This window comes from Lathyrus oleraceus, chromosome 5 (assembly GCF_024323335.1).
Source record: "Lathyrus oleraceus cultivar Zhongwan6 chromosome 5, CAAS_Psat_ZW6_1.0, whole genome shotgun sequence".
NCBI lineage: Eukaryota > Viridiplantae > Streptophyta > Magnoliopsida > Fabales > Fabaceae > Lathyrus > Lathyrus oleraceus.
This window is the reverse complement of record NC_066583.1, coordinates 249,801,907-249,946,085: the sequence shown is the minus strand read 5'-3', so window position 1 is coordinate 249,946,085 and position 144,179 is coordinate 249,801,907. Positions and strand designations below refer to the sequence as shown.

General features: G+C 36.4%; 1 protein-coding gene and 1 non-coding gene across 2 annotated transcripts; one reads left to right on the top strand and one right to left on the bottom strand.

The window, feature by feature from the left end:
* Positions 1-38,302: 38,302 nt before the first annotated feature.
* On the bottom strand, positions 38,303-107,363 carry LOC127080025 (sugar transporter ERD6-like 6). The gene is made up of 8 exons (XM_051020363.1): positions 107,196-107,363; positions 107,002-107,119; positions 106,588-106,667; positions 38,963-39,025; positions 38,814-38,873; positions 38,537-38,602; positions 38,389-38,448; positions 38,303-38,314 (listed from the first exon to the last, which is right to left on the bottom strand). The coding sequence occupies exons 1-8, from the start codon at positions 107,361-107,363 to the stop codon at positions 38,303-38,305; spliced, it is 627 nt and encodes a 208-aa protein (XP_050876320.1).
* Positions 107,364-127,082: 19,719 nt separating this feature from the next.
* LOC127088902 (small nucleolar RNA R71) lies at positions 127,083-127,189 on the top strand. The gene has a single exon (XR_007790705.1). It is a non-coding gene; the product is annotated as a small nucleolar RNA R71 (small nucleolar RNA).
* Positions 127,190-144,179: the final 16,990 nt, after the last annotated feature.

Genomic DNA, 144,179 nt, shown 5'->3' with positions numbered 1-144,179 from the left:
TTTTTTTATATATATTTCTGCTTTTATATATTTTCCCATTTTTAACCTGTATTTTTGTGAATCGTAACAGACCAGAAACTTCAACATACATTTCTTAATTGTATCATAACAAAAATTGTATTATATCAAATGCAATGATTAATTCATGATTAACATATACATCATATCATCTAGTTAACTAAACACAATGACCTTTAATTATTTTTACTCTCAAACACTTACATTCCATAATTATTGTTTTATTTTGACTCACACAATAATACAAAAAATTGTCATGCATAATTGAAAATGTAGATAAAAAACACATAGATTAAATTAAATATATTAAATTGATTCTCACACGTTTCAAGAGGTAAGAATGAAAATTCACCTAAATGATGAAATCCAAAGTATAATTAAAACTTTTCACAACCCAAATGAGTAGTGTCCCCCCCCCCCCCCCCTCCCCCCACCCACAGAAAGAACGAGAGAGAGAGAGAGAGATCTTACTTATAGCCTACGTTAATGTAACCGGGTGACCAGAAAAATTAATTATTAACATTTGCGGAAGAATACATAAAGCTAAATTAAGGCATGCCAACTAGGTGATACATTGATTTATCAAGCTAAATTTTTACCGGTAATAATACATTAAGCAAAAAAATTCTAGTATGACAAAAATCTATGACCTAAATTAGTAATAGCTTCGTGTTCCACACTTCGATTTTAAAATCAATTGAATACATGCAACTAAGGCATGCCAACTAGGTGGTACATTGATTTATCAAGCTAAAATTTTACAAATAATAATACATAAAGCAACTAATTAATTCTAGTATGACAAAAAGCTCCGACTGAGTTAGTAATAGCTTTGTGTTCCACACTTCAATTTTAAAATCAATTGAATACATGCAACTAAGGCATGCCAACTAGGTAAAACATTGATTTATCAAGCTAAACTTTTACCAATAATAATACATAAAGCAACTAAATTCTAGTATGACAAAAAGCTCTGACCTAGATTAGTAATAACTTTATGTTCCACACTTCAATTTTAAAATCAATTGAATACATGCACCCATTACAATCTATTGGATACATGAAAGGAAATCTTTAATCTTCATACTTATTTGAATTCGTGCAGTTCTCAAGGTCTTCATCTGATTCAGAATCAGCTGCATCCAGATTCATTAGGTCCTTCACAATAGCCTTTAGCTTCCTTATCTTTTTGGGGTGAATATTCTTGATAAGAATCTTCTTATAGCATGTTCCACTAGAAGGTTCAACAACAGTAACGTGATCCCTAACAGCTTCGGCTTCCTTGGCTTTGTTCAACCATAACTCCAATATATCAATTACCTACTTTGAAGTCTCAATCTCCTGGAAAAGTTTACTTCCACTAGCTTGATCTTAATTCATGTTGAGAGAAGGATCTAAAATATGAGAGTAGGATAGGTCTAGATGGTGTCCAAGTGGTCGTAGGGAAGATAAACTCTTTTTCTCTTTTGACGCAACTCCCGAACATTAATTGATATTGAATATCACAAATGCAGACCCCTTTTTTAAAACTTAAACCTAAAGCATATTCATAACAATAATATGACATTAAACCTAAAGCATATTGTCGCATCTCGAAAAATAGGACCCCTCGCGATGGTCATGGAAAAAATGATTCGAAAAATGATTTGAATTAAAATGATTATTTTCGTTTTGAAATGGATTTTGAAGTTGAGGAAAGTTGGAAATGATTTTGAAAAATGTGTTTGATGTTGATCAAACACCTTTTATTTTAGTATTTTTGAAAGGTTAATTTTAATGGTCATTTTGTCTTTTTGGATTAACAATTATGCATCAACTAAAAATATAATAAAATAAAATAAAAAAAGTAAAAGAAATAATAAAAGGGAGGTGGCACACTATCAATTCAAGATGTAAAAGAATTAAAAAAACTAAAGGAAATAAAAGAAAGAACAAAAATAAATAAATAAAGCAATAATAAGAAAATAATAAATAAAAAGTATATACAAAAGATAAAAATAGGCTAAAAAAATGGGGGTGTAGCTTGGAAAATGCTCTAGGTCCAAAGAAGGGAGCCTCAAAAGGATGCATTGAGCAATTAGGAGGTGTGAGGGAGACTTCATCTTCTTCAACCCCATATTTGATTACTATTCCCGTAGCAAACAAAATGAAAGAAAATGGGTTACAACGAAAACGTAAAAACACCATAATTTTCTTAATTTTCAGAGAATTAAGAAAATAAATAATGAAAATTTATCTACTCGATCTCACGAACACAATAGTATATTCAAAATCAGCAAATAAATAACAAAAAAAAATCGAAAATTAACAAAAATGCAGCAACATATATTTGCTTAATTTAGTCATTTTATCCACCCTCATGAAAAACGAACCATGAGTCCATGCTCGGGGTGATGTTGGAAAGATATTGCATACATTATTTATGTAAAATAAACATCATTTATATTTTACCCTTTTTGTTCATGGAGGTTCAAGAACACTTTAAACTCTTGATTTTAAATCAATGGAGTTTTTATACAAAATAGTGGTAACTAATTAAATGCGACAAGAATAATAATGCAAATAAAATTAAATAAACAAAAATTAAATCATATTGAATCACTTTTGCTCATGGAGGTTCAAGAACACTTTAAACTCTTGATTTTGAATCAATGAAGTTTTCATACAAAATGATGATTATTAAAGTACTAATTAAGTGTAGGAAGAATAATAATGCAAAGAAAATTAAATAAACAAAAAGTAAATCACATTTAATCACTTTTGCTCGTGGAGGTTCAAGAACACTTTTCAACTCTTGATTTAAAATCAATTGAGTTTCCATTCAAAATGGTGATAATTAAGGTACTAAATAAATAAAGCAAGCGTAAAAATGCAATAAAATTAAATAAAGAACAAAAATAAAAGTTCACCTATTCAATATAAAAAAGAAATGACTTAAAGAAAATGAAGAGAGTTTTGACTTAGTTTTTGTGAATGATTGATGATGTCATTTGTGAATGAATATTGGTTTTATTTATAAGCTCTAAAAAGGATAGTTTAGGAATTATGTAAAGAGTGTGAGTGAATTCTAGAAATTTATTTAATTAAATAACGAATAATAAAATAATAAATGACAGATATTTTGCGTTTCCTAGAAACATTGAATTTTCTATGATGCAAGAAAATAATTAATAAAATTCAAATGAATATTTTGATGATAAATTAAATGATCATGAATTTATTATTTAAGACGCATACTGAAAAAAAATACAATTTTAGTCAATTTCTTCTACATGTTAAATATTGACTTTATGTTGACTTTTTTACTATATATGCATATATGAATAATTATGGTGACTTTATTTGATGATAAAAATGTATATGACTAAAAATGCAAAATTGGACAAATGGAATTATATCAGATGAATTTAAAATGCCCGAACAAAATTGGGGTATGACAGTTGCCCATATTTAATTAGTTTGAACTAGAAAGTATGAATGACAACAGTCTTTGTGCATTCGTGGTGGAAGATAATTAAATACGAAAATGCCCGAATTTTATCCTTTGGAATGCAAGGAATAAATGCAAAAAGAAGATGCAGTGAGAAATATAGTAAGAAAGGTTATCATTAGGTAAATGAAACAATAAAGACTCTCTGAGAATTGTCAAATAGTATCTTGGATGAAATAATCGAGATATTCCAATAATGGAATGATACCTCAACTGTATCCAAGACTTTCTGAACATTAGCAAAGCAGTGTCTTGAACTGGACACATGCGACTCCCTGAGTATCAATGAAGTAGTACCTTATATGATATAATCGAGATATTCCAACAAGGGAATGATACCTCAATCGTATCTAAGATTCTTCGAGGATACAAGAGCAGTATCTCAAGCAACAAATGAGATTCTTTAGATTAATAAAGCAGTATCTCAAACAGATGAATGAGATTCTTCAGATAAATGAAGTAGTATCTCGAACAACATATGAGACTCCTCAGATAAATGAAGTAGTATCTCAAACAACATATGAGATTTTCTGAATCAACGAAGCAGTATATCGAACAACATATGAGATTCCTTAGATAAATGAAGTAGTATCTCAAACGTTCATCTTTTAGGGGAAATGATTCAGAAAAGACTCCCTTTGGAAGAGATTTATTGGCACAACTCTGTAGTGGAAAAACTCATAAGAGACTTTTTAGGGTAACCTCTGCTTGGGGAGCAACAAAGCAAAGACGTTTGGGAATATCATTATCAACCATAAAGTTGAAGAATAACTTGTTGGGAAATAGTTTCATAAACACAATGTTGGGTAACAACTCTATCCAAAGAAATACAACCGTCTTTAAAAGAGGACAAATCATGATACACCTGATTAACTCTGAATCCTGAATTACGTTTATGTATGTTGTTTTGTATAATGGATGGAAGTACCATACATGCAATGATGCATGAGATGTATGTAAGTATGCAATTGCTGAGGATTTTTAGACGTGCATGTAGGAATGCAAATTAATTTTTGATTTTGTATAAGGTTATGCATAGATATGCTGATGATTGATATGATTGTGTTATCGAATCTTCTCATTTTGGTAGGAAAATTATGCATGAATTAATGATGTGATGCATGTGGAAATGCAACTGGGTAATTGGATTTTTTTAGAGTTTTTATTTTTGTTTCCAATGAGAGATTATAGGGGAATATCGTCACCAAAGAGTTGATGGAATATAGTGAATGTCGTCATCAAAGGGTTGACGGAACAAAATTTGTCATCGTCAAAGGGTTGACAAAAATATTTAAAGGATGTCATCACCAAAGTGTTGATGGAAAAGAATCTGTCATCGTCAAAGGGTCAACGAAAAGGGCTTCACTGTGGCGTGACATCATCAAAAGGTTGATGGAATAAATTGTCATCATCAAACGTCTGATGGAAAAGAATCTGTCGTCGTCAAAGGGTTGACGGAAAGAAGTAAAGGATGGCATCACCAAAGAGTTGGTGGAAAAGAATCTGTCATCGTCAAAGGGTTGACAAAAATATATTTCACTATGGAGTGTCATTGTCAAATGGTTTACGGAAAGAGTTAAGAAATGTCATCATCAAAGGGTTGGTGGGAAAGAATTTTTTTGTAAAATGTCGTCATCAGAACGCTGATGGAGGAGATTGTCATCATCAGAGGGCTGATGGAAGAGAAAAATCAAGTTATGTCATCATCAAATGGTTAATGGAAAATAATTATTATGTTATGTATGCATATGGTTCATGTTAATGAAAACTTCTCATTTTTTCGAGAGAGATTTATGTATGCATATGTTATGTATGCATATGTTATGTATGCATATCCATCATAACAATATAATATTTAACAACAAAAAACGCAATGAACTATGAACCATGAACAATATGAACACAAGGTTTCAAAAATGAAATGAAATTGATGAAAATAAGGTATAAAAAGTAATGATAAAATCAACAAAAAAAGAAATAAAAGCAATGAACATCATCCATGAAAAGTAACGTATCGTGCTTCGAAAAGAGGAAGAGACCAAATGAATGAAGATGGTGAACACAAAATAAAGATGGTGAAGATTTTAGTTCTAAATGAATGAATATGGTGAACCAAAAATTAAGATGGTGAAGGTTTTCGTTCCAAAAGAATGAAGATGGTGAAGATGAAGAGTTTGCTATTGTCGTTGTCTGGTTCGCTTAGGGCATGTTATGAACGAATTAAAGAATCTGATTTGTTTTAATTGACAGGAAATCCTTTCACCATGGTTGTTAAGAACAACTGTAGTTAAATATAGAACATGTTACCACAATGGATAAATAGAAACATAATTAAACATTTTCCAATTTTTGTTTAACTTATGAATTTAAGGGGCACACATTTTTTTAATAGGAAAAATGAAAAAATATTATTGTTGGGATTCGAAGCTTGTAACACTTAATTTATCACCACGGTTGTTACACACAACCGTAATGAAATATCTTATAATAAAATAAAATAAAATCAGGCACTTCCAATTTGAGATATTACAATAGTGAACTGAATGAACACAATAAAATAATGTGACCAAAGGTATATTTTGTAGTAATGTATGAGTAATGACAAAACTTTGATCTTTTTGATTTTTGAAGGATTTAAAACCGCTTAATTTGAATTCTTTCTAAGCAAGCTTATTACTTGAGGATAAGCAATGATTCAAGTTTGGGGGTATTTGATAGGCGGTAAATGCATCATATTTCTTGCTTGTTTTCCCTTTGATTTCATATGTGTTTTAAGCCTTTTAGTTTATTTTTACGTGTTTTTGTGTCCCGTGTTTGTTTTCAAGGAATAAGAATTCAGTGGAGCAAATCGGTACGAAAAAGGCTGAAGATCGCACAAAAAGAGCTTTTCTGGTACAAAATTCCAGAGTCCAACACGGCCAGGCCACCTCTCATGAAGTTGGGTGTGTTCCCCCTTTGGATGCACTCCAATTGAAGGAGCCAAGGGCTGACACGGCCATCCCATGTCCACTGACACGACTCGTGTCAGACCTTAAGCAGTTACAAAACCTTTGGTTTTTAGATGGCTTTTTGGACCTTTCGACTTTTGTAACTCCAATTTTATTTATGATTAGTGTTAACTGTCAATTATGCACGAAATTAGTGCTAGCAATTAGTGACTTAGGCCTTGAATTAGCATAAATAAGGGCCTAAGGATCCATCTTTGGCACCACCTTTCACAATCAGTACTCCAAACAATTGTTATTTCACCTTGTTTTAGCTTAAGTATTGAATATTTTCTTGTAATTCCTTCATCTTCATATTAGTTTGTATTTGCTTTATTTATTTTCTATTAACTTATTTGTCATGAAATCTTAAACTTATTCATATTTGTTGTTCATCTCACCATGAGTGAGTAGATCCTAGGGACACGGGGTTATGAGCATCCTTTTCATGATAAACCCTTGCTAAGATATTTATTTTGAGGCTATGAAAAGTATAATTTAATTTATTTTATAATTTGAGTTTCAATATATGTTTACGTTGATTGCTAAAGCAAAGTCAAAATAGATATCGATCATGTATCGAAACATAATGATTCGACATCCGATTGCGAACTACTAAATAACTGAGTTTGAGGAATCATTGACAAGGCAAGTTGATCTCAGTTGATAAACAATCAAGAATACGGCATCGTGTGACAAGGTGTACACTATTGATTGTTATACATAGGTGTGTCTGAAATATGTTTAGATGTGTATGCGACGAAAGTGATGTCACATATATTTATCTAAATTTCTATAAAAAAGGCTTAGAACTTTTCACAATTCAAACCAAAATAGTATTAAGGGTGAGACGTGATAGATAATCATAATCCTAGTCCTAGTTTTAATCATTTCTTAATTTACAATTTCAATCTGCAATCATATAAACCATTTTATGATCACCTTAGATAAACATTGTTGAAGTAAAAATTGGTAATCACATATCTCTTTGTGGGATCGATACTTTTTACTACTTAATACAACTGTGTATTTGCAGTTCACACACATCAACCACCTCACCTCAAGTGTTACTGATTTCATTGGTAACAAAAGTTGGTCTTTACCCTAAAATCTTAGGTTACCTTTCCCTGATTTTTTAACACTATACCTAATTGCTCCATCCCCTGGGAAGATTCAGATGATAGAAGAACTTCAATGTATCCTCACATTGAAGCATGTTTACGAATTTATTTCCAAGCCTCGCCTGGTTTCCTTGTGGAAAAAGTTTCCTTGGAATCCTAACATTCCCGCTTCTAAATCCATGTTGTTTTGGAAAATCATAACAAGCTTCTTACTAATGAGAATCTAGTAATCAAAGGCATCATTTCTCTTTCTATGTGTTGCTTATGCAATGAGAATTTCAAAACTACCACGCATTTGTTTTTTGAATACCATTTTGCATCCTTGCATTTTGTCACTCCATTATTCATTAATTGTCTTAATGGTTGTTGGAAGGAAATTGACAAGGACTAGTCTCCTAAAGGTCATGTAATGATCTTCTCTTGTGTGATCAACTTAATCAATGTAATTTGGATGGATAGAAAAAAACAAAAATTTGATAACAAGTTTATTCATTGGAAAAATTGTATAACTAACATCTCATCCAGTGTCATGCTTTCTTCTAATGCCACAAAAAAGCCTCTAACTCCTCCATGTTGGAATTCAAGTTATCAAACAATTTTGTTGGACATATGACTCCATACACAAAAAGGAGGTGAATTGTGGAGGTTTGAAAAACTTTAGTTAAAAAAAATCATTTGCAAAATCAGAGTTTTAAACCATTTTATAAAATAGTTGATTAAATATGCAACGAAAATTCAAAACAAGGCTTAGAACGGCTAGTCTCTGAACTAAACAGAGATTTTGCACAAGCTAATCTCGAATCAAGACAGAGTTTTGAGTTTGATATCCCAAAAACCGAAGTGGAGTTTTACACATGCTGACCACGAACCAAACCAAGGTTTTTGTAGGGCTGATATCGAACCTATTGAGTTTTTACACCAAGCTGAACTTAGAAACTAAGAAAGATTTTAACCAAGCTGATCTCGAACCAATAGAGATTTTAACTAGGATGAGCTAAAGATTCGTTTTAGAGATTTTCACCTGTTGATATTCACGAACCAAAAGAGATCCTTTTCTCCAAAGTTAAGCTCACGAACCAAACAGTGACTTCCTAAGTTAATCCTCTAAAAATACAAGAGCTTTTAACTGGTTTAACTCGCAACCAAAATAACAACTTCCTATGAAAGAATTATTTACACAAAAGAAAATACTCTCTTGGTAAATTTATAATTTTATCCTCATCTAGAACAAATATCCTCACTTAGATTCAAGAACACTCTTGGAGCACTATGACTAAAATATGTGAGAAATTGTGAGAGATTTAGAGAGGTGATGGGAGAAATGGAAAGTGAAGTTTTTCACGTTTTCTGGATGTGAAAAAGTGATAGAAAAACTCTCTGCTTATAGGTAGAAGGCATGATATAAATTTGGAAAGAATCCATAGGGCAAATGAGTGCTCCAATCGATTGGGTTAATCGATTAGGCACCTCAAAGAATTGATTAGTAAGGCCACAAACAAAAGCTTTTGATATAGAGTCGTTATAAATCATTAAGAGGTTCTTCCAATTGGTTATATACTCAATTAAGCACAATTTAATATATTAGGCCAAAGATATAATCAACTAGACAATTAGAAAAGTTTCCTAATCAATATGACACTTCCCTAATCAACTAGTTAGGTCTTAAAAAATATTTTCTGGAGATTTAATTAAAATATGAAAGGCTTCTAAAAAAATTATGTGCGTGTGTGATTTAGCCATAATGTTTCCAAAAATGTCATTGTGTCCTTACAATACAATGGTAACTCGGATGGATATGACCATGCAAGCATTCACACTTTCTTTCTTTCACAACTCTGAAGCTTCAAGTTTTGACATCATTATATTTGACTTTAATATCAAACAAGAACCTTGAGTATTCTTGATGAGGCCTGAGATATCTCCATGTTGATTACCATCATTTGAGAGTTTGAAAAGGTTAAACCACTAGTGATCATTGAAACCTAAATCTTTACTTGAAATTCGTTGGACTACAATATTAACTATAAACATCTTGTACATCTTTAACCGCTCGAGCTATCTTCAACCGTTGTTTGACTTCAAATATAAAAAAAAAAAAAAGTATTTATCACTATAACATTAAAAAATGGCAGCACCTATTACATGAACTCAATTAAAAGCGCGTATCCGTAGAATATTTTGAAGACTACTATTATTTTGTTGGTAAAGGTTTTGCAAACCAACGCTACACGTTCTTATCGGTCAACCGCATCCAAGAAAAAATTGCATTTGAAACGTGTATTTGTCTATACTTTACCAACGTTATTGTCTCAAACGTACTGTACTAAGTTTCTATTGAAAAAGCTAAATATTTTGTGTGTGCAAGAAAAAAAGTCAGATGGAAACGCGTCATCCTGATGATTAAAATTGACTATAATAAAAATATCATTTCTTCAGAGTGTGTCAGACCGTGCACATAAAAATCATTTTTATTAATTTTTAATGATTTAATGTTTTTCAAATACTATTTTTTTACTAGTAATAAAATTTAAGATAAAAATAATAGGGAGAAAGGGACATTCATCCATTAAGAGTGTCATTAAATTCTTGTGCAATTACTTATTAAGAGTAACAGTAAGAGCACTCGTTAAGTAACACTAAGAACACCATCTTAAAAATAGCAAGTCATTGAGTTGTTGTGCAATTACATATTAACAATACAACCTTGAAAAATAATAAGCCATTGAATTCTTGTGCCAGTATTTATTATCAATAAGAACACCGTAACACAAATTTCTTATAATCTTCTCAACCATTATTCCTCATTCACATTCACACTAACTACACACATCATCTTTAAAACAAATCAAGAGAAAATTAAATAGCCAATAAATCTGATCATAATATTTAGTATTACAAATAATATATCTAATATTGACCATGAAATGCATTTAATCTCGACTACACATGTGAGATAACGAAGAGAGGCATGAAAAACGTTTCGGTGTTTCTAAAACCTAGATTAGAAATTAAAAAAAAGGTTATGGATTTGATCCCCATCAATGACATATTTTTTATTTTTTAAATTTTGTTGTATGTGTCATATACCTCCCGGTTGTATTTAAAGACCGAGGTAATAAGGTATTTATTTATCTCGATTTTAAGTAATAACCGAGATATAAAATCTTATTTTTTGTCTGTATCATTTTCACTAACCTGTAGAATTTTACTTGTATCATTTTCACCAGCTTGTATCATATCGTTCTAAATCTATTAACCAATAAATATCAGATTTGCATTTTTTTAAATCTTAGTTTCACCTGCCTATATCATTTATTCCACAGAAACTACAAAATATGAGACAAAATTGGAATATATCATATCATTTAAACAAATGTTAGAAATTTACATTGTTCATCAAGACAGAATACACATATTTACATATTTACAGAAAACAAATTAAGGAAATTTACACATTTACAACCAAGAAAAACTATTATTTTAGAGAATGATAACAAGAAAAAAAGACTGTGGCCCAACGGGATCGGATGTCATCCTTATCTTCTTTTGAGTATGGTGCTTTGTTGCTAAACTCCTATAATTAGAACAAACATTAAATTATGATAAGTTAACAACAACAACAACATGAACTTAAGAAGATATGAATTAAGTTAATATCTTATGCTTTACCCATCTAATTGTAATGCATGTGGAAAGAATATAGAGCATACATCTTATAACATAGTATCTATGTAAATGGCTGTCGGATTATTTTTCGTCACTACAAATAATTTTCATATATTTATATCACACTAATACACACAAATAATATAATGTCAAAAAGCTCAAGTAATATACTTACTTTTAGGGAAACATAAGCTAACTTTTTATCAAGTACATTACGTTTGAGTGCATTATACTCCTCCATCACTCTATACATATCGGTTAAAATTAAACATAAATAAAAACTATTCAACTCTAAAGTTAAAAATGATACCACTTACTCATTCAAAACGTTAACCATTATTTCAGACAGTTCAAAGTGCAACGAGCAAAACACAACTATAATATTTTTCTTCAGACATATAACAATTAGTTGTCAATGTTCACTGCATAAACATTTCGAATAATTAATATGTATAAAATTGATTTATAAATGAAAACACAAACTAAGATATACTAACTTGCGGTAAAATGGGGTCAAATAATAATCTTTGATGTTCCCTCTCAACTTATCTTTTAAGTAAAGAAGGATTTTGTTTCCCGTTGAACCGCGAGTAAGACCAATGTGCGCCGGATTTAAGATGCAATACTTGTTTTGAAGTTTTCCTTCAACACATAACTCATGGATGTACCTGCAAGAGAAAATCCTTAGATTAAAGTAGAAGAACGTATGAATCTAAATAGACATCAACATGAAAATTATACTTATGTGGACCAAATTTTTAATACGGAATTATCTAGGTACACATTTCGCGACAAAAATTCATGGCCAAAAGTCCTAGAAAGTAAGAAGAAATGAGTTGGATCATGACTTAATTTAATACCATGCATGGGTCTGAAAAATTGTCAATGGTCATTCCTAGTCTCTTAATGCTATCTACTTTTGACGGTGTGAGTTCAATATTGCCCTGGTTGGCAGGAAAACTTTCTTTCGCGCTTGTACCACCCATAATTTTCTGAACTTCATTCTCTCGAATTCCCAACTGATTTGAGTTTGTGTAGCTTAATAGACCCAACAACTTCAATTTTTGCATCATAAGAACAACATAAATACAATCCAAAATTAAAATACACAAGCAATAATAACAACATACAACTTATACCTCAAGCACATCGCGGATACACTTCTCGAACACCTTCTCCTCAGTCATCATCTCTCGCTCTTCCTGCTCCTTCTGGACACTCTCTCGCACCATCTCTAACAACCTCTCCCTCTCCTCCTCCTACTTTCTACTATGCTCCTCCCTCCACCTCTTCTTCTCCTCCTCAAACTTCTTCCTATCCTACTTCTCCTTCCACCTCTTCCTATCCTCCTCCAACTTCATATCATGCTTCTCCTTTTACTTCTCAAACTCAACAATAACAATCTTTTTAATCTCTCTCTTATGGGTTTTCTCTCTAGATGATTTAGATGTTCAAAAATATGCCTTGAACCCAATGCCTCTTCCAAGACCACAAACACGCTCATGATGCTCCTCGGTTCCAATCGCTTCTATCAAGATGTCATGACGATCTTGTGAAGTGAAGAGGATGGCTTCAGTTTGTTCAACCAGATCATCCTACAAAACATATGAAATTTCATCTTTAACAAATTGATTTAACTAAAATAAATATTGTTGAAAAAAGTATCTACTTACAATCCTTTGAGCCACTTCGTGTGTAGTATCTTATGTGAACTCGCCGTCTTTTATTTGATGTTCCTTCTTCCATTTCTCGTGGCATGATGGTGGAGATGGAGTGAGATAAATACATATATAAACTAACAACTCTTCCTCCTTTTGTTTTCTTTTTTCTTCCATCATCTTCTTTTCGAGTTTTTGATATCCTCCACGAGACAATCTATGTGGATAGATATTTCTAGCTCGATTTTCCTTTCCTTTTTTGCTTTTTGACAAGAAAGCAAGAGTAGTGCGAGACTATATAAATTTATTCCAAAAATCCTGATCAATAAATAAATACACATCATATGAAGGCTTTTCTTTATCTTCTCCATGTTTAATATATTCATGGGTGAGCTGTGTCTTAATGCCCCTCCAACGCTCACCATAATATGTAAGCATCTTATTTTTCACATTATTATCATTTGTACTAACAATGAACACTTTCTATGTTTACATAATATAGATGTTATTAGTATTAAGTAAAAAATAAATGATCATATATACTTGCAAACAAATCATAAAATACCTTACCATCTTACAATATGGCGTCTTTCAAGTCCTCTTCAACCTCGTGCCAACTATCTATCGAAATGTTCACTTTACTTCAACCTTATAACATAATGTAACCCATAAAATCATCATCATATTTACCATAAGCCCTGTCGGCTGCAGCATCAACTGTAACTAGGTAGTGAACACCGGTTTCGAGGGCTTTTTCACTTTGGTATACATCGTGGCACCTCTAGTTTTTCTTTTATGTTTTGTATTTGTAGAGGTAGTTGTATGAGTCGTGGAGGTTGAATTGATCGAGACACTCACATATTTCAGGTGAGTCGTTGATGTTGTATAGGAGTTGTTTGTCGTATCGGCCATGACTATCAAGAGAGAAATACGTAGAAACAAAATCATCAAGAAATAAACAGTGAAAAACAAAATGATATAACTCGTTTCAGAGATATATAACTCGTTTCAATGAAGAACAAACCTGTTGAAAAATGATATTTGTTGACAAAATGACTATCTAAATAAACCTCAAAATGATCAAGAGAAACTATACTAACTAAGGTTTCAATTTTAAAAAATGGAAAATCGTATAAACAAAATAATCAAAAGACAAATTAACGTAAAACCCTAGACAAAATTATTAGTGAAAAACAAAGTGATATATAACTCGTTTCAGTGAAGAATAAACTTGTTGCAAAACTGACGTTTGATGAATATCTGTTGGAAGAGTTTTGATGAATATCAGCTTGAAAAGCGCCTAGAGTTTTTTGCGAAATGAGAGTGACAAAATTATGTTTGAGCATTGATAGGTAAATGAAAAGTTAGAAACTAGCTAGATTGTAGTCTGAACTATTTCATGTAATATATGTGTCACATCGGTTTTATATAAAATCTGACGTGACAGTATTAATTAATAATATAAAATATAAAAAAACACAATAGCGTCATATTTTGGGAATTCAATTAAAATATATACAACGTCTGATTTTTAGTATAGCCGAGGGGTTTGAACATATCAAATAAAAAATTAAAATAAGATTTTGAAAATAGTATTTTGAAATTAATTAATGCAAAATATATTACCTCTCAGTTGGACCATGTAGTCGATGTAAATACTAATAAAAAAATAACAATGATAAAAATAGAACTTGAAAAGGCGCAAAGTGAGAAATACTAACTAAACAACCGAAAAAAAATATAAAATGCAATGACTGGGTGTCGAAGCGAGCTCCCTTATATATTTATTCCCTTGCTTTTCTTATAAATCGAGGTAAATGATTGTTTATTTTTAAAAAAAATTGAAACCTGGCGCTCCCAATACCTATACCCTCGTTTTTTTATTGTTCGAGTTGTTAGTTTTGTCATAATTTTTTATTTATTTGTTATAGTGATTGATTCAAATACATAAGGTTATTATTTTTGTTGAAAGATTATGAGATGAAAGACTTACAAACTCATTTGCATAATCCATTGGTTTATTGGTCAAATCATTGGATCATTGGTCGAAGCACACGATTAAATCGATAAAAACTGGACCGAACCGCCAATTCAACCAAGAACCGGAGATGAATCTGGTTTGGTCAACCTTTCAAACCCGCTAGTGGGTTAAAATTGGAGAAAAACCGGAAAAACCAGATTAAACCTTCCAAAACCATTTGAACCGGAGCCAGTTTTGAAAAATCGTCCAATTCAAAAAAATTCATTAAATTGATCACTTTAAAAAAAAAATTATAAATTTTAATATGTCAATATTAAAACTATACATTTCCAATCACAAAAAAAAACCGTATTTTTTTACAACCATATAATATCCATCAACATCACAGTGTCTCTTTCAAATATAATCACAATATCCAACTCAATATTGATTGTGGTTCAAGTTAATATTATTTGTTGTTGTCAATTAAAATTTATTTGTCATAGTTCAATTCAAATTAGTTTTTGTTGTTGTTTAATGAAGTATATTATATTATTTATTTTTGATATTTTATCTTATTTAATTTAGATATTCTTAATTATTTGAACTTTAGTTTAGTTATTATATTATATTATTTTAATTTTGAATTGAATTAGTTTATTTTAGTTGATTGTAATTTTTTAATTTGGTCAAATTGTTCTTAAATGAATGTTGAAATGAAGTGTAGAACTATGTTATGTTATTATATGTATTATTGATATTGTTGTATTAAATTTGTAATAATTTTTTAAAATATTTATTTTATTAAGTTGTGAAAATGTGAATATGTATAACATATTTATGAAATTTATTTTTATATTATTAATTTATTTAATAAATGGTTCGACAGTAGGTATAACCGGTTGAACCAATTAAATCTTAAACAGTAAATTTCACCGGTTCAATCTCAAGTCCGATTTTTAAAACATTGTAATGAATATATTAAAAATAAATATAACTATAGGTAGTTACAAAAATAAGGAATAGAATGGGAAAAGTTAAAGAGATGCCAGTTCTCTTCTTCTATTTAGGTAACTATCATTAACCATTGTTAACATTAACACAGACTAATTTTTAGCCTCAAAAGATATCGCAAACACTAAGAATAGAAACTAATTTATAATCTCATCAACATTCATAATTTAATTTGCAAAAAACATTATCTTTAATTTATTTTCATTGTTGATATAATATGGATTTAGACCCTTAAGCAGGTTGACAAGAGTTTAATAAATGTTTCCTTAAAAATGATAAAGTCTCATTTGGTAATCTTTACACCTAAATAGGGAATTAGTGTGACTATTAGCCGATAAATTTTCTTGGAAGTTCATCATCTATTGATCATCTCATTCTATAGATGGAAGATTAAGTACAATAGAAACCCTTATAAATGAATTGATATAAAAAATCAAAGTATAAAGAATATCAAACAAAAATCTGAGAAGAATCACGAATCTGGAGAAGAATCACGAATCTGGAGAAGAATCATCACAGCGTAGCTGACTGAATTACGTCAGCATAACTAACTAAATTTTCATTTTTGATGATTTAGGTGTGTATCGATGGCGGCGTAGAGTGAAAAGAAAATGTTTGCTTGTGTAGCAGGAACATGATAGATACATTTTCTTTATATTATACTTTTATTTTAATATTCTTTTTAAGTTAATCAAAATGACATCGTTTTGAATTAAAAAAACACATTTAATCCGTCGTTCTAGAAAACCGTCGGTTTTTTCCAGTGTTTTCCACTTTTTATCGATTTTAATCGATTATCACTAGTTTGATAGCGGATCTGATTAAACAATTGAATTAGACCGAAGATCTCATAAGTTCTCGGTTCAACCGGTCTGATCAGCCGATCCGGTCCATTTTTTAAAACATGATATTATAATAATGGTCAAAACACTAATCAATTAAAAAATAAGTAAGCTTCACTACAACAAACAAGACCTTAGACAGCGCTTTTTTTAGCCTTAGACAGCGCTTTAAAGCGCTGTCTAAACCTCCGCTGCTAAAGGTTTAGACAGCGCTTTTTTAAATCTTAAAAGCGCTGTCTAAGCCCCACCCCCTTAGACAGCGCTTTGGCCAAAAGCGCTTTCTAAGACCCTCCTATTTTAATTTTTTTAGGTATACCTTAGACAACGCTTTTCAAAAAGCGGTGTCTAAGCCCCCCCCTTAGACAGCCTTTTGCCTAAAGCGCTTTCTAATCCCCCCCTTAGACAGCGCTTTTTACAAAAGCGCTGTCTAAGGTATACGAAAATTTTTGAAGCTTTTGTTTTAAACCACATTTTTTCCAGGTTTATAAACCAGAATTTCTACCTGTTTTCAACCAGATTTTGACAGACAATTATCACATTTTATATATGCCATTTTGGCCTTTTTTTCTACCAATTTTTGGCTAACAAATATATATATATACCAATTCAAACCAATTTTGCCTTAAATGTATCAAAATATATACAAATTTATGTACACATTTACAAGTCATAACATATACTACAAATGTACACATTAATTACACAAATTTATGAACAAACATTGAGCTTTATCATGAATTGACACCACTCCTCTTTGATTTCGTCCACTTGATCCTTTGTATAAAATGCACACTTGAATTCATCAAAGTACTACATAATAATATAACATATTTTAAATTAATTCCAACTATTTAATTATATGAGATATGTGTAAATATAAAAATAACTCATAAGTTAGAAATACATACATCGGTGGAAATCTTTAATCGGCCCAAAGCAAGAGTATCTCGCATAAACCTCAACATGAAATACCCGCAATCTATTTGATTACGTTGTTGAGGACACTACATATGAAAAAAAAATATGGATTATAAATCCTAAGTTTTATCAAGTGTCATCACTAATATAATAAAAAATGTGGTAATTAAAAATCCCTACCTCCATATGTACAGTCCGAACACCTCCGGTCGGTATATCGGTCATCTCTAGAAATGTCCTGAGGCACGACCTATACTTGGTGGTAGGTTTTTTCCTAGCTACGGTCTTCTTAGCACCAGAACTTTTTACCCGTGCGGAGGCGTTGCTAACCTCCTTTTTTTGTTGTGCGGAGGCATTGCTAACCTCATTTTCTTGAAGCTACATGTCATATAAATAGTTAGATCAAATTAAGAATGTAACAACTTCCATGAATATATGTCATATAATTGTATATTACCTCTTTTCTTGAAACCGTGGACTCGGTATGCCGTGGAATCGCATTATCTTTTGATTTGGATTTTGTGGGAGTCTATTTAACATAACCAAGGAAAATATGTAAGTAAAATTTTAAGCATAAATTTTAAACTTTGAATAACCAATGTTAATATAAACTTCAATAACGTATCCGATACGCCAAGAGGTTTGAGGGAAGTTTGAGGGAATTCTTTTATTTATTTTCAAGTTGTTCCTAGTTGTTGCAATATGTTATGTTTTGTGTTACTATGCTCCGCAAAAGTGCAACAAGTGAAGCTAATAAGTTTAATATTATGACAGGAGGAATTGAACAAACTCATGCATATATAAGTGGGTTGCTCTTTAAACTCTATGGAGTGTTTCTTGACCACCATGAAAATTTAAAAATAAAGATGCATATTTAGATGCACATTTTTCACACATTTGCCATCTCAAATTGATGAGATATTTTTATTTTGTTAAAATTTAATTCGGAGATGTATCTCCCACATCTCCGTCTCCGTATAAACAATAGAATGATTTCGGAAATGCATCCCTGTAACCACTTTTAATGCAAAGGCATTTTTTTTGGAGATGCATCTTCAGAACATGTCCCAACATCTACTTTAATCAGATCCTTTATTAAGTATCCATAACAACAACAATGAACCTAATCCTACATACTACATTCAAAGAAGAAGAAGAAGACATCACAGTGCAAAGCAAGGAATTCGATAGTTTACCTGGTTTTCTTCTTCCTCTAGATTTCTTTATTCTTCATCTTCATGACTTTCACCTTTAACAATTTCCAAGACAATCTCTGCCTTATAGGTAGATAACTCCAATATCCACTTCTTTGCTTCAATAATGTTACCACGATGCAACACTTGAATCTTCGAACCAAACCCTTAAGGTTTGAGTTCGGATTAAGTCTCTACCTTGATTTAATTTCACTTCTCGTAACCTAGGTTTCTTAGTTTATACTTGTGATTTGGAGAGATGAGTTTGAAAGGTATTAGATGAGGGTATTGGTGGACATTTCTGATCAACACAGCCGCCGCTGTTAGGGTTCGCTGGAGGGGTTTAATCGCAGGAGGGAAAACAAAAAGAACTGAGAACGAAAATAGAAGTCTGAAATTTAATTTTAATTAGACCTTAGACAGCGCTTTTGTGGAAAGCGCTTTCTAAGATATGCCTTAGACAACGCTTTCTAAGATATGCCTTAGACAGCGCTTTCCAAAAGCGCTTTCCAAACCCCCACCTTAGACAGGGCTTTTGGTTTTAATTTTTTTTTTAATTGAAAGACTTTAAACAGCGCTTTCTCAAAAGCGCTGACTAAGGTCTATATTTAAAAGCGCTTTCTAAAAGCGCTGTCTAAGGGGGGGTCTTAGACAGCGCTTTCTACAAGCGCTGTCTAAGACCCCCCCTTAGACAGCGCTTTCATTATTTTTTTAGAACATTTTCCGTGTTTTATTTTTATTTTAACCTTAGACAGCGCTTTCTTTTAAAAGCGCTGTCTAAGATGCGCTGTTAAAAAACCTTTTTGGCGTAGTGCTTTAAAGTTGCAGAAATTGTATCCGATAGGAAAAATTAATCAGACATATTAAACTCATATTTTATATAAATAATGATGAATTTAAAGTCATATATTTAAGTTAAGAGAAATATGTTATATACAATAACTAAAATATATAAATATGCTAATGGTAAACTCTAACTTAATCCAAAATATCAAAGACTTACTCATATGTATAAGTCTATGGTTAGTCATTATACTAATGTATTTTAAATTATAGATCATAGAATGTGCACATAGGTATAAGAATAGTAATTACATATATGCGTATCCTATTACGATAGCAATTATATTTAATCATAAGAACTTTCATAACATAATATCATACTCAATAGGAGTATTTCTATTATACTTGTATGTTCGTATTTGTGACTGCAAGATCATGGATGTTGAAGACAGAATAACACAATAGTGTTGCATACTAAAGAATTATTGTGCCTTTTCAATATTGACCTAAATATCAAATTATGATTCTTCTTGAGACTAAGAGAGTAATATATATCTCAGTATAATAGATAAGACATTTTAGAGTTATTGTATATTTTGAAGTCTTTTTAGAATATCATATTTTATAGTGCACACAAGAATATATGACAATAATAATCTAAATTTTTTAAATTATATGATTGTGTTCACATGCACTTCCACTTATTCAACATGAATAAATAGGATAATAAATTATTGGAGTCCACTAGTATTAAATACTCTTATTATACAATAAAATACTAATTTTATTATTAGTGCAAAACTATCCTGAGAAGTGGTTATATAATATATTATCATTAGAGTTTTACAAACTCAACCAAATATTTTACACGTAAATACCTTTCACATGAAAGAGTATGATGATCATATAAAATATTTACCATCATTTGAGTGATATCAAATCCCTATAACTTTAAATATAATATATATTATATACAACATGTTCATAACTCACTCAAAACTCAAATGCTAGAAATATAATCACACATATTATGTTATACGCAACGAAAAAATATGAGACTTTAATTTAATTAAAATTGAAGATATAACATGTTCTTGCTATAAAAATATTAAAATGTTAACCTCCGTGATACTAGCCAAGGAAGGTCACAAATGACTGGTTAGTGTGTCTGTGATTGGTATAGAGGAGGATGAAGTGATCAACTCCATTTTTGAGATCCTTGAGTCTTAAATGGATATTACTATCATATTGCTCTCACCCAATTCTCATTGTTCCCCTCATTTCCATTTGCTATGTTTCTCTTTATACAACCCTCTCATTCGTTTCCTTGATTCTAGTATTAATGATCCATCAAGACCTATCTCTTTGTTTCTTACCTTCCATAACATCCGTCGTCTTCATGATGATCAATAATAAAGCTTCTCAACGATTTTAAATCATATATGTAACTTCCATGTAACCCTTGAATTGCCCTTTGACCGTTACATTAGGCTACCAACCCGGCTGTTCGGTATCTGCCAAGGACGTGTTACTCCGAGAACCATCTGACCGGTCTCTACAATGGGTTGAACCGCGTCTTTTGCTCAGGGATCACACGTGGTCATGTTTTACGGGTAGCATCTCGGTTCCATCCTAACATACTTATTGTTGTAATTTCGGCTTACCACCCCAAATTTCCCCAAGAGAGATCAATCGGCCCGACTAAGAATTTCTGGGATGTACATAACACAAGTAGCCATAAATTTTCATCAATAACATAAAACTAGAATAAGTCTCCATAAAATAATATTATTTTAAAACATGATATTGATTCTCATTTCTATACGATTGACATGTTAAATTCTCCCACTTGATAGAGAATAATAGTTTAATTATTAATACAAGAGTTTAGAAAATATTTTAAATAAATGTCCAATTATTATCTTTTTCACATAATGATCATGTCAAGTAATATCATGTCAATAGAGTATGTCTATCATTTGCATAATACCAAAGAAATTGAAATCCATTTAAAAATTATTAAAAATAAATTATTGGATATCATAAAGTATTACATATCTATAAAATAACTTTTTACTTCTCAAATAGTAGTTTCATCAACATATTAAATAAGAAATATAACAATAATCTCCCACAACAGATAATGTTATAGATTCAAGGTGTTTGTGTTGATGGTTTTGCATTATTATCTTCTCTAGTCTCTGTTGGTGTAAGCCCTAGAGGCCAATACTTTTTGGTACTTGTATCGAATTATTTATTAATAATAAAAGGCATTTTCTTTATTATGGTTGATTAATAAAGTCCCTGGAATAGATAGTCCGTTTAATGTATTAAGTGTGACTTAATCATGAGAACACATTAAACATAAGGACACTATTCTTAAAGTATCCGTAGTCGAGCTTTAGTGTGAAGTGGGATAACATTAAAGCATTAAGACTATTATGTTTGTAGACTGATGATCACATCTCATGGATCATGGATAAAGAGTTATCAAGTCTTAAACATAGGTATGAATATTAGGAGTAATATTTATACCGGATTGACCCGCTATGAGAATACTATATAGAAAGTTATGCAAAGTGTCATAAGTTATTCTCATGGTGATAATAGTGTATTCCACTCTTCGACCTGAAACCACTATGGACCCTAGATGTAGAGTCGAGTGCTTTATTGCTGATCCAACATTGTCCGTAACTGGATAACCATAAAGACAGTTGATGGGTACTCCACGAAGCATGCTGAGGGACATGAGTGACCTAGATGGAATTTGCCCATCCTGCATAACAGGATAAATGTCTATGGGCCCAATATTGAACTAGACAAGGATGACACGGTCTATGCCTTGTGTTCAATATAGACATAAGGGCAAAAGGGTAATTATACACATAATTATTATCACAGAAGGTTTTGTCAAATCACTTGATATTTTCGTGTCTTGGGTAGCAGTGATGTGTTGCTAGATACCGCTCACTATTTATTATGTTAAATGCGTGATTTAATATAATTGCCAACGTCACGAAAACCTACAGGGTCACACACAAAGGACGGATTGATGAGAGATAGAGTAACTAAGGAATACCTTAAGGTACGGTGCCCTTAAGTGAATTATAGAACATCGTAAGGTACGGTGTACTTGAGTAGAATATGAAATATGGTAAGGTACCATGGGCTTAAGTGATTTTGGGCATATTATAAGATATGGGCCAAAATACACTTAAGTGGGCCTTTTAGCTTGAAGCCCACACAAGTGGTTCTATAAATAGAACCCTTGTGCAGAAGCATTCATTGCGGTTGCATTTTTTTCGTTTTCTCTCACTCTCTCTCTCTCTCTCACTCAAAGCCTTCATTCGTACCAGCTAGCACTGAGATTGAAGGAACCCGTTCGTGTGGACTGAGTAGAGACGTTGTCATCGTTCAACGTTCGTGATCGCTTCGTGGATCTGCATCAAAGGTTTTGATCGTCACAAGAGATCTGCACCAAAGGTTTCAACCGTCACAAGAGGTAAATATTCTATCACTGATCATGACCATTCGTAAGGATCTCTAAAGGAGAAATTTTTAATTTCCGTTGCGTTTTGGACCGCAATTCTCCTTCAGTGGTATCAGAGCCACTTACGAAACCATGAATTGGATAGGTGTTTAATTTCTGTATTAATATGATTAAAAGACAGAATGAATCAATTAATTAAACGGGTAATTAAATTTGGCATCATGAGTGTACGAGTTGGATGATTGATGTTGACTATGCTTCGGTACCGACATTAGTATGGTGAAGCAGTGATACATCGATCGTCCATATGTTACGCAATTGAGACCGATCAACTTATATATGATATAAGCAATCTTAATGCAAAGTACGGTATATGTGATATAATGTTTCTGTTTCGTTCATTCAAACACTAAATGGTTGTTTTCCTTTGAGCGATCAATGGTCATTTGCTTCGGAATCCGACATTAGTATGGTGAAGCAATGACCTGTTGATCAATCATACTGAATCAACAATCGAGGTGTGTTTGACGGTCTGAAATTGGCGCATTAGGGTTGGTGACGGCGCAAGGGTTGTGCCGTCAAGGAGTTGTGAATTTAGGGCTTTTGGAAGAGGTCTGTAGATTGTTTCAAAGTTCCGTTATTTTGGCCGTGTGACGTTCGTCACGAGCTTGTGACGAGCGTAACAAACTGGCTGTGACGGTCGTAACGTGTTTTGTGACGGTCGTCACACTCACATGGCCTGTGACGGTCGTAACATGCCTGTGATGGTCGTCACACTCACAAGGTCAGAATTTTGGGGTTTCTGTTTTGTGACTACGCAAGGGTTGTGTTGATGCAAAACAATGTCCATTTCAAATGAATTGTTCATTAAAATTTTGGACAGGGGCGCTGCCCCTCCAACCCCGCAAGGGACGCTGACCGGGCAGTGGAACCCCGGCTAACTCTGCGTAGTATGATCGGTCGCCGAGATTTAATTTGGTTTTAATTAATTAAAGGAATTAAAATTAATAATAATAATAATAATGTGTTTATTATTATTGCCTTGTGATGATCAGTTATGGCCTTAGTCTTCCTTCATTTTGTTTTGGGTTTTAAATACGACTTGCGTGTCGTGCCTCTCCTTTTGATCTCTTAATGTAACTTCTTTTCTCATCTCAAACCCTCGTATGTAAAACGAGTTTCTTTCTTCTGGAATGTAATGTTATGAAGAAAGAGAAGAAGACAATGTTATGAAGAAAGAGAAGATTTCAATATCAAAGGAGGACAACCTTGAAGATCAAAGGAGGACAACCTTGAAGATCTTGCTTGGAGAAGCTTAGAGAAGAATTCAATATTAAAGGAGGACAACCTTGAAGATCTTGCTTGGAGAAGCTTAGATCGTTATTAGGTTAGCTTAGGTTCTCTCATTGGCTTGGGAGAATAATTGCGCTAGGGGCCATAACTGTTTCATTGTGTATGTATGTTGATGCATGTGTATGTATGTTGATGCATGTGAATATATGTTGATGCATGTGAATATATGTTGATGCATGTGAGAGACGATTTATATGATAAATAAGCCGGTGAGATCAGAACAATTGCAATTCCTTCAAACTAAAATATTAAGTTTATGCTTTCCAAGTCTTAGCACTCATCAAGACTAGTATCGGATAATGTAGGTTTTGCCTACGCGAGGTGCATGTTCTATATTAGTAAGGTGCGATGGGATAATTATAATATCCAACTGCTAAGACAATGGGTAAAACTTAACTAAACAAATTATAATAATATTATATATGTTTGCTTTCCAAGTTTTAGCATTCATCAAGACTGGTATCGAATAATGTAGGTTACGCCTACGCGAGGTGCATGTTTTGTATTAGTTAAGGTGCGATGGGATAATTGTTATATCCAACTGCTAAAACGATGAGTCAAACTTAATTATAATTTTATTATATATGTTTAGAAGCAAGAGTTGGGAATAATCCATATGATGGATTGGAATAAGGAGTTATTCACCCAACTGAAATTTTCGAGAGTTGTATGAGATACAACTGGAAGGAGTTCCTACCTAAATAACCTAGTTTTGTGTAATCCGCCTACGTGGACTTAGAACGAAGTGAAATATGGATCTCGACCCACTAGAAAATCTTCCAACGGGATTTTCCGAATCAAATGATGAGGGTCATTTGTTTTGAGTAAAATAGTGGGAGCATATTTGATTAAAGGCCTAATTAAATATGTCAATGATACTTATATTTTCTTAATCCTTATGTAGATAACCATGACAGTAAACACCTCTAACAACATCTTGCGATCAATCCTTGATAAGGAAAAATTGTCTGGGATAAATTTTCTGGATTGGCACCGAAACCTGAGGATTGTCCTCAAACATGATAAAAAGCTGTATGTCTTGGAGACACCTGTTCCTGAAGAGGAACCTCCTAGTTCTGCACCTAAGGCAGAAAGAGATGCTTATAAGAAGCATGTCGATGATGCCAATGAAACTGCTTGTCTCATGCTGGCTACCATGAACTCAGAATTGCAAAAGCAACATGAGAACATGTCAGCGTTCGATATGATCGAACACTTGAAGATGATTTATCAAGAGCAAGCAAGGCATGAGAGGTTTGAAGTTTCAAAAGCCCTTTTTCAAAGCAAGTTAGCTGAGGGAGCCCCTGTAGGTCCCCATGTACTCAAGATGATTGGGTATGTGGAAAACCTTGAGAGATTGGGTTTTCCCCTTGAAAAGGAACTTGCGACTGATTTGATCTTGCAATCGTTGCCAGATAGTTTCAGTCAATTTGTCCTAAATTTCAATATGATTGATATGGAAAAATCTCTTCCTGAACTGCTCGCCATGTTAAGAACTGCCAAGCAGAATCTGAAGTCAAAAGGGAAGTCCATTCTAATGATCGAAAATGGAAAGAGACAGAACAAAAGGCCCACCAAGCAGGGTGATAAAGGGAAAGGCAAGGAAGTTGCCAAACCCAGACCCACTGTTGCTGCTTTGAAGCCTAGTGGAGGCATAGCAAAGGCAGGCACCTGCTTCCATTGCGGTAAGACCGGACACTGGAAGAGAAACTGCCCAAAGTACCTGGAAGATACGAAGAATGGAGTAGAGACTTCAACTTCAGGTATTTTTGTTATTATATAAATTTATCTACTTCTGCATCATGGGTATTAGATACTGGATGCGGTTCTCACATTTGTACAAATGTGCAGGGGCTGAAAAGGAGTAGAGATTTGGAAAAAGGTGAAGTTGACCTACGAGTTGGCAATGGAGCAAAGGTTGTTACTTTAGCCGTTGGATCTTATGTATTGACTTTACCTAGTGGTTTTATAATTCAGTTAGAGAACTGTTATTATGTACCTGCAATTAGCAGGAATATTATTTCCATTTCTTGTTTGGACAAGTTTGGTTTTTCATTTATAATAAAGAACAATTGTTGCTCAATTTATTTGAATGATATATTCTATGCTACTGCACAAATGAGCAATGGACTATATGTCCTTGATCTCGAAATACCTATTAATAACATTAATACTAAAAGGGTAAAACCTAACGAGTTAAAACCAACTAGGTAAGAATATTAAAACTCTTCGATCAGATCGAGGTGGTGAGTATTTAAGCCTAGAGTTTGATCCATCTGAAAGAGTGTGGGATCCTATCCCAACTTACTCCTCCTGGAACACCCCAATGGAATGGTGTATCTGAGAGAAGAAATCGAATCCTGTTAGACATGGTCCGATCCATGATGAGTCACGTCGATCTTCCAAACTTCTTTTGGGGATATTGACAGCAGCTTACACACTTAACCGTATTCCATCCAAAAGGGTTGATAAGACACCATATGAGATATGAAGTGGTAAGAGACCACATATGTCTTACATACAGATTTGGGGTTGCGAGGTTTATGTGAAACGAAAATTTTCAACTAAGCTTGAGCCCAAATCTGACAAATGCTTATTTGTGGGGTATCCTAAAGAAACAAGAGGGTATTACTTCTACAATCCTTCTGAGGGAAAAGTGTTTGTCGCTCAAACTGGAGTTTTCCTAGAAAAGGATTTTATTTCCAAAGGAACCAGTGGGAGGAAAGTAGAGCTTGAAGAAATTCAAGAATCACAAAGCATCAACACACCTATGGAGGAATTAGAGCAGGAAACACAAGTAGTTGTGTACGAGCAACCTGCTCAAATAGAACAAGACCAGCGTAGGTCATGCAGGATACGTCACCTACCTGAGATATATGGATCAAGGTGATGTATTACTCATGGAATCTTTGTTTTGATGAAACAGTAAAACAATATGGATTCATCAAGAACGAAGATGAGCCTTGTGTCTACAAGAAGGTTAGTGGGAGCATGATCGTATTCCTGGTATTATATGTAGATGACATATTACTTATTGGAAACGATATCCCTATCCTGCAAAAGGTAAAGTCTTGAGTAGGGAAATGCTTTTCTATGAAGGACATAGGTGAAGCAGCCTATATATTAGGAATCAAAATCTATAGAGATAGATCATAAAATGCTTGGCCTAAGTCAGAGTACATAGGCAAGGTGCTGAGACGCTTTAATATGAATGATTCCAATGGTTATGTGTTTTGCTGAAATGGTGGCGATGTGAGCTTGAAAAGTTCAAAGCAAGATAAAAATTGCTGATTCTACAACCGAGGCCGAGTATATTGTTGCCTCAAGTGCAACAAAGGAAGCTGTTTGGATCAAAAGTTCATTAGTGAACTTGGCATAGTCCCTAACATTGTGGATCCCATTGGTCTCTACTGTGATAACAATGGTGCTATCGCACAAGCCAAGGAGCCTAGATCTCACCAACGATCCAAACACATACTTAGGCGTTATCATCTCATTCGAGAGATAATAGATAGAGGAGATGTGAAAATATGAAAAGTACCTACACTTGACAATATAGCTGACCCACTGACAAAGCCTCTTGCGCAGCAGAAGCATGATGGCCATACTAGATCAATGGGCATACGGGGTATGCCTGATTGGCTCTAGTGCTAGTGGGAGATTGTTGGTGTAAGCCCTAGAGGCCAATACTTTTTGGTACTTGTATCGAATTATTTATTAATAATAAAAGGCATTTTCTTTATTATGGTTGATTAATAAAGTCCCTGGAATAGATAGTCCGTTTAATGTATTAAGTGTGACTTAATCATGAGAACACATTAAACATAAGGACATTATTCTTAAAGTATCTGTAGTCGAGCTTTAGTGTGAAGTGGGATAACATTAAAGCATTAAGACTATTATGTTTGTAGACTGATGATCACATCTCATGGATCATGGATAAAGAGTTATCAAGTCTTAAACATAGGTATGAATATTAGGAGTAATATTTATACCGGATTGACCCGCTATGAGAATACTATATAGAAAGTTATGCAAAGTGTCATAAGTTATTCTCATGGTGATAATAGTGTATTCCACTCTTCGACCTGAAACCACTATGGACCCTAGATGTAGAGTCGAGTGCTTTATTGCTGATCCAACGTTGTCCGTAACTGGATAACCATAAAGACAGTTGATGGGTACTCCACGAAGCATGCTAAGGGACATGAGTGACCTAGATGGAATTTGCCCATCCTGCATAACAGGATAAATGTCTATGGGCCCAATATTGAACTAGACAAGGATGACACGGTCTATGCCTTGTGTTCAATATAGACATAAGGGCAAAAGGGTAATTATACACATAATTATTATCACAGAAGGTTTTGTCAGATCACTTGACATTTTCGTGTCTTGGGTAGCAGTGATGTGTTGCTAGATACCGCTCACTATTTATTATGTTAAATGCGTGATTTAATATAATTGCCAACGTCACGAAAACCTACAGGGTCACACACAAAGGACGGATTGATGAGAGATAGAGTAACTAAGGAATACCTTAAGGTACGGTGCCCTTAAGTGAATTATAGAACATCGTAAGGTACAGTGTACTTGAGTAGAATACGAAATATGGTAAGGTACCATGGGCTTAAGTGATTTTGGGCATATTATAAGATATGGGGCAAAATACACTTAAGTGGGCCTTTTAGCTTGAAGCCCACACAAGTGGTTCTATAAATAGAACCCTTGCGCAGAAGCATTCATTGCGGTTGCATTTTTTTCGTTTTCTCTCACTCTCTCTCTCTCTCACTCAAAGCCTTCATTCGTACCAGCTAGCACTGAGATTGAAGGAACCCGTTCGTGTGGACTGAGTAGAGACGTTGTCATCGTTCAACGTTCGTGATCGCTTCGTGGATCTGCATCAAAGGTTTTGATCGTCACAAGAGATCTGCACCAAAGGTTTCAATCGTCACAAGAGGTAAATATTCTATCACTGATCATGACCATTCGTAAGGATCTCTAAAGGAGAAATTTTTAATTTCCGCTGCGTTTTGGACCGCAATTCTCCTTCAGTCTCTACGAACACTTTTGTTCTCAAAGGCAAAATTTGTAATATCCCATATTATCTTAAGTGTTTTGTTTCTTGTCAGTTGCGATATATTGAGTTCCTAAATGCTTTATTCGTTGCCAGTTGTTGTCAGTTGATGTCAATAAAGTAATTATTGTACTTATAAGAGATTGATTCTTACTCAATTCAATTTACCTTTAGTAGTTGGTACAAGAAAAAGACATTTTGGCATTATTGTTATTGAGGAGTTACACTAGAAGCAAGGCTTGCCCTAGATATTTTCCATTTTCTCTCTATATTACCAACTCATTCCTTCTTTTGTTAGAAAATAGATAAGAGGAAGAGAGAAAGAAGAAAATAGAAGAGAAAAAGGAAGAGAAGAGAAAGAATGGGAAAACTTGGAAAGAAGAAGAAGAAAGATTGGATCAACAAGTGTTCAACTTAACCCTTCATCATCATCTTCTCCTAGAGGTGGATTCTAGGTAGATTTAGATTTTGGGTGGAAATTATCATGAAATGGGATTGGGTTTTGTGTGGTTTTCTTTGAGCATGAAATTTAGTGTTAATATGTGATGTTCTTGTTGTTTTACATGCTTGTTTGTGCTAATCCTTGATATTGGTGTTGATTTGGTGTAACTTGTTACTATATGATATTATTGAACACTTGTTTTCATATTGTTAAAATTTCTTAGTGGTTATGTGTAGAAATTCTTGCTAGGCAAGAAAACTGCTCGCTAAGCGTGTGTATCAGTAGTCATAGCAGAACTGCTATGCAATTCTCACTAGGCGAGACAACAAATGTTTGGATAATGGGATTTATATTTTGTGTCATTGGTGTCTCGCTTGGACGCCTTGCTAGGGTTCTCTAAACGAGAGTCCTATTATGTTGAAAAATTCTTTCTTTATTTCCACCATAAAACGTAAATCATAGTTCCGATTGACATGAGGTTGGATATGTTGGAATAACATTAATTTCATGTCATAGAATGCTTGAATATGTTATAATATAATTGGGGTATTGTTGGAATGGTTAAAGGTTGAAGAAGAGGGGCTTAACAGCAAGATTTTGGATATTTATGTCCTGTCATTTTCGCTCGGCGACTGAATTTCTTGACCAACAAAATCTTCAAATATGAGAAATTCTTGCAGCATTGGAAATAGCGTATTTTGAGTTTCATAACTCGAAATAAGATGTGGTTAGATGTGTCAAAAATATTGTTTGAAGCTCTATCTGATGGTGGTGCTTTATGATACTTATTTGTATGTTTGATCTTGGTGAATGGATATATATATTCCTTTTCTTACGTGTGCTTTGTGGCTTATATTATAATATGTTTGCATTGAATGAACAATAATTAATTAAAACCTATGCTAATGAGAGGGGTTAAACCTAGATTCTTAACTAATTGAGTATGATTAGTAAGAAAGAGTTAGGTTATGATAAATAAATTAGGTTGCAATACTCGAATGTAAGAGGTGTCTCAGTGTGCATCTGTGAGCCAGTAGCCGCTAGAGATGAGTCGTCTATCCACGAGAATGGTGGAGAAATAGATGGGGAAAGATGTCATAGTTGTGATTCAACGAGCTTGTATGGAAACATGTTATATTATATTGTGATTGTGATACAATCACATGGAAATTGTATATACTCCCATGATAGTTGTGATATAGCCACATGGAGATTATTGAGAGTAATCATGTATTTATGAATAACCCATATTTTTGCTTGTCCCGAGTTCAATACTTATGTAGAATAGTAACTAGGAAAGAAGAATATTTGAGGTGGGTTATTGTAACTATGTTAAGTGTATTCAACACAGTGGAGGTCTGGACTCCATTGACTATATCTTATGGAAAAGGCTTGGTGCATTCCTTTCAGTGGAGGTCTGGTTTCCATTGATCATATCTGATGGGCAGTGTAACCCATTATGTTGAGGTCTGGTTTCCATTGACCATATATGATGGGGAGTGTGATCTACGTATATGAGGTATAGATTCCATCGATATTATCTGGTGAATGGTGAAATCCATGTAGTGGATGTCTGGTATCTATTGGCCATATCTAGTAGATAGTGTAGTATGTGTAGCGGAGGTTTGGTATTTCCATTGACCATATCTAACTGATGGATTAGTAAATCTTTATGGCCGGTTTTGGGCTAACCACCCTTGTGTCATAGTTATATTCCCGAATAGTGATTCATTGAGTTATGAGAACTAGTGTTGTGTGTTTCCATACGAAGTGTAAATTCCCTTAGATGTTTAAGTCATTATTCTATTGTGTAAGTGTGCACAAGTAGGATGTAGTTGAATGGTTTAAGTTAAGAATCGATAAGAAATCCATTTAGAGACGAGTGGACCCATAAGATAGAAAACTCATTGATATTATTATCTTACCCCATTATTATTATTGTTTTTCGGGTGGTTCTTTGCAGGTTAAAGATAAGGATGAGCTTATCTAATGATGTTTCAAAGACTTTTGTCATCATGATCTTCCGTTGAGGATTATGTGCAATGTAGACATTGTACATAGATCTTAGTTTTGATTAGGTACTCTTGTATATCATGTGTCATAGTTGTATATTTTATTTTTGGACATGTATCTATAATGATGTCCTTAGGCACTTGTGTTGTATCAGTACCAATTAACAATATGTATAATATATTTTCTAAATGTACATTATACACGGCTTTACAAAACAATGAAGATGATGAGTTAGGATTATTAGATAGGGCAATCATATTTTACCTAAAATAATCCTTCTAAATATATATAACAAAAAAATTCAAAAATCAATTAAAAATAGATTTAAAAAATTAATAAATTATCAAAATATTTGTAAACAAAATTCACCTGAACCTTTTTAAAGTGCTCATCAATAGACACATTAGTTTCCTTTCTAAGATGAGTCTTCACATGAATCTAAATAACAAGTGAAATTATTCTCTTTATTTGATACTAATTAAATAAAATATAAAACTATATATATATATATATATATATATATATATATATATATATATATATATATATATATATATATATATATATATATATATATTATGTGTGTGTGTGCTGAAGATAGAGAAAAACAAGAAATGGGGGTTTGAATTGTTTTCACAAGTAACAAAAACTTTTGCAAATAAAACACACCCGAAAGATAAAGCAATCAACACAGAAGTTTATCCTAGTTCGCTTGAAATTCAAAGCTACTCCAGATTACCCATCCAAGGTGATTTTGCCTTCAACAAGGACTTAATCCAATAATCTAGAAAGATTACAATTAAAGCGTCTAAGAGAGTAAAGATCTCTTATCCCTCTCAAGTTTATAGACTTCACAAGTCACTTGAGGAAATATTCAACAACTATTTTGGAATTACAATGAAGTGTTTAGTGCTTCTAGGTAAGTTGTATTAACACAATAAGAATTGTAAGGTTTCATACTTAGAGCAACAATTCGTGTGAACAGATTTGAATAAGAACGAAAGAGAATATGGAATTTTGTTTGGAGTATTTTTGTGTGTATTTTTTCTTTCATCATTGTTATGATGATGATCGTTCCTTTATATAGTGATTTGAACATGAGACCGTTAGCTGAGGCATTAATGAATATCTTGGCAACGATGGACTTTAATTTGTATTAAGTTTGTCGTTCTTTCCGTTGCAATTTTGGAGAGTGTTTTATTCTTTTCCAAATAAAGATTCATACCAAAAGGGAATAATTTGTAGCTAAGTCTTATGGTTGATCTTGAATTAGAGTGCGCAAAATTCAGATTTTCTTGTTCAACATGTATACTTCAGATAGTTATTGAGATTAAATTTTCTTCAGAAGTTCTTGATGTATTTTTCTATAGAGCCTTCTTCAGAGTACAAAACATCATAGTAGTTGTGTAGAAATCTTCAGATTCAGAGTGTCCGAGTCTTCTACTATCAGACTCTGTGAGCTTCCTTTTCTTCAGAGTTAGAGTGGCTGCTTTGATTAATACTAAGTTATCTATTCTGGACTTACGTGATGTCAGATGTTGTCTATCTGATCCTTTTTCTGTTAGAGTCCTGCATACTTAGATAAATTTGTTAGGGTACCAATTTGTTTCATCCTTTGTTATCATCAAAACTTTATAGATGAATTATAGACACAAAATCTTGTTCTAACAATCTCCCCCTTTTTGATGATGACAAAAGCTTCAGCTTGATGATGAAACAATGATACTTCATAAAAAATTAAAGGAGTTTCTCAGAGTCATATGTATGACGACTCCCCTTGAGATAAGCAATCCCCCATTAACTTAGATGCTTAAGAAGTTTTAGATGTTCTTACCAGATCTCCTGATGTTGTATAACTTGTTTCTCAGATGTCTAACTTAGATACTTCCTGCAGAGCTTAAGACTTCATAATAAAAAAATTAAATATGCATAGTGTAGTATGAGGCTTAGATAATATTTCATCAGAGGTTGTTTTATTCTCCCCCTTTTTGTCAAACTCAAAAAGACTTAGTAAAGTGGATGAGGCAAAGCATAATACATTAATGAGAGAGAAGTACAAATAAGAAAACAATACATGAAAGAACAGAGGGAAAAACACTTAGAGGAAAACATAGAAGATAAGCATTTAGAGAAAATAGCAAGAAAATCCTAAGTGTGCATAAGGGTTCGGAGGAGGCGGCATCTTCTGAAGCAATTGAGTCAACAGGTTCTGAATGTTGGAGTTGGAGGAGTCCTATTGATCCAGTCTTGCTCTCACAATCTATTGCTCTTTCTATAGATCTTCCAGAGTCTTCAACACTAGATGAGCGAAATCAGAGTGAGATTGCTCCCCCTGAGTCAGAGCATCGTCCCTAGCCTTGGTAGCTTCTTCCACAACTATGTATGTTGCTTCTTCAACATCAGCCTTAGCTTTGGCTTCAGCTTCAGTAGTAGTAGCAACAGCCTAGCGGCGGCCTTTTCTACAGATTCTCTTGCTCTCTCTTCTTCTTCTTGATGAGCCTTTTCCTTAGCTTCTCTACGAGCTTTTTCTTCTGCCTCTCTGGCCAGAAGGTCCTGTAACCTCTCTCCAACTTCTTTGATGAAGTCGTTTCGGACTTGTTCAGAGAGGCTTTTTAGCTTGAAAGCCTTAGATGTCATCCATCTGATAACTCTATTCTAGTGAATCCTCACTGCAGAGGGATCATCACTGATTCTAGAGTTTTCAGATAGCGGCCTGATCTTCTCCACTGAAGACTCAGCAAATAAGGCTACTGCCTCTTCCAGTGTGGGAAAGGTGGGTTCAGGTTCAGAGGTGGGAGATATAGGTGCTGGTGGTGTGGGGATGGTTTCAGTGGGAGGTTAATATTGTTGGGTAATGGGGTTTTCAGAGGGGGTTTCTATGTGAGGTTCAGAGGGTGGTGTTGGTGGTTGTTCAGATGGTGAAGGAATGTTGGTTTCTGGCTCAGGTGGGTTCTGGGCGGAGAGGGCGCGAGCCTGGAGTTGAGCAAGAGTAGTGGATTGAGGGTTAGATTGGTCAGAGTCAGCAGAGATATTGTAGTAAGGTGGAGATGAAGGAGTGTAAGAGGGTGGTGATATGGGTTCATTGAATAGTTAGGCTTTAGATATTGGTAGGGTTGTGGTGGTTAGATTGAATTTTTGAAGGGGAGGTGATGGTGGGTTATATGTGGGAGTTTCAGAAGTATTTGTGGGAGAGGTAGTGGGTTCAGAGTGTGTATATATGGGGGAAGGTCGAGGTAAGGAAGAAGACGGTTGCCTTAAATGTAAAGAAGGAGAGTCAGGGGGTTGAGACTTACTTGGAGATGAGGAGGAGGCCAGAGGCACAGGTGGTCTGGACACAAAAGGTTCTCCCAACTTTGATCTCTTAGCTTTCTTCATCTTCTCAGAGGGCTCTCTTTGCCTCTTCATGAAGTTTGGTGGCTGTTCAGGTAGCCAATCCACTGAAAAGTATGAGATGTCTACCCTTTGATTAGTCAGATCCTACAGATAGTGGTTGATAACCTCTGAGGGATCTATCTTTGAGAAGAGATAAAGACCATTGGGTATCTTCCTCTGACCTTTCAGAGCTTCCCAAGAGGTATCAAGAGAGGGCTTGACCAGAACTCTCTCTATGATTTCCATGCTCTTTAGATTCCATGAATTCAGAGGCCTACCAGTGTCTACCATCACATCCTCCATCAGATTGTGGCGAATCAGATGATCTACCAACCCGCTTTCTATCAGGAAGTCTAAGATCAGCCTTCCCAGAGGAATGTATGTTCTGGGTTTCATGTTGTTTCTGGTGTCCCTGACAGAATCCCTCAGATATTTGAATAAGAGAGCTGGCAGATTCAGCTTAAGTCCTTTGTGGAGGTAGTAGAGGATGCATTTCTGGTTAATGTTGATGTAATCTGACGAGTTGGATGTTGGGCGATGATGAATAGTCCCCAGAATGATCTTCAGTCAGACCATTAGGTTCTGGTGAAGTTCTTTGTTCTTGGAGGAGTTTCTTTCAGCGCTCTGCTTGAAGATTGTTGGGATAATCTCCTGGGACATATATTTTTCCCTAGGGTTGATGTTGTAGATTCTTCTTCCCCCTGTCTTCTCCATATTCAGAAGTTTGTCTATGGACTTCTCAGTGATAACTATCTTCACCCCCAAAACATGTGAGACGATGCAGTGGTCATCTGAATCTGCAAATCTCCAGAACTCCTTGACCAGAAAAGTGTAGATTGGGCCATAGAGACGCTGAAAATAGTTTTTCCAACCTTGCTTTCTTAATTCCTCTGTGAGGTCAACACCATTTCTTTTCATATTCTCAAAGTCTATCAACAATTTGTAGAGAACTTCAAGTTTATCAAATGGAGTTGCAAGATGAATATGAGGAGGACGATCCAAGATGTGAGGTTCCTTGTAGATGGGAGTAGAAATGGAAGCACAGTGGTGGTTTACTGGGAAGAGGTTTAATGTTGTTCCGTTTATTCCATCTGTTGAGAAAAGTTGTATACTTACTGTTGTTGAGAATCCATATAGAAGATGAAGAATTCTTGATGAACACTTGAAGAACACCTGAATACTGAGAGAGAGTTGAGAGTGAGGGTTTGTGTAGGATGTGAGTGAAAAGTGTGAAAGTGAAGGTTGTGGAAAGTATAAGTACACAAGGTTAGCATGCAAAACGAAACCATTTCATGGGAATAATAAACAACAGTTAATTAGTAGCACATAAATTGAGTTGACACGCTAGAGGGAAAATTAATTATAGCTAATGATGGATGTCTAATCCCAAAAGTCTGCACACTGCTCGAGGAGATCTTAATAGTCTGTCTCTTGAGTTCTATGCTAGATAATTGCCTAGAAGATCCATGGTCAAATGCAAGAGAGGCCACGTGTTGATATATCTGATCTTCAAGAATACCAAGAGATTAGGTCATGAGGATTTCTGATTCAGATAACTTCTAATCTCATATATAGACTCTCTAGATATTGTGATGCAGATTATGCCGGAGACAGATTATGCCGGAGACAGATTATAGACTCTCTGGATACCTCATGATGCAGATTCCCTTGGATAATCTGCATCCGGCATAACAAAAAATCACATATGGATGCAGATGCCCGATGAGATGTAGATGCCCGATGAGATTCCCTTGGATAATCTGCACTACGCCAAATAAGGGAAAAGAGGGCGCTTTTTTTGGCCTATAACAGCGTTTTAAAGCGCCCTCTAATCTGGCGCTGGCATAGGTAAAGACAACGCTTTTTTTCCTGGTGAAAGCGCTCTCTAAAGTGGCTCTTTAAGCCCTTTAAGGGCCACTTTAGAGGGCGCTTTTTAAAGAAAGCGCCCTCTAAAGTGGAAACTTTTAAGGGTTTAGAGGGCGCTTTTACTGGAAAGCGCCCTCTAAAGTGGAAACCTTTAAGGGTTTAGAGGGCGCTTTTACTGGAAAGCGCCCTCTAAAGTGGAAATTTAAAGGGTTTAGAGGGAGCTTATTTTGGAAAGCGCCCTCTAAAGTGGGTGGTTATTTAACATTTACATGCATCACATGTCTCTGTGACCATATTCTCATTTCAGGTTATGTTGCAGCCACAAGAGGTAACCAGAAGAAAATGACATACAACTGCTTGTTATAATTCACAAGAGCAACTAAAGGTTCTTTTTATGCTTTTATAATATTAAAATACAAATACTGATATATGCTTATTGTTTATATGATCCTCTTGCTATTTGAAATGTCATGAACCGAAACCACTGCTACTCTAATTGAAATGTATAATAACCACTCTCTTTCATTTATTTGTTTATAATCAATCAATTACAACAAAAATGCAAGTATGCTGCTAGATTAGAAAATCACACTGTTTTGGTATTTTTCATATTTAACAAGACCAAAGAGCACAAAAATGAATTGAGTTGATTCAGAAAAAAAAATATGAATGTGAATACATGAGTGAACACTAGCTGAAGTGCTACTCGAAAGGAAACTTCATCTGAAAAACTGTTGTATTTCTTCAAGAGTTTTTCCCTTTGTCTCGGGGACCCAAATGGCAACAAATCCTGCTGTGAAAACACACACTGCAGTATATATTGTGAAGGTTCCTGATAAAAACATAGGAAGCTTCTGGTTAGAAACAATATATATTTATAGAAAATTAACATAGGCAATGCACACAAACCTCCCGAACTCCAATCCAAGAGCAAATTTGCTGTTAATGTAACCAACCAGGAAAAGAACCAATTGGCAAGTGTTGCAAAACTTCCAGCTAGGCCTTTGATGTTAATCGGAAGAATCTATTATGTAAAATATATTCAACACATCAACTATCACATTATATTACAACAAAGGTTTGTTCATATAGGGTTGTCATGCATATTATTATTGAAGAAAATTGTACCTCAGACATTATAATCCATGGCATTGCTCCTAATCCCAGAGAGAATGCAATAACCATGACCTGAAAAAAATTGAAAGTTTATAATAATGAAGTTAGGGAAACAAACAATAGAAACCATCATTTGTGTAATAAAGTTGTATTTACACACCACAACTCCAGCCACCGATACGAGGCTCAATGTCGCATATAAATCAGAATCTGGTGATATATATTCCTGAGAGCAAATTCAACATAAAATATATTATCCATATAAAAAACCAAAAATATAAAGAAGAATTTACTGATATATAATCCTGTGAATCTGTGTTACAAATTTCTGAACATTTATGCATGAATGCATGTGTAATATCTAGTTAATGTATTATGTATATATAAAAATAAACAAAATGTTCAAAAAATATAACAAACAAAAAAATTATTATTACCTTCAAGTAGAATGATATTGAAACAACCAAAAGACTCAAAGCCATTGCAGATGAAGAAACCTGCAATAGGAGATTTTGATTAATCTCTTATTACCCTCCAAACAAATAGTAATGTGAATGCAAAAATTATCGAAAAAGCTCAGACTCACAATAAGTAAAAGCCGGCGACCAGATTTGTCTGCTAACCACAAAGTTAAAATCGTAGCAAGAACCTAAATGACATGTAAATATTGTTCAGATTATGGTCTGATAAATTTGGAACGTTACAAATTTAGTTTCCTTTCGGTCGAACCTGAACAACACCAAAAATGAACAATAGCGAACGTCAGAAGAGAAACCAAGTAATATGAAGATTAGAAAAATACCTATGGTGTCAAAATCGAACAGCTAACAACGAATTAATAGAAGGAGGAAACGTCGTAGATCTAACAGAGGTGGAAGGAGAACGCCTTAGAAGTAGCAAAAATCGTAGCAGTGAGAACCCTAACGTGAAAAAGAACGAAAATAACAGAGAGTGAAATAACAAAACGCGCAGTATGTTATAATTTTAATGTTTACTAAAGGGGACCTTAGAGGGCGCTTGTGGAAAAAAAGCGCCCTCTAAAGGGGGCCTAAGAGGGCGCTTATGAAAGCGCTCTCTAAGGCTTTCCAAAAGCGCTTTATAAACTGGAAATGCACATGGACTTATAGAGCGCTTTTTTAAAAGCGCCCTCTAAGGGTAACCTTAGAGGGCGCTTTCTAAAAAGCGCCCTGTATTGTTGTCCCTCTATCTCCTCCTTATTTTTTCGCTTCACCTTAGAGGGCGCTTTATTACAAAAGCGCCCTCTAAAGTGCGCTGTCTATTCCAGTTGTTCGCTCCTTATTTTTTCGCTTCACTTTAGAGTGGGCTTTTGTAATAAAACGCCCTCTAAGATGCGCTGTCTATTCCAGTTTTTGGCGTAGTGCTGTCTCAGAATCAGAAATCCTCATGACCTTGGATCTCATGATTCTCTTATCAGTTATTAGATGATATTCCCTTGGATCTGATTGAAATCTGGCACAAAGACAAACGTTGAAGAGAATATCTGGCCGTGTAGCCGTCAGATAGAGAAGAGAGCCTATCATACCACGATAGAGCTTCTAACAAACCTTTTGACTTACTTATTCTTTTTCCAGAATCCAAGTAGGATGCATATGAGTCTTTGCTGGTTTGCTTTCTAACATTTCAAATTTCTTCAGAATGTCTTTTATGTATTTGCTTTGATATACAGATGTGGCATCTAAAGCTTGGTTGATTTGAATTCCCCAAAAGAATTTTAGTTCTTGCATCAAACTCATTTCAAATTCTTCCTGCATCAACTCAGAGAATTCTTGACAAACAGAAGGGTTAGCTGAACTAAAACTTATATCATTAACGTATATCTGACATATCATGAGATCATTTCTTATGTTTTTACAAGAGAGTGTAGAGTTAACTTTGCCTCAAATAAAATCATGTTCCAGAAGAAAGGTTCTTAGTGTTTCATACTAAGTTCTAGGAGCTTGTTTTAGACCATACATAGATTTTTTCAGTTTAAAAACGTGTTTTGGACATTTTGAGTTTTCAAAACTTGGAGGTTGGTGGACGTACACTTCTTCAGAGATATATCCATTCAGAAATGCACTCTTGACATCCATCTGATATAATTTTATGGAATGATTTACAATGAATGATACAAGTAAACGAATAGATTCTAACCTGGCGACTGGAGCAAATGTTTCGTTGTAGTCAATGCCTTCTTGTTGACTATAATCTTGTGCTACTAGTCATGCTTTGTTTATGACCACTTCTCCTTTTTCATTTAGTTTGTTTATGTGCACCCATTTTGTTCCAATAATATGGGTTCCTTTTGGCTTTGGTACTAGATCCCGGACGTCGTTCTTTGCAAATTGATCAAGTTCTTCTTCCATTGCCAGAATCCATTCATTTTCTTGAAGTGCCTCATCCCAGGATGTTGGTTCTATCAGAGACACTAATCCTAGAGGGGTTTCCTCAGATACTCTTAATGTAGACCTTGTCCTGATAGGTTCTTCCTTGTTTCCCAGAATCAATTCTTTAGAGATGTTTAGTCGATTTCTTGACCTTTTCTATATAGTTGAGATTTCAGTTGTTTCTGGGTTTTTCCTTTCAGCTTCCTCAGATTCTTTAGTCTTTTCATCAGAACCTGCAAGTGTTATCTCCAGATCTACAAGTTTTTCAACTAGCTTTAACTTTTCAGAGTCAAGCTTATCATCAAATCTGACATGTATTGATTCTTCCACAATTTTAGTTTCTGTATTGTATACTCTGTAGCCCTTAGAGCGCTCTGAGTATCCCAATATCATACCTTTTTATTCTTTTGAATCAAACTTGTTCAGATGTTCTTTAGTGTTAAGGATAAAACAAGAGCATCCAAAAGGATGAAATTAAGAAATGTTGGGTTTTCTTCCCTTACACAATTCATCAGGAGCCTTCTCTAGAATACGTCTTATAGAGATTGTATTCTGAATATAACACATTGTATTTACTGCTTCAGCCCAAAAGTGTTTAGCCACATTTGTTTCATTAATCATGGTTTTGGCCATTTCTTGGAGAGTCTTATTCTTCCTTTCTACAACCCTATTTTGTTGTGGAGTTCTAGGACAAGAGCAATCATGAGATATTCTATTTGAATCAAAAATTTCTTCAAAAATCTTATTTTCAAATTCGCCACCATGATCACTTCTGACTCTGATGATTTTAGAGTCAAATTCATTTTGCACTTTTGAACAGAAACTAGTGAATACATAGTGTGACTCATTCTTATGCCTTAGAAATTTTACCCATGTCCAGCGACTATAATCATCAACAATGACCATTCCAGAGGCTTAGAGGTAGAAACAACATTTTTCTTTTTGAAAGAAGTTTTAGAAAATTTTCCTTTCTGGCATGTCTCACAAAGAGAATCTGAAGAAAACTTCAGTTTAGGTAGACCTCTGACTAACTCGAGTTTATTTAGATGAGAAATCCTTCTCATACTAATGTGACCCAATCGTCTATGCCATACCCATTGCTCTTCATTTACATACATTAAGCATTTTACATTTTGATCTTTTAGATCTAAAAGATTACTTTTGTAAATATTGTTTTTCCTCTTGCCAGTGAAAAGAATTGTTCCATTGTTCTGATTGACTGCTTTGCATGTTTTTTTATTGAAGATTATATCATACCCGTTATCACTTAATTGACTTATGGATAACAAGTTATGCATTAATCCTTCTATGTAAAGAACATCAGAGATAGAGGGAAGAGATCCATTACAAATTGTTATGAAGTCTCTGATTCTTCCTTTCTGATTTTCTCTGAAACCTGCGAAGCCAACATCTTTAAGTTCCAGGCTTTTGAACATATGCTTTCTTCCCGTCATGTATCGCGAACATCCAGAGTCCAGGTACCATGATTGGTGGTTTAACTCTACTGCATAGGATATCTGCAACATAGATGATTTTATCCTTTGGTACCCAGAATCTTTTGGGTCCTCTGTGATTAGTTCTCCCAGAGTTTCTGGAAACTTTGGGTTTTCTGGCATTAGTAAAATTTAGTGTTTATGCATGGGTGTAGTGATAAGAAAAAGGAGATTTAGGTTTATCATCTGTAGAAGGTATTTGCTCGTCTTCATCAGAGTCATATCCTATTCCTCTTTTCTTATTCTGACTTACTCCATAAATCATACAAGTCACTCTGCTTCTTTCTAGCCTATTTTTCAGAAATTTTTGAAATGCTTTTTCATATTTGTATATAATTGTGTTAGAAGTTTGTGGGGCTTGAGATAAAGCTTCTTCAAGTTTTAAACATTGTTTAGTTGAAAATTCCTTTTCTCTTTCCAAAACCAAAATGTTGTCTTTTAATTTAGAAACTTCCATCTCAAGCTTATCACATTCTTCAACGGTTCCTTCAAGGACTTTCTTTAAAGCCTTGAATTTTTGTCGAATCTACTGATATGAGCTTAGAGATTCAGATAAGAAAAATTCAAGGTCAGAGCAAGAAAGATCAGAAAATACCTCTTCATGATTAGATTCTCTTTCTGATGAGCTTTCAGATGTGGTAGCCAGGAATGTGAATTTGCCTGTTCTTCTTCAGAGTCTGATTCTGAGCCATCAAATTCAGAGTTATCCCAGGTGGCCATGAGTCCCTTCTTAGTTTTAAAGGATTTTTTCTTGAATACTTCTTTTCTAGAGCTTTCTTTCTTGAGCTTCGGGCATTCGTTTCTATAGTGTCCTGGTTCTTTACATTCATAGCATGTTACCTCTTTGTTTGGTTTGCTTCTGGAAGTTGATTCTGAGTGATCTCCCTTATGTCTTGGTCTTCTGAAGTTGTTATTTCTTTTTCTCCAAAGTTGTTTGACTCTTCTGGTTAAGAGGGATAACTCTTCTTCATCATCAGAATCATCCTTTTCAAAGTCATCACTTTCTTCTTCTTCAGCTTGGAGAGCTTTGTTCCTTTCTTGTTTGCGTCTCTCGAATATAGACTTTAGAGCCACATATTTGCTTTTCTATTGGGGCTCGTCTTCCTCAAGTTCTATCTCATGACTCATGAGGGAGCTGATGAGTTTTTCCAGGCTTATGTTGTTAAGATCTTTTGATAGTTCTAAGGTAGTGACCTTAGGTCTCCACTTCTTTGGAAAACTTCTGACAATCTTTTTGAAATAATCTTTTGTTGTGTAGCCCTTGACCAGAACCTTGAGTTCTGCAATTAAAGTTTGAAATCTAGAAAACATTACCTCTACAACTTCATCTTCCTCCATCTTGAAGGCTTCATATTTTTGAATTAGAGCCAAAGTCTTTGTCTCTTTGACTTGAGAGTTGCCTTCGTGGGTCATCTTTAGGGAGTCAAGTATTTCTTTAGCAGTTTCCTTGTTGGTGATCTTTTCATATTCATTGTAGGATATGGCATTCAGCAGTATTGTTCTTGCTTTATGGTGATATTTGAAATCACGCTTCTGATCATCAGTCATTTTATTTCTGGCAATAGCAATACCAATATCAGATACCGGTGGTTCATAGCCAATTGTAACTATGTCCCATAGGTCAGTGTCATAACCTAGAAAGAAACTTTCGATTCTATCTTTCCAATAATAAAAGTTTTCTCCATCAAACACTGGAGGTTTGACACTGTAGTTGTCTCGTTCATTGGTGTTAGCCATAGTGTTTTTATCACGTTGGATCTCTCTACACTATTAAGTGTTTGATTATAAAATCAATAACATAGTCGAAGCTCTGATACCAATTGAAGGTGGAGAAAAACAAGAAATGGGGGTTTGAATTGTTTTCACAGGTAACAAAAACTTTTGCAAATAAAACACACCTGAAAGATAAAGCAATCAACACAGAAGTTAATCCTGGTTCCTTGAAATTCAAAGCTACTCCAGTCCACCCGTCCAAGGTGATTTCTCCTTCAACAAGGACTTAATCCAATAATCTAGAAAGATTACAACAAAAGTGTCTAAGAGAATAAAGATCTCTTAGCCCTCTCAAGTTTACAGACTTCACAAGTTACTTAAGAAAATATTCAACAATTATGTTGGAATTACAATGAAGTGTTTAGTGCTTCTAGGTAAGTTGTATTAACACAATAAGAATTGTAAGGTTTCATACTTAGAGCTACAACTCGTGTGAACAGATTTGAACAAGAATGAAAGAGAATATGGAATTTTGTTTGCAGTATTCTTGTGTGTATTTTTGCTTTCATCATTGGTATGATGACGATCCTGCATTTATATACTGATTTGAACATGAGACCGTTAGTTGAGGCATTAATGAATATCTTGGCAACGATGGACTTTAATTGTTCTTTCCATAGCAATTTTGGAGAGTGTTTTATTCTTTTCCAAATAAAGATTCATACCAAAAGGGAATACTTCTTAGCTAAGTCTTATGGTTGATCTTGAATCAGAGTGCGCGGAATTTAGATTTTCTTGTTCAGCATGTCTAATTCAGATAGTTACTGAGAGTAAATTTTCTTCAGAAGTTCTTGATATGTTTTTTTGTAGATCCTTTTTCAGAGTACAAAACATCAAAGTAGTTGTGTAAAACTCTTCAGATTTAGAGTGTCTGAGTCTTCTACCGTCAGACTCTGTGAGCTTCCTTTTCTTCAGAGTCAGAGTAACTACTTTGATTAATTCTAAGTTGTCTATTTTGGACTTGCATGATGTCAGATGTTCTCTATCTGATCCTTTTTCTGTTAGAGTCATGTATACTTAGATAAATTTGTTAGGGTACCAATTTGTTTCATCCTTTGTTATCACCAAAACTTTAGAGATGAGTTGTAGATACAAATATTGTTCTAAAATGTGCACGTACGTGTGTGTTTATATGTGTGTGTATAAAAGGCTCACAAGAGAATTCATGTAAGGCTTACTAAGAGGAGACAATGTGACATCTCTCCCTCACATGTTTTATTTTTGTCCATTTATTGAAACGAGCATCCATCATTGGGTTATGGCGTCCATTTCCCATATTACTCACATTTATGTGAAATATGGAGGTTACATGCCCCAGTTTATAATAGTATGAGAGATGGGGTCAAATGGAGGTAGCCACCTATCCCAAAGAAACATGGAAAATAACTGTTTTCTTCCCACACATCTAAGAATGAGGAGTGGGAAATCTATCCTCTTGGAATTTGAGACTTAGGCCCACGAGGTTCTTATAAATACCTCAATATTTATGTTGAAAGGTTCACTTAATCCTTTGCATAAAATACCACATAAAAAACTTCTTGCCATCCATGTGTGATCTTGATCTAACACCACAACAACCTTAAAAATCTCTGATAGCCCTGCACCCCAAGAGGTTGTCACGTATTGTACTTTTAGCAAGTCCAATTGATGCCTACTGTGGGACCCCAATAAAACTTTTAGCAACTACATTGAGCTAGATTGCTATCCTCGCGTTCAATTCCTCAATCCATCATAGTGAACAAGATGGTAGCATCTTTGACCAATAGTTAGTCTAACGACAAGGAGAGCGCCATGTTAGAGATATGAGTTATCATGGACGACTTGCACCGCCAGAATCAATCCTTGGAGGATAACATCCTCCAAATCCAACAACCCCAATAATACATTGAACCTCCAGATCCTAGACCTTCCAACCACTATCAAAGAAGATATGGGGATGCCAGAGAAAAAATAACAAAAGAATGGTAGAATCATACTTGTAAACCAAGATAAGAACTTGTATTTGGAAGAATTAATAGTTGGTTCACTTTACGCTTGTAGAGCTCCTACATGAAATGGATGATATCTTGGGAGATGAAAATACGGAAAAAGGTTAATAAAGAGAGGCTGAAATCCTTTTATAGGAATGAAAAGTCAAATCGTAGGGGTAATCCACAACCCCAATAGGAAATCCTACAATAAAAAATATTTCCCACGTTAGTGACACATATGAGGAATTAAGGCCGAATTGACTTCCTAATATTAAATCATCATCAATTACGTTTAATGTCACACATGTTTTTTCACCTCAGTTGACGTTTGGAATTTCCCTATACTGACATTCGAGGATTCACCTCATTGACACCTGGAGGTCTGTCCCATACTTGAAGGACTCGCGCCATGCTTAAGGGACTCCCCCCATGCTTGAAGGACTCACCCTGGGGATACATGAGGGACTCGATCAAATAAGAATAAAACGAACAAATTAACTTCCCCCTTTCCAAGCCCCCATGCTCTATTGGTATATTTGTTAAAGACCAACAAGAGGCAACATAGAATGTTCATTAAGAGGAGGCGACATGACATCTCTCCAAATTAACTTCTTTGTCGCCCATTTATTGGAATGAGCGACCATCATTTAGTTATATAGCCCATTTCTTGGATCGCTCACCTTTTTTGTGAAAATGTGGAAGTGATGTGTCCTAGTTTATAATGGTACGAGAGAAGGGGTCAAATGGAGGTAGTTATGTTTTCTAGAGAAATAGGGGAAATAACTACCTTTTTCTCACCCTCTTAAGAATGAGGAGTGTAAAATCTATCTTCTTAGGATCTGAGACACATGCCTACGAGGTTCATATAAATATCTAAATCTTGTTTTATCTATATATGATAATGATTTTAACTAATTTTAGAAGTCTTGAACTAGTTTGTCTTTTCTTTTAAACCAAAGTCTCCATATGTGTTTCAAATCTTTTTGGATTTCCTTATTATAAGCTCTTTAATGACATTTGTTGCAGACTTTGCTGATAAGAATCTAAATGATATATTTTTATTTAAATATTAAATAAAATATAATATAATACGTTGAAATTAAAATAAAACTTAGTAATAAATTAGTTAATACTTACAAATTTTTAGATAGCTCGATGACTCATTTTTCGTCACTTCTCTTTAGATGTTAGCTTTCCTTTTCAATTACACCCTCCTCCCTGTCTTTAGGGACACCTTCTGGCATACTCCCTCCGTCCAAAAATTAGTGATCCATTTGTAAAAGAAAAGTATTCAAAAATGACCGATCAATTTCAATTTACAACGCAAATTAATTCTTTTTTCAATTCTACTCTTTAATCATTACTACTTTCATCACTCACAATACTTAATAATAGGTACTATTGTAGAAACATCATTTTCTCTTTTTTATGATTACACTTTTCTGAAGCTGTGTAAAATAGTCCATTGAGTCACTCATGTGAGATGGAGGCAGGGCGGCCCTGTGGGGGTGCGAGGAGTGCTACCGCACAGAGCCTCCGACTTTTTAGGGCTCCGAATTTGATCGATAGGGTCAATATAAATATAAGAGAACGAATATATATCACTAATTCCATTTTAAGATATGATTGTAGTGTAGCCTAGCGGTGGCTTTATTATTTAGGTAGTAATACAACCTGGGTTCAATTCCTTGTTCTTACATTTTATGTATATTTTTACTTTTATAAAAAAAATGCTACCACATTGTTTTTAATTTAATTTAATATTGCAATTAATTTAATAAATATTTTCTTTTATTGATATATTGAAGTATATCCTATCCAATAATCTAAATAAATTACATTTAAATTTATTTAAAATTTAATATCGCAATTAACCTAATTAATTTTTTTTCTTTTATTAATACATTTTATAGATCTATGAAAATTTTTGAGATGTAATTTTGAAAATATTTATATTTTTGTATCATTGTGAATCACTACATTAATAAATTTGAAATAGTAGTTGTGAGACTTTGAAAATTTATAATTTTACATTGTTGATTGTTTATTAGATAAAACACTTCATTATTAATATTGTGGAAATTGTTTAAAGATTTTTTTTCTTTTATTAAATGGTGTGAACTTTTTTTTATAAGTCGAAGATGGTAAGACAAGAAAGACGCGAAATAACTAAACTTCGATAAATCAAATTTCTACATAGTATTTTTTATCATCTTTGTTTCTATATATTTAATTTTATTTAGAATTAAATAAAATGTATTCTTTTTAATTTGTTGTGTTTTCATCTATGAAATATCTAATTTTAAAATAGAACAGGGCCTCCAAATTGATTGGGACGGCCCTGGATGGAGGGAGTAGGTTATAAGCATTGTTTGGAGTTTCAAGTTGTTGGGCTTGGGACATATATCCATGCAGTGGATATAACATTGGCATTAAACATAATTATGGGTCACAAGAAATACCTCCTAGTAGTGAATATATTGGTGGTTGATAAATTTGGTGTTCGTATAGTAAATGGGTGACAAATAAGATGTATATCTTGTTGGGAATGGATACACGAGAGCATAAAGTACATGGATAGACACGAAAGTATGAGAAGTATATATGAGTGGAGTGATATGTGTGGGAGTATTGATCTTCATAAACAAAGGAGTCAGAGTTAAATAAGGCATACAGACAAATTGACTCAGAAGGGGAAGAGCCAATACACTAGTAATGATAATCGTGTGAATGCCTTATCCTTTTATTCAGATGTATTCCCCCAATTTTGTAGAAGAGAAAATAATAAATAACCACAAAATAAAAATTGAACAATTATAAGATGTTCATTACATCGAAAAATATATATATGAATCATATGGTTCATATTATTGGATGGAAATACATCTAAGGCGAACCTAATCTAAGAAAACTACCTACTCATCCTTAAGGGATTCATGACATTTGCAAAAGAAAATAAGAGATTATCCTTATGGATGATTAGGGATGATTCCACCACTTCAAATATACCCATTTTACCTCAGACGCGACGGGTTTTTTACCTCGGTTAGAGAAACGAGGTAACGAAGGACGACATGAAAACCTACCACCTTACTCCTCGGTTTTTGAATAACCAAGAGGATAGTTGAAAAGATAATTAGTTTTATCCCTAACAAACATCATTTTTTATCTTCAAAACTATGTAGCACACGCCATATACCTGTCGATTTTTGTTAATAACCGAGGGAAAAAAGTCGGTATTTACGTCAGTTTGTTAATAAATGAGGGGTATAATAGTTTTTTACATTTAGGTTTGTTTTAAATCTCATTTTAACTAACATGTATCATTTTTTACACATATCCTACAAATTATGTGACAAAAGAAGATCATTTGTATTTTATATAGAACATAACACATGATATCAAATTTACATTGTTTACAAAATCAAATGTACAATGCTTACAATACTTATAATGATATTTGAGATACACAAAACCTCTACCAAGAGAACCTATATATATTTGAACCTATACATATTTGCACCTATAATGATAAAATCTCTATATATTACTAGTGTATAGATATAAATAAAAAAAACTAGTGTTCATGAGATTCATGATAAGATAGGAAGGTATCGGCCCAACGTGATCGGATGTCATCTAGATCTTCTTGGGGGAATGATATTTTCTCACTAAATCCCTATAATTTGAACAAAATTTAAATTATGAAAAGCTAACAAGAACAACATTAACCTTACAAATATACACAAACTACACACACACATACACACACACACACACACACACACACACACACACACACACACACACACACACGTACACACACACACATACAGACACACACGCACACACAGAGGCATTACCAATTCATGGTTGAAAATATTAACTTTATCCATATATATATATATATATATATATATATATATATATATATATATATATATATATATATATATATATATATATATGGATAAAGTTAATACTTTCGACCATGAATTGGTAATGCCTTTAGAGACAATATTAAACATATGTCTCATAACATAGGATCCACATTCAAAGTTGTTGGATTATTTTCACGACTACAAATAGTTTTCATATAGTTCCTAATTAATACACACAAAGCATAAGTAATACATTAGTAAAAAGAAAAGAATGTTAAGAAGCACAAGTAATACTTACATGTGGTTCTATGAACTTTGACTTTTTACCAATTAAATTATATTTCACAAAATAGGATCCCTTCATAGCTTTACATGTTAGTAAAAATTAAAAATGAATAAAAACTATTCAAAATTAAAGGTAAAATTAGAGTATTACAAATAATACCATTTATTCGCTCAAAAACTTTTGCATATCTTCATCAAGTTTATAGTGTAACTAGATAACATAACTATAACATTTTGCTCAGACATAAAATAATTAGTTGCCAATGATTCCTACACAAACATTCAGAATAATTAATAATGTGTATAAAATTTATTTATAAATGAAAACACAAATTAAAACATATACTTACTTATGGATAAACGGTTCCATGTAACATTCTTTATTCTCACTAACTAACTTCTTTTGTATGTGCATCTTTATAGTGTTTGATGCATTACCTTGAAATTGAATGTTCAATGGATCTAAGAAACAATACTTTTTCATTTTCTTTTCAACACACTGAAGCTAGCAAAAATATACTCGAATGCATCGCATGTTTGAATGTACACCAAAGTTGCCATAGAACTTTATTTATTCCCGAAGGAAAGGGAAAGCATCGATAAAAGCCGAGGGAAGAGAAAATGGGTAAGAAAATCAGTTATACATGGGGAAGGTATTAGCACCCCTCACATCCGTTGTACTCAACGAGAACCGTTTTGATTGTTCTATGCTCAGATGGGTGTTATATCTTAAGATTACTCGCAAAAGAAGAAAATAAAAAAGTAGAATATATAGAGTGCTCATAGAGGATTAGGGCCCTCATGCCTACGTATCCTTATAGTGAAATAAGGAATTCAGAGCTCCGTAGTTCGTAGAACTAATGGTAGAAAGTGAAAGAAGAGTGATAACAAATATGGTTTGAACCAAATGATTATATGGTTTGAAGCCATGAAGGGATAAAGTCTGAACTAGAGAGGAAAACTAACATGAATCACTATGTGGGGAGCCCGAGGCATGTAACCACTAACTATATGGAAGGACCGAAAACAAATGGAATTAAGTGTTTGACATCAAGGAAAACATCTCTCAGTTCAAAGGCAGACACATGATGAAGCTCAAAGAAATAATTTATTTGACTCAAAGAGAGAGTATATCACATGAAGTGAATGAAGGTAGAAGATATTGAATGTATGTAGTGAAAATAGTGAATGATGGAAATGAATGGAAGGATAGAGAAATATAATCAAGGTAGAAAGAATTGAAAGATTGAGTAGATGTGACTGAAGGGTATGGTTTGGGACCAAAGATAAGGGTATTATTGGAATCCATAAAGGAAATGGTATTTGCAACCTAAGAGTAAAGGTGACATGAACCAATATGTGGGGAGCCTGAGGAATGTAACCACTATATATGGTTGGGCCAAAAATAAGGAATTGAGTGTTTGGCATCAAGGCAAACATCTCTTGGTACAAAGGGGACAATTATCCTAAAAGGGTATTGTCATACCCCAATTTTGTCCGGGCATTTTAAATTTTTTATAAATTTGATTTTATTTTCAGTTTGCATCATATGTATAACATAACATGAATTTCATCATGAATAATACCTAAAATATCGGTTAGAATGAATTCTCGAATATACAGACAGACTGGTTGAATCATTTGTCAAGTACATATAAAATCAGCGGGTAAAAATTTTTGAAATCAAACTTGCAGATGTCAGTATTATTAATCTACGGTTTGTGTAGTTTAATGTGATGTGAACATTTTATTTTTTCGACGACCTTTTCAGTCCCATTTTGATCAGTGTATGCATGTTTAACCGATCAAAATTTATTTCAGAATAAAAACAAACGCTGTATTTTTCCACGATGTTTATTTCGTGCTGATCAATTTTAGTACATCCGAATTAATTTTTTAGCAATTTTTTGCCCGACTTTTATTCATTTATTAGTCGTTTTATTTTTATGCTTTTGTCAATTTAATCGGGATAATAAAATAGAATTTTCCATGTCCTCATTTTATTTTCATAATATTTATTTAGAAAGTTGTGAATTTTATTTGAGTTAATTGATTTAATCTCATTTAAATCAATTAAATCATCTATAAGGGGCAACTTTGGCATTTTAAATTTAGGTGTGCTTCTTTGATTTAATCTGGATCACCGATTCAAATTTAATCAAAGGTTCACATGCATTATCCTCACTTTCCCTTATTAACTAATCATAAATTAGCATATTATTTATTTATTTAATAAATAAAATAAAAATCACCGAATTACCTATCTCTTTCCACTAAACAAGCTGACGACTACCACTTCTTGAAATTTTTTTCCTCTCTCCATTGGTAAGGAACAACTGGAGAAAAAGGATAAGGAGATGCTCCTTATAACGGATGGATGAGCTGGCATCAAGGTGGTTGGATGATTAAATTGCAAAATCTCCATTCATGGATACACACGCGTCCCCAACATAATACACTCTCTCCACTAGCGCATGCAAAAGAAAAGGCACGAATTTGGTTTGGGAGAGGGGGATAGAAACGACTTCCATTCATTTTTTCCAAAAAAAACCCTCAAAATAACCGTACCCTTTCTTCTTTCCTGGATCCGCTGTTTCACTTTCAGCGCGCTACCATAACCTTCTTCAACTCCCTTTGCCACGACCAACTCCGGTGAAACCCTGTCGCATTACGCGAAAAAATCGGCGGGAAAAAGACATAGAGCCGCCACCGTGCGTTATTTATCCCAAAGGCGGGAAAGGAAACGCTCGAAGTAAACCTGGAAAGGAATGGTCTCACGACCAGAGATTGATAGGATCGAGAGTCGGTTATGCGAAGGGAAGGTATTAGCACCCCTACGCATCCATCGTACTCGACGGGATCCACGCTCAGAAAGAATAGAAGAAAGGTTGCTAAATAACTGCTCAAAAACTACACAAAACTGGAATAAAACACAGAGGGAAGAAGACGAGAGAAGGGATATGGGGAACGTGCTCGCTAGGATATCGCATCCTATGCATACGCATCTTCTCTAACCAGAGTAAGAATCAGAGCACTCGTAGCTCGGCTAACGCACGCCAAACAAAACACAGACAGGAAACCGACTGCCAATCGCTGGACTTACGTCAGACTCCAACAAACAGACGCACACAGGAAACCGACTGCCAATCGCTGGACTTACATCAGACTCCAACAAACAACCACACACAGGAAACCGACTGCCAATCGCTGGACTTACGTCAGACTCCAAGCAAACAAACTCACACGGGAAACCGACTGCCAATCGCTGGACTTACATCAGACTCCAAACACACACAAAGGGGGTTGAAAAAGAAAAGGGCGCTCGGAGAGATCAGCTCATCTCCTGCCTACGTACCTCATCTGGTATGAGGATCAGGGCGACGTAGTTCCCCTGAATAGGGAAGAAACTTCTATCTTAACCAGAGACTAGGGAGATAACAACTAAAAGGGAGACTACGACTTGAGCCTAGAAGTTGTCATGCAAATGATCCCTATATTGAGGTCTCTAGTCCTAACTCGCACAGGAAGCAAGCTAGCCTAAACATTAATCAAGAAAACACAAGCACAAGAGAGCAAGCACACACACTATATGCAAACAAGTGGCTCATACAAGGCTAGGCTTTAGTCAAGGGGTCACATCAACCTCGACAAACAAGCCAACTGGAAGGGGTGTTTTGAGCTCTTAACCCTAACATTGAGAGTTAGGGTGAAGCAGATGAAATGGGAAATGAGGGTAAGACCTCATAGCTCTTATCCCTGGCCTGGGAGAGCTTGAAACAATGAAAGTGTGGGAGTCTAGAATGTGGGACTCTATTCCACATGACTGACACAACAAGATCTTGGGTGTTTATTCAAAGTGCATCAACATATGGTGTGAGCAAGATGAAAGACACAACTGAATAGAAGGGGATGGATTGCACATCCCTTTTATCTGCCAATGCCTCTTCACTTAGGAGGTCTTTACATGTACAAGGCACAAAGATAAACAAGCACAAACATTGCCTCTTAAGGAGGGCTTCAGACAAGTGCCTGCCAACATAACATGACAGGTCTTCCAGACTACATGGAGAATAGGAATTTACCTAGGTGGTATGCCAACCACAAGCAAAGCAAAGTAACTCAAACAATGAGTTAAAGCGGCTAAAGTACCTGTAAGAAAAGCTAAACCAGTCAATATTTACATTCAGACAGACTAAACAATCAACAACAGTCAGACAACCAATCATCAGACAACAATGGTGCAAGGCATAAGGTGCAAGCAAACTAAATTGATTCACCATCCAAAAGACCTAAAAAACAGCAAGGTTAGTCAACCAAAATAACTTGTATCTCAAGTGATGAGATCATATCAACCAATGTGGCTAATTGCTTGAAAACCTGAAATGCACATCTCAAAATGTGAGTCCAAACCCCTAAGGCAAAGCCTAGGGTCAAAAGTGAAGAAAAAATTCAAAACAGAAGCTAAAATTCAATATGAATCACATTTAAACAATCATGAACATGTCCTAAAAAGTGCCACATCAAAATCATCAAGCAAGGTCATCATTCAACCAAGAGAAGGCAATGCACACAACATGATCATCAATTGGACATACAAGATAAGAAAATGCACATTAAATCATCAATGGCTCAAACAATTCTGGAAATTTTCATGAGCATTCAACACATCAAACATAATTAGCATACCAAAAATTGTAAACAGAAGAGATCAAATGATATGGAAATGAAAATGATCAAACAGGACATCCAATTGTGTGACATGCATTGTCACACCATGTTAACATGTACATAAAACAGGGATGGAACATGGGAAAAATATCAAACCAAGCCTAAAATTCCAATCAACATGTTAAGAATCATCATGTAAAATTTCATGGCCATTGGATCAATATCAAGCATTTCACAATGGAAAGAACAAGGCAATGTCACAAAAGTATACATGTTTACATAGTCTAACACAATTCAAAATCCAGCCAGGCACAATTCCAGAAATTAACATCATAAAATTCTAGACATTTCAAGGATCAAGTAGCAAAAAATCTGGAATTATTTGGATCATTCTACAATTAGTTATGATTTTTTGAAGATCATGAAAAAAATGAAATAAAAATTGAAAAAGAACATGAAATAATGAAAAGAATTGAATAAAATGGAAAATGCTCCCAGCCGGAATCGAAGCGAGGGGAACTTTGCTGGCCAAAACTACGTTGTTTCATTCAAAGCCCTAGTCAAAAACTAGCGACGGACCAGAGACGGCCACTAGCGGACGCTAGCGGCGGAAACCACCGTCTTCTACATGAAGACGGTGGTGAACAGTACACGATTTTTTTTCCAGAATTAGCGAAATTATATATGGTTGGACTCGTCTTGACGTTAGATCATGAATCCACTAATATTTTTCTCCAATTCATCATATATTTCAAGAATCGATTAAGAACACTTATGAACACCAAACTTTAATCTCTCATAACTCTCTCAATATTTGTCCGTTTTTCATGAACTTTATATCAGTAGAATCAGCAAGCAACGAACTACAAGGTTATATGCATATAAACATGAATTAAGAGATGCGAAAATGTGACCTCTTGAAGCTCCAACAATGGCAGTGGTAGATTCAAGTGTCCAGCAGCATCCAAACCTCTTCTATCAACCTTGTTAACACCTCTGAAGCATAAATCAACCCTTGGAATGGCTTGGATCTAGCTAGATCTTCAAAACTCCATGTTCATGTTCATGATTGGAATTGCTTGATTCTTCACCGATTTCTGCAAATCAAGGCTTGATCTGTACCAAATGATGATCAAGAATCCAGAATATGCAATAAAAATCAAGTGTTCTTTGAAGAATTTTTGAATTTGGAAGAAGAGAAATTTTGGAGGGAAATTTTGGATCTAGATGTAGAATTGTGTATTATGAAAATTCTGTAATGATTAGCTATTTATATGACATGTTAATCCATTTCCTAATCACACTTAACTTGGCTAATGAAATTTTAATTCAAAAATGAGGTGTTATGCAAAATTTGGTTTTTTCACCCCATGCATGCAACATGCACGTGAACAGTAACAATGGCCATGCAATTTCACTTAAAATCCTCCTATGAACATGTTGGAATGGTTAAAAAGTCCATATGATGCACCAATTTTGAATTCATGATTTTCCCTCCAAAAAACACATGAATAAGCAAATGATTATATGCTGATTTTTCATGCAAAGTGATAAATGTTTTGGAAAGTTCATGTCATGAGAAGAATTATGCAAAAAGGAGCACTCAATTTGGAATCTTGGTTCAAAAGATATGGCATTTGGAAGTTTCAATCACACTTGGCAATGATTTGATCATAACTCCTTAACCGTTCATCATAAATTCATGATCTTGGACTTTTTGGAAATGGGAGAGAAAGATCTTCAACTTTCATGTTGGACAAAAATTCATTTGAAGCTTCTTAGATGTTGGAAAGTCAAGTTGAAGTTGGTCCAAAAACTTGCCATTTTTGGAAACTTGAAATTATAGGTCACTTTCCATTTTTGGAAACTTTTGATCTGGCTTCAAATCCTTCAAGGTAGATGTTTGACATGATGAATAAACCTCTTTTGGACATGAATGAGGTGTCTCAAACCCTTTCTCCACCTCCTAGCCCTCAGTTGACTTGCAGTTGACTTTTATGGGCCCCAGATGACCTGAAACTGCCCTGTGGACTTTGAGCCTTCAATACTTGGTCAAATTGCTTCAAAATGAACCTTGGCTCATATAAGCTCTCTAGAATCACCATAGGGCTTTTATCTCAAGGAAAAACCTTGCTCTTTTGCACTGAGGAATTCTCCTGATGCCAGTCTTGACTGATAAGATGCAATGTACTATGCAATGTTAATGTAATGTTAATGCAATGTCAATGATCTAAGAATGAAAAGAATGGATGAATGGGGGGTGCAAATTTGAGGTGCTACAAACCCCTCCCATCTCCATCAAATCCACCACGATTCACGACACCCACCTTACTCAAGATCTCCTTCGACCTTCCAATTTTCGGATCCATAAACTGTGAACCACTACAAACCTTCGAACACTCTTCGTTGTTTCCAAACCGGTGAACCATAAATCTCCTTTCTCTGTTGTGTTTCTTGTTCCACTGACGACTCGAAACTATCTCCGATTTTGATTCGTTGCTCATCCCTCTCTATTTACGGCTATCACTACAATAATACTCATAGCCATGCTCGCCACAAGACTCGGTCCGATTTGCAATCACAAACTTCTCAGCACATCACTATAACCATAAAATTATTCATTATCGTGTCGGCAATATTGATGGCGATGTTTCGATCATGTACATAGTTTGTTGCTCCGCTATTATTGTGATTTCACTGCAGGGATTCTATTGAAACGGTTTCAGCACATTGGAATTGGCCATGCATTTTTTGGAATGTCTTGGATACTCTGATTCGAAGAACCACCGCATACCTATTCAAATTTGCACACCAACGTTGTTCTTCCGGATGAAACTCCATCCAACAAACAACGACATACACACAAAAGAGTAGGCTAAACCCACTAGAGACTACTCCCCAGCAGAGTCGCCACTTAATTTCTGTAGCGGTAAATTCATGATCATCAAGCTATGGATAAGCAAGACATCAAATAACAAGGGTCGCCACCGCGCTTTTATTGTTTCCAAGGGAAAAGGGAAAAGTACGAACAAAACCCAAAAATAAGAAGTTTTCAAATCAAAACTAATAAAATCCCAGAGATTACAGGTAAGGGGGTTGGTTACACAGAGGGAAAGTGTTAGCACCCAAAGTGTCCTAGATACTCCTAGGGAGTCCTTTCTTGTGTGCATATGTATTTTTGTACAAATGATGTTTGCAAGCAAATAGAATGGGGGGATGAGAAAAGAATTCATTAATTATATTTTTGTGTTTGACAAAACCTTCGGACTTGTGCCTACGTACCAACATAAAATGAGGGATCAAAACCTCATAGTTCGTGATACAAATTTCAAAGTGGATGCATTGCTTTTAACAAAAATTAGGTTTGAAAGGCGCAAAGGCCTACAAATGGTTTGAATGAGTTAGTTCTTTTTGGCTTTTTAAAATCTTAAGTCAAGTATAGTTAAGTTCATTTACATGTTGATTTAAGAAAAGAAGTTTAAAAAATGAAATGGCATAAGGTCAAAGTTTCTAGTTTGCAAAATGGTCTAAGTTTAGAAAAACAAGTACAAACAAAGAAGTTTTAAAAAGGAGGGAGAGATTTTGAAATTAAAGAGATGGGGAGGAGATGAAGAGACTAATCCTAAGCATAAATTTAAAAGTTAAGAGTTGAAAAGATCTGACGAATGGGTTGTAATCAAATAGACAAGAATGTCATATAGAAACCCAAATTCCCTTGGACATTAGAATCAAGCAACAAACATTTCATACAATATTAACTTGAAGAGCAAGGCATCAAATAAAGATAGCCACATCCAAACTTAGGAACTCCATGATCTTCTTCAAATTTTCCCATGTAGTAGATGAATTCCATAATGCCATAATTCACAGGTTCAAAATAACAACTTCATAATTATCATGTTGTAGAGGAACTCAAATGGATCTTCAATGATGTATCAGATAAAGTTTCAAATTGCAAGCACTTGGTTACATTAAAGTTGGTATTGGCCAAGTCCTTTGCATAGGGAGTGTTGCCTAAATTCTAAGTCCAATTGCCTCAGATCAAACCAACAGTCCACACAAGATATTTTTTTATGGTTTTTGTTTTTATTATGTACATTAATGGTCAAAGACCACACAAACAAACACAATATACACAAGAAAAATATATCACAAAATATGGTCCAAATGGACAAAGTGAAAATGACATTAACATAAACAATTAGAATGGTATGAATAATGGCAAATGAATAAGGCTTAAAAATAAAGTGCATTAAAGTAAATGACTTGGAATTAAATGTTAGTTGTTAATGAGTTAGAAGTTAGTATTGCTTTTGCTTTTTATTTTAAGTCATTTTTTGGAGAACACTCAACCCACTTATCACAAGCATGGATCCTTGAACCAAGACATCTTCTAAAGGAAGGAAAAAAGGCCAAGTTTCCAAACAATACCATGAAAGAGGGGAGCTTACTAACTAGAATGCTATGCCTTTTGTGTCAAAAATTTAGCGCTATGTTAAGCAATCGTAATTGGACTTATGTAGAAGTCACAACTATTTGAGATCGGGCAATAGAATTTTGGTGTTAGTGCATGTTAGAGACATAGTATAATGGATTATGCTCATGAAACATACCACACACAAAAATAATATTCAAAAGAGGTGGCCTAATCTCATCCATACTTATGTTGATTTTGCAATCAACTAGCCTTAGGATTATAGAGGTATCATAGGATCATGACATGAATGCATAAAGAAGGGGAATGAGATGAAGATGGAGGGGAATGAATCAAAACTCAAATTGGACAAAGGAGGACTTTTACCAAATTAAGATCATTCATTCATTTCGGGAGATGGAATTTACATTCCATCAATCCCCTAAATCCAATGATTGTAACCTAACAAAGTCAAATCAACCTTGACCAGGGCCCAACAACACAAGTCAAACTTATACAAACAATCAAAATGGCTCAACACAATTATTTGGCATTTATTCAATTTAAAAATACTAAAAATAATGCATTAAATTAAATATGGTTTGTCAAATTCCTAAACCTCATCAAAATAACAAAAAAATGGCCATGAGATTTATCATAGGTCAAACAAGGTCAAAGGACCCTGGAGAAATTTTTTTAGAATTTTTGGAAACTTAAAAGTATTTTTAAACAATTAAAAATATTCACAAAATCAATTAAATCATGAAAAATATTAATAATGATCAAAAAAATAATTTTAATTCAGAATATGAAAGAGGATTTTATTTAAAAAAAATTGGTAAAACTCTCATATTTTTTGAATCAATATTAAAATTAATATGAATTAATGAAAATCAAAGGAATAAAATGAAAATTAGAAAATATAAAAAAATGTGGACCACTTGATCTCCCTCATTAAAATTGAGGTGGCAGATCAAGTGGTCACAAGCGCTGTCCACCATAGTCACTAGTCAACGCGTAACACAAGTGGTACTTATAGGCAACGCACGAGATTAAAAAAATTTGAATTGATCATGTGGCTTAGAACCTGTCCAACATATCACCGGTGTTGAACCTCTGGTCACCTTCTCAGGCAAACCTCGCCGGACTGGTTAAGTCATCACCATCACATAAATGAAAAAGGAGTACATGATCTGAAAGAAAAAATAGCATAGAGCACGAATCTAACCTCAATTTCAACTAACTCCAAATATATAGAAAGATATGAGGAGTTGAAATTTGAGGTGTGTCAACTGAGTTGCTTCGATTTGACCTTAAAGCAACTCAATCTTCTTGCCTACATTGGTAGAACTTCAGACAACCAAAGATCCAAGAGAATTGGTGAGAACTGAGTGAGAATCAAAAAGAAGATTTTTTTTTGGAAAATACCTTCAATGTTGTGCAGAACTTGCTCTTCCTTGCTTCAATTCTTGTTTGATCTTTCTCCAATGACTTGCAGAAGTGGATTAGGAATGGAAAGAAGCTTTGGATCCTGGAGTTTTTTAATCTCCAAACAGTGAGATTCAAACTCAATTTTCAAGTGAAAATTATATGGCTTTCCTTTGAATTATGAGGGTTTGAAGAGAGGGGGGAAAGTTGGTGCGCAAGGGTCCTTTCAAATGAGCTCAGAGGGACCATATTTATAGAAATTGGGAGTGTTATTTGCACACTTGAATTTTCTTCCAAATTTGGCAATGTCATGCACAAGCTTGCATGGGCCTGTACATGCCCATGAAGCAATCCAATTAGGTCCAAATGCATCTGAAATGAGGTTGGAATGAAGCTTGAATGGAAAGGCAATGTTATGTGATCAATTGAACTTTGATTTCCACCAATGATACAGGCCTGTTAAAACCATGCGCAGACCTAGCAAACTTGGTCCAAAATGAATGAATTGGGACTCTTTGGAAAGCTTAGATCTAGAGGAACAACTCTTATGTTGAACACTTTTCCATTTGGAACTTGGATCAAGGTGAATTTTGAGGTGGAAGTTTGGAAATTTCAACATGTTGAAATTTTTTCTAAGTGTCAAGTCATATACCTCAATGTTCCACCTTACTAAACTTTTTATGTGAGCTCCAAATGAGAAACATGTCTTCATCAAAGTTGTATCTCTTTCAAAGAAATTCAAAAATCTCACCAATTTGACATCATTTGTATTTAGAATGAGAGAGTTATGCATTTTTGAAGTTGAGGAAAATCACTTGTTCAATGGTATTGGTCCAAAATGACCTATAATGTATCCTTATATCACATGCTCATAAACGTTGATTTAGCTTTCAATCTAAACATAAACGTTGAAGTAAACATCTTGAATTTGATTATTCAACTTGGAAATCTTTCATATCATAAAAATTGAGCAAGTTATGATATTGGGAAGTTGACTTTCAAATTAGGGTTTAGACAAAATAACCTATAATGTTTCAACATAGAAAATGACTTTCCAAGAAGATTTAGCTTTATATCTCAACATGAAAGTTGTTTGGAATGTCATTTAGAGTAACTTTTCTCTTGGAATAATTTTCATATGGTGAAAATTGTAGGAGATAGGGTCTAGGGAGACCCAGTGTTGATAAGATGAATTCATCTGGCTAACCACCATCAACCAACTTGCTAACTTGCAATTCTCTTGAATTTTTAGGTTCATGGTAGATCATATATGCATAATATGATTAATTTTTAAGTTTCCCTTAAGAAATTTGATCATTTGGTGAAGAAGCTTGATGAAGAAGTTACTCAAAATACCCAAACAAACTAGGGTTTCCAAGGCAAACCAACTCCAAACTCTTGAAGAATGCTTGATCAAAATAACATGTAGAGATCACTGGGACTCATATATGATGCTTAGAGACATTGTGGATCATTCCTTGGTTGTGCTCTTAGCCATGAGGGTCTCAAACCCTAGATGTGAACTTGATAGATCAATGGTAATCATGCCCTACCTACAACAAAGTTAGGAAAATGAAAATACATATTTTTGGTATTTTGGTTAGTAAAATGATAAATATACAAGTATGATACAATCACATAGTGCTTGGTGATCTCTCCCAAAATAAACCCAATGAAAGAGGGGTAAGGAGGATGCCAAGGTATGATCCCAATGCTAGTGCATATGATGAGATTGCATGAGGGATCTTAGGATCAAAATTTAGGGTCTTACAACTTCCCCTATTTAAGGACATTCTAATTGAGGAGGTGAAGGTTAAACTCTTTGTATCGACTCAGTAGAATGGGCTTAAATAACAACATATAGAAACAAATTTTGGTCCCTAAGAGACCTCAGGATGCGTATGATATGAATGTAAAAGCAAATTCTCTGTGGGGAAATGTTGCCACAAAGGAAAAGAAATCAGAGAGGTCGAAGGTCCGCATGAGCATAATGCATTCCGTAAGGAAAACTCACTGGGGAGACAGAGACACTGAGGGGGTAAAAGAGGTTATGCGTAGGACAGACTATGACTTAAAAACTGCCGGGGGACTAGAGAAATTCCATAAAAATGGAAAGACTCAGCCAGGGAAACAAAAACATTTGCATGGGAAACGAGTAAGTCAGGATAAAACTGTCATGCTTGAATCATGCAGGAAAAGAGATTTCACTAAATACGCACCCAACTCAACTGGGGAAGAAATAAACTTCAACACAAGAGGAGCAGAAATCTATTATCGACTACTCATTATTGGGTAAGAAGATAATAAAGATCTGTCTGAGAGGACACTCGTCATCGGTTAGGATAAACATATCAAGGATGACTCGCTGGGAACCACCAGGAGGGAATATTCATTACTGGTTACTGGGTAAGAATAGTCTTGTTATGGAGAAACTGCAGAAATAGGATTTACAACTACCAGTTACTGGGCAGAAGACTAAAAATGAGAATATTCGTCACTAGTTAAAGTGAACATATCAAGGATAGACTCGAAGGAAAGAAAAACCGTCATCGGTTAGGATGAACATATCAAGGATAAACTTGCCTGGGGGTGTCAAGGAGGATACCTGTCATCGGTTAAGATGAACATATCAAGGGTAAACCACCTGAATAAAAGGTAGGAATTACATCTATCGAATGCTGGATAGAAAACCATCAAAGAGAAAATCTGGCATCAGTTAGGATGAACATATCAAGGATAGACTCTGTGAGGAGAGAAATAGGAATTACATCTATCAGTTACTGGTTAGAATACCGAAGGAGAGAGTATTTGTCACTGGTTAAAGTGAACGTATCAAGGATAAACTCTACAAGGGGAATGAAAAGCAGGATTTACAACTACCGGATACTGGGTAGAAGACCGCAAAGAGAAGGAAACCCATCATCGGTTTGGATGAACATATCAAGGATTAACTCTCTAGGGAACCAAAATAGGGGTTACAACTACCTTTTTACTGGGTAGAACACCAAATATGAGAATATCTGTCACCGGTTAGGATGAACATATCAAGGATAAACTCAAACAGGGGAAGAAAATATCAGTCATCGGTTAGGATGAACATATCAAGGATATACTTCCTAAGGAATAAAAAAAATGAATCTACTAGGGACTCCGTTGCAGAGAAAACATGGGTACTTTTTCCGAGTATTGGGCAAGAAGTAGCAAACTGTAAACTAAGAAGAATATTACCAGTTACTGGGTAATAAACTCTTAAGGGACCCAAAGCATCTATCTAGGTAAGATCTAGAAAAACGGTCAATCAAGACACAACCCAATGAGGATATAACTCAAGGGGAGTGATTCCATCCAGATAATCATTTGGGGAGGATACTGAAATAATAATCATCCACGAGGAAGTAACTCAGTGGGGAGAGTAGAAAGGTTAAAGTCTTTCTGCTTAAGGGGTTGACTCTCTATAATTGAGGGAGGACAGATATCAAACTCATATGGGGATAAAGTATCGCCATAACGGAGAATAAGAATCTCATTAGTGAATCAACAAAAATGATGATGAAATATATGAGTATATATGTACATGTATATGTACATGTGATGATCATGCTGACAAAACTATCGCAAAGGATACAAAGGTGTCACAAATTTGAATCATCGATATAATTCTCGGTCAATCCACAAAAGAGGGAGACGACTTGCTGGAGAAAAGAGAGATCATCATCCCAAAGGCTCAAACCTAGCCGGGGAAAGAAGAGATCTGTTGAGAAAAACCATTATCGAGTCTGTAGGGAATTTTAGGTCCACACCATATCAAATGGGAGACAACCATGCAGAGGATAAACACAAATAGCTACTCAGAAACCAGGAGGAAACTCTGACTGGGAGTGAATCTGATGGCGATTGGTGAGGAAACCAAGGTTCTACCGTAACCATGCAAACTGCTGAGGAAACCGGTTTTCAGCTGGGGAATAAACACAAATTATGCTGAGGAATAAACATTCCGCAGGGGACTGAATCAACCAACTCTGCTGGCTACCCTATTGGGGAATAGCAGACAACGATTGTTGAATGCTAGAAATACTATTGAGGATGAAAGAGAGATTACGCCTACTGCTCGGGAAGGATCAATACTGCTCCACACTTAGGGCTTACTGCTTTCGAACCACTGATGATATTTCTTTTAAATGAAATCAATTGCTTTTAAGATTCATGCTTTTATATGTTTAAGGAAAATAATTTTGATTAAAAATTTTAATTTCAAAAATGATCATAATAAAATTTAAAACTATTTGCTGAAGTAAACAAGAGTAGAAACAATTGGATAAAAGTTCAACTTTATTTAATAGAATGGTAGTCTGTAAATGACAAGACTCCATAGATTTTTTACAAAGTTGAAAATGGTAATTTACATGGAAAAGGGTTACATTGAATACAATGACCACTGATCCTTCCACCAACTCTTGATGTCCACTGTGTTTTTGGCCGCTATTGGGGATGATCAATCATTGTCGACTGTTATGCTCAACAAAGTCTTCAAGCTTTGAAGATCAGCAGGATGCAGTTACTTGCCATAATCCCAAATTTTTGCATAAATTTCCCCAAGGTGGGGTGTTCAATTTATCGGGATAATCTTTCTGTTTTATGTCTCTAACTTTTGCCTGGATCGCCCTTTCGGGTTTTCAATCCACCGAGACGCTCTTTTTTGCCTAAGTCGCCCTTTCAGATTTTCAACTTAGTGAGCCGCTCTTTTTCGTTTTAGGCGAAGTATTTCTTGACTGCATATGCGTTCACAGGAGGAGTGAACTCTTCATCATCCATAGTTGTAAGAATCAAAGCACCGCCTGAGAAGGCTCTCTTAACAACATATGGGCCTTCATAATTAGGAGTCCATTTGCCCCTAGAGTCTGGTTTGAACGATAAAATCTTCTTAAGCACAAGGGCACCTTCTCTGAACACACGAGGTCTGGCCTTCTTATCAAAAGCTTTCTTCGTCCTCTGCTGATATAACTGACCATGACACATGGCAGTCAATCTTTTATCTTTAATTAAAGCAGTTGATCATACCTGGTCTGACACCATTCAGCCTCAGTCAACATGGCTTCCACGAGCACACGCAAGGACGGAATCTCAACCTCTACGGGGAGCACTGCTTCCATACCATATATAAGAGAGAAAGGGGTTGCCCCTGTTGAAGTACGGATGGATGTTCGATACCCGTGCAAAGCAAATGGGAGCATCTCATGCCAATCCTTATATGTCACAACCATCTTCTGGATAGTCTTCTTAATGTTCTTGCTCGCAGCTTCAACAACCCCATTCATATTGGGTTTGTAGGGAGAAGAATTATGGTGTGCAATCTTGAAGTCTTTACAAAGAGATTCCACCATATTATTATTCAAGTTCGATCCATTATCAGTAATGATCTTTCTTGGCACACCATAACGGCATATAATCTGATTCTTGATAAACCTTACAACAAATTGCTTGGTTACATTTGCGTATGATGCCGCTTCAACCTATTTTGTGAAGTAGTCAATTGCCAACAAAATGAAACGATGTTCGTTCGAAGCTTTGGGCTCAATCATGCCAATCATATCAATTCCCCACATGGAGAAGGGCCATGGAGAGGAAATGACATTTAACAGTATCGGAGGAACATGGATCTTATCAGCATATATTTGACACTTATGGCATTTCTTCACAAACTTGCAACAATCAGATTCCATTGTCAGCCAATAGTAACCTACTCGCAACATCTTATTCGCCATAGCATGTCCATTGGAATGGGTACCAAAGGAACCTTCATGGACTTCAGTCATCAACAGGTCTACTTCATGTCTATCCACGCATCTGAGCAAAACCATATCGAAGTTTCTCTTGTACAATACATCACCATTCAGGTAGAAATTTTTGGCTAATCTCCTCAAAGTCTACTTATCTTTCAAAGATGCCCCAGACGGGTAAATCTGAATTTGGAGGAAACACTGGATGTCATAATACCACGGCTTCTCGTCTTTGATCTCTTCAATAGTAAACACATGATCTGGCCTATCAAGATGCATCACAGTCAAATTAGGAACCTCGTTCCAATACTTCACTACAATCATTGACACCAACCTTGCAAGAGCATCTACCATCCGATTTTCATCTCGAGGGATATGATGAAACTCAACCTTTGTAAAGAAAGTTGAAATCATCCTCGCATAATCTCTATACGGTATCAAACTGGGTTGATTCGTCTCCCATTCAACTTTGATTTGATTCACAACCAAAGCTGAATCTCCAAAGACATCTAAATGCTTGACTCTGAGATCAATGGCCTCCTCGAGCCCCGTAATGCAAGCTTCATATTCTTCCATATTGTTTGTACACTTGAAAGTTAATCTAGCTGTAAATGGAAAATGCGTGCCTTGAGGAGTAATAATCACTGCCCCAATGCTATAAGATCTCTTCATCAGGAAAGAGATACTGCACTGACTGGTAATCTTCAATCGGTTGGTGAGCCAAATGGTCAGCCAAGACACTACCTTTGGTTGCTTTCTGAGATCAATATTCAATATCATACTCTGATAACAACATCTGCCAACGGAAAATCCTCCCATTTAAAGCAAGCTTCTCAAATATATACTTGATTGGATTCATTTTGGATATCAACTAAGTGGTATGATTCAACATATACTAATGCAGACGCTTAGCAGCCCAAGCCAATGTGCAACAATTTTTCTCAAGCATAAAATACCGAGTCTCACAGTCGGTGAACTTCTTACTAACGTAGTATATTGCAAATTCTTTCTTTCCAGTCTCATCTTGCTAACCAAGAACGTAACCCACACTATCTTCGAGCACTGTCAAATACATGATCAATGGCCTTCCTTTAACAGGTGGAGACAAAATCGGAGGTTCAAGCAGATATTCTTTGATACTGTCAAAAGCTTTTTGGCAGTCATCGGTCCAATCACAAGACTGATCTTTCCAAAGAAGCTTGAATATAGGCGCACATGTGGCAGTCATGTGTGAAATGAATCTTGAGATATAATTCAAGTGGCCGAGAAAACCTCTGAGTTGCTTCTCAGTTTTAGGCGCAGGCATCTCTTGTATTGCTTTGACCTTGGCAGGATCAACTTCAATACCCTTCTCACTAACAATGAAGCTCAACAACTTACCAGAACGAACACCAAAAGTACACTTACTGGGATTCAAGCGGAGTTTATACTTCCCCAGACGCTGGAATAGCTTCAATAAATGCCCAACATGTTCCTCTTCATCAATTGATTTAGCAATCATGGCATCGACATGAACTTCAATCTCTTTATGCATCATATCATGAAAAAGAGTAGTCATTGCTCTTTGGTAAGTTGCATCAGCATTCTTCAAATAGAAAGGCATCACTTTATAACAGAATGTTCCCTAAGGTGTAATGAATATGGTCTTCTCCGTATCTTCGGGTGCCATCTTGATCTGATTATATCCTTAAAATCCATCCATAAACGAAAAGACTTTGAATTTAGTTGTATTGTCTACCAACATATCAATGTGTGGCAGAGGGAAATCATCTTTTGGATTGTCTTTATTCAAATCTCTATAATCGATGCACATGCAGACTTTTCCATCTTTCTTCGGAACAGGCACAATATTGGCCACCCATTGCAGATATTCAGCAGTCACGAGGAAACCAACATCAATCTGTTTCTGCACTTCTTCTTTAATCTTTACTGCCATATCAGGATGCGTTCTTCTCAACTTCTGCTTGACTGGCCGGCACTCTGGATTCAATGGCAATCTATGCTCCACAATCTCAGAATCCAAACCAGGCATGTCTTGATAGGACCAAGCAAACAAATCTGAATACTCTCGGAGAAGATCAATCAACCCCTTCTTAACATCTGGACATAGTCGAGACCCAATCTTGACTTCCTTCACATCATCCTCGGAGCCCAAGTTGACTAACTCAATCTGCTCTTCGAACGACTGGATGGCTTTTCCTTCATGCTCAAGAAGACGAGACAATTCATCACTCACTTCTTCATCACTTTCCTTCTCAGCCTCAAACATAGGGAATTCAAAATTTGGAGAAGGAGAAGGATCATTGTATTCAATGGGGTTAGAAACCAACCAGCATAATGATTTGATATTTTGATTTTAGAGAAATGAATTTATGACCAAATATTATGCAGATGGACAATTATATTATTTATTTAAGTTTTTTGTGATTACCATTTTCAGAATAAAGCAAAAAGTAAAAACAAAACATCATAGATGTGGATGAATAGAATTAATTTTATTGATGATCAAATTTGAAAATGCCCAACAATGTTCACTTCTCCCTTAGGCATAGAAGAATGACTTTTTTAAGAATAAATAAAATAAATTACTTATATTAATGCATAATAACAAGAATATCAACAACAGTCCAATTGTCGCAAGCCTTTCCATGCGTCACAAAATTGGTGCAGTCTTCCTCTTCGTCATCTTCTAGTGCAGCAGCTAAGTGTTGTTCATTACCATGAATGAACCCTCCTCTACGGAAGTTGAGTTGCATATCTTCTGATCTAGCAGTTGATGATCCTTGCTGAAAACCCAGACTGGTTCTGCTTTTGTTATCGGCGACCTCTACCACTCTCCCCCACTGATCAACAATTCCTTCTTCAACAATCTTCCTTGCATCTTTCAATGAGGACATAGGTGCCCGAACTCTCTTTCAACAGCAATAGGCAAGGTTTGGAACGGAGTTCCAACCTCAACCTCAGCTTCAACATAAGAGAAAGATGACAAGTGGCTAACCAACAACGCCTTTTCCCCGCCAACAATGACTAATTTTCCGTTCTTGACAAATTTGAGCTTCTGATGCAATGTGGAGGTAACAGCTTCCGCCTCGTGGATCCATGGCCTTCCCAACAGACAACTATAGGTCAGGTGGATATCCATTACTTGGAAAGTAATTTAGAAGTCACTCGGACCTATCTTCACCAGAATGTCCACTTCACCTATCACTGTTTTGCGTGAACCGTCAAAAGCTTTGACGATTACACCAATATACCTCATAGGCGCTCCTTGATATGACAACTTTGATAATGTTGACTTCGGCAACATATTCAATGAAGATCCGGTGTCAACAAGAACATTGGATAAGGCATCATCTTTGCAATTCATGGAGATATGCAAAGCCATATTGTTATTCCTACCCTCCTCACGGAATTCCTCATCACAGAAATTGAGATTGTTGGAAAAAGTGATGTTAGCCATAATATGATCAAACTGATCCACCGTAACATCATGTTCCACGAACGTTTGCTCTAGAACTCTTTGCAGTGCTTCTTTGTGCGCTTCTGAATTCATAAGCGGAGACAATACTGAAATTTTTGAGGGGGTTTGGAGCAGCTGCTCCACCATATTAAACTCACTTTTCTTTATTAACCGAAGTACCTCATCATCATCATTAGTCTTCAAATTGCAGGATTCACCAGACTGACGCTTTAAAGCACAACCTGGATCTGCTGCAGGCACTTCCACTTTCTTACTGACTGTTGAATCTTCCATATCTTTTGGGAACACCGGCCCAAACACTCGACCACTGTGGGTCACCTCGGTAACATCAGCAATGCTCACGACATAACTGGTTGTAGGTAATGGAACCTCTTGACCATCCTTCACCATAGTAGCATTATACTGATAAGGAACAGCCTTATAGGATGCGTATGGGACTGGGCCCGCCAACCGTATAACCAACGGTAATACCGATCTCTTGCTGATACTATTACTATTGCTGCTATCATATTGAATTACCACCCTGTCGGGGTACTTAAACATAGGAACAATCACATTCACATCGTAATCTACATGACGGGATTGCACAATCTGGATCATATCCCTATCCATCAACCGCTGGATGTCTCTTTTCACAATCTCACAACCTCTTGAATTAACACTGCCGATAGCACAACCATCATGGTTATGCTCACAATCTCTCACCAAGCAAATGTCCTTATGCATCATCACCAAGGACCTTCGAATAAAACGAACATCGAACACTTTAAACTCCCCAGGGAAGCCATCTACCATGTTGACAGATGAATTTCCATGAGCGGGCAGTGGGTTAGCTTTCACGTTGGGTGCACGGTCCTCAAAGGACACCATTCCACTCTTTACTAGCTTCTAGACTTCATATTTGAGAGGGTAGTAGTTCTCAATGTCATGTCCGGGTGCTCCTTGATGAAAAGCACAATGGAGGTCAGGCTTGTACCACCATGGAAGTGGTTCAGGTATTTGTGGTGGATTTCTCGGTTGTAGCAGGTTCTTGAGAACCAATGATGGATAGAGTTTTGCATATGTCATAGGAATCGGGTCGAAGGATACCTTCTTCCTCTCGAAAGTTTGTTGTTGATGATTGTTGGTATTGTTGTTGTTGTATGTGTTTGCTCGTTGTTGTGGTTGTTGTTCTTAACGTTGTTGTTGCTGAACTTGTACTGATTGACTAGCTGAAAAACTAGGAATTGCGAAAGATACTTGATGATGATGTTGACGGGGTGGTTGACTTCTTCTAATTTGAGGCCTCCTCTTCCTCCCACTAGTTATTACGTTGGCTTCATTGTCCTTCTTCTTACCAAAACTGCTGCCATAACTTTTTCTGGATGATACCTCCTCCTTTGATAACCATCCTTCTCGGACACCTTCTTCTAGCCTCATCCCCATATTTACCATTTCGGTAAAATCACTGGGGGCACTGGCGATCATCTTCTCATAGTAAAATAGCTAAGGATCTTCAGAAAAATCTTGGTCATCTCTTTTTCCTCTAAAGGAAGATTGATCTGAGCAGTGGGTTCTCTCCACCTCTGAGCATACTCTTTAAACATTTCCTTGTCCTTCTGAGATAGTGACCTCAACTGATCTCGGTCGGGAGCCATATCAATGTTGTACTTGTACTGCTTAACAAATGTTTCACCCAAATCGTTGAAAGTGCGGATGCTCGCACTATCCAACCCCATATACCATCTTAGCGCAGTGCCGGTCAGACTGTATTGAAAGTAGTGGATTAACAGCTGATCGTTGTCTGTTTGGGTAGACATCTTACGAGCATACATCACCAAATGACCGAGCGGACATGTGTTCCCTTTGTATTTTTCAAAGTCAGGGACTTTGAATTTCACTGGAATCTTGACATTCGGCACCAGACATAATTCAGCAGCACTTTTCCCAAAACGTTCCTTACCTCTCAACGTTTTCAACTCCTTGCGCGGCTCAAGAAATTGATCATTCATTTCATCCATTTTCTCATAAACGTCCGGGCCTTCAGATGGCTCGGAATGATAAATGGTGTCTTCAACACGAGGCAAGGTATGTGTAGCGGTGTATTCGTCACTTTATGATTTATTGACTAAATCAAAAGCAAAGCATACAAAGATAGAGTCGCCACCGCACTTCTATTTATCCAAAGGAATGGCTAGAAAGCGAACAAAAGCCTAAGAAGTGTTACACGAAGAAAACTAATAAAAGGTCAGAGATCTGGGTAAGGGGGTAATTATGTTGTGGGAAGGTGTTAGGCACCCACAACATCCTAGGTACTCCTAGGGAACCTCTTTTCACAACTTGTTGTATCAATTATTGTTTATGAAATATTTTTTTGTGCAAACATTGATTGGGAGGATGAGAGAAGAATATACAGTTTTTATTATTTTTGTGTTTGGATGGATGAAACCCATTGCCTACGTACCTTTTCATGAAAGATAAGGATCCAAACGCCGTAGTTCGGCTAAAATATTTCCAAAATATGGGTGGGTTGATTTTAAACAAAAGCCTTAAGGTCTTTCATTATCAAAGGGAGAAAACTCGACCTGAACGACCACAAGTCCACCATGTGAGAACAGCTTCGACATACTAGAGGGGTTAACCCTGTTTTCAGTATGGAAGTCTTACAGTTCGATCACTAAGGACAAAAGGTGAGATTCACATCAACCGCTAAGATAATTGAGATCTATGGCTAATGCATGAAAACTTGAGTAAGAAGTGGACAAGGGCTACAAAAACAATTGAGTGAGTGAAATTAACCAATTAGAAGTATTCACAAAGATGGTCAAAGTTGACATTAGATTCAATTCAGGAGAAGTATTGTGAAAATGAAGTTTGAAAATCAAAGGCTTAAGGCCTAAGTTTCTAGTTTTGAAAACAAGTGAAAATGTTTGCACAAAAGTTTTCTGGTTTTGGGTTACAAATGCAAGTGGAGGTTGCAAAGAGACGAAAGGTGGGGATGAGGAGTAAAACTTCATTAGGAGTTCCTCTCTTGAGATCATATGTAGATGATCCAAGCAAGTACCATCCTTTGGAATAGGCAACAAAGCAATAAGCAAGTAAAACATGGTATCAGAGATAGCCAAAATAAATGGAAACCAGACGCCAATCAATGGACTTATACCAGACTCACAAAACTAAAATGGATACCAGATGCCAATCAATGGACTTATACTAGTCTCACAAAGCAAAGAAACACGGATACCAGATGCCAATCTATGGACTTACACTAATCTCACAAAGAAAACAAATGCAATAAGCAATAAGAAACAAGTTGCCAATAAATGGTCTTACACTCGACTCCAAGGAAATGGGATGCCAATCAATGGTCTTAGTCCCAACTCCTACCAGATCATAGGAAACAACTGCCAATAAATGGACTTACAATTGACTCCTCAATGGACAAAACAAAATGTCACAAAGTATGAACAATGATCATGAAATGATATACAATTAATGTTCAAAGATGAAAACAATGCACAGAGGCACACACAAACAATTATGCGCATATGGGCAAACAAACAACAAGCAACCAATTAGCACACACTATACACAATCAATAGGCTCAAGCAAGGTTAGGCTTTAGAAACAAGCCAACTGAAATGGGGTGTTTTGAGCTCTTAACCCTAACATTGAGAGTTAGGGTGAAGCAGATGAAATGGAGATGAGGGTTATGCCTCATAGCTCTTATCCCTGGCCTGGGAGAGCTTTAAACAATAGAAAGTGTGGGAGTTCAAAATGTAGGAATTCTTCTCCACAAATGACCGACTCTATGGACAAGATTTTGGGTTTTTTATTCAAAGTGCATCAACACATGGTGTGAGCAAGATGAATGACACACTGAGTAGCAGGGGATGGATTGCACATCCCTTTTATCTGCCAATTGCCTCTTAAGAGGACTTAACCTGCTTGGCACAAAATTAAACAAACAAAAACATGGCCTCTTAAGGAGGGCTTCAGACAGGTGCCTGCCAAAGTAACATGACAGGTCTTCCAGACTACATGAAGATTAGGGATTAAACCTAAGTGGTATTCAGACAAACAGTACAGTACAGTATTCAGACAAACAGACAACAGTCAATAACAAAACAATCCCAATGTGAAACAAATAAGCCATAAGGCAAACTCAAATGAGTTATCATCAACCTACAAAACAGCAAATGTTAGCAATCAATAGCAAATATCAACATTCAAATGGTGAAGCAACATCAACCATGGAGATTGGATGCTTAAACCTGAAATTCAAAGCTCACATGTAAGTACAAACCACTAGGTCAAAGCCTAGGGTCAAAGGTGAAGAAAAAATTCAAAACAGGAGCTGAAATTCAACACAATGCAACTTCAAACACATATTAACATGTCCTAAAAAGGATCACATCAAAATCATCAATCAAAGGCATTTCATGTGCAAGGTAATTCAAAGACAATTTCAAAGCTCATATTTGGAAATTGAGAATGAAAATTCTAAATCAAAACAGAAATGATTCAAATAATTTTGGAAAAAAACATGAGCATTCAACACATCCAACATGATCAACATACAAAAAATCAGAAGCATCAAAGATCATTTGGCATGGAAATTAAATTGCACAAGTTGATTAACCAAATGTGTGACACAAATTGTCACACCATGCAAACACATGCATAAAACAGAAATGGTAAATGGGAAAAATACCAAACCAAGCCTAAAACATCCATCAATGTGTCTAGAATCATCATGTAAAATTTCATGTCCATTGGATTAAAATCAAGCATTTCATGATAAGATGAATGGAGCAAGGTCACAAGTGTACACATGATCACAAAGTCTAGCACCAATCAAAATCCAGCCATGCCCAACTTTAAAATTTAACATCATAAAATTCTAGACATCCTAAGGATCAAGTAGCGAAAAACCAGGCATTTTTTGGATCATTTTTCAATTTGTTATGCATTTTTGAAGTTGGAAGAAAAAATGAAAATCAAAATGATCAAGTAGCATGTAATTTGGAGGGAAAGCATAAATGATGAACATATTTGAATAATTGTCTCAAGCCAAAATCGAACCATGGGCAAATTTGAATGAGGCGCGCGCCAGAGATGAAACACAGTCGTTTCATTAATGCGCTGGCTGTACAGTCAGCGGTCAAACGCGTTATGTGGCACAGTCAGAGGGATTAGGACCAATCAAAGCGCTATGTAAGCGCGCACGTGGATATGGATAAGACAAAACTCTAGGCCACGCATGCAATAACCAGACGGACGCTAGAATGGAAGCTGTGGACGCTAACATGAAGATCTTCATCTTCTTCACGAAGAAGAAGATGAACAGTAACTACTTTCCAGAAATTTTTTCCAGAAACCTAGAACAAGTACATCATTATGAAGGTCTTTCCATGGTGATTACAGATCAACAAACAACTAAGCTTAATTCAACATAACAAGAGAGAATCGAGTAAAAACAAACTGGAGCACAAAACTTTATTCACACATAACTCAGTCAATAATGCATCAATTCACACGATTTTTAGCTCAGAATCATCAGCAAGCATGGATCTACAAGAATATGGCAATGAATTGCAAAATTAAGAGATTCAAAACTTGACCTCTTGAAGAGCAGATCCTTGAATTCACACGATCCACAGCTTGTAATGATCCAAATCCACTCCATAATGCTTGTGATGACGTTTGATGAAGAAATTGAAGCTTGAAAGGTGCTGGATCTAGCTCAAAACATAATTTCCATCTTCACCTTCATGAGCTTGCTACACTTGATTCTTACACGAATTCACCAATCTAAAGCTTGATCTGCACAAAATCAAAGCCAGAGAACCAGAATATGGAAAGAAATAGAAATGTTATTTGGAAAAAATTTGAATTATGCTTGAGAGAAAATTTTGGAGGCAGAGAGAATTTGGATCTTGAAATGGTGAAAAATGATTAACCACCCAAATTCTGTTATGATTATGGTATTTATATGCTGTACTAATCACACTGAAAATGTTAATTAGCAATGGTTACTGGTGATTAGCAAAAATAAGGTGTTTTGCAAAAATTGAAAAATTGGTGGTGCATGGAGTAATCCCACATGAACAGTGCCAATGCATGATCAAAACAGAATTATGTATTGATACAAAGGATTATGCATCGATACATACTATAGCTTTGATTATTTTTTAGAGAATTAATACAAGCATGTATCGATACAAAGCTCGTATGTATCAATACATAGAACATTTTTCCCTGCATGGATCGATACAAAACTCGTATGTATCAATACATAGAACATTTTGCCCTGCATGGATCGATACAAAACTCGTATGTATCAATACATAGAACATTTTGCCCTGCACACTTGGTGATGATTTGCTCATAACTTCTCAACCATTCATCAGATTCTCATGATCTTGGATTTTTTGGAAATGGGAGAGAGAGATCTTCAACTTTCATGTTCAACAAAATTTCATTTGAAGCTTTTTTGATGATGTAAAATTGAGTTGAAGTTGGTCCAAAACCTTTCCATTTTGGGAAACTTGAAATTATAGGTCACTTTCCATTTTTGGAAACTTTTGACTGGACCTCAATTTCTTCAATGTGAGTGTTTGAAATGTCAAATGAGACTTGTTTGAACATGAAAGAAGTGTATCCATCAACTCCTCAACCTCAAAGTCCACAGTTGACTTGGAAATGTTCTGATGAAATTTAAGCCTCTACCACTTGGGATTTTGCTTCAAAATGGACCTCTAGCTCATATAAGCTCCATGAAATGATCACATAATCTATATCTCAAGAAAATACCATCTGCTCTTTGTACCATGAATTCACCTAATGCCTTGACCTGTTGACTGCTTAAGCTGCAAGTAACAAAGGTTAATGACATATTTTTGTACATTTTTGGTTAGTGATTAAAAGAAAAGCAATGATATACAAATGCAAGCAATGCTTGATGATCAAGAACCACTATCAAGAAAGATCCCACCCACAGGGAAGGAAGCAAGGTGTCCAATGATCCTTGAGGCAATGCAATGTTATGACATAATGCCATGAGGGATCTTAGGGACAAAATTGGGGGTCTTACAGTATGCACTACAGGTGATTGCACGGACATGACCGGGCTAGATGCCGACATATAAGCAAATGTAGGTGCAAAACCCTCAGGCATGAAGTTTGACGGCATTTCCCACGGGAATATGGCAAGCATAGCAGGTGTGAGATGAGCGGCAGTTGCGGGAACAGTAGAAGTAGCCACCTCTGAAATGACAGTCCTTTGATGAGGAGGAGTTGCAGATGTTGGAGAAGATTGGCTCTGCGCGGCTAGAACTGACTCCATCATGGAATTCAGGTGGGCAATCTCCTCTTTCAGGTCTCTATTCTCTTGCTCAAGATGTTCCCTGATTCTAGAGTGATTGGCGCGAGTATTGTACCGATGAGTCAGATTGGCTGAAGCACAGAAGAAACACCAATGAGACATCTGGCGAAAGCAAAACCTGCTATGCAAATGATGCATGAAATGCAATGCTTGATTGTTTTTATTTTCAAGGAACTTACTATATTATTTGCATATATATATATATATATATATATATATATATATATATATATATATATATATATATATATATATAACAACAATTGCAACAATTTGATATGACCAAAAAAGCTCTTTTATTTATATAATTGGAAGAATTACACTGAGTACAATTTCAGAAACCAAATGAAAAATACAAGAGAAAAGGAGACTAGTCATCCTAAGGATCCCTAACAATAACGTCAGAAGATCTGGCTGCAGGCGCGTGCTTCCTTTGAATGCGTCGAATCTCGGTCTCAAAAGACGCCTTCATCTGAGTCTTCTCGAGGATAAGTTGATCAACAATCTTCTTCCAAGCAACGGAAGGCTGAGGCATGCTAGCAGATGAAACTGCTGGCTCTCTTTGTCTCTTTGTCACTCGGTCTTCAAGTAGCTCAATGAGTGCATCCTTGTCCTTAGATTCAAGCTGTAACTTCTCATGCTTTTGGCTCAAAGCACGAAAACGCTCTTCCCACATATCCTTCTCTTGCTTCATCTTGGCGAGCGCGTCTTCCAACTCCTCTACATCTTGGTTAGGGAGAGTTAATGGCTCAACCACAACGATAGACATAGGTCTCTCACAAGGATAAGGCATCTTCAACTCCAAAGCTCTCTTCTTCACCCAAAGAGTGTAAGCTTCCAAAGCTACACAATTGTGTGGACCAAGCTCGGATCTTCCTTTCCTATGCACATTATGCTAAGCATGCACAATCTTCTACTTCAAATGTCGGGGATCTTTACCCTCTTGATAGAAAAGACCTTCTAACAACATGTTATTAAGTTTGTCTCTCAAGGGGAACCCAAGTTAACGATGAGTCAAAACAGGGTTGTAATTGATTCCTCATTGTGTACCAATGAGAGGCACATTAGAGAATTCACCACAACTATCAATAATCTCCAAACTGCTCAAAGAAGGATCATACCAACTATATCATCATTAGTGAGAGACATAAGTCTCTGAGACCACCGTAGACATTGTTTGTTCTCCATAAAAGCAGGTGTCTGAGACAAGTGCGAAATAAACCACTTGTATAGAAGAGGAAAATAACACACAATCGTTCCACCACCCTTAAAGTTCCTCAAATGCAAAGAAAAGTACATATCCCCTAACAAAGTAGGCTTAGGATTCCCAATCAAGAAAAGTCTAATGGCGTTAACATCAACAAAACTGTCAATGTTAGGGAACAAGGCTAATCCATAGATGAGCAACACAAAGATAGCTTCAAAAGCATCCCCACTACCGGCTTGAGCAAAGGCAGTAGCTTCATTGATGAGGAAATCAGATGGAAACCCAAACAATCCTCCTTTCTTTACCCAATGAGCCTCAATCTCAGACTTCTTCAAGTGAAGAGCTTCAGCAATAAGATGAGATCTGGGAATCTCTTCCAATCCACTAAAAGGTACCTTTCTAGGAACGGGTATTCCCAAGAGATGGACATACTCTTCCAACATAGGCACAAGCTGATAATCAGGAAAAGTGAAGCAACGGTAGAGAGGATCATAGACCTGCAGTAACACACTCAAAAGTCCTTCAACCACATCAGCAGACAAGATAGATAGAAGCTCCACATGTCGTTGCTTTAAGTCCAAGGGATCTAATGCAAAAGATGCTAGCTACCTTAACTCTTTCAAGTTGGGACATCTGAAACTGTACTTCTTAGTTTTCCTTCGTCCATAATCCATGGTCTGAAAATATTTGCAAATAACACCTCAGTTCCTTGAAATTTTCGTGTGATGAATGTTATGATGCGTATGAATGCATGAATGCAACAATCACAAATAAGGGATCACACACAAGGCAAACAAACAAAGGTCAAGGGATGAATCAAGTCATTGTGAAGATCAATCATCCATTTTGGTGGATTATGGTTTTCACCTTATCAACACCCAAGTTCCATTGATATTGACAAGACTTGATTGGATCAACCAAGAATCAAGGGTTTGTTGTGAATCACGAGCATGGAGTCTGGGTAAGAACCATCCCAAAGGAGTGAACTAAGGATAAAAACTGTAGATCATGTTCTAAAAAGTTCCCAGAGTCTTAATTCCATCTATCGAATATTACAGGTTAAGATAACTGACTCATCAACCTATAATATTCTCAAGAGAAACTCGTCTGAGTGTAGTATTGCGTAACAACTGTTATCAAGTTTACACTTGAACAGTCTCCACACTACTTGTGTGACATTTCCAAATATAAAAGGGTCTCCACTGAGCAGATGGATCTCAAGCCAACTTGTTAAGGACTACTCAACACAAGTCGAACATGACTATATCATCCTCCTATCTTAATTGCACTCAAGTTAGGGTTAGAACTTATCTCACCACTCAGAGATCACCAAGCACAACAAGAAGATTATATCATACAAACAAATATACATACATCAAATATATACAATTATATACACACAAAAAAGTAGGCTAAACCCACTGGAGACTACTCCCCAACAGAGTCGCTACTTAATTTTTGTATCGGTGAATTCATAATCATCAAGCTATGGATAAGCAAGACATCAAATAACAAGAGTGTAACACCCCAAAATTCTCCCTCCTCATTCATGCATTCACTTTTTAGGTCATTTAACATTTCATGCCATATTGCATCGCGTCAATCAGAATTTGCTCCAAGAAGCTCGAACATCATCCATGACACTTTGTGGGTTCTACTTAGACGGTCAGTCGACGCAAGGAATAGACTTGAGGTACTACCAACAGGTCCAATTGGGGCCTATTCACCGTGCAAATTTCCAGACTTGAAGAAGCAAGAATCGGCTGATGAGCTGTCATGCTCGCTAGGCGAGCAGATGCTTCGCCTAGCGAAGAACACTGTCATGCTCGCTAGGCGAGCAGATCCTTCGCTAGGCGAAGGGCGCGCATTTCAGAAAATATCAGAAAGCTTTAGGCCTCAGCTGACCTCATTCCAAGCCCATTACCCACGAAATCAGTCTATAAATACTGAAGTTTCAGTAGAGGAAAAGACACTTGGAGTTACACTGGGAGAACCACGGGAGAAAGATCTTGAGAGAAGGAGACCTATGAATTACTCTGCAGCAACCTTCAGGCAGCTCTGAGGAGTTCACTCCGATTCACACGCTCTTTTTCCTCTGCCTCACGCAAACCTAACAGAGCTTTACAAATCCAGCCGCGCCGTTCGATCGATCTCTCTCATCAGGTATGCCTTTGTTCCTACTACTTTACGCCTTGAATTTGAATATTATGAATGTATGAGGTAACATCAGGTGTTGCCCACGGGTTTATGTTTGTGTATAAATATATGAACAATGCATCGAATGTTTTAATAATTTCGTTTCTGAGATGAATTCCATAGGGTTTGGAGTCCTTAACATCGTGCAGGTATCAACGAAAAATCCAAAACCCGCAGGCCATCGCTAGCCGCTTCGCTAGGCGAGCCTGTAGCGAAGCTTCACTAAGCCTTCGCTAGGCGAAGCAGTCGCGAACGTGACAATATTCATTTTTTTTTATCTCTTTATTCTAACCTGTCTTGCGTTTCCATGGCATTGTTTTCTCTTGATTTCATCCTGCTGCTCTAACCCTTTGTCGAGTTTTGTGAGGGCTCACATGGCTTTCGCAGAGACACTCGCGTGGTTTCCCACTTTATTTGTGGGATACCCCCTGGAGTTTTATTTTTATTATTCGTGTTGACTGATTTCCTTTGACGGTCCAGCTGGAGAGATTTCAGGGTTTCTTGCTCCTTTAACTGCTATTGCTTCGGATCTTTATCCGTGTGGTAATTTTTTCCCTTTCTCGTACTTTATAGCTTTCTTAGCTGGAAGACCTCGATAGGAGGAAATGTTTGAGCCCCTTGGTGGCATTTTACTTTGAGATACTTGTTTTGTGTTTTGTATTCGTATCCCCTCATGTAACGCGGTTCCTTCGTCAAAGACTGCCCGTTTGCCCTCGCGCATCACAAACCCTAAAACCCATAACACACATTTACTCCTTCTACTACAGGTGAGTAAGTCTCCAAAGGTCGAGCATCCGGTAGATTGCGTAGTAACGTCGTTCATCCAAAACCCAATCCACAACCCCATAGTTAGCCGAACTACGGCTTGCTCTGATTCTCATTCCAGATGAGATACGTAGGCATAAGACGCGATGTCTTAGCGAGCACACATCCCCCCAACCCATAGGTCAGCCGAGCTACGAAGACTCTGATTCTCATTCCATATGAGATACGTATGCAGTGGATACGACATCCGCGCGAGTCACTTCTCTTAACCTTTTTAGTAAATAAACACATTAGATAAACTCACACCCTTTAGAAGAAAACTACAAAAGTGGATCCCGTAGAGTACTACGGATGCGTAGGGGTGCTAATACCTTCCCTTCGCATAACCGACTCCCGAACCCAAGATTTGGTTGCGAGACCCCATCTTGTCCTTTCCTTTTTTCAGGTTTACTTCGAGCGTTTCCTTTCCCTCCTTTGGGATGAATAACGCACGGTGGCGACTCTTCTGTCATTCTCTTTCGCCGGTTGTTTTTTCGCACACTGTATTTTTCTGGTTGCGACAGCTGGCGACTCTGCTGGGGACTTTAAGAAGTTGACCTCTTGCTGGTCCATCTTCCCTAAGCGAGTCCCTCCTAGCTTTTGTAGTTTATTTGTTTATTGGGTGTTCATGCTTTTGTACAGTTATTTATTTACCTGCTTTACCTTATTGCATTGTGTACATATCATTGTTGTATCTGTTGGCCGGCTATGGCTGCTTGGTGATCTTTGTGAGATGAGTTCTATACCCGAACTCGAGTGCACTTAAGATAGGAGAATGGCATAGTCCTGTCAACTTGTGTGGAGTTATTCCTTAGCGAGTTGACTTGCAAGCCCATTCACTTGGTGGAGGTCATGTTGAGATCAATAATGTCACATAAGTAAGTTGTGGTTAGACATTACTTGTTCCAATATAGACCTAAGAAGCCAAGGACCTTAGTTTACCAAACCCATCTTGGCCTATTCGTAGGACGTAGTTCGAAAGTCGTTCAAGTGTAAGATTTGATACGATTGTTACGCGATACTACACTCATAAGAGTCTCTCTTGAGAATATTGTTGGAATACGAGTAGTCGTTCCTCTGATAATATCCAAAAGATGGGATTATGACTATGGGAACCTTTTGTAGAACATGTTTGGCAGGTTTAAACCTTAGTACACTCCTTTTGGGTGGTTCTTAACCTAAACTCCATGCTCGTGACTTGCGACAAACCCTTGATTCATGGTTGATCCGATCAGGTATCCTTAATATCAATGAAACTCGGGTGTTGATAAGGTGTAAACCATAATCCTCCGAAATGGGTGGTTGATATTAAGGATAACATGATCCACCCCATGACCTTTGTTTGGTGTGCTCTTAATTTCTCTCCAGACAGTGCAACCTGACAGATGTTCAAGCAGATACAGCAATCCTGATTGACATGCCACTGCATTGCATTCACATCATCACACCATTTGCATTCATATCATTTAACACATGTTTATCCTTTTCAAGGAGGTTTAAATCTTCTTCTTGATTCTAGTCGGGGTTTTCTTTTTACACTGTTTATCAAATGTGAGACTGGAATCAAGGGGGTAGAATACTTTTGGAATTGATAAACATGTCATTGCATTTGTATAGTCATCTGCATGTCTTGCATAACAGGTACCGCCACAGTGTTCTCAGTTTGTTTGGTGTCCCACTAGCAGGATAGCTGACTCAGGCATTCACCGATACGGCACCCGGAGGAACCAACAGAGAGTAATGGAAAGCCTACAGGAAGAACTCGCCGAGATGAAGATTCGCATGAATCAATTCATGGATTTGGTTCAAGGGGTGGCTCAAGGACAGCAGGAGCTTAGATTATTGGTGCAGAGGGATCCCCCTATTACTCAACCGGAGACGTTGGTTGATCCTCCAGCTGGAGAGGCTAATGGACCCAATGGACCGGGGCCTATCCCAATCCTACATGTTACCTCCGGTCAACAACCCATTCAGGATGGTCAGGATGATCAGTTCCCCTTGCTTCAGGAAGACTTTGGTACGGGTCATGGTGTGGACCCCATGTTTAGGAGATTGGAAGAAAGGTTGAAGGCAGTGGAAGGACAGAATCCTCTGGGAGTAGATGTTGCTGGCATCATTCAGTATGGTCAGGTCTCTGCGGTCAACAATGAAGATGGGGATAATGATTGTGACATTGACAACTGGGTGCGTCCGAGGATCCCGGATGAAGTCATCAACAATTGGTCTTCTGAGGAGATTATCCAAGTCACTCTTCTTGAAGAGTAATTTTCTTTGTTTATTCATGCATATCCAAGTCTTACGTTCCGCCCAGGGCGTAATGACTCATTGTAGGGCCCATCTATGTGACGCTTGCATTTTTTATCATAAGTAAAGGATGTCTTTTTGCATTCAAATATTTCGTTCCCTGTCTTTCTATTTTTGCAGTTTTTCAAAATAAATAAAAAAAAATGGCAATGTTTTGTTTAGTTTCCACTTTTTTTTTCACACTCATAAGCACATACCATCACTCATGCAGATGCACATCACCGGATCCTATTGATAACGGTTCTGCTATGGCTCGCTTCGACTTTGAAAATCCAATCTTTCAAGCTGAAGAAGAGGATGATGAAGATTGTGAACTCCCTGAAGAACTTACCAGGTTATTAAAACAAGAGGAAAGGGTCATTCAACCGCATCAAGAGTCTGTTGAAGTAATTAATCTCGGCACCGAAGACGCCAAGAGAGAAATCAAGATAGGGGCTGTTTTGGGAGATGATGTGAAGAAAGGGCTGATTGAATTGCTGCAAGAATACGTTGACATCTTCGCCTGGTCTTATCAGGACATGCCTGGGCTGGACACAGACATCGTGGTACACCGCTTGCCTCTCAAAGAAGGTTGTCCTCCGGTCAAGCAGAAGCTCAGAAGAACAAGACCAGAGATGGCTGTCAAGATAAAGGAAGAAGTGCAAAAGCAGTTGGATGCAGGGTTTCTAGCAGTCACCAAGTATCCGCCATGGGTTGCAAACATCGTCCCAGTACCTAAGAAGGATGGAAAGGTACGGATGTGTGTCGATTACCGGGATCTGAACAGAGCTAGCCCTAAAGATGATTTCCCATTACCTCACATCGACGTTTTGGTGGATAATACAGCTCAGTTCTCGGTATTCTCCTTCATGGATGGCTTTTCTGGCTATAACCAAATCAAGATGGCACCAGAAGACATGGAGAAGACAACATTCATAACCCCATAGGGCACCTTCTGCTACAAGGTGATGCCGTTTGGTCTGAAAAATGCCGGAGCAACATATCAGCGAGCGATGGTGACTTTGTTCCATGATATGATTCATCATGAAATCGAGGTTTATGTTGATGATATGATTGCCAAATCTCTGACAGAAGAAGAACATTTGGTGAATTTGCAGAAACTGTTTGAGCATTTGAGGAAATTCAAACTGAGACTTAATCCGAACAAGTGCACTTTCGGGGTGAGATCGGGAAAATTGCTGGGTTTTTTGTTAGCGGAAAAGGGATTGAGGTGGATCCTGACAAAGTGAAAGAAATACAGGAAATGCCTGAGCCAAGAACAGAGAAGCAAGTCCGTAGTTTCTTAGGGAGGTTGAACTACATTGCAAGGTTCATCTCTCACCTAACAACCACGTGTGAGCCAATTTTCAAATTGCTGAGGAAAGATCAGGCTATCAGGTGGAATGAAGATTGTCAAAGGGCTTTCGAGAAGATAAAAGAGTATCTACAGAAACCTCCGATCCTTATACCTCCATTTCCTGGGAGACCTCTGATAATGTACCTATCAGTGACTGAGAACTCGATGGGGTGTGTATTGGGACAGCATGACGAGTCTGGTCGAAAAGAGCATGCCATATACTACCTTAGCAAAAAGTTTACCGACTGTGAAGTCAAATATTCGCAGCTTGAGAAAACTTGCTGTGTTTTGGCCTGGGCTGCTCGCCGACTGAGGCAGTATATGTTGAACCATACTACCTTGTTGATTTCTAAGATGGATCCAGTGAAATACATATTCGAGAAGCCAGCTCTCACCGGAAGGGTCGCTCGTTGGCAAATGATTTTAACAGAGTATGATATTCAGTACACGTCACAGAAGGCCATCAAAGGTAGTATTCTGTCAGACTACCTTGCCGAGCAGCCGATTGATGATTATGAGCCGATGAAGTTTGAATTCCCTGATGAAGACATCATGTTCCTCAAGATGAAAGACTGTGAAGAGCCAGTTGTGGAGGAGGGACCTGATCCAAATGAAAAGTGGACTCTGTTGTTTGATGGGGCTGTCAATGCTAGAGGAAGTGGAATTGGTGCTGTCATTACAACTCCGAAAGGTGCCCACATGCCTTTCACCGCTCGTTTGACTTTTGAGTGCACAAATAATGAAGCTGAGTACGAGGCCTGTATTTTGGGTATTGAGCAAGCCATTGATCTGAGAATCAAGACTCTGGACATCTTCCGAGATTCAGCTCTGGTGATCAATCAAGTAAATGGTGATTGGAATACTCTCCAGCCATCTCTGGTCCCCTACAGAGACTACACGAGAAGACTGTTGACTTTCTTCATAACAGTAAAATTGTATCATATACCTCGTGATGAGAACCAGATGGCAGACGCACTTGCTACTCTATCTTCCATGATCAAGGTAATCCGTTGGAACCATGCTCCCATGATCGACGTGATGCGCCTTGATAGGGCCGCGTATGTGTTTGCTGCTGAACTGGTAGTTGATGACAAGCCCTGGTATCACGACATCAAGTGCTTTCTGAAGAATCAAGAGTACCCTGCAGGGGTATCCAACAGCGACAGAAAGACTTTGAGAAGATTGGCAGGCAGTTTCTTCTTGAACAAAGAGGATGTGCTGTATAAGAGGAACTTCGACATGGTTTTGCTCAGATGCGTGGACAGACACGAGGCGGACATGTTAATGCAGGAAGTTCATGAAGGTTCCTTCGGTACTCATGCCGGCGGACATGCAATTGCTAAGAAATTATTGAGAGCGGGTTATTACTGGATGACCATGGAATCAGATTGTTTCAAGTATGCTCGGAAGTGTCATAAATGCCAGATTTATGCTGATAAGGTGCATGTGCCGCCGAATCCTTTGAATGTGATGTCTTCGTCGTGGCCTTTTGCTATGTGGGGCATCGGTATGATTGGAAAGATTGAGCCGACCGCTTCCAATGGGCATCGCTTCATCCTTGTTGTCATCGACAATTTCACCAAGTGGGTCGAAGCAGCGTCATTTGCGAAGGTCACCAGACACGTGGTTGCCCGATTCATCAAGAAAGAAATCATTTGTCGTTATGGGATTCCCGAAAGAATCATTACTGATAATGGTTCTAATCTCAACAACAAAATGATGAAGGAGTTGTGCCAGAACTTCAAGATTCAGCATCACAATTCTTCCCCTTACCGCCCTAAGATGAACGGTGCTGTTGAAGCAACAAATAAGAACATAAAGAAGATTGTGCAGAAGATGGTCATTACTTACAGAGATTGGCATGAGATGCTACCTTTCGCCTTGCAGGGGTACCGTACTTCAGTACGTACATCGATCGGGGCAACCCCTTACTCCCTTGTGTATGGTATGGAAGCAGTCCTACCTGTTGAAGTGGAGATTCCTTCTCTAAGAGTCCTGTTGGATGTCAAGTTAGACGAAGGTGAATGGATTCGGACAAGGTTCAATGAGTTGAGTCTTATCAAAGAGAAGCGAATGGCAGCCATTTGTCATGGGCAGTTGTATCAGAGTCGGATGAAGAGAGCCTTTGATCAGAAAGTGTGTCCTCGTTGTTTCCAAGTTGGAGATCTAGTTTTGAAAAGGATCCTTCCTCCTCAGACAGATCACAAGGGCAAGTGGACTCCTAACTATGAGGGACCGTATATTGTCACCAAGGTTTTTGATGGTGGGGCCTTAATGCTTGCAACTATGGATGGTGAAAACTTCACTTCCCCTGTGAACTCAGACGCAGTTAAAAAATACTTCGCATAAAATAGACCCGCTGGACAGTAAAAAAGAGTAGTCCAGGCAAAAATGGGCGTCCCGGCGAACCAAGAAAATGAAAAGGTTCGGGCAAAAATTAGGGACAAAAAAAAAAAAAAAATTGTACACCCGGTAAGTTGAAAACCTGAAAAGGCAACTTAGGCAAAAATGGGTATCCCGGTGGATTGAAAACCCGAAAAGGGCGATCCAGACAAAAGTTAGGGATTAAGCAAATGACTGCATTCTGAGTAGTTCTGAATCTCATCTCGTGCCAATGACTGGAAATTTTCAAAAGGTAGGAAACAGTCCAATCACCTTCTCAGAAGGCTGATCATCTGGAGGATCTTGAAGACGGGCAAGTCATAGCAGAATGGGAACCCAATAGAAATCCATTTCATATTGCCATTAGATTAATTTCTGTTTTTATCTTTTGTGCGATTACCTCTTTCTAGGGATTGCTTCCTAATGTAAATGCCTATTCAGAGGCCATTCAATCAATAAAATCATGTTATTCAGTATATCTCTGTTTTCATTTTCACTTTACTGTTTTGTTTGCAAAAATGACGTCCGAATTTTTGATAAACATTGCATCATGACACATAAGGGCTTTACAGGTACATGCTTAATAAACATTTAAAATTGCTGTAAATTTTAAGCGCTTTGGATCGTCTATTCAGAATAGATACCCTCGGGGCATTTCCTTAAAATCCCCTGCGGATGAGCGTGAATATCTTCCCCAGTGAAGTCACCAACAGACAAATTCGATGTCTTATCCCTGCAGAGCTGATCAGAGCGTTGGATTCCTCAATCCCCAGCAGGTTCTCACCATTGTACTTCCTCAAGCGGTTGTTTCAGGACATACACTCCCCAGCAGAGTTGACAGTGCCAGACTGTATCTTTCCAGCAGAAGTTGCTGCTCCTTAGAGTTCGATGCCAGATCGATAACCCCAATGCCAGATCCGTGGTTTCTTTCCTTGAAGCAGAACCTCGGTACCGTATCAGTGTTTGCTCTCCCTGCTGAGTCATCTCTCGCAAATCGTGGTTGCCAGAACCATTGTAGCTTTCCTCAGCAGCAGGCTTCCAATGCCATTCTTTCCCCGATCAGAGTCTCGGTATGGCCAGAGCACCGCATGGCTAGTCATCTCCCCACAGAGTTCATTGTGGTGTGTATCTCCAGCAGCCTGGCCAGAGCCCAGAGGATGGTAATCATTTCCCCAGCAGATCCCCTTGCCTCGGCTTGGCATTCTACCCAGCATTTCGCATCCCAGCATGTAGAATCATATTGCATTGCATCCTTCCAAATCGCGTAGCATTTCCATTTTCATGGAGCATTACGCCATTGAAAAATTCAAACATACGCATTGTAAGCATAAAACATTCTCGGTATCCCAGGTGATAAGCTAGAAGTTGTTTCCAATACTCAGGCTGAAGATTGTTCATGACTTACCTTTGTTATCCCCAGCAAGTGTCATTGGCCCATGCGCCGCCTCTATCATCATTCTCTATCTCTGCCGATACTGACAGGCATGAATGTTCCGGTATCCAGACCGAAGCGGCGTTCAGGCCAGTTGTCCGATGTTCAGATCGAAGAAGTTTCCGCCGATCAGGTCGATGCAACTTGTGGTGTTCAGGCCAGTGTTCCGATATTCAGATCGAAGTGGCATTCAGGCCAGTTTTCCGGTGTTCAGACCGAAGTGGTATTCAGGCCAATGTTCCGGTATCCAGACCAAAGTGGCGTTCAGGCCAGTTTTCCGATATTCAGATCGAAGAAGTTTCCGACGATCAGGTTAACGCAACTTGTGGCATTCAGGCCAGTTTTCCCGGTATCCAGACCGAAGTGGCGTTCAGGCCAATGTTCAGGTATTCAGACCGAAATGGCATTCAGGCCAGTTTTCCCGATGTTCAGATCAAAGTCATCTCCAGTATTCAGACTGATGAGCGGCATTCAGGCCATGGTTATTTCTGTGTTACCATTTATTTTGGTATCCAGGTTAGCATTCTTTTTTGGTATTCGGACTGACTCTCACCGTACCAGACGGATTCTTCTTTCAAGGCATTGTTACTTCACTTCACTTCAGTGCAAATTTTTGGGCTTTTATTGTATTCAATCCCTTGATACCTCGAAAGTGCGAAAGCCGCCGCTATCTTCTTTTCGGGTCCCCAGTTGATTGAATAGGGGCAGCTGTAACACCCCAAAATTCGCCCTCCTCATTCATGCATTCACTTTTTAGGTCATTTAGCATTTCATGCCATATTGCATCGCGTCAATCAGAATTCGCTCCAAGAAGCTCGAACATCATCCATGACACTTTGTGGGTTCTACTTAGACGGTCAGTCGACGCAAGGAATAGACTTGAGGTACTACCAACAGGTCCAATTGGGGCCTATTCACCGTGCCAATTGCCAGACTTGAAGAAGCAAGAATCGGCTGATGAGCTGTCATGCTCGCTAGGTGAGCAGATGCTTCGCCTAGCGAAGAACACTGTCATGCTCGCTAGGCGAGCAGATCCTTCGCTAGGCGAAGGGCGCGCATTTCAGAAAATATCAGAAAGCTTTGGGCCTCAGCTGACCTCATTCCAAGCCCATTACCCACGAAATCAGTCTATAAATACTGAAGTTTCAGTAGAGGAAAAGACACTTGGAGTTACACTGGGAGAACCACGGGAGAAAGATCTTGAGAGAAGGAGACCTAGGAATTACTCTGCAGCAACCTTCAGGCAGCTCTGAGGAGTTCACTCCGATTCACACGCTCTTTTGCCTCCGTCTCACGCAAACCTAACAGAGCTTTACAAATCCAGCCGCGCCGTTCGATCGATCTCTCTCATCAGGTATGCCTTTGTTCCTACTACTTTACGCCTTGAATTTGAATATTATGAATGTATGAGGTAACATCAGGTGTTGCCCACGGGTTTATGTTTGTGTATAAATATATGAACAATGCATCGAATGTTTTAATAATTTCGTTTATGAGATGAATTCCATAGGGTTTGGAGTCCTTAACATCGTGCAGGTATCAACGAAAAATCCAAAACCCGCAGGCCCTCGCTAGCCGCTTCGCTAGGCGAGCCTGTAGCGAAGCTTCGCTAAGCCTTCGCTAGGCGAAGCAGTCGCGAACGTGACAGTATTCGTTTTTTTTTATCTCTTTATTCTAACCTGTCTTGCGTTTCCATGGCATTGTTTTCTCTTGATTTCATCCTACTGCTCTAACCCTTTGTCGAGTTTTGTGAGGGCTCACATGGCTTTCGCAGAGACACTCGCGTGGTTTCCCACTTTATTTGTAGGATACCCCCTGTAGTTTTATTTTGATTATTTGTGTTGACTGATTTCCTTTGACGGTCCAACTGGAGAGATTTCAGGGTTTCTTGCTCCTTTAACTGCTATAGCTTCGGATCTTTATCCGTGTGGTAATTTTTTCCCTTTCTCGTACTTTATAGCTTTCTTAGCTGGAAGACCTCGATAGGAGGCAATGTTTGAGCCCCTTGGTGGCATTTTACTTTGAGATACTTGTTTTGTGTTTTGTATTCGTATCCCCACATGTAACGCGGTTCCTTCGTCAAAGACTGCCCGTTTGCACTCGCGCGTCACAAACCCTAAAACCCATAACACACGTTTACTCCTTCTATTACAGGTGAGTAAGTCTCCAAAGGTCGAGCATCTGGTAGATTGCGTAGTAACGTCGTTCATCCAAAACCCAATCCACAACCCCGTAGTTAGCCGAACTACAACTTGCTCTGATTCTCATTCCAGATGAGATACGTAGGCATAAGACGCGATGTCTTAGCGAGCACACATCCCCCCAACCCATAGGTCAGCCGAGCTACGAAGACTCTGATTCTCATTCCAGATGAGATACGTATGCAGTGGATACGACATCCGCGCGAGTCACTTCTCTTAACCTTTTTAGTAAATAAACACATTAGATAAGCTCACACCCTTTAGAAAAAAACTACAAAAGTGGATCCCGTAGAGTACTACGGATGCGTAGGGGTGCTAATACCTTCCCTTCGCATAACCGACTCCCGAACCCAAGATTTGGTTGCGAGACCCCGTCTTGTCCTTTCCTTTTTTCAGGTTTACTTCGAGCGTTTCCTTTCCCTCCTTTGGGATGAATAACGCACGGTGGCGACTCTTCTGTCATTCTCTTTCGCCGGTTATTTTTTCGCACACTGTATTTTTCAGGTTGCGACAAAGAGTCGCCACCGCGCTTTTATTATTTCCAAGGGAAAAGGGAAAGTTTTCAAATCAAAACTAATAAAATGCCAGAGATTACAGGTAAGGGGGTTGGTTACACAGAGGGAAGGTGTAAGCACCCAAAGTGTCCTAGGTACTCCTAGGAAGCCTTTTCTTGTGTGCATATGTATTTTTGTACAAATGGTGTTTGCAAGCAAATAGAATGGGGGGATGAGAAAAGAATTCATTAATTATATTTTTGTGTTTGACAAGACCTTCAGACTTGTGCCTATGTACCAACATAAAATGAGGGATCAAAACCTCGTAGTTCGTGATACAAATTTCAAAGTGGATGCATTGCTTTTAAAAAAAATTAGGTTTGAAAGGCACAAAGGCCTAAAAATGGTTTGAATGAGTTAGTTCTTTTTCGCTTTTGAAAATCTTAAGTCAAGTATAGTTAAGTTCATTTACATGTTGATTTAAGAAAAGAAGTTTAAAAAATGCAATGGCATAAGGCCAAAGTTTCTAGTTTGCAAAATGGTCTAAGTTTAGAAAAACAAGTACAAACTAAGAAGTTTTAAAAAGGAGGGAGAGATTTTGAAATTAAAGAGATGGGGAGGAGATGAAGAGACTAATCCTGAAATTCTGGTATTAGATATAAGATGTCGAAGGTAATGTCACGACATTAATATCTGTTCACACACAATGGATAAATATACAGAATTGTAAAGTAAATAACACAAGCAATTGTTAACCCAGTTCGGTGCAACTCACCTACGTCTGGGGGCTACCAAACCAGGAAGGAAATTCACTAAAATAGAATTAGTCAAAGACTCTCCGTACACTTCAACAAGTTACAGTCTTTCTCACCTAATCTCTACCTGTGCAATTTCTACCTAAGCATTCTTAGATATGAGAACCCATTCACTTCCCTACAATCACACACCAGTGATTTTAAACAACAATCCCTTATGAAAATAAAATACTTTTCAATTACACACTCTTGATTTTACTTCACAGTTTCAATCAAGAAGACACACTCTTGATCTTGCTTAACATCTTTGATCAAGAAGACACACACTCTTGCTTAACAGCTTTAGAGTGACAGATTACAACCACAAATTAGTCCAATTCAATCATCAATGGATGACTTGAATGACCTACAAGTCTCACAACTAAACAGTGACAAACCCTAGCTCTCTCTCTATATTTCGCTCAGTCTTGGTTGTGTGTTCAAACAGGTTTTCTAAGTCCCTTTTTATAGAAGCTTTCAGCTGGGCTTGGACATCTTGAAAACCCTAAATCTATTTTCCAATCAAATCTTTTTATAACAGCTGGTTAGATCTCCTTGGAAAATAAGTAAATATGGTTGTAATCCATGATTGAATGCGCCAGCTAATCATATCTTCAATCATACAAAGATTGCCTTTAATTGTGCAATCACAAAACACCAGACATTCATACTGAATGTTCTGTGTACAGGATGTCATGACATCGGGTCTGACATCCTGGAAAAATCCTGCATAATCCAAAAATTCCTTTTATAACTTCCAGCAGGTACAACCATATCAGATGCCATAACCTTGTGTATGTCATCTGAAACAATCCTGCATGAACATGTCTTTCATTTAAGCTCCATCAGGTACCTCCAATATCAAAAGCCATGGCATTGTATGTGGCATTCTGAAACAATCCTGCATGAATATGTTCTTGAACTCCAGCAGGTACATAGGATATCTTATGTTAAGACATCACACATAACATCTTGTGAACACTCTTTGTTTTACCAAAAGTGCTGCCAACACTTAGAACCAACAAATCCTAAGCATAAATTTAATAGTTAAGAGTTGAAAATATCTGAGCAATGGGCTGCAATCCAATAGACAAGAATGTCATATAGAAACCCAAATTCCCTTGGATATTAGAATCAAACAACAAACAATGCACACAATATTAACTTGAAGAGTAAGGCATGAAATAAAGATAGCCATATCCAAGCTTAGAAACTTCATGATCTTCTTCAAATTTTCCCATGTAACAGATGAATTCCACAATGCCATAATTCACAGGTTCAAAATAACAACTTCACAATTATCATGTTGTAGATGAACTCAAATGGATCTTCAATGATGTATCAGATGAAGTTTCAGATTACAAGCACTTGGTTACATGAAAGTTGGCATTGGCCAAGTCCTTTGCATAGGGAGTGTTGCCTAAATTCTAAGTCCAATTGCCTCAGATCAAACCAACAGTCCACACAAGATGTTTTTTTTATGGTTTTTGTTTTTATTATGTACATTAATGGTCAAAGACCACAAAAACAAACACAATATACACAAGCAAAATATATCACAAAATATGGTCCAAATGGACAAAGTGAAAATGACAAATGAGTAAGGCTTAAAAATAAAATGCATTAAAGTAAATGAATTAGAATTAAATGTTAGTTGTTAATGAGTTAGAAGTTAGTTTTGCTTTTGCTTTTTATTTTAAGTCATTTTTTGGAGAACACTCAACCCACTTATCACAAGCATGGATCCTTGAACCAAGACATCTTCCAAAGGAAGGAAAAAAGGCCAAGTTTCCAAACAATACCATGAAAGAGGGGAGACTTACAATCTTACTAACTAGAATGCTATGCCTTTTGTGTCAAAAATTTAGCGTTATGTTAAGCAATCTTAATTGGACTTATGTAGAAGTCACAACTATTTGAGGTCGGGCAATAGAATTTTGGTGTTAGTGCATGTTAGAGACATAGTATAATGGACTATGCTCATGAAACATACCACACACAAAAATAATATGCAAAAGAGGTGGCCTAATCTCATCCATACTTATGTTGATTTTGCAATCAACTAGCCTTAGGATTGTAGAGATATCATAGGATCATGACATGAATGCATAAAGAAGGGGAATAAGATGAAGAGGAAGGGAAATGAATCAAAACTCAAATTGGACAAAGGAGGACTTTTACCAAATTAAGATCATTCATTCATTTTGGGAGATGGAATGTACATTCCTTCAATCCCTTAAATCCAATGATTTTAACCTAACAAAGTCAAATCAACCTTGACCAAGGCCCAACAACACAAGTCAAACTTATACAAACAATCAAAATGGCTCAACACAATTATTTGGCATTTATTCAATTTAAAAATACTAAAAATAATGCATTAAATTAAATATGGTTTGTCAAATTCCTAAAACCTCATCAAAACACCAAAGAAATGGCCATGAGATTTATCATAGGTCAAACAAGGTCAAAGAACCCTGGAGAATTTTTTATAGAATTTTTGGAAACTTTAAAGTATTTTTAAACAATTAAAAATATTCACAAAATCAATTAAATCATGAAAAATATTAATAATGATCAAATAAATAATTTTAATTCAGTATATGAAAGAGGATTTTATTTAAAAAGAATTGGTGAAACTCTCATATTTTTTGGATCAATATTAAAATTAATATGAATTAATGAAAATCAAAGGAATAAAATAAAAATTAGAAAATATAAAAAAAACGTGGACCACTTGATCTCCCTCATTAATTGAGGTGGCAGATCAAGTGGTCACAAGCGCGCTTTCCACCATAGTCACTAGTCAACACGTAACATAAGTGGTATTTACAAGCAACACACGAGATTAAAACATTTTGAATTGATCATGTGGCTCAAAACCTGTCCAACATATCACCGGCGCTATACCTCCGGTCACCTTCTCAGGCAAACCTCGTCGGACTGGTTCAGTCATCACCATCACATAAATGAAAAAGGAGGACATGATCTGAAAGAAAAAATGGCGTAGAGCACGAATCTGACCTCAATTTCAACTAACTCCAAATATATAGAAAGATATGAGGAGTTGAAATTTGAGGTGTGTCAACTGATTTGCTTCGATTTGACCTCAAAGCAACTCAATCTTCTTGCCTACATTGGTAGAACTTCAGACAACCAAAGATCCAAGAGAATTGATGAGAACTGAGTGAGAATCAAAGAGAAGAAAATTTCTGGAAAATACCTTCAATGTTGTGCAGAACTTGATCTTCCTTGCTTCAATTCTTGTTTGATCTTGCTCTAATGACTTGCAGAATTGGATTAAGAATGGAAAGAAGCTTTGGATCCTGGAGTTTTTGAATATCCAAATAGTGAGATTCAAACTCAATTTTCAAGTGAAAATTATTAGGCTTTCCTTTGAATTATGAGGGTTTGAAGAGAGGGGGAAAAGTTGGCGTGCAAGGGTCCTTTCAAATGAGCTCAAAGGGTCCATATTTATAGCAATTGGGAGTGTTATTTGCACACTTGAATTTTCTTCCAAATTTGGCAATGTCATGCACAAGCTTGCATGGGCGTGTACAGGCCCATGAAGCAATCCAATTAGGTCCAAATGCATCTGAAATGAGGTTGGAATGAAGCTTGAATGGAAAGGCAATGTTATGTGATCAATTGAACTTTAATTTCCACCAATGATGCAGGTCTGTTAAAACCATGTGAAGACCTAGCAAACTTGGTCCAAAATGAATGAATTAGGACTCTTTGGAAAGCTTAGATAAATAGGAACAACTCTTATGTTGAACACTTTTCCATTTGGAACTTGGATCAAGGTGAATTTTGAGGTGGATGTTTGGAAATTTCAACATGTTGAAATTTTTTCTAAGTGTCAAGTCATATACCTCAATGTTCCACCTTACTAAACTTTTTATGTGAGCTCCAAATGAGAAACGTCTCTTCATCAAAGTTGTAGCTCTTTCAAAGAAATTCAAAATTATCACCAATTTGACAACAATTGTATTTAGAATGAGAGAGTTATGCATTTTTGAAGTTGAGGAAAATCACTTGTTCAATGGTATTGGTCCAAAATGACCTATAATGTATCCTTATATTACATGCTCATAAACGTTGATTTAGCTTTCACTCCAAACATCAAAGTTGAATTAAACATCTTGAATTTGATTTTGCAACTTTGAAATCTTTCATCTCATAAAAATTGAGCAAGTTATGGCATTGGGAAGTTGACTTTCAAATTAGGGTTTAGACAAAATGACTTTCCAAGAAAAGTTAGCTTTATACCTCAACATGAAAGTTGTTTGGAATGTCATTTAGAGTAACTTTTCTCTTGGAATCATTTTCATATGGTAAAAATTGTAGGACATGGGGTCTAGGGAGACCCAGTTTTGATCAAATGAATTCATCTGGCCAACCGCCATCAACCAACTTGCTACCTTGCAATTCTCTTGAATTTTTAGGTTCATGGTAGATCATATATTCATAATATGATGAATTTTTAAGTGTCCCTTAAGAAATTTGATCAATTGGTGAAGAAGCTTGTTGAAGAAATTACTCAAAATACCCAGACAAACTAGGGTTTCCAAGGCAAACCAACTCCAAACTCTTGAAGAACGCTTGATCAAAATAACATGTAGAGATCATTGGGACTCATATATGATGCTTAGAGACATTGTGGATAAATCATTGGTTTTGCTCTTAGCCATGAGGATCTCAAACCCTAGATGTGAACTTGATAGATCAATGGTAATCATGCCCTACCTACAACAGAGTTAGGCAAATGCAAAGACATATTTTTGGTATTTTGGTTAGTAAAATTATAAATATACAAGTATGATACAATCACATAGTGCTTGGTGATCTCTCCCAAAACAAACCTAATGAAAGAGGGGGAGGGAGGATGCCAAGGTATGATCCCAGTGCTAATGCATATGATGAGATTGCATAAGGGATCTTAGGGTCAAAATTTGGGGTCTTACACCATTCATTGCTATGGATTTAAAATGATAGGCTTGTGCAGCTAAGGTCTGCTTGTGCAATAGCTTGGCTTGGACTTGCACCAAGGCTCATGGGCCTCCAAAACCCCAAATCTCCTAAGGATGGGGATCATGGAGCTTTGGCTTTGTTTGAGAAGCATCTTGGTTAATCCGAAGACCTGGATTGAAGGCTATGCTTCATTGAATGCCATAATCAAGAAAGATATGTCATATTGGGCCCCATGGCTTGACTTTTCATCTGGCGATGTTGGAAACCCTAATCTCTTGATATGCGGGACATATATTCAAGATAGGATTCCTCAGGGTATGAAAACCCTGATGGTGGCTCCTAACCCTAATATCATGTGATCTTTCACTCAGTGTGTGTCCCGTGCTTGGTCTATTCATTTTGTCTCCTTGATTATGGTCCTATCATTGGTGCTTGAGCCTATTAGGCATAACCCAAGTCCTTGGTCTCATTCATCTGATCATTGTTATGTTACTTCTGTTTGGTCCGTAGGTCTTGCTAAGGCTCATGTTTCTTTCTTTCATGAGTCAGTTGTGGATCTTGGGCTTGAGCGTATGCAAGATATTTCAAATTAATTCATACAGGTCATGTCTCTCCATACCTAATTTCAAAAGCCCAAAATTCAATCCATTTCGAGTGACAAATTCATGTAAAGTCAATTCATTTTCATTCAATTGCTCAATTCCATTCATTTTCATCCATAAAATATTCATTACATACAAAAAAATGCAAGGAAATATCATAACACATTGTAAAAACTCACTTTTGGAAGTTTCTGCTCTGTGAGTCGACTCACGACTCGAAGCAAAACCTTCGGGTCCGAACAGGGCGACTCACAGGTCAACTAAAATCTAGGAAACTTGAGTGAGTCGACTCATCCACTCCTTACGTCGACTAATTCCCCATTTTTCCTTGAACCATGTTTCCACAGGTCCGAACAGGTCAACTCCCAGGTCGACTAAATTATGGGAAAACCTGGATGAGTCGACTCATCCACCCATTACATCGACTCATTTTATATTTTTCTTTGAACCACGTTGCCATGGGTCCGAACAGGTCAAGTCATAGGTCGACTCAACCCTGGAATAAACTCTGTTTGAGTCGACTCATAGCTTGTTTTACAGATTTTTTTGCAAATGGACAAGTCAAGCTTAACACTTGGGCAAGATGCACATGAGGCTTGGTTGCAATGCTATGAGAAGTGAACCTTTGGGTTGAAACATGAACCTTTGTCGTGAGTATGGTCGGGGCTTACAAGTGTACCAAATTGAAATCCATAAGTGTGCCCACAAGTGCATTCGCAGGTCAATCATTCAAAACAAATGCACGTCGGCATAAACACCAGAAAAACCATGAGTCAGCTGAAGCATCTTGCAGAACCTCATTCATGTCAAGACAGGTCTCGATACAAGCACTCGACGAAACTTCAAATAACAAGTTTAGTACATAATAAAGCTTCAACCAAGCATATGGTGAATACAGTAAATCTGCAGCAAACAAGTGTAACAAAATTCACAAACCACTATCAGTTGGCAATGCACAGCAAAACAAAGGAATAGCAGAACCCATAGCAGAGTTGGATCACAGAAGGTTCAACATGTCATAACATCACACTTGAACTGCCATTTACCTACAGCTTCCAGTCATCCACGCCTAATCCAAATAGCTAGTAGGTCATTAGTCAACATTAAAGCCTAATTCCATTCCAGTTTTAACCTGCTATAACCAATCACTATTGGAATCACTCAAAACCAACCAATTAACCAATTAACTAATCCAACCAACTAACTTCAAACTCAGTGAGTTAATCAATTAAACCCGCTGAGTTAATCCCAACTAACTCCTAAGCTGATTTCTAACCTGACAATAACTAATTCCAAGCCACATTAATCCCAAGCCTAATCACTATAAATATATGTCTTCTTCATCATTTCAGGGACTTCACCTTTTGCAATCATCACCTTCAATTCTCTGCAATCATTCTCTCTGAATCCTCTCCCTCTCACACTCAAAGCTCAATTTCTAAAACTCCATTGAAGCTTCACATTGAAGCTTCAAGAAGAGAGATCTCAACCACATCACACTACAGAATTTTTGAAGAAGAAGAATTGGAAAATAAGAAAATCAGAAGAAGATAAAGGCAATATCGTACCTGTTTGTACAAGTGATTTTCCGTCTTCATCTTCTCCGATCAACACTCACCGGAGCAAGTCTCAATTTCAGAGGTAGGTCCATTTTTCATCATTTCATTGCATTTTGGTTGCTATGTTGAACCTTACACCACGCTGTTGCAAATCCCTATCATGAGGAACCTCGAATCTTGTTCATGGAGGTCCAATTTATATCTGATTTTTTAGGGGTTCTTGAGGATTTGGTTTCAGTTATTGATCTAGGACAGAAATTAGCGAATTCGGAGATCGGATTCATTTCAGGAGGTGGAGACGAATATGGAGGTGGATCCACTATCCATTTCTGGCGGCCTCCGCCGCCAGAAGAGACTTCTGGCGCAGTAGCTCTCGACGAGATTCAGGCCATGGTTGGAGCGTGCACTTGCAGCTTCAAACTATGTTGGATTTCTTGTGTTTGGGCTTGTCACATTCCAAGCCCAATGGAGTACCCTCTCACTCCAATTTCCCTGTTGCACCCCCTGGCCAAAAAGAGAATTTGTTCAGCATTGGGCTTTGGCAACTGAAGCCCATGCATTTGGACCCTATCTTGGCCTCACTTTTCAGCATACACCCAAACCGGGCCTGCACCCCTATTTTGCACATGCCCATTCCTTTCTTTGGTTTTTCTGTTTGTTATTTGGCTTTGTTGATTAGATTAATTTTGCTTGGTAGAATTTAGGTTAATTAAATCAATTAGGAGTTAATTAGGATTTCGAAAAATATTAGAAATATCGTTAGGTTTGTTAAAATTCTTGATTTAGATTAGAATTTAGATTTAATTAGAGAGTTTTTAGGAATATTAACATTTTTTAGAAATTGGAATATTTTAGGACCTAATAGCATTTTAGCAATAGAATAGTAGAATTTATTTGAGCTTAACTAGAATTTTCATGATTAGAATTCTTGATTCAATAACCATAAAATTATCAAAAGACCATTTTACCCTGTAGGGGTAATTTTGGATGTTTTTACCCATATAATCACATGCTTCTTTAGGAATAGAATTTAACATAGAATTTGTAATCAACAATAACATGTACCCTTAGGATTAGTTTGTGAATAATTCTGACCATTAGATTAGGTGCTAACCTAATTTTCAAACCAAATCTAACCCATGATTAAATTGATCAAAATCAATTTTGATCAACTAAATCCTTTGAACTTGTATAATTCCACAGTCTATATTGGGTGACCAAAAGACCCTTGGTGACTTAATAAGACTTTTATTCTAAGCTGTGGAGCTCGAAGCCTTAAGTCAAAATCTTCAATCAAAGCATCCTCAATCACATCAAGCGGCGTATTATACAAGACAAATTAAAGGTCAACACTTGGTAAATACGATTCAAATTGCACGAAACAAGCCTTAAGTAATAAGGAATGACGAGACAGAGTATCTCCTATCCTCGTCTTGAGCAATTTTGCGTATGGGGTGTATGCCCCAAATATTCAAAGTGTTCGCCCTTGTTCATAAACTTTAGTATAATACGAATCGACTAAACTACCATGTCTTCTTCATACAATATCAACATCAACACAAGGATCAACAGTGAAGATTCTTCACCAACAACTTGATAAGAATTATGTGCTACGAGCCTTAAGTAATAAAAAATGATGAGACGGAGTCTCTCCTATCCTCGTCTAGAGCGACTTTGCGTATGGGGCATATACCCCAAATATTCAAAGTGGTCGACCTTATTCATAGACTTAGTGTGATTCTTATCAATCGACTGTCAAGTATCTTATCACTTCACTCTCTTATTCCATTCATTTCTATTCATTCCTTTCTTTCATTCAATCATTCAATTATCTTCTTTTGCCTCATCAATCATCTTGCTTCCAGCCCTAGTGGGTTGAACTACGAAAGCTTTAATTTCCTCATTGCACAATGAGGATACATAGGAAGGAGAACCCAGTTTCTTCACGAGCTACCCTATTTATCAATCAATCGTTCTCCATTCCTTCAATCTATACCATCTTTTTTAGATCAATCATACTTCTCCTTGGAATCCTTGTCTATCCTTTTGGGATGTCTTAACGACAGTCCATCTCCTCAATCGAGAGTTGTTTGGGACTATACCCAAACATTTAATTCAGTCTTTGTTTTTTGCTTTACCCTATAGTGGCGGTCTTACTAGTCCACGTATTGGTAAATGCCTACCTTGCTCTTAGATTCAGAGTCTATCTCCTTCTTGGATCCAAAATAATATCCTTCGTTGATCTCGAACTATTTGTTCCCCATCCAGTGATACCCTATTCCTTGTACTATACAGTACTGCAATCATTCCTTGAAGTGGCGTTTGTCTTGTGATCCCCCGTCACTTAGACCAATATCTCCCTCCTCGTTTCATGGCAGTTAACCTCTGAAATTGGGTTTGTCTCGTGAGTCCCATGTCGCTTGGACAAATACCTTTTGACACCATCCTATTGGCACAAGTCATACTTTTGATCACTGTATGTCTCTCTTTCTATCTCTCATGGTTCCGAACTACGATTGCTCTGACTTTCTCATTGCATGATGAGAATACATAGGCACGAGGATGCGAATCCTTGGCGAGCATACTTCTAACTATTCCTCCTTCCGCCTTAGGGAATCACTCATATCTTTCACTAGTCATTACCTACCTTCGATCATAAGTCGTTCATCCAATGACATATGATTTCTTTGATATTGAAATACACTTTCTTTGGAATTCCATATATACCCTTTTAGGACGCCTAACGTAAAGTCCGCATTTCTACCTAGATTTTTTTGGGCTACACCCTCAAACACTTAATCCCTTCTTTTTTTGGCTAAACACCCTATAGTGGTGATTTTACTAGTCCACGTATCGGTTAAAGTCGTTTCCCTCTATGGTACAAATCCAATTTCTATTATGGATTCCAATACAGTCTCACCTTTCGATTTTAAACAATACTTCCTCATTCACTTATCACCAAACCTTCAATTATGTGACTTTGGTCACTTGATTCCATTCATTTCCATGATAAACTCATATTCCACCTTCGTTCATTCCATGTGATATAACAGTTATCTTTGAGCTAATTACACTATCTCGTTGTGCTCCTTTTTACGTCACCTTGTGAACCAAGAGATGTTTGGGACCGTGCCCAAACACCTATTTCTTCGTCTTATTTACTTTACCTTATAGCGACAGTATTACTAGCACGCGTATTGGTATAACCACCTTACTCTTGGGTTCATCTTTTCACCCTTGCTGGAGCTCAAAACACTATTCTTTGGTTAAAACCATACCTTGATCACATTGTTTCATCTCCCACCACTATGTCTTTGAACTACGGAGCTCTGAATTCCTTATTGCACTATGAGGATACGTAGGCATGAGGGCCCTAATCCTCACTGAGCACTTTATCTGTTCTTTCCTTCTCCCATTCTTTTGTGAGTAATCTTATATATAAGACTTATTCGAGCAAGAACAATCAAAATGGTTCCCATGGAGTACCATGGATGTTTGGGGGGTTAATACCTTCCCCTTGTATAACTGACTTCCTTACCCAGCATATCTCTTTCCCCTGGGTTTTATCGATGTTTTCCATTTCCTTTTGGAATAAATAAAGTTTGATGGCCACTTTGTTATATGTTCGAGTGTGCGATATGTTCAGGTATATTTCCGCTAGCATCAGTAGGGAAAAATCTTTCTTTGTTTGGTTACGTTCTTGCGTAAATCGTTCTACGATTGAGAGGTGCGCGAGAGTAATAGAGATCAGATGGTTGGGGTTCAAGCTCAACTGATTGAAGCTTCAACGTGAAGCTTCAATGGCCTGGTAATGGAGCTTCTGTGAGGGTGAATTCAAAGAGAGAGAAAGAGAGAGAGAGAGAGAGAGAGAGAGAGAGAGAAAAGGATGAAGATTGAAAGTAATTGAATTTTGGGGAATCCTTGAGATTGGTAGTGGCCAAATGAATTTATAGAGGTTAGGGATTTAACAGAGTTTAGATTCAGTTAGTTAGCTCAAGAGTAAATATGTTTTCTATTAATCACTGTGTTAGGGATAACTAGGTAATTACACAAGTTAGTTAGTTAGGGGGAAAATGTTAGTTAAGGATTCAATTACCTGTTAGTTTCGGTTTATGAGAGGTAAAAAGTTAGTTGATCAATTCGTTACCAATGGTGAATGCAGGTAACATGTCAACTTTGCAGTTGTGGAATTTCCCTTGGTTTTGATAATGACCTGCTAGTACAGGTAGGCAAATTCTGTTAGTCTTAAATGGTCATGTCATTTGCTTAAATTTATATAAGAAATGTTTATTGTTAACTGATTTTCATGTGGTACTGTTATGTGATTTACAGACTTGTGCAACCTATTTAAACAACTCGAGATTACATCAAAATGTCAAAGTTCCTTGGAGTTGGTGATGTCAAATAGTGGCTTACTTGGCTCAAACATTATGCTGCAGTACTGATGAATATCATTGCTATCTTGGCCCAAATCATAGAGCATAATCGATTATGGTCAATGTAAGGTTATTAGAATGTCATGAATGTATGTTTCTAACTTGATGTTATGTTAACTGTTAGTCAATTGAAAATCATGTTGCATTAACTGATGTTATTGTCATGATACTTTTAGTTTGGTATGTATATAACAATAGGGATTTTGGTAATATACTGGTGAAATATGACTGAACTGTGATTGTTCTGATTAGAAAGTGAATGAAATAAGTTAGTAAAAATTCTGAACCAAGTTGATCAAATGTATTTACTGATTATAGTTAGCAACAATTGATAAAAAATGATTAGTGCAGTTTGCTTTTGAATGAAGTGTTGTGCAAAATGTTAGACTGTTAATTAGTGAAGAGGTTAGGGTTAACTGATGTTTTAATTGTAGGATGTTTTGGCTTGATTAAAACTGACCATGTTATTGGTGTTTCAAAAATTAATTAGTTACAGCTTGTTAGGTTGATGTTGGACTGGTTTTGTAGTGTGAACTATTGTGTATGATGAATAAATTCCTATTACAACAAACACTTGGCTCAAATCAGTGAAAAGTTAACGAGTTGCTAATGATAGAATTATGGCAATTGGATATCATGCTTTCATTCTGAATGCTTCCATATTGATGATGTTTTGCTTGACTTTGCAACAGGCTTGAACATTGCGCAACTTGGATTTTGGATGAAGCATTGGATCACTAGAGCAACCAAGGATTTTTTTCCACTTTTCAAATCAACCCAAAGAATCATGTCATGTGATTAGTATAGGGTTAAATGTATTAGTGCAATGGAACATCTAATATACTTGTAAATGAACCCAACATTAGGATCATGCTTATGTAATGGAACAAGCCAAAGTGTGATTGATTTAAAATCGTAAATCAAATTTTAGTTTAATTCCACTTGTTTTATTATGCATGAAGTGTTTGTATGAGATGCATATGAAAGGGGTGTCATGAGTTAGGCTTAGAAAGAAACGCCTTTGACTTGTGACTTTGGTCAACTAGTTGACCAAAAAGTCAACAGTTTACCAAAAGTCAACTTAGGTGGAAAAAATGTAATTCATCAATCAAGGCTTATGATGAATCTGAAATTGGCATGTAATGGTCCAAAATGAATGAACAAAACTTGTAAATTGAGCAACCACATGAATTGAATTAAAAATTGTCATTTTGTCCCAATGTTCTTGCCATGCCATAAGATAGGTTGTACTAATGAAAAGCAAAACCTAAGACAACTTGTAAATGAATCAACCATCTTTGATCATTTGAATCATGAATGAAATGGACTAAGATGCATGGATGGATCAAGAATTAAAGGCCTATAGTGCCCTTATGAATCACAATGGGTTAATGACAAACAAATGGACCCAAAGATCAATGCACTAATGCACTCATGAATCATGAATCAATGATAATGGATCTATGCATTTGAAAGTACCAAGAGACCTAAGTCAATGGCCTAGGAAAGGCTAAGTAGGATGCACATGTGGATGCTTGAACCAAGCCTTGAGTCATATGAAATCCCAATCATGTAGATGTGTAGGTTAACTAGATGATTTCCATGATCACATGGGGTATTTGATGATGGATAATGCATGATATGATGGTCAAATCCATCCTTCTACTGAATTAGGGTTTCAAACAAATACAAGGTGAAAAGTCAAGCCAACAAGGTGCACTAGGACCAAGTCTCCCTGACTAGGGTTTCGTGATGCATACCATCTAATCAAGGTCTCTAAATCAGGCATGAGGATCCACAAACAAGTTCCCAATTTATGGGAGCCCAATTAGGGTTTAGGGGGTCTAACCAAAGTTCAATAATCAACCTCAAGATCCTAAGGAAACAACACCAAGAATTAGGGTTTTGATCTCCAGAGGAATGCCACGATGAGGTCCCCTTTAATCCACGTCTCAAAGATCAAACAATTAGGGTTTCACTCCCAATATGATCAAATGAAGATCCATGTCAAATTATTGGAGTTTAATCCACAAGCAAACCCTAGCTTTGCCAACCATAAGCTTTGAATCTATGGTGATCAGTTAGCAAGTGTCAATGTGAATGATGCATTTGAATGAAACATGAATGTGTACAGATGAATCTCAAGTCAAATGCTGGATGAAAAGATGAAAAGGGGAGGGAAACTTTTGGGGTATGACACACACATCTCATGCATGACCCTAATTAAAAGTTAATGCAAAATTCAAAATTTTATGTTAAAGTATGAGAATAATGAATATAAATTGAAATCACCGTAAAAATTATACTTATGAGCACCACAATTGTAGTACAAGTATGTCCATCCAATAACATGCCTCCAAAAATTCCATAAGAAAACTCTTATGAATTATAAAAGACTGTTGTGTTTCATTTTTTAATTCAAACATGGATACTACTAGAATCTCATCCATCATCCTCAATAGTCTCTGAGTGTTATCTAGTTGAGGTGGTGTGGTCTCAATATTGTGATGCGAGGCATAACAACTATCTTTCGTGCTTGCACCACCCATAACAACTTTCTCACATACCTTCTCATATATGTTTAACTGATCTAGAATTAAGTGGTTGAGTACACCCATTGATTTCAATTTCGGCATCATAAAAACAACTAAAATACAATACAAAAATTAAAATATAGAAACAATAACAACAACATACAAAACAAATATTTTAACTTATACTTATACCTCAATTACATCGCATATGCACTTCTCTCAATCAACCTCAACCAACCTCTCTCTCCTCCCATATTTCCTGCAACATCCTCTCTCACTCCTTCCACACCTCCTACAACATCCTCTCTCACTCCACCTGAGTCCACTTCTCCCGCTCATGTCCTAATACCTCCCATATCTTTTCAACAGCTATCCCTTCAATTTCTCTCTCACAGTTTACTTTGTTAATTGGTTGCAATGGTCTAAAATGCAACTTTAATCTGAAACCTCTTCCAAGATCACATACACGGCTAACATGCTCCTCGGTTCCAATCGCTTCTACCAAGATGTCATCAAGATCTTGTGGAACGAAGATACAAACTTTGGCTTGTTCAACCAGTACATCCTATAACACATTAATGTTTATCTTTACCAAATTTAATTAACTAAAATAAGTAATGTTGAAACAAGTATCTCCTTACAATATTTTCATCCACTTCACGTGTAGACTCTGATGTGAACGATCCATATGGTCTTTGACATGCCCTATTCCATTTCTCATGGCATGATGGTGGATATGGAATGTGATCAAGTCTTCTATAAGGATCTCCCAAATCTAGTTCCCTTTGTTTTCTTTTTTCATTAATCATTTTCTATTCAAGTTTATCATATCCTCCATGAGACAATTTATGTGGATAGATAATTCTAGCTCTATTCTCCTTTCTTTTTTGGATCTTAGCCAATCATCTATGAGTGGTGAAAGACTTTGCAAAAACCTCTCAAACTTTCTTATCAATATATGAATACTTCATCTATGGAGACGCTTTATTATCTTTTGGATGATTAATATAATCATATTTGATTTGTATCTTAAAGCCCCTCAAATGCTACCAGTATATGTAAGCCATTTATTTTTCTGCATATAATTATCTGGAACAATAAACACTTTTTCCATTTATATAATAGAGTTGATATTAGTATTAAACCAAGAAAATAAAAGGTCATATATACTTGTAAAACAAATCATAAAATTCATACTAAATATCATAACATTAGTCCAGATGTTATCTTTCAAATCACCATCAACCTCGTGCCAATTATCAAACAAAATGCTCACTTTTCTTCTAAATTGTAATGCCACATAACCCTTAAAATCATCAGCATTTTCACCATAAGCCTTACAAGTTCTTAGATAAAAATTAATCGGGGAGTGAACACCATTTTCATGGGTTTTTTTTAACTTTAGTACATATCGTGGCACCTCTAGTTTTTCTTCTACTTTTTGTATTAACAAAGGTTGCCGAAGATGTTATATGATAGGTACTTATCGAATCATCCATGTAAATTAAGAAAAATAACAACATCACATAACATTTCATCCTAAATGATTCAGAACATAAAAACATACTAACTAGATATATGAAAGAGAGAAACCATAGAATAATACTAACTAGAAACATACACGTAAGTAATAAGTTATGATGAAATATTTCATGAAAAATAGCATATATGAAAAAGTTACATATACTTCTGTGGTATTACAATTTCTAAAATTAACACCATAGCGTGTAACAACATTTCTATGAACATTTTTAAAACTAACGTTATTTCTATGAACATTTCAGTGGTGAGTTACATACCTCAAACACGATGACAAAGCTTCAACGAATTTTGAAAAGAGATGATATTTGAGTTGATGTTGGAAATTGATGTTAAAAAAGATGATATTCGAGTTAATATTGGAAGAATTTTGATGAAAACTGCCTAGGGTTTTTGTGAAGAGAATGACAATGAAGTTGAAGTCTTTATTGATAGGAAAATAAAAAGTTAGATCTAGTTCTATGAAGTATTCATACAATAGAACAAACATGTTGGTTTTTAGGCTAAACCGAGGGAATATATTAATTAAAAATTAAAATAAAAGGAAAGTCATGTAACATCATATTCTGGAAATTCATTTAAAATAACCATCACTTCGATTTTTAGATAAAACTGAGGTAATATATTAAAAATAATTAAAAATAAAAAAGGCATTTGAAAATGTTGATTCAAAAGATATTACCCCTCGGTTCTGAAATATAAGCGAGGGTAATACAAATTAAAAATAAATAAATAAAGATAAAATGGAAAAGGGAAAGGTGTCATGTGACCTTAAACTAATTAAAAATAAAACATAAAATGCAGTAATTGGGATCCTAAACGAGATCCTTCATAGTTATATTCCATCAATTTTGGTAATAACTTAGTGTATAAGTTGTATATTTTTTTAAAAAAAAATTGATGGCGCAACCAGGAAATATACTTCGGTTATTTGTGGATCGAGGTAAAAACTTTGTCATGAAATATATTATTTGTAGTAGTGATCCTTAACGATGTTGTGCGTTTTTCCTTCTCCCTTACTTCAGAATATGCATTCTTTTTCTTAAAACTTATGAACGCTTATAACTATTTGTTTTTACATTATATAGAAAAAAATTGAAACCATAAAATCACACCGCAAGCCCTTGATGACGCAGTTATATTACGATCTATATGACTTGGCAGCTTATAATTCTTTCAATCACGCTCTAGATATTTTAAGCACGTATTTTATTGACATAAGCTATCTTCCTTTTCCTTTGCATCTTCCTCTTGACATGCTTCTCTTTCCCAAGCATCAACTAGAATCCTATCAATGCAACTGTCGATGGACGCTTTGACAGTTTGATCAGACCATCAGATGACGTAACAACAAACAAAAGAACTATTCTCAATGGAATAAAACTTTCACAGACTTCTTAACAATCTACTAATTTGTCCTCATATATCCTACAGAAGGCGTCTTGGTAGTTGAACTCGATTTTCTCGTATTGATGATCACTCATCTGCTTCACACTGTAAACATAAAAAAATGTTTGGAATCTCAAAAAAATTGAACTCAGCAGATATAATACCATTATTTTATAGAATCAGCTGAATAAATTCAGTGTAAAAGAGAGGTCGGTTCGACTTTTCTTTCTAGATCATTATTGTTCAATTACAAATTTCACCCACTTTACTTCTGATCAGGTGAACATCAACCACTTCAAAAATAAATCAGCTTCATTGGCCCTAACATAACTTCTCGCGTTGTTGTATAAATTTTATGGTTCTTAAAAGGTTGCAAAAAATCATTTTAAACTTTAATCCAGCTTCTTGTGTGTGTGTGTGTGTGTGTGTGTGTGTGAGAGAGAGAGAGAGAGAGAGAGAGAGAGCGAGAGATTGTACACCATGGTTATACTAATTCGATGTGTTTGTCTTTGCTTTGTGCTTAGTCCAATCCAATCTTCAATGGTGAACTACTCAAAATTGGTAGTTTTTCAATTATTTTTCAAATTAATAAAAAATATTTTTTGATAAAATAGATAATTAAGACAACACTTAAAACATAAAGACAAATTTCCTAAACAAAACATGTCTAAATCTGGATTTCCCTTTTATTGAGGTAGAATACTAAAAAATTCTGAATTGACGAGATCTTCAATTGATCTGGATCCAATTTCTTTCCTAGACCCAAAGTCTTGTACAAGCTACTATTCTGCAACAATCTCTGCTCAACCATATAGGAAGTTTCTTATCAGAGCCTTTGTTCTACTGAAGGATCTTGGAAACTCCATCTTCGTTTTATAGCAACCTTCATTTAGTTCTACAAAAGTCTTCAATGGAGGAGAGAATAATCTTTCTCTTTTCTAGAAGTTAGTATCCAAGCACCATAATCACAATATTCAAACTTAATTTAATACACATAAGTATTTTCACAAAAAAACATTAGAATCCCTAATGTACCTTGCATATACCAATCATACTCAATCGTTAGAGTTGAGCACTACAATATTGGTGTTTCTTGATTCAAGGTCGCACATGCTTGGTGATCTAAATATAATCTCACATAACTCCTCAATGGGTCTAACTCGATTAACATAATGTGAAGTTTTTTTATATAGGTTTGGCGTGAAAGAGAAGGTGTGAAATAAGAATGCTCATGGTTTTTCTGGATTTGTGAAACTATAGTCTATGATAGTTTTAAATATTGTTGAATAACAACTTCAAAAAATATGTTATATATGGAGAATGACAAAAAAAACTGAAATATATAGGTGCTAGAGGTAAGACACAAAATAGGTCAAAAAAGAACAATTGATTCGAATTAGATCAAACAGTTATTATTTTAATCAAGTGAAAGAATGACTTGAACTAAGGTGATAAATTTTTTATACAAGTTGTTTGATTCGAATTAGTGACTTTCATGTGATTTGAATCAAACAATTACATGATTAGAATAAAAAAAAGAGGTAATTTAAAAAAAATAATGATCATGATTCAAATCATTATTTGCAGTAAGGAGGTCTTTGATTCAAATCAAATATATCCTTGATTTGATTCATCTTAACAACATAAAAATTCTAAAATTCCTATTTAAGTTTGATATGAATTAGCCAAAGCCATGACTTGAAAAAAACTTCAAAAACACATTACTTTAAGCTTTCTTACTTGTGATTCAAGGCGTGTATATTTTTTTACTTTTACCAATTTGTTCAAGATAAAAAAAAACATTGATAGTTCGTTGTAGAACCAGAATTGGACGTGATTACTGAGATTAGGGGGAAATGAAGTTTCACGAGTGATTCTATAATATATCATCGTGAATTGAAGTTTGCAATCACGATGCTTCTTGAACTAACAACGTTGATCTTAACACAATGTCGTCAATTGGGGTCATTCTAGAATCGCATTGGTAATCTCCGATATGGTGGACCTATGGGGGTACCTTCACGGTTAGCACTTCAAAGCCTAAGCCAGTTAGGGTTCAAGATAACTTTAGTGAAAGGGGAGATTAGAGATTGTACACCTGAAAAACCTCTGTGAAGATATTTATACCTTGGGATTAATAGAGCAGTTAGAATAAATGAGCCTCGTGCTATAGGCCTTTGGCCTACACGGAGCGGTGTGTTTCTGGGCCTTCTCCAGAATGAAATAGTTGCCCCTAAGACTCGTTGGGAATTCTTGATGCCGGAGGAGTTTTATATTAGTCGTGGTCGGCCCTTAAGTGTAATTACCTGAGCATCGATTGGCTTATACTACTTTGGTTTTGCCAAAGTGTAACAAGGAACGTGCGCATTAAATGTAGTGCCATCATTGAAACGTTTTGTCATTTTTCTCTGATTGTGACTTGAAAAGCTATAAAGTGATGTGATGTAACTTACTGTGCACTTGAGTTCATTCGTGTTTCCAAGATGAAATCTGACTATTGATTCACGCTTGTTTCTTACTTTCAATTGGATCCACTCGATTATATTTGCCTATATAAGGATATAAGGAGTAAGGAGAAATATTTTCGTAATTTTTAGACTGAGTTACCTTTGTTTCCTTTGGTACTCTCCCTCTTCTCCGGGAGTTTTTTCCAGGAGTAACCGTTGTTCCACATTCAAAGCCTCAAACTTTTAAAGCTTCAACTTTCATCACTCTTTTTACTTTTACTGCCTTTGACTTCATATTTCAAGGTACCTTCTCTCTACTTCAGATTTTTCCTTTAAGTATTTTTTGTATTTTCAATAAGATGAGTGATAACCCCGTTATCATATAGAGTGACTTGGAGTGTAGCGTTTTTTCCTCTTCGAGAAAGGGAACAAAATATGAGTTGTATTCCTTTCTTGATGCCTGTAGGGATTTTGAATCGAAGGATATTCCTCTAGTTGATGATTCAGAAATAGAAGGAATGTCTGGAGATTCTCTTTCACATGGATCTCCCTCTAGGGATCCTTTAGATGTCTTGTTCTCAGAAAAAACTAATGGGGTGAAAATTATGCCGAGAAGTTATTGCCTCATTCTGTTTCGAGTGAGGCTGAAATAGAAGATGCCCATCATATGAGGAAACACATAGATAGCTTTGTCTGGCTATACATACTAATAATTGGTCGTAAACCTAGTGATTCTAAAATTGTGCATCATTTGGAATGTGAGGGACAATTTAATAATGTGTCTTGGATCAGCCTTTGTGATTATTATAAATTCGACTAATTATCCATAGAGGGCTTCATTTAATTGTGTCGGCTAAGGCTAGTAGATACCAATGGGTGGATGTTGAGGTGGGTTGGACTCCTTCTGTCTTGAATATTGTCGATGCTAAAATGAACGTTGATGTTACAATCGGTAACCCCCCAGATTGGTCAATTTTCCTAATAGCCCCGAAGGAGAGGATATGTAGCTCTTTTGAAGGTTATTCGGTTCCTATATATTAATGCCTCTTCACTGGGTTGGGGGCATGATGACAGTCATTATTAAATAATTTTTAGGAAGAAATTAGGGTAAATTTGAAACAAGAATGATCAAAAATCATGTTAAAATATGAAGAATTGAGAAAAAGGCCAATATAAGGAATATACAAAGACTTAGCGAAAATTGTGAAGAAAAAGGACATAAAGCGTGTGATTCGCTTCTCAAATTCTCGTGCGCAATTCATACCATAGAGGCGCGATGAGCCTTATATGAGAGTGTGATGCTATTTGTCATGGCCATGATGAGGGTTATATCACGGTGCGATGCTGCTTTTTATGCTGACACATATTTTTCTATTAAAAGCAATTTTTGTCCACTTTTAAAGGGTTCTGAATTCGAGGACTGAAAGTGAAGGAAAAGGGTGATTTTTGGTAATTTTTGAGGCCATTGGATCCATTGGAGATCATTTTCTTCAGTGATTTTTCATGTATTTTAAATCTAATCTCATGGTATATTTATTTTACACTAGGAGTAGCTAGATTTTTCCTAAGTTAGACCTTTTTTTATGACAAACCTATTTTTATTCTATTGGGACATATGAGTGGATGATGTTAATGTTATTGCTTTGACATATTATTATTATTCAATTATCGCTTGTGCACATCGCCTATTGTATGTTACAATGCATTATTTGATACAGGTAAGTAGTGGCATATTGATCGTAGGGATGCTTATCAGAAATAGGATAATAGTTTGGTTATCTAATTAACTAGGGATAGTCTAATTACGAATTGTGATTTAGGGATTAATACGCTTGAGTGCCTAGTCATAAATTTCAATTGGCCTGACGGATATGGGAATTAACACTTAGACTAGTGAGATGCACACCAAGGGATTGGGTGTAATGGTAAGGTTAATCTGTCGTGTAACTCTTATGTCTCTGCATGTATGTTAATTCATATTTCATCAATAGAATAAAAGTAGGGGATTGTAACGAAAAAACTTAATTACCTTTATCATCGTATCTTTTCCAAAGTTGGTTTTCTCTTCTTTTTGGATCAAGCAAACAATTTTCGAAGACCCCCCCCCCCCCCTCCTCTTGTGTTACATTATCTCACACTCATTTTCCTTGTTAAAATCCTATCCTCGTGGTGACGAATATTTTATTATTACTTCGATACACACTAATACACTTTCTAGTTTTGTTATCACTTTCTAGTTTTGTTATCACTTTCTAGTTTTACTCCAAGGAGATGAAAATGAAATAAGAACTATGTGACTAGTATCAAGGGCTCGACTATGAAGAAGTATTTATCCCTGACGAGGTACTCCCTTCCCAGCAAAAGAAGAAGCAAATTGATTCTTATGCGATTATCGGTGCCCCTGATCATGCTGAGAAGCTCCCCCCGAGAGTAGTCCATTCCTTTTATCCTGGTTCATCTCCTAAACAGAGAGTAGTCCAGTCCCCTTATCCAATAAGAGATTTTCACTATAATCAAACTGATTACACTTTGCTCAAGAAAACTAGCAAGAGACTAATCACACTAGAAAGAGACTCCTTCTCAAGCAATCCAACAAGACACTTCTGTTCAAGCACCCAGGCATGAGGCTTCCACTCCTCAAACAAACTAGCAAGAGACTTCCACTGCTTAAGCAAACTATCAAGAAATCTCCTCTAATTTAAACAAATAGTTTAGTAGAAAAGATAATAATTATTTTCAAAAGTATATAAGTGATACAACAACAACAACAAAGATTCTTAACAATTAAGATTTCTAAGATATACAAAGATAAGAAATCTTAAGAGCTTGTGCAATAAACAGATAAATACTTTAGATCAAATTTATTCTTGTTATATTGTTCAAGAGTGGTTAACCTTCGTTTAAATCTCCGACTCCTTTTTATAGAGGCAGACAAAGATTCATTGGAAAGTAACTTACACAAGTGTTTTTTGTAGAGACGCATTTCCGGGAGAGACGTTGGAAGACAAACCTGATTAAGATCTTCATCCAATGTGTAATGATTTTCTCCAATGCGTCTTTCTCATACTAGGTAAAAGCCAAGATGTTGAAGCAAACTTAAGAGATCATGTCAACTTTTCAAGAGCCTTTCACTAAGAAACTCTAGTTGACTTTTTTCATAAGTCTGGCGTTGAGAAGATTGGTTTGTTATGGAGACAGACTATGAATCAGAAGTTGAGCACCTTTAGCTAAGGTCTTTAGAGTCTGAGTTATCACTAGAAGCTGAGATACCACATTCAGATTCTGGTCCTTCAGAAGCTCAGATACCACATTCCAAGAAATCAGATTTTGATCATTCAGAATTTGAGTCTTTTAGCTTCTCTACATATGCTTTCATCAGGGTCAATTCTGAGTTGAACTTTAAGCTTGTGATCATGCACACTAGAATATATGTTAGTATACCCAATTGTTCTTTAAGTACTCTGTTATCATCAAAACCCAAGGGATATGAATAATTTTCTTTCAGTAATATCCCCCTTCTTGATGATGACAAACAAAGGTATTTAAGAATAATGGTTGGTTTAACATCAGAGTATGAGGTTTGCAAGCTCCCCCCGAGTCTAATAGTTCAAAGGTTGAGTTTTGTAAGCTTCCCTAAGTCAATATCCAAGTTAATTAAACTTATCTTGATAGCATAAGAAAATGATCATCATATGAAACCAATAATAACATGGGTTCATGTATATAATAACATTCATAATACTTGTATCCTCTTTAAATACTCTCATGATTTTCTCCCCATTTTGTCATAAACAAAAAGTTAATAGAATATCATATATATATATATATATATATATATATATATATATATATATATATATATATATATATATATATATATATATATATATATATATATATATATATATATATATATATATATATATATATATATATATATAGAGAGAGAGAGAGAGAGAGAGAGAGAGAGAGAGAGAAGATATTGAAGAAAAAAATAAGAGAAAAACTATAAGAACTATTGATAGATAAACATTGATTACACAAATTCCTAGATGGCCAAATCTAGTTTCTAACAGCATAACATAGAAGACAAGACTCAAGAAACACAGTCTTCAAAATTGAAATAGTCTGGCTCATAAACACCTTTATAAAAGTAGATGTTGCATTAACAACAAGTTCACATTTCTCTATAGTTATTGTGTGCAACAAAAGAGGGGGAAAAATAAAGCCATTCAAGGCTGAAAAGAGAGATTTTGCAAAGGAGATACACAACTTGATGAAGAAGCGGGCAAGGGAAGAAAGAGAGAAATTTGAGGAACTAGCAAAGGGTCGGATATTTACAACTGCAGAAGATGAAGGTACGTTTGTTGGAGTCTTAGAAAAGGGCAAGAGCATAGTAACTGATCTGAAAAATCTCAAGAAGAATGAGTGGGATGAGGTTTGGAAGGCTTATTTGGAGTCACGGGGAAGGAAATATGATCAAATATGGGAATTTCAATTGTCTTTAAAGAAAAACAAATGTAATAGCCTTTAGGTCCAGATCATGTAATGTCTCCTTAAATAATATTGAAATTCTGCAACTATCTTAACAATGAAACTCCCTTTTTCCTTATATCCATGAAGTTTTTAGAAATGCTTATCAATCAATCAGTATGAAAAACTTGAAAACAAAATAACATAAAAGCATTAAGAAACAATTAAGAATAAGAAAAGATAGAAAAAACTTAATTGAAAGAGAAGGACAAGGTACAAAACAACAAAAGAAACAAATGAAAACAACAAAAGAAACAAAGAAGAGGAAGATCCATCCAAAGATACCACATTGACCACAAAAAGGTCAATAGCTTTCATAGCTTCTGGTATCTTTAACTTATCTCCCCGATGTAACCCCAACCATAGTTTTCAATACTCCTTGTTGAATCAAGAGTTCTGGAAGAACTCGTCCACGAGGAATGAAACATGACTTTCCCTCGTGAAAGAATATGAGAGTCATATTCAGATAATCAAACATAACATGGGGAAGGTTAATCTTCATATTTGAGTTGATAAGTATCATAAAAGCCTTTTCATCAATATCTAAAGAGCCTAAACTATCTTTCTTTAGCAGAAGGCTTGAGATTAAAATTTGATACCAGACAGATGCCATGGAGTAACACCTTCATCCTCACACTTTAGACAGGTTGGACATATTCTCAAAAATAAGGTGAGGAGGAAAAGAAGAATCCCAAGAGAGCATATCTGGAGTAACACCTTCATCCTCACACTTTATTGCATTATAAATAAAGGTGGGAGTGATGGTGATAAGGGCACAAAATACCAAAAAAAAAGAATGGCACACTCTAGATTTAGTTCTTGGACATATTCATTCACCCAAAATTCATCCCAGCCATTTTGGGAGACAACACTTTGAAGATCAAAGCCTTAGGTTATCATTTCTTCAAAGTCAACAAGTCCTTCAATGATAACTACTAACTGGTTTTCCATAACAAGATTAGATCTAGAGGCCAACGCAAGAAAGGGTTTCACAAAAGATAGATTAATACAAAGAAGGTAGAAACAATATAAAATAAGAAAATATGTTCCCATATATATAGTCAACACTATTGTCAGAAGTATACAAGACAATTGTCTTTGCTTTAAGACCACTTAAAGCTAATCTTTTCGACAAACAAAAACAGTAAAACAAAAATGGTTAACAAACAAATAGAAAGATCTGAAGAGATGACAAAGGAGAATATACATAAAAATCAAAGAGGTTTCACATCATTACCCATCAGTCTGAAGGTAGAGAAAAACAAGAAAGGGGGGTTTGAATTGTTTTCACAGACAATAAAAACTTTTGGAGTTTCTACATAGACACAAAATAAAGACAAACAACACAGAAGCTATCCTGGTTCGCTTGAAATTCAAAGCTACTCCAGTTCACCCTACCAAGGTGATTTCACCTTCAAAAAGAACTTAATCCAATAATCTAGAAAGATTACAACAACGTCTAAGAGTACAATGATCTCTTAGCCCTCTTATGTCTACAGACTTCATAAGTCACTTGAGGAACTTTACAACAACTATTTTAGAATTACAAGAAGGTGTTTAGTGCTTCTAGGTAAGCAATATGAACACAGTAAGAACAATAGAATTTCACACTAAGAGCAACAACTCGTGTGAAGGCGTAAAACAAGAATTAGTGAAAGATTGAATTTTTGATGTATAGAATTCTTGTAGGATAGCTTCTTCTTTTTATGATGATGATTGAACCTTTTTATAGTGTTTGGAGATGATACCATTGAATGTAGAATTGATGTTGGTATCTTGCTAATGATAGAACTTAAATGCCATTAAGTTTATTGTCCTTTCCATAGCAGTTTAGGAGAGTACTCAATTTTCTCGATATATAGATGCATACCATATTTGGAATACTCCATTGTTAAGTCTTGATCTGATTTGTTGGGCGTGAATCAGAGTGCGCGGAATTCAGATACTTCTCTTAGATCTTGTATTCTTCAAATAGTTGCCTGATTTTTTTTCTTTAGAAGTTCTTGATTGATCTCTAATTAGATGTGCTTCAGATGTAATGATCATCAGAGAATTCATGTGTGGGATCCTTTAGATGCAGAATATCGGAGTCTTCAAATGTCAGAGCGAATACCTTTGACTCTAAATCAGCTATTATGGACTATTTGTGACGTTAGATGTTGTTTCATCAGATTCATTTATTGTTAGAGTCCTGCACACTTAGAGAATTTTATTATGGTACCAAAATATTTCATCATTTGTTATCATCAAAACTTAGAGATAAATTGCAGAACTAAAATCGTGTTCTAACATAGTATTTCCCCATGCAGTCATTATGCATGCAAGACAATTATCAATTATCTGAAATTATTAAGTGGGATAGGTGTTAGAGGAAGGCAAAGGAATTTTCCACTTAAATGCTATTTGAAGTAAATAATCCACTCCAGAGTCTCAGAGTCTGAAGTTTTTCATAAGCCATTTTTCATTAGAGGCAATTCCCAAAACTCTGACTGAATCTACTTCTGATCAATATCAAACTTTGATACTCTATCGAAAAGCAAGCATTATTCTTCAATAAATTCCATGTTCAAATTCTTTTTGATAAAATCAAATATTTCAATATCCAAGGGTTTTGTAAATATTTCGGCCCATTGATGATTAATATCAATGAATTGAATATCTATTACACCCTTCTGAACATAATTTCTTATAATGTGATGTATTATTTCAATATGCTTGGTTCTAGAATGTTGAACTAGATTCTTTGTTAGACAAATAGCAGCATTATTGTCACAAAAGATAGGGATACTGTTTCCACAAATCAGATAATCCTCTAGCTGATATTTCATCTAGAGTAGCTATGTACAACATTTTGCAGTTGTGATGTATTTTGCTTCTATTGTAGATAGAATAATAGTTGCTTATCTCTTACTAGCCCAGGATATTAGGTTTTCACCTATGAATTGAGAGTTTCCACTACTCGATTTTCTCTCAATTCTATCCCTAGCATAATCAGCATCACAAAATCTAAGTAGCTTATAATCTAGGGATTTTTTTTATAAATAAGTCCTAGATTTTTTGTTCCTTTCAGATACCTAAAGATTCTCTTAACAACAGTTAAGTGAATCTTTCTAGGATCTGATTGAAATCTTGCACACAGACAGACACTAAACAATACATCAGGCCTAAAAGCTATAAGGTAAAGCAAGGAACCTACCATACCTCTATATAACTTCTGATCCAACTTGGTGTTACTTTCCTCTTTGTTCAGACAATAGGTTGGATGCATAGGAGTTGACATAATCTTGTAGTCTTCAAGATTAAACTTCTTCAGAAGCTCCTTTGTGTACTTAGACTAATGAATAAGAGTTCCATTTTTACTTTGGTTAATTTGAATTCCTAGGAAGAACTTCAATTCTCTCATCATGCTTATCTCAAACTCAACCATCATAGTCTCAGTAAATTCTTTGTAAAGAGAGGCATTAGTAGAACAAAAATTATGTCATCAACAAAAACTTAGACGATCAAGATTTCCTTATTCATAGTCTTTCTGAATAGTGTAGTGTAAACCTGACCTTTTTGAAAAGTTTTTTCTAATAAGAAACTACGCAATCTCTCATACCAAGCTCTTGGAGATTGTTTGAGTCCATAAAGTGATTTCTTGAGTTTAAAAACAAATTATGAGTGGACAGAAACCTCAAACCCAAAAGGTTGTTTAACACACACCTCTTCATAAATGACTCAGTTTAAGAAAAAATTATTGACATCCATTTGATATAAAACAATATCATGATTAATAGCATAAGAGAAAAATAATTATGATTGCCTCTAACCTTTCCACAAGTGCAAAGGTTTTAGAGAAATCTATACCTTCTTGCTGACTGTAACCTTGAGTTACAAGTCTAGCTTTATTTCTTACCACTTCTCCTTGCTCATTCAGTTTGTTTCTAAACACCCATTTTGTTCTAATAATGTTCTTCTGATTTGGTCTAGGGACCATATTCCGAACATCATTCCTCTGGAACTGGTTCAGTTCTTCTTGCATAGCAACAATCCACCCATCATTTGATAAAGCTTCATTGACCGAACTTGGCTTTATCAAGGAAATAAACCCTAGCATAGAGTTATGATTTCTAAATGTTGATCTAGTTCTTAAGGGATCATCTTTATTCTAATAATTAGCTCTTTTGTATGAGAAGCTTTATACTTGAAAGAATTTTTACGTAGATTTGAAACTTCTTAACCATTTTGGGCTTCTTCAGAATTTTCAGCTTCTAGGTGAGCTTCAGAAATTGGGCCAGCTTTCGGTATACCAACATCTGAGCCACTAACTTCTGAAGGTCCAGCCTCTGGATGATCTTTAGAAACCTGAATATCTGCAAAAAAAATTAATAATATCTAAAATATTATAGTCGGGATCTTTGTCATTAAATTAGACATGCATAGACTCTTCAACCATTATGGTTTCAGAGTTATACACCCTGAATGCTTTAGAGCGTTTAGAGTATCCTAAAAAGACGCCTTTTTGAGCTTTAGCATCAAATTTCTTTCGATAGACTTTATTGTTCAGAATGTAACATGTATAACCAAACTGATGAAAATAAGATATGCTTGGCTTTCTTCCTTTAAATAATTCATATGATGTTTTGTTCAGAATTAGTCTGATATAGATCCTATTTAGAACATAACAAGATGTATTAATAGCTCATACCAACAAGTATTTTGGAAGATGATTTTTATCGATCATTGTTCTAGCCATTTCTTGCAAGGACCTGTTCTTTCTTTCTACAACTCCATTTTACCAAGGAGTTCTAGAAGAAGAAAACCCATGGGTGATTCCATATTTTTCACAAAAACTCTCAAATGGCTCATTTTCTAACTCACCGCCATTATCACTTCTAACTTTTAATTATATTTGATTCCTTTTCATATTGAACTTGTGTGCAAAAGATTTTAAATAGCTCATATGATTCATCTTTAGATATTTTGGATTTAACCCAAGTTCATTTGCTATAGTCATCAACAATGACTAATCCATATTTCTTCCCATTGATTGGAGTAGTCCCAACAGGACGAAATAAATAAATATGAAGTAATTCTAAGGGTCTAGAGGTAGATATAATATTTTTATATTTAAAAGAAGTTTTGTTAATCTTTCCTACTTGACATGCTCCATAGAGATCATATGAGTGATAGTCAAGATCTGACAGCCCTTTAACAAATTTAGAGATCAATCTCCAGTTAGCATGACCTAACCTTCTGTGCCAAAACCATTTCCCATCACTCAATGACATAAGGCAAACTAACTTTTGATCAGTCAATTCAAAAAGATTAATTTTATAAACATTTATCTTCCTCTTACCTTTGAATAAAATGGATTTTTCAGGTTCATTGATAACTTAACAAAAGTTCGTATTAAACAAGACTTCATAACCACTGGCACAAAATTAACTAATGCTCAGTAGGTTATGTTTGAGTCCACTTACTAACCAAAAATTATTAACAGAGATTAAGGAATCACCGATAGTACTGATATCAATGATCTTCCCTTTTTATCCTCCTCCAAACTCCACACTTCCTTCCTCTTTCAGAGTCATGGTTTAGAACATATGATTTTCTCCCTTCATACGAAGTGAGCAACCACTGTCTAGGTACCATGATTATTTACTTATTACTACCTTTAAGCATATCTACAACAAACACAATTTTAGACTTAGGTACCCATAATCTTATGGGTCCTCTATTATTAGTTCTGACACGCTTCCTTTTATTCTGAGCCTTTTCCTAATAAAAGGGTCTAGACTCATTCCAAACTTTTTGCTTATAATAGTTTTTTCTTGGATAAGTTTTGACTTTGGCTTCTGAACCCTTCAGTTTCTTTGATCCATAAGTCTTGGGTTTGATATCTTTAGAACCTTTGACTTGAGATTTTTGGATTCTTAATTCTTCATAACCTTTGACTTCTGAATGTTAGGTTCTGATTTCATCCGGACCTTTGACATTGAAGTCTTAGGTAGTGATTTGTTTAGGACTTTTGATTATGTTATCTCAGGTTCTAATTGGTTCAGAATTTTTCCTGTATCAGAAGCAGACACAAAATAAGTTTTCAGCTTTGTTTGACCACTGCTTGAAGAAGAAGGGTATGAGGGTTTTTTTCAAGAGTTAAGCTTTTTAATTATAACATCTTTTAATGTAACCCATACCTAACCATTTGCTCTTAATTACTCCATATATCATGGAAGCAAGTTTTCTTCTCTCAAGACCAGTTATGATAAAATTTTGAAGAGCCATTTCATGCTCACTCAATAACTTACCAGTCACTTTATTTGTTTGAGCAATATGATCTTTTTTTAAAGATTCAATTTTATTTTAAGAAGATTTTAATTATTCTTTTAGAAGATCATTTTTCTTTTTCAAAGTTTTCATGTGTCTTCCCTTGTCTTGGAATGAGTCATGAGGTCTTGAATAAAAGAGATAAGATCATAACAAGATAAATTAGAAAATAACTTTTCTTCTTCTTCAGTCTCTGAATCAAAAGTTGATTCATATTTTGTGTCAGAGGATGTGAGAGCCATCAATGTCAGATCTTCTTCTCCTTCATCTTTATCTGAACTATATTCATTATCAAGTTTATCCCATGTTGCCATGAGACTCTTCTTTAAAGTACTTATGAATTTGTCCTTATGGAAGCTTCCTTTATTTGGTATGTCTTTCTGCAGATTAGGATAATCAACTTTGAAATGACCAGGCTTCTTCCAGTTGAAGCAATTCTTCTGATTATCATCTTTGTCTTTTGAACTAGAGCCTCTGAATCCACTATTTCTACCAGAGAATCTCTTGTTCCTTTTTGTCAGTTGTTGGAACCTCCTGATTATAAAAGGCCATTTCGTGGTCAACAGAGTCACCATCAAAAACTTCTTCATCAAAAGCGTCTTCTGATTTCCAAACTTTTGAGGATCTGACGACTTTACCACCATATTTTTTAGCTACTGACTTCAAAGCCAGTGTTTTAGATTTCATCACAGACTCATCTCTATTCAGTTCCATCTCATGGCTCTAAATGTTGCTTATTAGACTTTCAAGGTTCAATATACTCATATATTTAGCCTCCTGAATAGATATGACCTTAGGTTTGTATCTAGCAGGGAGACTTCTGAAAATCTTCTTTACATGGTCAGGCGTATGTAACTTTTGCTCAGAACCTGAAGGTTTAATACAAGAACTTTAAACCTAGAAAGAATGGTTTAAATATCTTCATCATCCTTCATTCTGAATAACTCGTAATGTTGTGCAAGAAGGTCGGCCTTGGCCTCTTTGACTCTTTGGTTCCCTTCATAAGTAGAACACAAAGACTCAAAGATAGTCTTAGCAGTTGACTTATCAATGATCTTGATGTACTCAGAATAAGGTAGAGCTTTTATCAGAATGCCTATAACTCTATGATGTTTTCTGTAAATTTTCTTTTGATTTGATGTGAGATTTTTCCTACACTTTACCATTCCAACACCATTAACTTCAATGTTAATGTCGTCTTCAAGGATATACCATAACTCATCGTTGAGACCAATGATTTAAGTATATATTTTACTTTTCCACCATTCAAACTAAGTGGAGTCACCATTGAATGTAGGTGGTTTAGCCGAGTAATGACTTTTCTCAGTAGTATTATAGTCATAGGATATACCATAAGCATCGGTCGATCCAGACGCACATGACATGAAGGAACGAGTATTTTTCTTAGGATCTTTTATTGTACCACTATAAAGTGTTTAGCACAGAATGTGTTTTGATGCCAACTGAAGGTGAGAAAAATACACAAGAAGGAAGGGGAGGGGTTGAATTGTGTATGTTAATTCTTTTTCACTCATGAAAAACTAAGTTTAGAATATAAACAAGTCAGAATTTGATCTCAGAGTTAATACCAGCGGAATGAATAATATTCAGAAGCAAGAAACAAAGCAACACACAGAGTTATCCTAGTTCCTCTGCTAAATTGAAAGTGCTTCAGTCCCCTTGTCCAACAAGATATTTTCACTATAATCAAATTGATTACACTTTTCTCAAGCAAACTAGCAAGAGACTTCAATTGCTTAATCACACTAGAAAGATACATTTACTAAAGCAATCCAGTAAGAGACTTCTACTTAAGCACACAGGCAAGAGGCTTCCACTGCTCAGGAAAACTAGCAAGAGACTTCCATTGCTAAAGCAAACTAGCAAGAGACTTCCTCTACCTTAAACAAATAGTTTAGTAAAAAAGATAACAACTATACTCAGAAGTATAAAAGTGATACAACAACCACAAAGATTCTTAACACTTAAGATTTCTAAGTTTACAAAGATAAGAAATCTTAAGAGATTGTGAAATAAATAGATAAATACTTTAGCTCAAAGTTATTCTTGTTAGATTGTTCGAGAGTGGTTAACATTCCTTCAAATCTTCAACTCCTTTTTATACAGGCAGAAAAAGAGTCGTTGGAAAGTAACTCGCACAAGTGTTCTTTGTTGAGACGCATTTCTATGAGATATGTTGGAAGACAAATATGATTAAGATCTTCATCAAATGTGTAGTGACTTTGTCCAGTGTCTATTTCTCATACTAGGTAACAACCAAGACATTGGATCAGACTTAAGAGATCACATCAACTTTTTTTTAGCCTTGCACTAAGAAACTCTAGTTGACTTTTTACATAAGACTGGTATTGACAAGATTGGTCTGCTATGGGGACAGAGTACGGATAAGAAGCTGAGCACCTTTAGCTAAGGACTTCAGAGTCTGAGCTGTCACTAGAAGTTGAGATACCACATTCCTATTCTGATCCTTCAAAAGCTGAGATACCAAGTTCAGAGCATCGAATCTGATCCTTCAGAATTTGAGTCTTTTAGCTTCTCTACATATGCTTTCATCAGGTTCAACTCTAAGTTGAATTTTAAGCTTGTGATCTTGCATACTTGAATATATGTTACTATACCCAATTGTTCTTTAAGTACTGTGTTATCATCAAAACGCAAGGGATATGAACAATTTTATTCCAAAAGATTTCATTCAACGGAGACGTTTTCAAATTTTGATATGAGAATTCAACTTGACCGCGTGGAAATCGCAGGAATCAGATGTCGTTTCTCATATATGGCACCATTATTCCATTATGAAACCAAAAATGGATGAGCTTGAGAAAATCACATCATAGTGAAACTTGGCGTGCAATTATATGATATGGCACTGTGGGTTGAAGGTTGTGATCACGGTGCTTCTTGAACCATAGGGGTTGATCTTGACACAATTTTGTCAATCGGTGTCTATCTTGAATCGGCGTTGGTTATCTCCGCTAATATGGAACAAGGGGGTACCTGCATGGTTAGTACTCCAACACTTAAGTCAGTTAGGTTCAAGATAACTAAGGTGAAAATGGAGATTAGAGGTTGTGTACCTGAAAGTCCTTTGTGAAGGTATGTATACCTTAAGCTTAATAGAGCAGGTTAATAAATTGGCCTCGTGCTATTGGGCCTTTGGTCAGTAGTGTCCTTGAGCCATTGGCTGAAACAATTGCAATGTATTCAATTTCAAATTTAGTGTAAAGGATATCTCAAGGTATAATACCATGATGAATGATCAAAAACAAATTATAAAAAAATTGATAAAATCAAATTTCAAGTAAATGATAATCGAAAATGTGATGAATCATTAAAATACACACATGAAATTCATTGTTAACAACATATCAATTTCCCCCTTAAGGAGGGTCGGGGTCAGTAAGCTTTCTTAGCTCATGCAATAGTTGAAAGAACAATACCAACATGGGAAATATATTCTTTTACTCACACCATTATTAGAAAGCTTTCACATATGCCCAACTTATGGACTGCAATTTTAGGGGGAGATTTACGGATGTTTGATAATTTCAACATTAAAGTTGTTAAAAGGAAGATCGATCTAATGACAGTCCCACTTCCAAATATGTAAGTTCCAGACTATCCTATTATGTGTATAAAGACCAGGTCCCCAAAGTCTCATCATCTACCCATGAGTAATTCTCGATATCAGTGGCTACTTCTAGAGTCAATAGTGATGCCTTTTTAAACATGTATTCTTTACTTTTCAAATACAAAAAATGGCAGCCTTATGTCAAACATATGAATTATTCCTTCAACCACCATATTACTTTATCAACGATAAATTTATGCATGAGTTGAAACTCTAAACCCCTAGCAACCTTTTACGATTTGAGATCATGCATGATATATTTTCTATAATAGTGATTTTAATCACCTTACTTTCTCCAAAGCTAAATCCTTCCCAGAAGAGTCTCATATGGGGATGAAGATCCATATCCCCAAGATTAACCATTATTGATTCAATTCTATAATTGACACCACTAAATTCTATATCACTTAGATCTACAAAAGGGGTGCCTAAATATGGTTTTCCTGGGTATTCCACATTCAATATCACTTAAATTCTATATCACTGTCGCTCGTTCGACTCCCCATGATTGATGGTTTTGAGCCATGTCTTCGATGAGGGCACTAGCTTCAGGGTAAGGTTTGTTCATCATAGCACCGCCTGCGGCAGCGTCGATGGTCATCTTTGGGTTATAATGAAGTCCATTATAGAAGGTTTGAATGATCAACCAATTTTCTAAGCCATGATGTGGGCATGCTCGTAACAACTCTTTATATCTCTCCCAAGCTTCGAACAGCGATTCTCCTTGGTTTTGGGCAAATCTAGTTATATGGTTTCGAAGAACGGCGGTCTTACTCGGGGGAAAATATCTAGCAAGAAAAACTCTTCTAAGGTTATCCCAAGTCGTAATGGAATTGGGTGGAAGGGAATCTAACCATGATAGAGCTTTATCTCTGAGGGAAAAAGGAAATAATCTTAAACGTATTGCCTTAGGAGAAGCTCCATTGGTTTTAAAAGTATCTGCTAATTGAAGAAATATTTTTAAATGTTGGTTTGGGTTCTCGGTAGCGAGACCCGCGAATTGTCTCTGTTGCACTAATTGTAACAGAGATGGTTTAAGTTCAAAATTATTGGCTGGTATGATCGGGTTTACTATACTAGAACTAGGTTCTTCGTTAGATGGTTGAGCGAAATCTTTAAGAGGTCTTTGGTTTTGATCTTCGGCCATAGCTCTCTTAATTCTATGAAAGAATAAACGTGCGCGAGCGTAACGTTCAGGTTCCGCCAGAGGATTTACTAAACTTAAACTTCCGGTGCTGCGAGTTCTTCGCATTGACCGGCGGGAAATAACCTAAGTCTAAACGATATAACAACAGAAAAATGAAATTTGACGAAATTGTTCCCCGGCAACGACGCCAAAAACTTGATGCGTTGTAAATCTTGATGTTCGCAAGTGTACGAACGCGTCAGAGTAATATAAAAGATTATCGAACCACAGAGATCAAGTGTCAATCTATCGTTATCTATTGTTATGGTGTTTATCAAAGGCAATTAAAATAGGTGTTTTTGTAGTGTGCAATTGAAAAGTAAAGTTTTAAAATAAATTTAACTAATAAAGACAGGGTCGAATGTAATTCACATAATTAAATGATAATCCAAGTACTTGCTAATAGAACTACTTATGGGCAATGTTTCCTACTTTGAAAAGAACTAATTTAACGGGAACTGTCGCTTTCGCGTATTCAAAACCGAGTTGTACTCCCTAATCAAACCCTCTTATTGTCACTTATAAAAAGGTGCGCATTGCGTTAGAGTAGTAAACCTATTTTTAAGAAATATAGTATCTTGACTAAGTTGAAAAGTATTATAACCTGGATTTCTTAACCAAAAGAGGTTCTCACGAACCAGACTCTAAACTTATAAACGCGTCCGAAAATAGTTTCAAAATCTCTTTTCTTTTTTATGTTAAAAACTCCTAATGAACTAGACAAAGCGCTTTCGCTGTTTTTGAAATAGTTAAAAACAATTAAGTTTAAAAAGACGTTGGACGGCTTTCGATCTTACCCAACGGAATTGAAGTGCGGGAAAACTTAAGTTGAAAGTTAAAATAGCCCTTTAAGTGTTTCTACGAACAATTGTACGGATTACTGGTTTAATTACGATCCTTACATTCTAGCCTTATAAATTTAGCTAGACATGGTAAAGTAAAAGTGCATTAAAATAAATAAAAGTAGTGCGAGTGCGGAAAGTAAATAATTTAAAGCGAGTGCAGAAAATAAATGAAAGTAGTGCGAGTGCGGAAAATAAATAATTTAAAGCGAGTGTGAGGAAATAAATAAAATAAAAACGAGTGCGGGAAATAAATAAAGTAAAGGCGAGTGCGGGAAATAAATAAAGTAAAGGCGAGTGCGAGAAATAAATAAAGTAAAGGCGAGTGCGGGAAATAAATAAAGTAAAGGCGAGTGCGGGAAATAAATAAAGTAAAGGCGAGTAATAAAAACCTGCTCCAATCGGAGGGCTGAGTAAATTGCAATACGGAAAAGAAAATGGCGGCAGGATTAACTTCCTTCCAAAGTGCTCCAAACTCGAATACAGACTCTATCACAGACTCAATTACACAATTGTGGTAACACTCCAATGCGAAGCGATTACCACTTTATAAAACTGAATATATGCCTAAGTGAAACAAAGTTGCTTCTGATTTCGCCTTGTTCCAACGTTCGGATCTTCGTCTGCTCTAAGTTTGGGTGATTGTAAAACTGAATTCGCGTTTCTATTTATAGGCAAATAAAAAAGGTGGAATTGACTTAGATGCCCTTCAACTTGAAAATAGAGGAAACCGTTTTCCTCTTGTGGCACCCGCCACAAGCACAAAGTGGGGCGCCTTAGTGGAAGTGGTGGGAAAATGTGGGAGTTGATGGAAGTTTGAATTGGACACATCATGGATTGGACTGTGGCGCCCGCCATGGGGTAAGCCATAAGAGCAAAATGCTGATTTTTAGGGTTTTTGGCTCTTTTTCGCTCCTTTTCTCGATCGGGGCTCCTATTAAGGTAAAAACCTGAAATCAAAGGAAAACACAATAATAACACAACAAAACGATAATAAAATAACTAGAATGCATGCGAAATCGGAGTCGAAAATACGTAAATTTTAGTGTGATCAAACTCTCCCACACTTAAACCTTTGCTTGTCCTCAAGCAAAACATTGAAAAGCTCATAAAAGAAAATTTGTGAAAAACGAGTGCTTCAGGTAAAAATTCTAAGTTCAAGTCGGGATGCAGTGATAGGTACTAACTGAGTGAACTAAGGGTATCATGATGACACTAATCCGCAAATACGGACATAAACTTCATTCCTATATTAACCAGCCCATATTATCCCACAATACCTAGGCCTGCCTCTTCATCTCTTTTTGTGTCCTTTTCATTCAGGCGCAATCACATTAAGCCTGTTATCCGTACATACTTCATAGTAGAGTGGCCTGTTAGTGATTATGATCAAAGCATGGGATTTCTGGCACATAAATATGTGTAAATCCTTTTCTGGACCCAACTGTAGTTGTGGGGGATCGGATCGTAATCCGCCCTACCGAGTTCAGTGCCAGATACCTCTAAACCAACTAACAGTGAGTACTGCTTTTATTTTTCTTTTTCTTTTTGTAGCAATTTTTTACAATTCTTTGGTTTAAATGACTTTGTGAGGGTCACCTATACCGGAGTTGCCTTTTTGCTTTCTTTTATTTTTTTGTTCTTCTGGATCATTCACTTATTTGCATCGGTCCCCTACGTAGAGGATGCGTAAGCCGGAGCTGACTGCTGAGATAAACTACTAAGGACTTATACGGAAATGATGATTAAGGCCATGGTATATGGGGTTTCGGGAGTGATTCCTATATTTACGAAGTCTATGGTGCTAAAACAGATACTGATGTTTCGCAAAGTTCTCCCAAGTCACCGCATCCTTACTCAAAACATGTCCTTAAAGCCTGAAAACTTTCGAAATAACACTATTTTCTTTTTGCAAAAAAAAATTTGGTGGGGCTAAAGGTATGGGGAGGTAGGATTGTACTAAGGATCTACTATATTTGGTGACTCGTCAGACTCATGCATTATACTAAAAAGCAAAATAAACAACTGAAAGGGAAATTAAACAACTAAAACAAAATAAACAGTCTAAAAACAGCAAATAAACTGAAAATAAAAGGAAAACGATAAATGATCCTCCCACACTTAAATCGAACATTGTCCCCAATGTTTCGAAATAAGGTAAGGGAAGAGTTACGTGGCAACCTATTGCTGACCACTAGTGCCCTCGCCATCCTGAGGTGGACAACGGGAACGGGTACGACGACGGTCTCTCTGATCCATCCTCGCCTGCAGGGCATCCTGAGCGGTCTGCACGTCTCAAAGGTTACCAATAATGGAACCTTGGGTGGCTTCAATTAGTGCCATGTGTCTCTGGTTGTATTGTTGTTGACGGGCTTGTGTATTTGTTATCGCAAGCATAGACTGTAGAACGGTCTCGTAGGACATGTCTGTCCTCCGCTGCGACTCTTGCATAAAGCTCATGTTGTCCGCCATTTGTTGCTGGATGGTAGAGAGTAGGACATCTCGCCTCTGCTCTCTAGCCATGTGGTCACGCCACATCTCCTCTGTAATATAGAAGCCATGAGTGGTACCTGCAGAAGAAGAAGATGATGCGGTGTGTGGTGGTGAAGGATGATGGGGGGACACATGTGGTACGGGAGATCTCTCTCTCCGATCATATTCATCATCAGTGTATGGTCCCGCCTCATCAGGAATGTTAGGAGGAAGAGGACCCAAAACAGGTGGAGCATCTAAATCGTAGGTCCAATTCCTCTCATCACGTATATCTGTACGTCTAGTGCAAGGTAGAATAAGAGATGGGATGGCCACACCATGAATCATAAGTGTATAACCTCCTTCTCTCCTTGAACGACACAATTTCATGTCTCTCAGAAATTTTAAGTTAATTGTCGAGGAGGTAAGGGGTTTAGGGTAGCCAACTCATTGTTCAGGTTAAGTGCCCGAGCAATAGACGTAGTTAATCCACCAAAAGAAATCGATCCCGCCTTATTCAGAGTTAAAATCATATGGGCGAGCATGAACGGAACCGAATTAATTTTCCTATTTGTGAGGCTTCCTTGCAAAAATAGAAGCTCTCTAGCGTTAACCTTATTTGGATTCTCCCGGCCAAAAACAGTGCATGCCAACAGATATCTAAAAACTCTGATGGCCGGGTTATGGATGGTTGAGGCAAGAACTCCTTCAAAAGAGTTAATGGAAGTGTTTGATAGACGCTCCCAGAAGAAAAATACCTCAACAACCCATTCGGAATCCAAAGGGGCCTCACAAATAGCACCCTCCCCATGAGGGATCCCTAACAGACTGGCTAGTTCATCGGTACTGAATTGGTATTCAACAGCAACCATTCTAAATTAAACAGTACCGACTGTGCTAGCAGTGTTAGGGCTGACAATATAAATTAAGGAACTTAAAAACTCGATTGTCAGCCGCTCATAGGTGGGTTCTTTGTTGATAAATAAATTATGCAAACCTAAGAAGTCTAATAAATGAAAAACGCTATGGTAGATACCTAAAGTATATAGACAATCTTCGTCAACATACCTCGTCGGGAGAAGTTCCCGATTTTGCAACCGTTCAATGATTTTTCTTTGTCTCTCCCCTGGTTTCCCTCCTCGAAGAACGAATCCGTTGAATTCCATTTGAATGCTCTTGAAATGTGGATGAAGAATATGAAGTGGTTGGTGAAAAGGTTGGATTTTTACAAAATTCGGCGGATGAAATCAAAAATGGAAAGTGGATTTGTGATTTGTGTGGTATGATGGTTAGGAAAGTATGAGCTTTTTATGGGTTCAAGGGCTTTTTTCCAAGGTGAAAAAAATGGGTTTTGGAGGTTGGAAGTTGCAAAAATGGTGAAGAAGAGAGGTCTGGCCCGACCATTTACAGACGTTGTGGCGGGCGCCACAGGTCCTATGGCGGGCGCCACAAGGCAAAATCCGGCTGGGCCAGATTTTGGTCCTTTGGTTTGGGTTTCGCTTGTCTTTTGGCTTTGAGGGGGTCTGGATAGCATTTGTCTTGTGATTCTCCTAGTTTCTTTGACTTGCATAATTTTATAAAAGTAAAAACGAAAAATAAAAAGTAAAACTGAAACAAAAACAAAAACAGAAATTAAATATAAATATAAATAAATAACTGAAAAAATTAAAATGCAACATAAAATAAATATAAAATATATATAGATAAAAATAGAAATACTAATGTACGGTAGTAATTTATATAGTATCCAAATGCGATAATGTAAAATGAGAAATGCAAATACGGTAAATATATGAAAGAGAAATAAAGTGAAATGGTGAGATCAGGTATTAGGGTGGTCGTCTGCCTGAGTGGATTCACGGAGCACGGCTATCTCCTGCCTGAGCTCGGCGATCTCCTGATATAGACAATCGGCACTACGCCAAAAACTGGAATAGACAGCGCACCTTAGAGGGCGCTTTATTACAAAAGCGCTCTCTAAAGTGAAGCGAAAAAATAAGGAGCAATAGACAGCGCACTTTAGAGGGCGCTTTTGTAATAAAGCGCCCTCTAAGGTGAAGCGAAAAAATAAGGACGAGATAGAAGGACAACAATACATGGCGCTTTTTAGAAAGCGCCCTCTAAGGTTACCCTTAGAGGGCGCTTTTAATAAAGCGCTGTTATAAGTCCATGTGCATTTCCAGCTTATAAAGCGCTTCTGGAAAGCCTTAGAGAGCACTTCCATAAGCGCCCTCTTAGGCCCCCTTTAGAGGGCGCTTTTTTTCCACAAGCGCCCTCTAAGGTCCCCTTTAGTAAACATTAAAATTATAACATACTGCGCGTTTTGTTATTTCACTCTCTATTATTTTTGTTCTTTTTCACGTTAGGGTTCTAAGGCGTTCTCCTTCCACCTCTGTTAGATCTACGACGTTTCCTCCTTCTACCAATCAAAGGTACGTTTGTTTCGTTTTAGCTTTGCCCTATTTCTTGCACTATTGCTTTATTTTAGCTTTGCCCCATTTCAGTTTTATGTTATTGTTGTCTATGCTACGTTTGTTTCGACCTGTAAAGTTTCAATATTCATAGTCATTTAAATAGTTTGGGTTTATTAGGCAATTGACGGTTGGTTTTTAGTGACCATGATAGCGCATGCAATGGGACTACATTACCCAGTAGTTAGGGTTATACGACCTATGAACATCTGATTTTGTGTCAACACCAGTATCATTAGAAACCTAGGTCCGAATGTGTTTGAATTCTTCATTAACAGCCAACCAGTACATAGCGTAGCTAGTAACTTAAGAAGTTTAGGTATGGATGTTATTTGATAGAGTAAATGGAGACATGAATGCCCTGCACAGAGTATCTTCTGAAATTGGTTTCTCTTCTGAAATTGGTTTTTGTTTATTCTAATTAGTAATGGATAATACATGGATGTCTTCCAATCGATTGTCGAGAGAGTATGAGAATGGGGTATCAGAATTCGTTAAGTTTGCCGTTGCGCACGCCGAAGACCCCAGTAGAATGATATGTCCTTGCTTGGGTTGTTGTTATGGGAAACGGGTTGACGCAGTTCAGTTGACATCGCATCTAATGAGGCATGGAATTGATCGAAGTTATACATGTTGGAATTTGCATGGTGAGAAAAGTAACGAGAATGTTGAACCGGGGGATAGTACGACCTATGCCTCAAACTATAGTGGCGCAGATACATACGATTGTGATCGAGTTGAAGAGATTGCAGAAGCACTTGAAGGAGATCTTAAGGATTGTCCCGAAATGTTTGAGAGGTTGGTAAGTGATGCAGAGAAACCTTTGTATGATGGTTGCACTAAATTCACAAGATTGTCTGCGGTATTAAAGTTGTACAACTTAAAGGCGGGCAATGGATGGTCGGATAAAAGTTTCACAGAGTTATTAGCCCTTTTGAAAGATATGCTTCCTGAGGATAATGTTCTTCCCAATCGAACATATGAGACCAAAAAGATGTTGTGCTCTATTGGCATGAGCTATGATAAGATACATGCATGTCCAAACGATTGCGTTTTGTTTCGAAATGAGTATGCATCGCTAAATGAGTGTCCTAAATGCGGTGTCTCGCGATATAAGAACAAGTTGTCTCCAGCAAAAGTCTTGTGGTATTTTCCTGTTATTCCGAGATTTAGACGCATGTTTCGTAGTGAAACCGATTTAAGACACTTGACCTGGCATGCAGATGAAAGAATTATAGATGGAAAGTATCGACATCCGGCAGATTCACCACAGTGGTTGAAAATTGATAATGATTATCCTGAATTTGGAGAAGAATCAAGAAACCTTCGCTTGGCATTATCTACTGATGGAATGAACCCACACGGTATCCAGAGTATCTCACACAGTACATGGCCTGTGATTATTATGATTTATAACCTACCTCCATGGCTATGTATGAAGCGTAAGTACATGATGTTGTCTATGTTGATTTCTGGACCTAAACAACCAGGGAATGACATAGACGTGTACTTGAAGCCCTTAATCGAAGATTTAAAGATTTTGTGGGAGACCGGTGTGGAGGTTTATGATGGATATAGGAAAGAAAGTTTCAACTTGAGGGTGATGTTGTTTGGCATAATTAATGATTTTCCAGCATACGGAAATCTATCAGGGTATAGCATAAAAGGTCAATGTGCGTGTCCTATTTGTGAAGATAAAACAGATTGGAAGCGCTTGGAGTTTGGTCAGAAGAATGTCTTTCTCGGTCATCGGAGATTCTTAAATTCAAATCATCACTACCGTGGATGGAGAAAGGCGTTCAATGGAGAGACAGAACAAGGCAGAGCTCCACCTATATTGACGGGTGATCAAATTTTTGAAAAGGTGAAAGATTTGGATACTCAGTTTGGAAAGCCTTTTGCCCACACACTTGTCAAAAGTGGGTGGAAGAAGAGGTCAGTTTTTTTTGAATTGTCGTATTGGAAGTCCTTGTATGTGAGACATTTTCTTGATGTTATGCATATTGAAAAAAATGTATTTGAAAGTGTTATTGGCACGTTACTTAATATACAAGGAAAGTCTAAGGATGGCCTTAAGGCAAGAAAGGACTTGATAGCGATGGGAATAAGAACTGAATTAGGACCCTTGAAGAAAGGAAAACGAACATATCTACCGCCTGCTGCTTATACTCTATCTAGAAAGGAGAAAAAAACATTGTGTAAGTTTCTAAGTGAAGTTAAAGTTCCAGAAGGGTACTCTTCAGATATTAGAAGACTTGTGTCTATGAAAGACCTCAAGTTAAAGAGTTTAAAGACCCATGATTGCCATGTTATAATGGAACATTTTCTCCCAATAGGTATACGTTCTATTCTTCCAGAAAAAGTAAGAAGCTCTATAACTAAGTTGTGTTCTTTCTTCAAGTCAATTTGCAGTAAGGTGATCAATCCTGCGATCTTACCAATGTTGCAAAAAGAAATCGTTATTACTTTGTGTGAGCTTGAAATGTTTTTTCCTCCATCATTTTTTGACATAATGGTACATCTAGTTGTTCATCTTGTGAAAGAGACACAATTGTGTGGACCAGCTTATATGAGATGGATGTACCCTGTTGAACGTTATATGAAAATATTAAAAGGGTACGTGAAGAACCGAAGTCGACCAGAAGGTTGTATGGTTGAAAGATACATTGTTGAAGAAGCGATTGAGTTTTGTACTGAATATTTATCTAATGTTCAGTCAATCGGACTCCCCAAGTCTCAGCTTGTCGAAAAGAAAGAAGGAAAAAATCTAATTGGAAATAAAATCGTGGCAGTATCAAGGGTCGAACGGGATCAAGTGCATTTGTATGTTCTGCACAATGAGAATGAGGTTGAGCCGTATGTTGAAATTCTCAAGGATGTTCTCCGAGGTTTAAATCCCAATAGAAATGAAAATTGGATAGTACGAGAGCACAATCGATGTTTTATACCTTGGTTTAAGGATCATATTTATTCAAAGTATTATTCAGATCCCGCTTCAATAACAGAAAGGTTGAGATGCTTAGCATATGGTCCAAGTTTCCATGTTTTTTCTTATAGCGCATACGCGATTAATGGATACACATTTTATACCAAAGAACAAGATGATAAAAGTACTATGCAGAATAGTGGTGTCACTGTGGTAGCTGAAGCAATGCACATATCAAGTGTGAAGAACTTAAACCCCAAATTTGTAAATCTGTCGTATTTTGGTGTTATCGAGCGCATTTAGGTGTTTGATTATGAGAAGTTTCAGATTCCTATATTTGGTTGCAAGTGGGTTGAAAATAATAACGGCATTCGAATGGATAAGTCAGGATTTTTGCAAGTGGATCTTAATAGGGTGGGATACAAAGATGAGTCTTTTATTCTAGCCTCTCAAGCTAGACAAGTGTTCTATGTCAATGATCCGAAAAGTACGAAATGGTCTATAGTTCTTTTTTCCAACAAAGTAATTGATGAAAACACTGGAGATCAAGTTGATATTGATGTTGAGATTGAATCGTTTACCAGAAATGATCAAGATGAGAATATTATATCAAATGATTCATATATTAGAAATGATCATAATGAGGGTATTTGGATCAATCCAACCGCCCGTGTTGTTAAGAGACATGTAGAACATATTTCAACCAAGAAAAGAAAGAGAACTTAGTGAAAAAGGTACAGGTCAAATGATTTTAATTGTTTTCTTTATTACAGGTAAAATGACTTTTATGATTTTAATTGTTTTTACATTTGTCATTTGATTTTAATTGTTTTCTTTATTACAGGTAAAATGGCTATTATGAAGTCAATCATTCGTGCAAGGGGCAAGGGATACTTGAAAGTATCAATTGATATTTGTTTAGATGGAGATGTTCCATTGTCGTCAAGCCTCATTCGCGTAGATGATGATGCTGGATATTTGAAAGTATCCCTCTACGACAATGGAACATGTCCATCTAAACAAATATCAATTCTATCTTCAAAAGATAAGGGACCAAAAATATAAGGGGATTACGCAGCAAATCGAGTCAGTTGCATAAAAAAAAAGAAGGTATAAACACAATTATATGATATTTATGCATAGAAAATGTTAATTCTTGATCTTATACATCACCTAACTAATTTTATGATATTTTAGGTTCATGCTATTGATATTGAACAAAAAGAGGTTGTTGCTAAGAAGACTGTTGCTAGCAAAAAAAACATACATCTCAGAGATGCTTTTGCTACTTAGTTTTATTTCTTTTTAAGTTATGAATTGGTTGTATATTTAGAATCTTTAGAAGTTAAACGATTATATATCAGTGGATTGTTGTATATGTATGGATTGTTGTATATAAGGCTTGTTGAATGCAATGTGTGAAAAAGGGCTTCAAATTATACAGTTTTAGGTGTACTGCTTCAATATACAGGTTGTCTAAAATAAATAAATAAATATAGCGCTTTTTAAAAAAAAAATTAAATAACCACCCACTTTAGAGGGCGCTTTCCAAAATAAGCGCCCTCTAAACCCTTTAAATTTTCACTTTAGAGGGCGCTTTCCAGTAAAAGCGCCCTCTAAACCCTTAAAAGTTTCCACTTTAGAGGGCGCTTTCCAGTAAAAGCGCCCTCTAAACCCTTAAATGTTTCCACTTTAGAGGGCGCTTTCTTTAAAAAGCGCCCTCTAAAGTGGCCCTTAAAGGGCTTAAATAGCCACTTTAGACAGCGCTTTCACCAGGAAAAAAAGCGCTGTCTTTACCTATGCCAGCGCCAGATTAGAGGGCGCTTTAAAGCGCTGTTATAGGCCAAAAAAAGTGCCCTCTTTTCCCTTATTTGGCGTAGTGCGGCTTCAGTAGCGTGGGTGAGATCAGACACTCCAATCTGTAAAGTTAGGTCCGCCACTTCCTGTCTAAACGCTGCAATCTCTCTAAGGCACTCAGCAATCTGGGTGCGTATGTCGGGTGTCTGCAATGAATGATTATTAGAGAGAACGGTGATTCTAGGAGATGGTGGTGCAGGTGTGTATTCAGCAACTGGGGGCGATCTCGACTCCTCAACGGTCTCTCCCTGGCCCTCTAGAGCATAACTCCAATTCGCTGGATCATGCACACTGGTCATCATAGGGTCTGGCAATGTGAAGTAATGGATGGCCTCACTGTCGACTAGCAATCGGAACTGACATGGGTGGAAAGAAGCTCTCCTCATCAATCCTCTGGTCAAACAGAAATCGATGTCCATGGTAGTATATCCACAGTAGGTCCGAAGATGCAACAGCTTGCGAGATAGACCCAAAGCGACAGCAATCTGTGTGACGATTCCACCAACATGGATGACTCCTTCGGTGGATCTAGAGATACCGCTGAAATTATTCAATAAAAAGTTCCCACATGCTACTGGGCGAGACTGGGATGCGCTAAATAATAGGAAGATCTCCTCTTCACTCAGTAGAGTCTCTGCATCCTGTCTTCCCAAGAAGGAATATGCTAATATCATCTGAAAATATCTGAAGGTTGGGTTATGTATGACATAAGATAACTGTGTAGATGGATCCTGGCTTCCGCCACCTGATATATCACTCCAAAACTTCTCCACTTCCTTACCCAGGAAATATCCCAAAGGTGTCTCCGGGATAGCATCAGGAGTAGTCTGGAAACCTAATAAGTCGCCGAACTCTTTCTGGCTGAAGGAGTACTCAACTCCAAAGAGCCTGAAAGCAGCATACCCATCTGATCCAGAATATGGGTCGTAGTCAAATGAACTCAGGAACTCCAAAGTCAGGTTCCTATATGTGTTATTCAAGTTATCAGCAAATTCGTCCTAGTGGAGCCGGTGGCTAAGGAATCGGATACTAGGCTCGATACCCAGTGCCTCCATACAATGTTGATCAGGGTAACGTGTGGGTGCCATAGGGTGCTGGTATAAAGCAATGTAGCGCTCCCTCTGAGCATTGTCTCTATAGGCGACATGCATGTCATCAAAACCCTGCATCCTGTAAAAGTTAGGAAAGTGATCCTGAAAATACAAACCATTCAAACTTTAGTCTCAATGCAAAATAAGAGAAAATAAAATAAAAATAAAAATAAATGTAAATAAATGCGAAAAAAGTAAAATGAAAAGAAAAACCATGGGTTGCCTCCCACGCAGCGCTTGTTTAACGTCATTAGCTTGACGGTTAGAATTTATACACCTGTAGTTGTGGTAATTGGTGGATCAATCAGGGCGTGACTTGAGTAGTATGTTGGAATGTCTCCTCCTTCGTAGAGCTTCAGTCTTTGTCCATTTACAATGAATGGACTACAGGTATCGTTATTGATTTCTACGGCTCCGGATCTCAGAATCTTGGATACTTCGAAGGGACCAGTCCATCTTGAACGTAGCTTTCCAGGGAAAAGTCGTAACCTAGTGTTGAAAAGGAGAACAGAATCACCTACATTGAAGTTTTTCTTTACTATTCTTTTGTCATGATAGGCTTTTGTCCTCTCTTTATATATTTTTGCATTTTCGTAGGCAGATTGCCTAAGTTCTTCTAATTTATGAATGTCCAGGATACGCTTTTCTCCAACGGCTAAGTAGTCTAAATTCAAAGTTTTAATGGCCCAATAGGCCTTATGCTCTAACTCGAATGGTAAGTGACATGATTTTCCATAAACTAGTTGGTAAGGAGTAGTTCCTATAGGGGTTTTGAAAGCAGTTCTATAGGCCCATAATGCTTCTTGAAGCTTCTGAGACCAGTCTCTCCTAGAAATAGAAACAGTTTTCTCTAGGATCTGTTTTATCTCCCTATTAGATACTTCTACTTGGCCACTAGTTTGTGGGTGATATGGTGTTGCTACTCTATGTCTAACTCCATATTTTCTTAAAAGTTTGTCAAATATTCTCGATATAAAGTGTGATCCTCCATCGCTTATGACTAAACGTGGTGTTCCAAATCTAGGGAATATATAATTTTTAAATAGTTTGATTACTACCCTAGTGTCGTTTGTGGGTGCAGCTATAGCTTCAATCCACTTAGACACATAGTCTACAGCTACTAAGATATACCTATTTCCTAAGGATGGTGGAAAAGGTCCCATGAAATCTATACCCCATACGTCGAAGAGTTCTACTTCCTGAATGTTTCTTAGAGGCATTTCATCACGTCTTGAAATGTTTCCAGTGCGTTGGCATCTGTCGCATTTGACAATGTAAGCATAGACATCACGCCACATGGTAGGCCAGAATAGGCCAGCTTGAAGAATCTTAGCGTATGTCTTAGAGGTGCTTGCATGTCCACCATAAGGTGCAAAATGACAATGCTCGATAATATTATTTACTTCTTCTTCTGGGACGCAACGGCGAAAGATGCCATCTTTACCCCTTTTGAAAAGGAGAGGTTCGTCCCAATAGAAGTTTCTCACATCGTGGAAGAATTTCTTCTTGCGGTAGTAGTCAAGATCAGGGGGTACTATATCAGCAGCTAGGTAATTAACGAAATCTGCATACCAGGGTACGTTATTTATTGCTAAGGAATTTTGGGAGTGCTCATAAAGGTCTAGGTTATTGTCTTCAATGGTTTCTACTTTAGCGATCAATCTATCATAGGCGAAATCATCATTTATAGGTACTAGTGCAGGTTTTAGATGTTCTAGCCTAGAAAGGTGATCGGCCACTACATTTTCAGTGCCTTTTTTATCTCTTATGTCTAAATCAAACTCTTGTAGTAATAGAATCCATCGAAGTAACCTGGGCGTGGCATCTTTTTTACTTAATAGGTAACGAATGGCAGCATGATCAGTGTAAACAATAATTTTTGCTCCTACTAGATAAGATCTAAATTTGTCTATAGCGAAAACTACAGCGAGTAATTCTTTTTCGGTTGTTGTGTAATTAAGTTGGGCAGCATCTAGGGTTCTACTGGCATAATAAATGGCATGTAACTTTTTATCTTTTCTTTGTCCTAGAACGGCTCCAACTGCATAATCACTAGCATCGCACATTATCTCAAAAGGTTCCGACCAATCGGGCGGTTTCATAATGGGTGCTGAGATTAATGCTTGCTTTAAAAGATTAAATGCATCATTACATTTTTCATCAAAAATGAATTCAGCATCTTTCATTAAAAGTCCGGTTAACGGTTTAGTTATTTTGGAGAAGTCCTTAATAAAGCGTCGGTAGAATCCAGCGTGTCCAAGAAAGCTTCGGACTTCTCTGATTATTTTTGGTGGTTTTAGGTTTTCTATAACTTCTATTTTAGCTTTATCTACCTCTATACCTTTTTCGGAAACTATATGTCCTAAAATTATTCCTTCGGTCACCATGAAATGACATTTTTCCCAATTTAGCACGAGGTTCACCTCCACGTATCTCTCCAGGATTTTCTCAAGGTTAGCAAGACAATTGTGGAAATTGAATCCGCAAACCGAGAAATCATCCATAAACACTTCCATGATACCATCTAGGTAATCTGCAAAGATTGACATCATGCAGCGTTGGAAAGTGGCTGGGGTGTTACAGAGGCCGAAAGGCATTCGTCTGTAGGCAAAAGTTCCATAAGGGCATGTAAAGGTAGTTTTTTCTTGATCTTCGGGGTGAATAGGTATTTGGAAGAATCCAGAGTATCCATCTAGATAGCAGAAGTAAGAGTGTCTGGCTAGACGCTCCAACATCTGGTCTATAAATGGTAAAGGGAAATGATCCTTCCTAGTTGCTTTATTTAATTTTCTATAATCTATACACATCCGCCATCCTCCTTCTAAACGTTTTGCTACATGTTCGCCTTTATCGTTTTGCACGACTGTGATGCCTCCCTTTTTAGGTACTACATGCACAGGGCTCACCCACTTACTATTCGAGATCTGATAGATTATACCTGCCTCAAGCAACTTAAGAACTTCCTTCTTAACAACATCACTCATTATAGGGTTTATTCTTCTCTGATGCTCCCTAGAGGGTTTTGAATCTTCTTCGAGCGAAATCCGATGCATGCATACGGATGGGCTTATACCTTTCAGGTCAGAGATATTATATCCTAAGGCTGAGGGATATCTTCGTAAAACGTCTAAAAGTTGGTTCGTTTCCTCTTGGCTCAAGGTAGCACTGACTATAACTGGACGGTTCATCTTTTCATCGAGGAACTCATATCTCAGGTTCTTAGGCAGCTCCTTAAGTTCTAAGGTTGGTTTCTTAGGGCATGGTATAGGATCTGGAGTAAGGGATAAACATTCGTAAAGGTTATCATCGATGTAAGGTTCTTTAAAGTCATCATTTTCCTTTATGGGGGTTGATGGTAACTTAATAATTTCTTTTTGTTCTAATTCTCTAACACATTCATCGATGATATCTAAGGCATAACACGAGTCTCCCATCACAGGTGCCATAAGAAATTTCGAAAGTATAAATTCTATTTTCTCGTCGCCTACCTCAAATGTCAACTTTCCTTTCTTGACATCTATTATGGCTCCTGCAGTTGATAAGAATGGTCTACCTAGAAGAATTGGTATATCATTGTCCTCTTTGATGTCCATGACGACAAAATCAGTAGGGATAAACAGTTGACCTATCCTAACAGGAACATCTTCTAAAATGCCTATCGGATATTTAACAGATCTATCGGCTAACTGAAGTGACATCTTAGTGGGTTGTAATTCTCCTAAGTTTAACCTCTCACAAACCGCTAGAGGCATTAAGCTCACACTAGCTCCTAAGTCTAGAAAAGCTTTATCGATGACATGATTACCCAAAAGGCAAGGAATGGAGAAATTTCCAGGATCTTTATCTTTCTTTGCTAATTTGTCCTCGGAAATTGCATTACATTCCAAAGGCTTCGGATCGTCAAGTCTACGTTTGTTGGTAAGGATGTCTTTCAGAAACTTTGCATAAGAAGGTATTTGGGTGATGGCTTCTGTGAAAGGGATTTCTACATGAAGTTTTTCTATAACTTTAATAAATTTTTGGTACTGTTTATTGATCTGGGTTTGTTTGAGTCTTTGGGGATATGGTATAGGTGGTTTATATGGCGGGGGCGGTACGTAAATTTTATCTTTAGGTTCTTCTCCTTTATCTCGACCTTCCTGGTTTTCAGATTCCTCTGGTTCCTTTACTTCGTCCGGGGGTTTGGTACATTCCTTAGAAGTTTCGGGTTCACTCAATCTTGGGTTTGGTGGCTCATCATAAGCGTTCCCACTTTGTAGGGTAATGGCATTGGCTTGTCCTCTCGGATTTTGTTGAGGTTGTCCAGGGAATTGTCCTCCAGGTGTAGTCTGAGGGGCTTGGTTTAAAGCTACCTGAGAGATCTGTGTTTCAAGCATCTTGGTATGAGTAACTATTTGGTCAACCTTGGTTCCTAACTGAGTAATCAATTCGTTAACATGAATGTTTTGGTTCATGAACTCCTTGTTTTGTTGGGTTTGAGCGGTGATAAAATTTTCCATAATTTTCTCAAGACTCGGCTTTGGTGGTACAGGTTGCATAGGTTGATTTGATCTAGGGGCTCGATAACTAGGTCTCGGAGGTGCATTATTTTGAATAGGGTTATTGTTTTTATAGGAGAAGTTAGGGTGATTCCTCCATCCAGGGTTATAGGTATTCGAATATGGGTTCCCTTGGGTGTAGTTAACTTGCTCGGAGTGGGTTTCGTTTAATAGACTGCATTCTGCGGATTGGTGTCCTTGGGTTCCACATATCTCACAATCCGACGAAACTGCGGCTACAGTATTCGGGTTTATGCACATATGCTCGACCTTAAGAGCTAATGTGTACATCTTAGCTTGCATCATGTCTATAGAGCTTAGTTCATGCACTCCTCCTTGGGCTTCCTTCTTCTCCACTGTCGCTCGTTCG

Coding starts and splice junctions, on each gene's coding strand:
- LOC127080025 (XM_051020363.1), bottom strand. CDS start 107,363: ATGATTAATGAAAAAAGAAAACAAAGGGAACTAGATTTGGGAGATCCT. Junction 107,120..107,195: donor GTGAAGTGGATGAAAATATT/GTAAGGAGATAC, acceptor AATGTGTTATAG/GATGTACTGGTTGAACAAGC. Junction 106,668..107,001: donor TGTATGTGATCTTGGAAGAG/GTTTCAGATTAA, acceptor ATTGTATTTTAG/TTGTTTTTATGATGCCGAAA.